The sequence below is a fragment of the Vitis vinifera genome, chromosome 4 (genome assembly GCF_030704535.1).
Source record: "Vitis vinifera cultivar Pinot Noir 40024 chromosome 4, ASM3070453v1".
NCBI classification, from domain to species: Eukaryota; Viridiplantae; Streptophyta; class Magnoliopsida; order Vitales; family Vitaceae; genus Vitis; species Vitis vinifera.
The window spans coordinates 3,253,706-3,362,806 of record NC_081808.1 but is presented as its reverse complement, the minus strand read 5'-3'; the positions used below and the strand labels follow the sequence as shown (position 1 = coordinate 3,362,806).

The 109,101-nt window shown below is 33.4% G+C and overlaps 7 protein-coding genes and 2 long non-coding RNA genes across 15 annotated transcripts; 2 read left to right on the top strand and 7 right to left on the bottom strand.

The window, feature by feature from the left end:
* Positions 1–10,292: 10,292 nt before the first annotated feature.
* Positions 10,293–10,912, bottom strand: LOC104879004 (BURP domain protein RD22). Its single transcript, XM_010650236.3, has one exon. It carries the CDS (start codon positions 10,885–10,887, stop codon positions 10,423–10,425), a length of 465 nt encoding a protein of 154 aa, XP_010648538.3. The 5' UTR covers positions 10,888–10,912; the 3' UTR covers positions 10,293–10,422.
* Positions 10,913–10,966: 54 nt separating this feature from the next.
* Positions 10,967–13,367, bottom strand: LOC104879005 (la protein 1). The gene is made up of 4 exons (XM_019219367.2): positions 13,127–13,367; positions 12,689–12,831; positions 11,846–11,994; positions 10,967–11,366 (listed from the first exon to the last, which is right to left on the bottom strand). Exons 1-4 carry the CDS (start codon positions 13,239–13,241, stop codon positions 11,303–11,305), a joined length of 471 nt encoding a protein of 156 aa, XP_019074912.1. The 5' UTR covers positions 13,242–13,367; the 3' UTR covers positions 10,967–11,302.
* An 8,346-nt stretch (positions 13,368–21,713) lies between these two features.
* On the bottom strand, positions 21,714–23,282 carry LOC100259409 (BURP domain protein RD22-like). Of its 2 annotated transcripts, XM_059736198.1 has the most exons (3): positions 23,162–23,282; positions 22,819–22,924; positions 21,714–22,634 (listed from the first exon to the last, which is right to left on the bottom strand). In XM_059736198.1, exons 1-3 carry the CDS (start codon positions 23,198–23,200, stop codon positions 22,462–22,464), a joined length of 318 nt encoding a protein of 105 aa, XP_059592181.1. In that variant the 5' UTR covers positions 23,201–23,282; the 3' UTR covers positions 21,714–22,461. The 2 variants fall into 2 exon arrangements, with proteins under 2 accessions (XP_059592181.1, XP_059592180.1); XM_059736197.1 differs by having other exon boundaries at positions 21,714–22,924.
* Positions 23,283–26,742: 3,460 nt separating this feature from the next.
* Positions 26,743–27,836, bottom strand: LOC104879003 (BURP domain protein RD22). The gene is given in 2 exon segments (XM_059736079.1): positions 26,743–27,110; positions 27,112–27,836. Coding segments are annotated over 2 exon segments (765 nt in total). The 5' UTR covers positions 27,528–27,836; the 3' UTR covers positions 26,743–26,761.
* Positions 27,837–34,851: 7,015 nt separating this feature from the next.
* On the top strand, positions 34,852–74,261 carry LOC100264582 (helicase and polymerase-containing protein TEBICHI). Of its 6 annotated transcripts, XM_019219363.2 has the most exons (32): positions 34,853–35,036; positions 35,293–35,726; positions 35,913–36,153; positions 36,234–37,106; positions 38,599–38,663; positions 39,807–39,912; positions 40,016–40,216; positions 40,454–40,654; positions 40,887–41,048; positions 41,132–41,371; positions 41,591–41,803; positions 42,030–42,380; positions 42,598–42,750; positions 47,503–47,724; positions 53,141–53,359; positions 53,530–53,647; positions 54,579–55,765; positions 55,993–56,190; positions 56,925–57,184; positions 58,608–58,797; positions 58,895–59,005; positions 59,139–59,491; positions 59,846–59,954; positions 60,029–60,169; positions 62,183–62,279; positions 62,365–62,511; positions 62,624–62,998; positions 63,516–63,621; positions 63,997–64,096; positions 68,080–68,140; positions 73,397–73,479; positions 73,640–74,261. In XM_019219363.2, exons 1-26 carry the CDS (start codon positions 35,001–35,003, stop codon positions 62,469–62,471), a joined length of 6,588 nt encoding a protein of 2,195 aa, XP_019074908.1. In that variant the 5' UTR covers positions 34,853–35,000; the 3' UTR covers positions 62,472–62,511; positions 62,624–62,998; positions 63,516–63,621; positions 63,997–64,096; positions 68,080–68,140; positions 73,397–73,479; positions 73,640–74,261. The 6 variants fall into 6 exon arrangements, with proteins under 6 accessions (XP_059592184.1, XP_019074908.1, XP_059592182.1 ...); XM_059736199.1 differs by lacking the exon at positions 68,080–68,140 and having other exon boundaries at positions 62,624–62,872; XM_010650232.3 differs by lacking the exon at positions 68,080–68,140.
* Positions 72,153–73,977, bottom strand: RD22-C (rd22-c protein). Its single transcript, NM_001281041.1, is given in 3 exon segments — positions 72,153–73,159; positions 73,691–73,793; positions 73,891–73,977. Coding segments are annotated over 3 exon segments (1,014 nt in total). The 5' UTR covers positions 73,930–73,977; the 3' UTR covers positions 72,153–72,287.
* Positions 74,262–79,550: 5,289 nt separating the features above from the next.
* LOC104879000 (uncharacterized) lies at positions 79,551–80,672 on the bottom strand. Its single transcript, XR_002029899.2, has 3 exons — positions 80,575–80,672; positions 80,334–80,439; positions 79,551–79,895 (listed from the first exon to the last, which is right to left on the bottom strand). It is a non-coding gene; the product is annotated as an uncharacterized LOC104879000 (long non-coding RNA).
* LOC104879001 (uncharacterized) lies at positions 80,372–80,920 on the top strand. The gene is made up of 2 exons (XR_785567.2): positions 80,372–80,485; positions 80,599–80,920. It is a non-coding gene; the product is annotated as an uncharacterized LOC104879001 (long non-coding RNA).
* Positions 80,921–85,063: 4,143 nt separating this feature from the next.
* On the bottom strand, positions 85,064–86,751 carry LOC100233124 (RD22-like protein). Its single transcript, NM_001281183.1, is given in 3 exon segments — positions 85,064–86,166; positions 86,424–86,529; positions 86,638–86,751. Coding segments are annotated over 3 exon segments (1,095 nt in total). The 5' UTR covers positions 86,677–86,751; the 3' UTR covers positions 85,064–85,216.
* Positions 86,752–109,101: the final 22,350 nt, after the last annotated feature.

Here is a 109,101-nt window from a genome sequence, read left to right as displayed (position 1 = left end):
AATAACTTTGTTATGGGTTTCTAAATGAAATAGTGGCTCGCCCATGGTCAAAAGGGGGTCCCGAAATCACTAGGCTCGGATGTACCAAATTTAATGAAGGATGTACCAAATGTTGTGAAGAATGTACCGAGGGTCCGAAAATGCATTTCGAAGTGAGGATCGACTCCCAATCACTTTGTTATGGGTTTCTAAAAGAAATTATGGACCATCCATGTTGAAATGGGGGTCTCGGAATCTGTTGGATCGGATGTACCAAATTTAATTAAGGATGTACCAAATTTTGTGAAGTGTGTACCAAATGTTGTTAAGGATGTACCAAGGGTTCCAAAGTGGGGATCGGTCCCAAATCACTTTATTATGGGGTTTTAAATGAAATAGTGGCTCATCCATGGTCAGAAGAGGGTCTCGGAATCACTAATCTCGGATGTACCAAATTTTATTAAGGATGTACGAAAGGTCTAAAAATGCGTTCCGAAGTGAGGATCGTCCCCAAATCACTTTGTTATGGGTTTCTAAATGCAATTATGGACCATCCATGTTGAAATGGGGGTCTCGGAATCTGTCGGATCGGATGTACCAAATTTAATGAAGGATGTACCAAATTTTGTGAAGCATATACCAAATTTTGTAAAGGATGTACCAAGGGTTCCAAAGTGTGAACCGAAGTGGGGATCAGACCCAAATCACTTTGTTATGGGTTTTTAAATGAAATAGTGGCTCATCCATGGTCAGAAGAAGGTCCCAGAATCATTAAGCTCCGATGCACCAAATTTAATGAAAGATGTACTAAAGGTCCAAAAATGAGTCACGAAGTGGGGATCGACACCCAATCATTTTGTTATGGGTTTCTAAAAGCAATTATGGTCCATCCATGTTGAAATGGGGGTCTCGGAATCTATCGGATCCGATGTACCATATTTAATGAAGGATGTACCAAATTTAATTAAAAATGTACCAAATTTTGTTAAGGATGTACCAAGAGTTCCAAAGTGCGAACCGAAGTGGGGATCAGCCCCAAATCACTTTGTTATGGGTTTCTAAATGAAATAGTGGCTCACCCATGGTCAAAAGGGGGTCCCGAAATCACTAGGCTCGGATGCACCAAATTTAATGAAGAATGTACCAACTTTTGTGAAGAATGTACCGAGAGTCTGAAAATGCATTTCTAAGTGAGGATCGACTCCCAATCACTTTGTTATGGGTTTCTAAAATAAATTATGGACCATCAATGTTGAAATGGGGGTCTCGGAATCTGTTGGATCGGATGTACCAAATTTAATGAAGGATGTACCAAATTTTGGGAAGGATGTAGGAAATTTTGTTAAGGATGTAACAAGGGTTCCAAAGTTTGAATCGAAGTGGGGATCGGGCCCAAATCACTTTATTATGGGTTTTTAAATGAAATAGTGGCTCATCCATGGTCAGAAGAGGGTCCCGGAATCACTAAGCTCGAATGTGCCAAATTTTATTAAGGATGTACGAAGGGTCTAAAAATGCGTTCCGAAGTGGGCATCGGCCCCAAATCACTTTGTTATGGGTTTCTAAAAGCAAATATGGACCATCCATGTTGAAATGGGGGTCTCGGAATATGTCGGATCGGATGTACCAAATTTAATGAAGGATGTACCAAATTTTGTGAAGGATGTACCAAATTTTGTAAAGGATGTACCAAGGGTTCCAAAGTGTGAACCGAAGTAAGGATCGGGCCCAAATCACTTTGTTATTGGTTTTTAAATGAAATAGTGGCTCATCCATGGTCAGAAGAGGGTCCCGGAATCACTAAGCTGGGATGTACCAAATTTTGTTAAAGATGTACGAAGGGTCTAAAAATGCGTTCCGAAGTGGGGATCGGCCCATAATCACTTTGTAATGGGTTTCTAAAAGCAATTATGGACCATCCATGTTGAAATGGGGGTCTCGCAATTTGTCGTATCGGATGTACCAAATTTAATGAAGGATGTACCAAATTTTGTGAAGGATGTACCAAATTTTGTAAAGGATGTACCAAGGGTTCCAAAGTGTGAACCGAAGTGGGGATCGGGCCCAAATCACTTTGTTATGGGTTTCTAAAAGCAATTATGGACCATCCATGTTGAAATGGGGGTCTCGGAATCTGTCGGATCGGATGTACCAAATTTAATGAAGAATGTACCAAATTTTCTGAAGGATGTACCAAATTTTGTAAAGGATGTGCCAAGGGTTCTAAAGTGTGAACCGAAGTGGGGATCGGGCCCAAATCACTTTGTTATAGGTTTTTAAATGATATAGTGGCTCATCCATGGTCAGAAGAAGGTCCCGGAATCACTAAGCTCGGATGTACGAAATTTAATTAAAGATGTACTAAGGGTCCAAAAATGAGTCACGAAGTGGGGATCGACACCCAATCACTTTGTTATGGGTTTCTAAAAGAAATTATGGACCATCCATGTTGAAATGGGGGTCTCGGAATCTATCGGATCAGATGTACCATATTTAATGAAGGATGTACCAAATTTAATTAAGAATGTACCAAATTTTGTTAAGGATCTACCAAGGGTTCCAAAGTGCGATCCAAAGTGGGGATCGGCCCCAAATCACTTTGTTATGGGTTTCTAAATGAAATAGTGGCTCACCCATGGTCAAAAGGGTGTCCCGAAATCACTAGGCTCGGATGTACCAAATTTAATGAAGGATGTACCAAATTTTGTGAAGAATGTACCGAGGATCCAAAAATGCATTTCGAAGTGAGGATCGACTCCCAATCACTTTGTTATGGGTTTCTAAAAGAAATTATGGACCATCCATGTTGAAATGGGGGTCTCGGAATCTGTTGGATCGGATGTACCAAATTTAATGAAGGATGTACCAAATTTTGTGAAGGATGTACCAAATTTTGTTAAGGATGTACCACGGGTTCCAAAGTGTTAATCGAAGTGGGGATCGGGCCCAAATCACTTTATTATGGGTTTTTAAATGAAATAGTGGCTCATCCATGGTCAGAAGAGGGTCCTGGAATCACTAAGCTCGGATGTACCAAATTTTGTTATGGATGTACGAAGGGTCTACAAATGGTTTCTTAAGTGGGGATCGGCCCCAAATTAGTTTGTTATGGGTTTCTAAAAGCAATTATGGACCATACATGTTGAAATGGGGCTCTCGGAATCTATCGGATTGGATATACCAAATTTAATGAAGGGTGTACCAAATTTTGTGAATGATGTACCAAATTTTGTAAATGATGTACCAAGGGTTCCAAAGTGTGATTCGAAGTGGGGATCGGGGACAAATCACTTTGTTATGGGTTTTAAAATGAAATAGTGGCTCATCCATGGTCAGAAGAGGGTCCCGGAATCACTAAGCTCGTATGTACCAAATTTTGTTAAGAATGTACGAAGGGTCTAAAAATGCGTTCCGAATTGGGGATCGGCCCCAAATCACTTGTTTATGGGTTTCTAAAAGTAATTATGGACCATCCATGTTGAAATGGGGGCCTCGGAATCTTTCGGATCGGATGTACCAAATTTAATGAAGGATGTACCAAATTTTGTGAAGGATGTACCAAATTTTCTGAAGGATGTACCAAATATTGTAAAGGATGTACCAAGGGTTCCAAAGTGTGAACCGAAGTGGGGATCAGACCCAAATCACTTTGTTATGGGTTTTTAAATGAAATAGTGGCTCATCCATGGTCAGAAGAGGGTTCCGAAATTACTAAGCTCGGATGTACCAAATTTAATGAAGGATGTACTAAGGGTCCGAAAATGAGTCACGAAGTGGGGATGGACCCCGAATTACTTTGTTATGGGTTTCCAAAAGCAAATATGGACCATCCATGTTGAAATGGGGGTCTCGGAATCTATCGGATCAGATGTACCAAATTTAATGAAGGATGTACCAAATTTAATTAAGAATGTACCAAATTTTGTTAAGGATGTACCAAGGGTTCCAAAGTGCGATCCGAAGTGGGGATCGGCTCCAAATCACTTTGTTATGGGTTTATAAATGAAATAGTGGCACATCCATTGTCAAAAGGGGGTCCCCTAAATCACTAGGCTCGGATGTACCAAATTTAATGAAGGATGTACCAAATTTTCTGAAGAATGTACCGAGGGTTCGAAAATGCATTTCGAAGTGAGGATCGACTCCCAATCACTTTGTTATGGGTTTCTAAAAGAAATTATGGACCATCCATGTTGAAATGGGGTCTCGGAATCTGTCGGATCGGATGTACCAAATTTAATGAAGGATGTACCAAATTTTGTGAAGGATGTACAAAATTTTCTTAACGATGTACCAAGGGTTCCAAAGTGTGAACCGAAGTGCGGATCGAGCCCAAATCACTTTGTTATGGGTTTTTAAATGAAATAGTGGCTCATCCATGGTCAGAAGAGGGCCACGGAATCACTAAGCTCAGATGTACCAAATTTTGTTAAGGATGTACGAAGGGTCTAAAAATGCGTTCCGAAGTGGGGATCGGCCCCAAATCACTTTGTTATGGGTTTCTAAAAGCAATTATGGACCATCCATGTTGAAATGGTGGTCTCGGAATCTTTTGGATCGGATCTACCAAATTTAATGAAGGATGTACCAAATTTTGTGAAGGATGTACCAAATTTTGTAGAGGATGTACCAAGGGTTCCAAAGTGTGAACAAAAGTAGGGATCGTGCCCAAATCACTTTGTTATGGGTTTTTAAATGAAATAGTGGCTCATCCATGGGCAGAAGAGGGTCCCGGAATCACTAAGCTCGGATGTACCAAATTTTGTTAAGGATGTACGAAGGGTCCAAAAATGCGTTGTGAAGTGGGGATCGGTCCCAAATCACTTTGTTATGGGTTTCTAAAAGAAATTATGGACCATCCATATTGAAATGGTGGTCTCGGAATCTGTCGGATCGGATGTACCAAATTTAATGAAGGATGTACCAAATTTTGTGAAGGATTTACCAAATTTTGTAAAGGATGTACCAAGGGTTCCAAAGTGTGAACCGAAGTGGGGATCAGACCCAAATCACTTTGTTATGGGTTTTTAAATGAAATAGTGGCTCATCCATGGTCAGAAGAAGGTCCCAGAATCATTAAGCTCCGATGCACCAAATTTAATGAAAGATGTACTAAAGGTCCAAAAATGAGTCACGAAGTGGGGATCGACACCCAATCATTTTGTTATGGGTTTCTAAAAGCAATTATGGTCCATCCATGTTGAAATGGGGGTCTCGGAATCTATCGGATCCGATGTACCATATTTAATGAAGGATGTACCAAATTTAATTAAAAATGTACCAAATTTTGTTAAGGATGTACCAAGAGTTCCAAAGTGCGAACCGAAGTGGGGATCAGCCCCAAATCACTTTGTTATGGGTTTCTAAATGAAATAGTGGCTCACCCATGGTCAAAAGGGGGTCCCGAAATCACTAGGCTCGGATGCACCAAATTTAATGAAGAATGTACCAACTTTTGTGAAGAATGTACCGAGAGTCTGAAAATGCATTTCTAAGTGAGGATCGACTCCCAATCACTTTGTTATGGGTTTCTAAAATAAATTATGGACCATCAATGTTGAAATGGGGGTCTCGGAATCTGTTGGATCGGATGTACCAAATTTAATGAAGGATGTACCAAATTTTGTGAAGGCTTTACCAAATTTTGTAAAGGATGTACCAAGGGTTCCAAAGTGTGAACCGAAGTGGGGATCGGGCCCAAATCACTTTGTTATGGGTTTTCAAATGAAATAGTGGCTCATCCATGGGCAGAAGAGGGTCCCGGAATCACTAAGCTCGGATATACCAAATTTTGTTAAGGATGTACGAAGGGTCTAAAAATGCGTTGCGAAGTGGGGATCGGCCCTAAATCACTTTGTTAAGGGTTTCTAAAAGCAATTATGGACCATCCATGTTGAAATGGGAGTCTTGGAATCTGTCGGATCGGATATACCAAATTTAATGAAGGATGTACCAAATTTTGTGAAGAATGTACCAAATTTTGTAAAGGATGTACCAAGGGTTCCAAAGTGTGAACCGAAGTGGGGATCGGGCCCAAATCACTTTGTTATGGGTTTTTAAATGAAATAGTGGCTCATCCATGGTCAGAAGAGGGTCCCGGAATCACTAAGCTGGGATGTACCAAATTTTGTTAAGGATGTACCAAGGGTCTAAAAATGCGTTCCGAATTGGGGATCGGCCCCAAATCACTTTGTTATGGGTTTCTAAAAGTAATTATGGACCATCCATGTTAAAATGGGGGCCTCAGAATCTGTCGGATCGGATGTACCAAATTTAATGAAGGATGTACCAAATTTTGTGAAGGATGTACCAAATTTTGTGAAGGATGTACCAAATTTTGTAATTCCAATGTGTGAACCGAAGTGGAGATCGGGCCCAAATCACTTTGTTATGGGTTTTTAAATGAAATAGTGGCTAATCCATGGTCAGAAGAGGGTCCCGGAATCACTAAGCTCGGATGTACCAAATTTTGTTAAGGATATACGAAGGGTCTAAAAATGCGTTCCGAAGTGGGGATCGGCCCCAAATCACTTTTTTATGGGCTTCTAAAAGCAATTATGGACCATCCATTTTGAAATGGGGGTCTCGGAATCTGTCGGATCAGATGTACCAAATTTAATGAAGGATGTACCAAATTTTGTGAAGGATGTACCAAATTTTGTAAAGGATGTACCAAGGGTTCCAAAGTGTGAACCGAAGTGGGGATCGGGCCCAAATCACTTTGTTATGGGTTTTTAAATGAAATAGTGGCTCATCCATGGTCAGAAGAGGGTCCTGGAATCACTAAGCTCGGATGTACCAAATTTTGTTAAGGATGTACCAAGGGTCTAAAAATGCGTTCCGAATTGGGGATCGGCCCCAAATCACTTTGTTATGGGTTTCTAAAAGTAATTATGGACCATCCATGTTAAAATGGGGGCCTCAGAATCTTTCGGATCGGATGTACCAAATTTAATGAAGGATGTACCAAATTTTGTGAAGGATGTACCAAATTTTGTGAAGGATGTACCAAATTTTGTAATTCCAATGTGTGAACCGAAGTGGAGATCGGGCCCAAATCACTTTGTTATGGGTTTTTAAATGAAATAGTGGCTCATCCATGGTCAGAAGAGGGTCCCGGAATCACTAAGCTCGGATGTACCAAATTTTGTTAAGGATATACGAAGGGTCTAAAAATGCGTTCCGAAGTGGGGATCGGCCCCAAATCACTTTTTTATGGGCTTCTAAAAGAAATTATGGACCATCCATTTTGAAATGGGGGTCTCGGAATCTGTCGGATCAGATGTACCAAATTTAATGAAGGATGTACCAAATTTTGTGAAGGATGTACCAAATTTTGTAAAGGATGTACCAAGGGTTCCAAAGTGTGAACCGAAGTGGGGATCGGGCCCAAATCACTTTGTTATGGGTTTTTAAATGAAATAGTGGCTCATCCATGGTCAGAAGAGGGTCCCGGAATCACTAAGCTCGGATGTACCAAATTTTGTTAAGGATGTACCAAGGGTCTAAAAATGCGTTCCGAATTGGGGATCGGCCCCAAATCACTTTGTTATGGGTTTCTAAAAGTAATTATGGACCATCCATGTTAAAATGGGGGCCTCAGAATCTGTCGGATCGGATGTACCAAATTTAATGAAGGATGTATCAAATTTTGTGAAGGATGTACCAAATTTTGTGAAGGATGTACCAAATTTTGTAAAGGATGTACCAAGGGTTCCAATGTGTGAACCGAAGTGGGGATCGGGCCCAAATCACTTTGTTATGGGTTTTTAAATGAAATAGTGGCTCATCCATGGTCAGAAGAGGGTCCCGGAATCACTAAGCTCGGATGTATCAAATTTTGTTAAGGATATACGAAGGGTCTAAAAATGCGTTCCGAAGTGGGGATCGGCCCCAAATCACTTTTTTATGGGTTTCTAAAAGCAATTATGGACCATCCATTTTGAAATGGGGGTCTCGGAATCTGTCGGATCAGATGTACCAAATTTTGTGAAGGATGTACCAAATTTTGTAAAGGATGTACCAAGGGTTCCAAAATGTGAACCGAAGTGGGGATCGGGCCCAAATCACTTTGTTATGGGTTTTTAAATGAAATAGTGGCTCATCCATGGTCAGAAGAGGGTCCCGGAATCACTAAGCTCAGATGTACTAAATTTTGTTAAGGATGTACCAAGGGTCTAAAAATGCGTTCCGAATTGGGGATCGGCCCCAAATCACTTTGTTATGGGTTTCTAAAAGTAATTATGGACCATCCATGTTAAAATGGGGGCCTCAGAATCTGTCGGATCGGATGTACCAAATTTAATGAAGGATGTACCAAATTTTGTGAAAAATGTACCAAATTTTGTGAAGGATGTACCAAATTTTGTAAAGGATGTACCAAGGGTTCCAATGTGTGAACCGAAGTGGGGATCGGGCCCAAATCACTTTGTTATGGGTTTTTAAATGAAATAATGGCTCATCCACGGTGAGAAAAGGGTCCCGAAATCACTAAGCTCGGATGTACCAAATTTTGTTAAGGATGTACGAAAGGTCTAAATATGCGTTCCGAAGTGGGGATCGGCCCCAAATCACTTTGTTATGGGTTTCTAAAAGCAATTATGGATCATCCATTTTGAAATGGGGGTCTCGGAATCTGTCGGATCAGATGTACCAAATTTAATGAAGGATGTACCAAATTTTTTGAAGGATGTACCAAATATATAAAGGATGTACCAAGGGTTCCAAAGTGTGAACCGAAATGGGGATCGGGCCCAAATCACTTTGTTATGGGTTTTTAAATGAAATAGTGGCTCATCCATGGTCAGAAGAGGGTCTCGGAATCACTAAGCTCGGATGTACCAAATTTTGTTAAGGATGTACGAAGGGTCTAAAAATGCGTTCCGAAGTGGGGATCGGCCCCAAATCACATTGTTATGGGTTTCTAAAAGCAATTATGGACCATCCATTTTGAAATGAGGGTCTCGGAATCTGTCAGATCAGATGTACCAAATTTAATGAAGGATGTACCAAATTTTTTGAAGGATGTACCAAATATATAAAGGATGTACCAAGGGTTCCAAAGTGTGAACCGAAATGGGGATCGGGCCCAAATCACTTTGTTATGGGTTTTTAAATGAAATAGTGGCTCATCCATGGTCAGAAGAGGGTCCCGGAATCACTAAGCTCGGATGTACCAAATTTTGTTAAGGATGTACGAAGGGTCTAAAAATGCGTTCCGAAGTGGGGATCGGCCCCAAATCACATTGTTATGGGTTTCTAAAAGCAATTATGGACCATCCATTTTGAAATGAGGGTCTCGGAATCTGTCAGATCAGATGTACCAAATTTAATGAAGGATGTACCAAATTTTTTTAAGGATGTACCAAATTTATAAAGGATGTACCAAGGGTTCCAAAGTGTGAACCGAAGTGGGGATCGGGCCCAAATCACTTTGTTATGGGTTTTTAAATGAAATAGTGGCTCATCCATGGTCAGAATAGGGCCTCGGAATCACTAAACTCAGATGTACCAAAGTTTGTTAAGGATGTACGAAGGGTCTAAAAATGCGTTGCGAAGTTGGGATCGGCCCCAAATCACTTTGTTATGGGTTTCTAAAAGTAATTATGGACTATCCATGTTGAAATGGGGGCCTCGGAATCTGTCAGATCGGATGTACCAAATTTAATGAAGGGTGTACTAAATTTTGTAAAGGATGTACCAAATTTTGTGAAGGATGTACCAAATTTTGTAAATGATGTACCAAGGGTTCCAATGTGTGAACCAAAGTGGGGATCGGTCCAAAATCACTTTGTTATGGGTTTCTAAAAGTAATTATGGACCATCCATGTTGAAATGGGGGCCTCGGAATCTGTCAGATCGGATGTACCAAATTTAATGAAGGATGTACTAAATTTTTTGAAGGATGTACCAAATTTTGTGAAGGATGTACCAAATTTTGTAACGGATGTACCAAGGGTTCCAATGTGTGAACCGAAGTGGGGATCGGGCCAAAATCACTTTGTTATGGGTTTTTAAATGAAATAGTGGCTCATTTATTGTCAGAAGAGGGTCCCGAAATCACTAAGCTCGTGTGATTAGGTGACATGCTCTACTGTTTTTCTTAGTCAACCCTTTGGGAATAAAATAGGTGACATGCCCAAAATCTCGTGTGAAATTTCCAAATGGAGGCACATCTTTGATTCTCAAAATGTTGTTCATCATATTTAATTTATAAAATTAGTGGCCTTATTAATAAAATATCATACCAATATATTTTAATATGATGAAACCGGGCGTCTATATTTTAATTAATAAATTAATATAATTAAAAATAAAATAACTAAAGTTTATTTATTTAATAAAGTTTTTTTTTATTTAATTTTTTATTCTAACCATTCATACTACAAACAGCTTTAAGATGGAACTGATAATGCAACTGGGCTTGAGGCTTGAGGCTGATTCTTACTTTGGAATCCAGACCATGGCATTGTTGTGAAGGAAATGGCAGACTGGGACCGTTCCTGGCTTAATTTTGAGCACTTGGAAGGCCACATGCTGTGGGTGCCAAGCTGATGTATCACTGTGACAAGCTGCCATGGCTTTAGATTTGCTTCCATCAACACCCACCAATGGAATCATGTAAGTCCGTGTCTTAGTGAAGGTATGGCAGTAGAAAACAGCATATGGGTAGTTCATCTTATGGCACACCACTGATTTGTCTGCAACCTTCTTCATCCCCACTCCAAACTCATACTCCTGGCTGTCAAGTTGCTGAATCCATGCCCTTTTCATCCAACAAGCTACCCAAAATCTTGAACCGATTTTCCCTGAAAGAAAAATCCGCAGAAGCTGAGATAATAAAGAAGGAGCTAGAGGTCTGTGAGGAGCCTGCCATGGAAGGAGAAGCCAGGTACTGTGCAACATCATTAGAGTCCCTAATCCATTTCAGCACTTCAAAGCTTGGAAGGAATGTGAATGAGGTCAGCACAATCACATTCCTTCCAAGCTTTGAAGTGCTGAAATGGATTAGGGACTCTAATGATGTTGCACAGTACCTGGCTTCTCCTTCCATGGCAGGCTCCTCACAGGCCTCTAGCTCCTTCTTTACTATCTCGGCTTCTGCGGATTTTTCTTTCAGGAAAACCGGTTCAAGATTTCGGGTAGCTTGTTGGATGAAAAGGGCATGGATTCAGCAACTTGATGAGGCAAGAAAACAGCTCCATTTGTAGTTGTGGCCAAGTTCAGCTTCATTTTTTTACCTGGATGCAGGTCTGTTTCCAAGAAGAAGTTACCTATTTTTGAGTCATCTACTTGAGCCTCTTCTCCGGCGGGTTGAGAGAATTTATCGAAATGGACGTGAACACCAATACAAGAGGGAGCCAAAGCATCGACAGAAATTAGACCTTCTGTTGAATTTGCAAGTTCAGCAATTACAAAGAAAAGTTAGAAATGTTAATCTAGACAAATATTTTTCAAGAAATAAAGCAAATTAATGGTTATGAAGAACAATCTTGATGATATATATGACAGTTTCCCTGCAGTTTAATTCTATGATAGGAGACCATAAGAATCAGTAAAAGATGTTGCAGAAAGATGTTGCATAAATTAAAAAATTATGAATATTTCCTAGCATGTAATATTAAAAACAGTAACTATTGATACACGTACGTAATTTTGAATTATAAAATAACCAGAAAAATCTCATTATTTTTGTTATAAGCCTTTCATTCACTCTATGTAGAACTTCATAGATATTAGAAAAAGAAAAAGGATAAATCAAATATACTAACTAATTGGCCATCCCCATTCAAAACTGTATGCTTTCTTCATCCATATTGCATTGGAATCACATTTATTTCAACCTGCAGCCTCAAGCACTACTTACTTTGGTTTTAGTTCCAATTCAACACCAGCATAAACCAAGCTTTGCTGCAAAACCTTCGCAGCATCTTCCTCAGTTGAGTATTGAATTAGGGCCGTACCACAAAATACCCTTTTCTCTGCAACATGACGGGGCAGCCTAACACTATTAACCTGAAATATGGATAAATTCACAGAGTACCATAAATAGAATTTCAGAGAAAATAAGTCAGTATAAAAGTTGGCAATAATGTTCACATGATCTTCACCTATTCTCTTTTATATGGGAGATAGATTAGGCTGGGTTTTACAATTACATTTATTCATCCCGATGGTTCAAATGCAAGTTTGAAAACAAAAAATTCCAACTGTCTTTTGGGGTGAGTCATTAAAATCCCAACTTTCTGAAACCATGAATACAAATGCTCCAAATAATAAGAATATTTCAACACTTCTGCTCAGGTTCACACACCGGTTAAATATCTGATTCACATTGAGAAACTCAGGGGAAAGACTGTTCAGTTTGTTGAATAGAAAATGTTTGTCTTTTCCCCTTCAAATATTCAAGTGCACATAAAGCAAAAAAGGGATCTAGCCCTGTTCATAGTCGTTCATTTAAGGATTGCATTAGTGGAGATTTTACAATAGACAATCATTCAAGGAAGGCTACAATTTTCATCTCAAATTAATTTATCCATCAAAAAAAGTAACTCCATACTGTCACCTAGCAATACAAAATCTCAAGGGAGATCCCAAGCCAATAAAATAAACTAATGGATGCCGAAATATAGATTCTAAAAGTAAGAAACAAATAATGCCCAGAAAAATTAGTTTATTATTAAAAAAGAACAATGCATGCAGCAAATACCTTGGCAATTTGACCAAAGTAAGCCTCCACATCTTCAAGCTTTGCATCATATTCTAGGGGTGATGCTGCAATTGTCCTTATGTTCACTTGCTCTACCACCTCTTCTGGCTTTAAAAGTTCAGTAGCCCTGCCAATCTTTTTCCCTGAAACACCAAAAACAAGTGTAAACATATTGAGCACCAACATAACAGAATAAGAAATAGGGGTACATTCTCTTTTACACCATTGTTTATGTTCCTTATAATACATAGATTTTATCGATGAGAACATAGAAAATTTTTTGGGGCAATGAAAAGAACAAGCATAAAAGCAACTAAGAGTGCTGATAAATCTTCAAAACTTCAAGGAAAAATATCCACTGGACAAGCAGAAAACTCGTCCATTAATTCTATTTTGGATTAAAAAAAGGAACCTATGAGTGGAAAACATAGAGCTCACCATCTTCAGAAACCTTAAGGGTAGTAGAATTTCTCAGAATTTCAGCCACGGCCTTCAAGGTGTCTTCTGAAACATCTTCGGGCTTAACGTCCCCCAAATTAAGATGACTTCTCATCCGAGAAAATGAACAAATCAAAGCCAAACTAACCACTGTATTCACAGTCAAGGACAAAAAGGACAAGAAAAATTAGGGGATGGCGAGTATGGTGGGGGACCAAGAAAAAGGGGGATAGAGATCCAATGGCTGGAGGTGAACGTGGTGGTCCAAAACCAGTACAATTAAGGGTCAGAAATGACGCCATATGTGGGCAGACACCATCAACGTCAGCCTTAATGACACGTGGACCACATACTTATTTTGGAAACTTCACTTTAGGGGTGGACCACATACTTATTTTGGAAACTTCACTTTAGGGAAGTCACCTCTACTTGCTTAAAGTTTTAGCCCAAAGTTCTGTTTCACAATCACCCAAAAAAATTAAAATTAAAAATTAACAAACAAACGTGAACACTGTTTTGTCTCTTTCTATTGACTTGGGCTCTGAGAATTATAAAAAAGGATCACCCAGGAGTGATAATACGTCGTTATGTTTACAAATTTTTATCATAAGATGTGAAAGGTTGACTATTTAAAAATTAAAATTAACAAAATCTATAGACGATAATTCCATGTTTATATTTTTATTTAAAAATTAACAAAATAAGTGTCCTAGAATATATTTCCTATTTTTGTTTTTTTTTTAAATTAATCAAATTTTGCATAAAAATTAAAACTTTTTATACAAAAAGTATACATTATATATTTTAAATATTTTAAATTGATTTTAAAATTTTTAAACTTAATATAGTAAAAAAAAAAATTGAAGTTGAATACTTCATTTTTTTTATACACTATTTCAAATACAGAGGAAAAGTAAATAAAAAAAAAGAAAAATAAATAAATATAGTTAAATAATTATTATAATATTTAATTTTTTAAGTAATTCATTACTAATATTTTTACAAATATTTTGATTAAAAAAATATTGGTTGAAGACACAAGAACTTGTAATCACAATAATGGGTAACATGAAGGGCACCATCACTTATTTTCAAGAATAATTAATTAATTAATTAATTAAAAAATAAATTGATTTAAAAAATGAGACAAAATACAAATAAAAAAATTAAATAGAAAAAAAAATAAAAAAAAAATTTTAAAAATAAAAAAAATAAATAAGATATTAAATACAATTAATGCAGCAAAAGAAGAATTTTTCAAGAGCACTCCAGATTTCAGAAGCGGAAGTGAGATCGATGATTTGCGACATTACATTCTCAATGAGAGATGAATAAATCCAACACATGACAAAACGACTGTCGTTGCCAGATCTGAAAATCTGGGTTTGTACTTTCAGAATTCTCAAGAAAAATTGGAGGAGAAGGTTGTGAGCCATCGATCATCTCCTTGAGTCAATTAACGATTACAATATTCAGCATCTGAGTACACAATAGAAGATAATTTGAGTGATCAAGCCTGATGATGAATGCTTGATTCAGAGACGACATTATCGGAGTTGTATTTGGGCTTGAACTGGTACCATTTTGGTGAGAACGAGCGAGTGTAGAGGAAGAGAAAATCTTCAGACGCCATGGAACCTTGATCATGTTATCATTTTTATTTGGGTGGTACTTTTCGATACTGAAATAGTGCCATAGCGGCAATACAAAGATGATCATCAGCTTTTTTGTTTTGTTTTTTAGTCTCTTTTGTTTTCTTGTCAAGACGAAACCCTTGATAATGACTCATCCTACGAACAACTCACGTTTTTCTATTTTTGTTGTAATAAAAGAAGATGCAATGGCTTTGATGGCAAGTTGGCAATTGGCAGAGTGACTATATGGGCCACCTTCCTTAAATTATCACCAAGTGCCGCCGCAACCTGCATGCCCATGCCCATGAATTATCACCACGTGAGACTGATGAATTGATCGGCACCAATAATTGGTTCAATGATTCATTTCTAGTCTATTTACTTTGAAAAAACAATTAAAATAAAAAAATCTAGGATAATTTATTTATTTTATTTAAAAATCAATTATAAGAAAATTATTTTTTCAAATACTCTAAACACAAAAAATAATTATAATTTTTAAATAATTATTACAATATTTATTTATTTTTAAGTAATTCATTACTAACATGTTTACAAATATTTTGATTAAAAAAATATTTGTTAAAGATGCAAGAAAAATTGTGATCACAATAATGGATGACATGAAAGGCACCGTCACTTATTTTTCAGAATAAATAAATAAATAAATAAACAATTAATTAATTAATAATTAAAAATAAATATCTTAAGGCTATGTGGCTGTATTTGACTCCAAAAAAGGTATACATATGAACGGTCAGACAAGCCTGGGTTTGATGCAGAAGTGGGGTACACCCAAAAGGATATAAAATCCATATATGAACACACACCAAAAGGGAATATGTCATTCTCAATTTATGGATAAGTAAAATTGGTTACAAATTCTTGATTTGTCCATCTTTCCGTCTCCATTATCCCCACCTTCTCTTCACTCTTAAATTCTTAATACAAATTTATGTATGTTTTCCTTTTCTCTCTCTCCATATATAATTCTTATACTCCTTGATAGATTTCATTAATTTTGATTATATTTGAAAAAGTTTACCCTTCTATTTTATTTTCCTTCAAAAGCATTTTTTCCCTCTCATTTCTTTTTATCCATTTTAATGGTTCTTGTTTTCAAGAACTGTTTTCTGTTCTTAAAAACAAAAAATACAAAAAACTTATTTGAGGAAGGGGGTGTGTTTTTGTTTTATTATGTTTTCCGTGTTCTTAAAAACTACTTTTTTTAGAACAATAAAAAGTTGTTTTCAATATTTTTTCAATATTCAAAGAATAAATTATTTTTCTTGTTTTTTTTTATTAGCTGTTTTTTGTGTTTTCACAAAGGTAAGCTCCACCCAACCACCACACCCCCACCTACAAACCCTTTCTTTTTCCTTAAATTATTGAAATTAAGGGTCTATTTGGTTGTTGTTTTTTAAAACTGTTATATAAAACAATTTTTAAGAATAGTTTTTTATGTTTTTTAAAAAAAAATTGTGTTTGGGAACTGAATTTTGGAAAACAGTTTTGTTCTCAAAAAAAAAAAAAACATGTTTTCTTGAGTTAATAAAAAAGTTTTTTAGAACAAGTAAAACAAAAAACATGTTTGGAAGATGTTGTTTTTTTCTTTTCCAATTAATAAAATGTTTTCTTCAAGTAACTTTATATTATAAATTTATAAATAATTTTTAGATACACAGTTCATTTAAATTTAAAAAAATATTTATTTTATTAATTTTAAAATAAAAATATTTTTTTATATTTTTTTTAAATAAATCAAACATGATAAAATCATTTTTATTAACATTTCTTTTCTTGATTTAATCTTTAATTTTATTAAAAATTATAGTATATTTTATTAAGATGAGATAAAAAAAAATTAAAAAGAATTAATTTAATTTTTACAACTAATTTTCACCTAACAAGCTTATAGATAAAATAAATAGGACATAAAAATAAATGCAAAGAAGGAGATGGTCACTTTCCATAGTTCGGGATGTCTTTTGAATAAAAAATATTAATGACGAATTTATCCTTAGTGTATCTCTATCTTCTTATAATTTAGGGTTTTGTTAAAGAGAATAAAAATTATGTATGTAATATCAATCGTAAAAACAATAAGAACTTTTTATTATAACTTTTTATCATTACTTTGATTACCATATTCTTGAAGGTTATGTTTGATTCCTGGAAAAAAAAAATATTAAGGAAAATGATTTTCTTATGTTTGGTTGTCCTATAAAATATTTCAAAGAAAATTAAATATAATGAAAATTAGTTAGAAACTTATGCATTTTAAAAGTATTTAATCTTTATATTGATGAGTTAAAATAAATAAAATAAGTTTGAAATAGCAATTAAAAATAATTTATCATCTTTAACTCTATTTTTTATTTTCATTCGTTTTTTTATTTTATTTTATTTTTCCTCTCTATTTTCTTTCCTTTGCAGTTTCCTTCAAATTTTCCGAGAACCAAACATAGCCAAAGATTTATATACTTTATAAATGTGGGGATTTATTCCTTTGTCGATTAGCACTGTTCCGCTTGTTTATACCTCTCAATCCTCCGTTATATTACATTCTTATATAACATCGTATTATTAATAACATCAGTCCAAACCATGTACGATTATTGACGCATGCTTTAACATCTTCTAAGATCGCATGTGAAATAAAAGCTCTATGAAAGTGATTTCTGTAAAATCAAATATCATTCTCAAGAAAAATTAATTGATATTTTGATATAAATCCAAAGGGAAAGAAAAAAGTTGTTTGAAAAGAATTGAAACTTGACGAGTAGAAGGATAAAATCTTGACCGGAAGAAGAAACATATATTAAGGCATCACATTGGACTTTCAACACACCACATTCGGCTATTGGAGTACATCATTTTCATACAATATTATAGTATTCAAAAATAATAATAATATTTGATATAAATGAAAAGTATTTTTGCAATGATTTCAATAACATTTTATTTAATAAAAAAATTTGAAAAAAAAAATCTATTTCAAATAATTCTTTAATGGCTATTTTCCCCCAATTTTGTTAAATTTATATCTTAGTCATCAAATATATGTAAAATTTAATAAGTAATTTTTAAAATGTTTTTATTATTATTCACAGTTTAATTTAATTAGGAAAAAAAATACAAAATGAGAATGGACAAAAACTAGCAAAAGTGATAAGCCAAACAAATTAAATTAAGTATCACCATTGTCTATATCCGACGGCGCCAAGAATTGATTTCATGGCCATGCTGGCACTCATCATTGATGAAGTGATTGGTCATCATTGATGAAGTGATTGGTCGGTTCAATGATTCATTTCTAGTCTATTTACTTTGAAAAAACAATTAAAAAAAATCTAGGATAATTTATTTATTTTATTTAAAAATCAAATATAAGAAAATATTTTTTAGATATTCTAAAAACAAAAAATAATTATAATTTTTAAATAATTATTACAATTTTTTTTTAAGTAATTCATTACTAAGGCACCATCACTTATTTTCCAGAATAATTAATTAATAATTAAAAATAAATATCTTAAGGCTATGTGGCTATATATGATTCCAAAAAAGATATACATATATACGAGCAAACAAGCCTGGGTTTGATGCAGAAGTGGGGTACACCCAAAAGGATATAAAATCCATATATGAACACACACCAAATGGGAATATATCATCTTTTTTGTTTTGTTTTCTTAGCAGGACGACACCCTTGATAATGACTCATCCTACAAACATGTGTTATAAAAGAAGATTCAATGGTTTTGATGCCCAGTTGGCAATTGGCAACTATTGTTGTAGAAGAAGATACAATGGTTCTGAAGGCTAGGAATGGCAACGGGACGGGTTCGGGACGGGTCGCCCTCATCCCAACCCCGTCCCGTTTATTCAAAACAAATCTCATCCCCGTCCCAAACCCGGGGCGGGGCGGGGTATGTAATCTCATCCCCGTTTTGAAATAATAATCAAAATTCCATCCCCGGCCGTTCCGACCCGGGTTGCCCAAAAACAGGTGAAAACAATGAGTTACAGACTGCTGAAATGAGGAAAACAAATTAGCAAAAAGACCACCTTGTTGCCACCAGATTACAAATCTGGACAATCCCAAATTTCACCAACAAATTTCTCATCTTTTGCCCAGAAATTGACAAAAAAAACACCCCAAACCAAACAAATCAACATTCAAATCTCTCATCTTTTGCCCAGAAACTGACAAAAAAACACCCAAAACCAAAAAATCAAAATTCCAAAAAAAAATATCTAAAACGATTCCCATGGAGAAAATGGCAGTTTCGGGTGGATTATCTGATGGATTTCTGCATTGAGTACTCCAACTGTCCAAAACACACCATCTTTTAGCATTTTGACGAACACTTGAGTTGCTGATTGCAGATTAGGGATGAGTTTTAGGGACGAGAACGAGGATGGGAGGGATTTGCGGAAGCCATTTCTTCACACTGGAAACTGGTACAGAAAGGGGTCGAGGCAATCTAGTATGATGAGGTCGTCTCAGGTGATTCGGGACAGCTCCGTCTCCATCATCACTTGTGTTCTCTCATCAACAACCCCAGGAACGAGAGAAAAAAAACCTAAAACGGGAGAGAAAACGAGAGAGGAAGATCAAAAAGGATAGGAAGCAAATATTTATAGGTGGGGGTAAACTTGTAAATTCATATTCGGGGTGGGGCGGGGCATATTGTTACTAAACCCAATCCCGCCCCGAACCCGATTCGGGTTTTTTTTTAAAACCTGAACCCGTCTCATCCCCGATTTTTATGCTCCCATACCCGTTCTAATCGGAGCGGGGCGGGGCGGGTGACCTGAAATACCCGTGAAATTGCCATTCCTACTGAAGGCAAGTCGGCTCGCCAAATTATTTCTCTGTATTTAATTTTGTCTACAAGATTTTTTCACTTACTCGTGTCAGTGTGACAATAATCATTTAAGCTATTTTTGGCTCCTAAAAAAAAATATTAACCAAAGAAAATATTTTAAAGAAGATGGTTTTCTCATCTTTGGTTTTATTGTAAAAAAAAAAATTGAAAATGCATCTATATAAAATAAAAATTAATTACAAATTTATGTAATTTTAAATTATTTAATATTTATATGATAAAGGAAAATAAGTAAAATAAATTTCAAAAAGCGTATAAAAATATTTTATTAATTTTAAATTTATTTTTTATTTGGTTTCATCTTTCTCTTCCACTTTTCTTTTCTATTTTCTTTTTTCTTTTCATTATATTTTTCCTCAAATTTTTCAAAAATCAAACATAACCAAGAAAGTATAAAAATGAGAAAAAGTACCAACTTAAATTCTCAACTATTTCCCTTGATGAGATAAAATTTGTGTTTTTATGAGAAGATATGAAATATGAAAGGTTTTTCATTTCATACATGCTGAATTACAAAGAGAATATCAGTTACGTTTCATTTACCAACAAGGGTCTAAAGGTAGGGAACTGCTAATCCAAAACATTCTTTTAAATTAATTTGGAGCACAAAAAAAAAAAAAAAAAAAAGACCAAGAAAACAGTACCAGTTTCTCGAGAAACAAATACCAATCATACAAGAATAGAAAATATCAGGTTTGCGTGATTCAGAGAGAGCCTTCATTAATTTATTATGTTAGTGGAAGCTAAGTAGGATCGCCCTTGTTAGTGTAATAACATAAAGATAAAAATGATATGTAAGGTTTTTAATATAGTTTAACCAATCATACTTATATATATACGTATCAATTTCTTTTGAAGAAAAACTTATGTAGTCAAATTAAAATTTTATTAATTTGAATAAGAATATAGATATAATATCTATTTTATCCGACCCTTTCCTTCTTTTTCTAATTATCTAGGATGTGAGCTTCATTGGAAAAGGAGGTGACAAAAACATAAGGAAAATGAGCAAAAAGTGAGAGAAATAATGTTTTAAAGGGTTTAAAAAATGATAAAAATATTTCAAATGGGTCATTTTTTCGATTTCAAACTTATTTTAACCCTTTTAACCAAAAATTCTTCTTCATTAAATTAATTCACAAAGGGCAAAAGATATGGTCAAGCTACCCATGAAGTATTGTTGGCTTTTAAGGCACAATTTTAGATACTTTTACATGTTTTAACCAATGATGTGTAAACCAGATCGGACCAGTCGATCCAACTAATTCAACTATTGACCGATTTACCCTATTAAACCGTTTAAGTATTGAACCGACAGTCGGACCAGTGAACCAGTGGAACCAAATAATTCTAAACAAACTAAACGGTACAAGTTGCCCCCTCATTTTGTAAGCATGAGGACCCCATTGTATAAAAACTTTTGGCAAAAAACCATGTTGGGCCATGTCTTATTATGACAAAGCCCATACCCACCCCAACCATTAAGTGGCCGAGTCTTGAGCCCACAAGATGGGATGATGTCTTGGCCTTCAATGAGGATAGCTTTTATAGGCATCCTTTGCACCCTTATTTCTCTAAGAATCCGATGTGGGATTGCTAAGACACCACTCGGCTACACGCAATTTGTTATCTAATATGCCAAACAAAACAATATATATTGGATTTAAAATTTTTTTTTATAATATTAAATAAAAATAATATAATATTTTTAAAAATTATAAAATTAGTTTAAATTTTCATTTTAATATATTCACATTTAAATATTAGACATATTTCATTTAATAAAATTTAAAATATTAATATGATTTAATTCGATAATATCAAGTATATAAAATAATATTATTGATTTTTAATTTATTCATATATATTTTAAATTTTTTATAATTATTTTAAAATTTAATAATATATAAATTACATATTTATGACGTTATCGGTTCAACCACTGGTTCAACCGCGGTTCGACCACCAGTCCAACCGGTGAACCATAAACTGATAATTTTTCACGTTCAATGACCAGTCCAGTTATGAAAACATGGATAAAAACCAAGAAGATGGTCATGGCATAACCCGAATTACATTGCAAATAGTACCCATAGACATACATACATTCCTCTAACCAACACTTATTCAAAGCACATCAGATATGGATATTAGAAAATACAAGATCGACTTATGCGATTGGGCTTGAGGCTTTTTTTTTTCTTTCAGATTTCTAGTTATTTAGGAACCTAGATGAGATCATCACGAGGAAGGAAGTGGCAAACAGGGACAGTTCCTGGTTTAACTTTCAGCACTTGAAAGGTCGCATGCTTCGGGTTCCAAGCCGACATATCTATATGGCAAGAAGCCACAACCTCAGCTTTGGTTCCATCCTCGGTTCCCACAAATGGAAGTGTGTAAACCCTCGTCTTATGGATTGCATGGCAGTAAAACACAGCGTATGGATACTTCTGCTTATGGCACACCACTGATTTGTCTGCAACCACCTTCACTCCCACTCCGAGTTCGTATTCTTGGCTTCCCATTTCAACTCCATTTGAGATTAGTTTGATGTTTTTTCCAAGCTTTGAAATGCTTAAATCAATTAAGGATTCCAAGGATGTGGCACAAAACCTGGAATCTCCTTCCAGGGCTGGTTGTTCGCAATCTTGTATCGTTTTCTTCATTATTTCAGCTTCCTTGGACTCTTGTTTAAGTGAAAACCGATTTAGAATTTCTGGGAACTTGTCAGATGAAAAGGGTATGGAGTCGGCCACTTGACGGGGTAACAAAGTGGCTTCATTTGTAGTTTTTCTAAAGTGCATCTTCATTTTTGTGGTGGAATGCAGGTCTTTTTCCAAGAAGTAACCTTTTCTGGAGGTTGGTCTTCAGTGGGGGTGTCAGCAGCCGATGGGTTTTGGTATTTGATAAAGACATCCGCTGGGATGGCATTTAGTATAACCTTGCTCACATTGATTGAACTTCCACCTTCCATTGAGTCTGCAAACTCATTGAAACGTATATGAATAATATCCCCTTACTAGCTATTACAATTATGCCAAGGTGGCTAATTAAGAATCAGTTGCCTAACTAATATTCAACAGTAAATTATTTTCTTCACCAAATTTCAAAAAAGAACAAAAAAAAAAATTTGCATATGAGTTAGGGATTCATTGAAACTAACTCAGCTGCAAGAGATCTCGCACGACTTTGGGCATCCGAGTATACGGCAAAGCCAACTTCCAGTAGACCTCAGAAGGTAGAGAAGCATTGTTTACAACCACCAGCAGCTGCCACAAGTTCATGCATAATATATAGTAAGGAGATTAGGAGAAATCAGAAAACCCACGTAACAAAGACAATTTAGAACAGTAAGACTTAAAATTTGGATTATAAATGTTCATTTTTAAAGAGAATTTTATGTAAGTACCATTTTCTGCAAAATAATATAACTAGCATTGCCCTTGTCATGTAATGGGTTATGTTAGAAAAATAAAAACAAAATAAAGGTAAAAGTGAAGTCTCACAGAGAGGCAGGTTAGAATGGGAAGAAGATGAAGCTCCATAGAAGCTGTGAACCGCAGGCTAAGCTGTACGTTGGTATGAAGAAGTGAAATCAATTGATGGATATATATAATGGCTAAGTCGGCATATATAAACAAGATAGTAAAAGCATCCATGCATGATCAAGTTGCATATGGCCCAACCTTCGCATTCAATTCCCACAATCAGAATGGTCCAATTTTTGCTGAGTAGATATGAGATAAGATCGATTTTTTGATGAGCAGATATGAAATATAGGGAAAGGTTATTCATTTCCTGTGTGCCGAAATATGATTCTATGGCTGAAATCAATTGGTGACCCATGAAATTAATTTCGCAGACGTCCTTAGTTTCTGCTTTCATGGCAGGTCTCACAGTCTTGTGTGTCTCCCTTTATTATATGTTGGCTTCCACAGACTCCTTTCAAGGAAAACAGACTAAAATTGCTAATATTAATTTCCATTTCATGAGCCGAAAGTAACCAGGTATCGATGAATTTGTCGTTATAAACATGCCAGTGTGAAAAGAGAGTGGAGATTGGATTGCTAAGTGTTGGGTGGGGTCCCATCCCACCACTTGGAGGCACTGGAACCCGGTCAATAAATAGAAAAGAGATAAGAGAATAAAACAAAAGGAAACACGTGTGGTGCCAGAGAAAGGGAAAGAAAGGAGAAGGTTGTTGCGGGGTTTTCTTGCATGAAGAACGTACGAATGGCAATGGAGCGATTCTTTGGGTCAAGTCTGCCAACACCGCCCTACTCCTAGGGCGGGTTAAACGGATGTGGAATGGGTTAGGGAAAATGTTTTTAACCCATTGTGGGATCCTCCCCAAAAATTGCCACGTGGCTCCTTCTTCTTTGGCCGCGCAGACGTCCCCCCTTGCAACGCGTGGCATCGCTCATTCCACCCGAACGGAAATTCTCACTCATTCCACCCGGATGTCTCACATCCGAAATTCTGCACGGCCAACGTTCTACCTTATCCGGATGTCTCACAGCCGCAATTTTGCCCGACCGACATCCCACTTTTTTCAAATATCTCACAGTCGTAATTCTATCCGGCCAACGTTCCACCTTCTTCGGATATTTCACATCCGGCGCTTGCCGCCGGATGGGAGAGGAGGACGATTCAACTTCCCCAGGCAGACATGTCCGGATCCTTCGGTAACGCTTATCCGGAGAACATCCGTGGCCAGCGATTCAGATTCCTCGGATAACTTAGCTCGTCAGATACTCGCGATTCGTCGGATCCATTTCCGCTCACAATCAAAAAACACTGACAATACTGACGACCAAGTTTCCTGAGTTGTCACTCATCTTTAATGCAAGATGTGCTCGATAAGACATTCCCAAGTCTTCTCAGGTCTCCTGACACATCCCCGATATTTAAAGTCATAAATTGAGGCGACATCCACCGCCTAAATATCCTCCTGACAGCCACCATCTCGCACCAGAAACGTCATGATTGCTTCGCCACCTTATGAGTCGCAATCATGACGATGGGACTCGCTAGCACAGCGAGGCCTTACTTTCTGACTTGTATATAAACTCTAAGGAGGCTCTCAGAGAGGTAAGCCATAAGCCATAAGAGATAAGAACAAAAGGGATAAACATCCTTGACGAAAATCACAGAGCAACACTCCCAAAGGAAAACCCTATTTTCCAACAGCTTCCAAAATACTAACTTAATCATCGGAGGGTATGTCCAGACAACCCATCTGGAAATCTTTTTTGTAGGAGGAAGGAGGAATTACTACAATGTGTTGATCGTCGAATATGATTTTATCCTATGTATGTATAATGCATTGTTTTAATTTATTGTTTTTTTCTTTTTTAACATATATACAAATATTTTTTTTCATAAAAATAAATTATAAATATTTATAATATTCCTTTGTTTTATAAATAATATTTATTTTAATATAATTTAAATTTTTAAAAGTAAAATAATTAAAAATTGAGCTAATTAAATGGAAGATTCAGGTAACAATGGTAAGTACAATAAGTGACATCTCTTAATAAATCTTTCTCCCTCAATTCCTTTGAATGGCGATATGCTTGAAAGACTTAGGATAAGGAAAGATGTTTCTTATGATTATTTTATTTTATTTTATTTTTGTTGCAAGGTATTTGTGCATGTCGGATGAGAAATCTAAATTTGACTGTAAGTCAAAGCAATGTATTTTTTGTCGAGTAAAACCATGAAGAATTTGGGTATAGATTCTAAGATCTAGTCAACAAAAAAATCAACAAAAGCTAAAATTTTGTATTTCTTGAGGATCAAATTATTGCAAATTTTGAAAAGTTAGAAAAACCAAAATCTATTATTGATGAAGTAGTTGATCCAAGTATGGTTCATCAATCAATACTGTGTATTGATGATAAGAGAGATGCATAGGATGATCATAATGCATGCATGGTGCCCCTCTGGTTGATGGTGAGCTCATAGATGAAGATGAGCAAGTTAATGAGAACCTCACTTAAGAAGACCCAACAGCTAGATAGATTCTAAAAGATATTCTCTTATTGAGTATGTGATGATCACCTAGAAGAGACAACCAAATCTTACCAAAAGTATTGTCATATGAAAAGAAGAAAGAGTGGTCAAATGTCATGCAAGAAAAGATGAAATCTTTACATGAGAACCACACTTATCACTTGGTGAGACTGCCAAGATGCAATAAAGCTTGAAAAAACAAATGGTATCAAACTCATGTCATGTAGGTTCAAGTCATAGGAAACTTATAAGTTAGGGTATGCAACAATGTTGCTCTCCTAGGAAAATGATGGATGAACAATGACCGTGTGATGGGCATGTGATGGTTGAAGATGATTAGGCCTACTATAAGCCTTAGGATAAATCAAGGCTCAATATAGGTTTGTTGTGTGCAATTGGTTAAGCCTCATTGTGTACTTCCAAATGATTAAATTTTAGGATAAGCGTGATGTCAAACCACATGAATATGATTAGTTTGACATCAATTGTAGCTAATTGATTTTCAAATAAGACGACGAAGTCATTCATCCTAACACTAATTATAGGGCATTAATTTTTGTCTTCATTTTCATTACTTTTGGTTATATTTGATTACCAGAAAGTGTTGAGAAAATAAGAAGAATGTTAAGAAAAAAAAAATTCCTTCACTTTTTGTGTTTTCTAATTTTCTCTCTATTTTATTTCCCTCAAATTCACAGCAAACCAAACCTAACCTTGATGTTATGGACAAGAAAATAGATGAAACAAGGGATCTAGATACTCAAACTCAAAACATCAAGTATTAGTTACCAATTTAATCTAAAAAATTAATTCTCAATAAGTAATGAAACAACAATGTGTCTAGCAAGTAATAGTAACTAAAATGGGATTTCATAGAAATAATTGAGATAATTTTACATGCTTAACCAAGCATGCAGACTGAATTATATTGCAAATAGTGAGTAGTACACATAAACATACAAGCATTCCTCAAACATGCACTTGCTCAAACCACACCACATATGCACACTAGACAGTACAACATGGAACCATATATATATATATATATATGCTTGCAACTGGGCTTAATGCTTTCTTCAAATTTCTAGTTATTTAGGAATCCAGATGATATCATCATGGGGAAGGAAATCGCAAACAGGGACAGTTCCTGGTTTAACTTTCAGAACTTTAAAGGCTGCATGCTTCGGGTTCCAAGCTGACGTATCAATATGGCAAGAAACCACAACTTCAGATTTGGTTCCATCCTCGGTTCCCACAAATGGAAGTGTGTAAACCCTTGTGTTGTGGATTGCATGGCAGTAAAACACAGCGTATGGGTACTTCTGCTTATGGCACACCACTGATTTGTCTGCAACCACCTTCACTCCCACTCCAAGTCTGTATTCCTGGCTCCCCATTTCAACCTCATTTGAGATTGCTTTGATGTTCTTCCCAAGCTATAATGCTGAAATCAACTAGGGATTCCAAGGATGTGGCACAGAACCTAGAATCTCCTTCCAGGGCTGGTTGTTCACACTCTTGTATTGTTTCCTTCATGATTTCAGCTTCCTCAGAATCTTGCTAAAGTGAAAACCTATTTAGAATTTCTGGGAACTTGTCAGATCAAAAGGGTATGGAGTCGGCTATTTGATGGGGTAAGAACAGAGCTCAATTTGTAGTTTTTTTGAAGTGCATCTTCATTTTTGTGCTGGAATGCAGGTCCTTTTCCAAGAAGTAACCTTTTCCTGAAGTATCTTGAGGTCGATCTTCAGTGGGGGTTTCAGCAGCTGATGGGTTTTGGTATTGGACATAATCATTTCCTGGGAAGTCGTTTAGCACAATCTCGCTGGCATTGATAGAACTTCCATCCTCCATCGAGTCTGCAAATTATTTAGCAGTGAAATTAAGAATAAGCTGCTTGACTAATATTCGACAGTAAATTAATTTCTTGACCAAACTAAAAGGAAAAAAATTGTTGCATATGAGTTTAGAGATTCAATTATAATTAACTGGGTAGCAAGAGATCTTGCACAGCCCTCGGCATTGGAGTATTTGGCAAGGCCAACTTCCAGTAATCCTCAGAAGGTAGAGAAGCATGGCTCACTGCTACCACCACCTGCCACCAAGTTCATGCATATAAATTACACACTGAAGCTTTAGGAGAAGTTGGAATACCCACAAACTTAAATTCTCAAACAAGAAAGGGCTCATTTTATAAGAGAAAAATGCAGGATGAATACCATTTTTTCAAAATAACATAAATATTAATTATTCTGCATCTCGTGGAAAAAATTACGTGGAAGATGAAAGTAAAGCTAGCATAGGCCTCTTCTATATAACCGGTATGTTACCAAAATTAAAAGCTAGCAAGGTAAATGTAAAGTCTCACATAGAGGAAACTCAGAATGGGAAGAAGACGAAACTCCGTTGAAGCCATGAAGTGTAGCAGAAAGGAACAGTAGTTTTAGAGAGACCAAGAGAAATAAGGCTAAGCTGGGTGGGAAGAAGTGAAATGAATTGATAGCTAATTTGGCATCTATATGTAAGAGGATTTTGATAAATATAAAGAGATAATATTTAAATGCAAATTAATAAGACACAAAGCAATAGAACCTTGATCATGTTGTCATTTTTATCTGGGTGGTACTTTTTCGGTAATGGAAAAGTAGTGCCATAGCAGCAATACAAAGCCCATTAGCTTTTTTATTTTGTCTTTTAGAATATTAGAGTGATTCTAAAAAGTGTTTCTAATATTTTTGACACTTGAATGATAAAATATTTTAACTATAAAAATTATTAAAAACGCTTTGTAGAATTACTATCAAACAGGTTCTTAGTCTCTTTTGTTTTCTCATAAGGACAACACCCTTGATAGTGACTCATCCTACAAACATGTGTTATAATTATAAAACAAGATTCAATGGTTTTGATGGCAAGTTGTCAATTGGCACCCTATTGTTGTAGAAGAAGATACAATGGTTCTGAAGGCAAGTCAGCAATTGGACACCTTATCGCGGAATTATTTCTCTGTATTTAATTTTGTCTGCAATATTTTTTTCAAGTGTTTGGTTAATCTCGATTTTTATGATAACAAAATAAAGTTTGAAACTAATGATTATATTTCAAGTGTGACTAGGCAAGAAGATTCCCAAAGTAGTAATCACAAAAATAAAATAAAGTCAAAACCAAACGAAAATCAATAAGAAGAAGAATGCCTAAAAAATAAGTGTTTTTCAAGGCCTAAGTTTCATAGGATCTCTTTGTAAGGTTGTTGGTGCATTAGGTTTGTAACACCCCAAAATTTAATCTAGGGGCAAAATAGTAATTTACAAAATAATTAACTAATTAATTAAATTCATTAAGGGTGAAAGAGTCTTTTTACAATTAATCATCAGCATAAATTAGATTTTCCTCGTCTTCTTCATTCAGAAAACCTTATTAACCAGAATTAGAGAATTGGAGATCGTAGAGTCCAAGGGTTAGAGGTTCAGAGTTTGAAGTTCATATTTTTTTTTCCAAGTAAGATTCTAACCATAAATTAATATATTATATTCGTTAGTTAGTTCTGAATACGTTAGTTATTCTTTGAAAAAAAAATTAATTTAGATTAGGATTAGTTTATTTTTAAAAAATCGTTTAAATATCAAAATATTGAAAATTTAAGATTTTGATTTATTGTTGGAAATTGGGAAATCTTAAGTTTTTAGATGAAAAAAAAAATCTTTGGAAGATTTCGATTTAGGCTAAGATTAATTTATTTAAAACTTTTAGGTCAAAATATTGAAATTATGAATATAGGTTATTCTATTGATGAAAATAGGGAAATTCAAAATTTCTTGGATGAATAGATCTAAGCAATAAAATCTCAAAAATTAAATGAGTAAATAAATATATGATTATATGTGGGAGTGGAAAAAAAAAAAGATTTCAATGTATTGGGTGATTTCTAATAGTGTGTAATAATAATAAATAGGTTTTGAAATTGTGTCACAATGGCAAAATATATATATATATATATATGTTGCATGCATGTGGAAACTGAAAAATAGAAGAATGATGAAAAAAACAGTTGCATGAGTGTGGGAACCGAAAGATAGAAGAATGATGAAAGTGATAATAATAATGAGGCATGCACAGTAAATGGAGTGTGTGAGTGTTATGATAGTTGTGTTTGGAAAAATATGAAAGTGGTAGAAATAACTATGTATAATAAACGAGGTGAAGTACAAATTAGTTAAATTTATAGTATTATAATTAGATTAATGATAATATTAAGTTAATAAATAGCATAAAATTTAATTAGTGAAATAAATTGTAGTTTAATTAAATTATGTTGTGTCCTAAAAAAAATTGAAAATAATATTAATTTTATATGAATTAGAAATTTATTAATTTTTCTAAAATAGGAATAGATTAAATTATCTTTCATAATTAAAAACATTAATTTGAATACCTAAAATTTTAGGATTATCAAACCTATAATTTTAGATAAATAGTAATGATTATTTTTCTTATACTTTGTTAGGTGAAGAGTAGATTTTCTATAATTATTTTTCTCTCAAGTTTTTGAGGACTTCTTTTGAGGTAAGGAAAATTAATACAGATTTTGCAAAAAAATAATAATTATATATATATATATATATATATATATATATTGAAATGTGTAATTGTTAATTTTGCTTTTAAGCATGGATCAAATATATTTTGTATGGAAAATGTGTTATAACATTTATTTTGTTTATATCAAAATACTTGGGGATTTTCTGCTTTTGTAAGTTGAAATAAATAAAATAAAGAATTTGGCTCTAGTTTATTTGGCACTTGTCAATAGGATATAATAATTGACTTTTGGGCCCTTGTCAACAAGATATAATAGTTGACCTTTACATTTTCATGGTGAGAAATGTAATTGATTTGAACCCCTGCCTCTAGGAGTTTGGTTAGATGTTACTAGTACTAGTAATGTTTAGTTCCATCCACCTTAAAAGAAACATTTGAGGTCAGTCACCTATTTGTAAAGTCCCACTTAAATGAACACTATTTGTTATTTGATAACCAGAAAAAAAAAATTGAAATGTATTTGATTTGAAATGGATATGAAATGATTATTATATATATAAAAATGTTTGTTGAACTGTTTAAATGTATTAGCATGCTTAATTAAAAAGTTTCATAAATAAAGTATATGTTATATCTCCTATTTGTAAGTATAATTGAAAATATTTGATTCATGAAACTGTATTAATATTCCTTATTGGGCTTTGAGTTCATTCCCCTTTATTGATAATTTTCAGGTACCCTTAGTTCGGGTGAGGAGTGATGGTTAGGAGAAGAAATTGGCTTATTAGGACTTTTGTCAAAACTCTCTTTATTTTGAGCATTGTTAGATGTTAAAATTTATTTTCCATTGGAATTATTTAAGTTTGGATCAGTTATTTGGACAATAACACTTGGTTTGATGTGTTAGTTTCAAAAATTGTTATTTGGAGATTTTAGAATTTTTGTTCTACTACTCTAAATAGGAATTTGGTAATTGGTAAATTCTCGATTACAATATGATTGTTTGTGTTGTTTCCACTCTGAGCCTTTGGGCTTGAAGTGTGAAATGACCGTCATGACCTTGGAGTGGATTTTGGGGCATGATAAGGTTTTTCATGCATTACATTCTTTATTTATGCACAAAAATCATCCAAGAGTTATTTTATTTTAAATATTTTAAAATTGGATGATTTCATATTTTCAACTAAAACTTTGTTTCAAATGCTTTCTGAATCTGTCTAAAAGGTTTTATGTTGAAAAATATGGTTGTCGAGCCAAAAATGACTCAATCGATTGAATCGGATGAGGAACCAGTCGACCTGTTCCGCTCAATCGGTCAAGGGGTTCAAAAACATTCTCTCTCTTCTAGAACACTTGTTCAACTGGTCAAAATTGAACCTCAACTGGTCGAGGGACAATCAAGGGGCGATCGAGGTCCAACGATCACCTATCATGCATTAAATGCTAATGACTAGTGAACCGATTGAACCGGAGCCCGATCGAACGAACTCCCAGCGGCTAGTTTGGTTTGTTTCCTCTATAAAAGACTCTAATCTTCATTGTTTCAAGAGCTTAACATTCCTAAACATTTCTTGAATATATTTGAGCCTTGAAAGAGTGTTTTTTTTAGTGCACCATTGTTCTAAAACTTTCATATCATTAGTGCACCTTTCAATCCTAGTTTTTCCTATACATTTGAGTCTAAAGTTTTGAATTAGGATTTTGTGAAATTATTTGTAAATCTTTGCGAGGAAAAATCTAAGTTTGAGATATCACTTAGGGATTTTCAAGTGTGGGGTATCACTTAAGGATTTATTCAAAAGTGAGATATCTCTTGAGGATTGTAAAGGGTGTTTGGAGCCAAAAGTCCAAGAAGGTGGATTGGAACCATAATCCAATTGTATTACTTGAAGGCTTGGTTTGGAAGCCTTGAATTAGTGGAACTCCAAACTTGGGATTGAAGATAGATGAGAGTGAATATAGGCCGAGTTACGCCAAACCACTATAAAAATCTTGTGTTTGCATTCTCTCTTCTGTATTCTTTTATTTTATATGCAATTGTTTTTATATTATTTTATTATATATTTGCATATAATTGTCTCTTGTATTCACATAAATTAAATTTGTAAAAAGAGACCATCACTCTATTCACTCTCCTTTAAGGTGATTACCTTAGGTTAAATTAGCCCAATTTTTCTAACATATACAAACACATGAGTATGACCAAAATGGTCATTCTAGTATAGCTATCCAACAGGTTAAGCAAAATTCAACCCATGACATTTTATGAAAAGATGTATTATGCTCATTTCATTGTCACAAAAAGAATTTATAGGTAAGAACGATGGGTTTGTGCTCTTATGGGTAAATATGGACCCCCTAATCTAGGTTTGACTTGAAATAACTATTTATTTCTATATTGATCCCTATGTGTGACGGACAAAAGAAAGTAATCTCGAATGATCTTGTTCAGGGTCAGGGGGAAGAAGAGCCCACAAGGAATATCTTGCATACAAAGACATGAGTATAACCAAAATGGTCATTCTTTTATAGTTATCTAACACCATTGAAACAAAATTATATGACTAAAAAAGTTGTCAATAGATGAAATGTATGGATACAAGCCCATCCTTAGGGATGTCAATGGGTCAAGGAATGCTCTCTCATCCTCGTCCTTAATTGTTGATCATGTAGGGAACTCTGGATTACTTCGTTTCTAGGCTCTAAATCTTGTTAGGTGTATGAAACTATTCTTATGGTTACCAGATCCTATGCACATTAGAAACAAAACATTCAAAAACTTTACTAGGATGTAGATGATGGGTTTGGAGTGCTTATTTAAGATTTGGATATTCCTAGATCAAATCCTTACGGTGAATATTGTCATTTAATAGCACAACAGTTGAAAGCAATCTTGTAAACCTTTGATCTTCCTTCTGAAGACTTGTCCTTGAAGTTAGATACTCAGATAGTAGAGATCTAGAAGGTGAAGGTTAGAGTTCTCTTTCTAGAATGTAAGGGAGAATGGTGAAAGAATGAAACCATAATCTCATGAGGGGTATTTATAGAGTTTTTATTAAGCTTAAGTGACTTCAGTCTACCTTGGACATAGGTCACTTAATCTAGCCCATAAAAGGTCCTAATTGAATAATAACTCAATAGGGTTCTAATTAATCAATTGACCCAATTTATAAATGTCTTTCACTTATTCTTATGTAACCTTACATAGTTACCAAAATACCCTTAAGTATATAAGTGAACCAAGAATCAATCCAATCATTATAAACATAGTCATTAAGGTATATGAGCTTAAATAAGGATCGATGGGACTCATAGGACAGTACTGACTCCCTCATAATCAAATTTTAAAGATGACTCAACATCCCGCTATAAAGAGTCAATTGTACTTCAATGTCTTATGTTTATTACAACAAGACACTAAGTCAGATCTGTAACCTGCTCCACTCTATATAGTTTTCTCATGAATTAGTATTCATAATCTAGTAAGGTAAAAACTATTAGCCTCTCAAAATCACCTCTACCATCCTTGAGTTACAAAATTTCCTATTGTGTAATCGATTGACATGTCCTAGCTCACTAAGAGTTTATATCAAAATCTACTTAAAAAACTACTATGACTATAGTTTACCTAAATACACTTTCTTAAGACTACCTAAGGGGACACACTGTCTCAAAGTCCATGAGATATCATGGTACCTCCATTGATAATACTTGTTGATGTTGGCTTTCATCAACAATGACCCAATTCATAAGGAATATATGATCACTTTAGGATCTTAATCGTTGGTCAAAGCCATTACGAATGCAAAAACTTAATATTGTCTTAAGGTTGAGAGATAATATATTATAACAATTTGGTGAAGTCATGATTATCTCATACTACTATGAATTTACATCATGATTCATTGTGGATTTCGTCTAATGTGTAACTGCACACATTAGTGCACTTATAATGAGAATCTTATCTCGATGCACTACTCTTTGTGAGTAGGACTTCATATAAAAAAGGCTATATGGTTTGTGTGATCGCAACCAATTGGACAAGGAGTTGCTAAGCTTGTCCATAATCAACTTGACCCTAGAGTTCCTAAACCAACAAAAAAGTTTGATGAAAAAGATATTATGTGTTGTTAACAATGAAAGGTTGTCAACAATGGAACATGATCATTATCAGATATTTAGAAAACACACTACGCATCAAGAACTATATCACCATAAATCTCAAAATTATCATGCTATTAGTTATTAACCATGAATTGTCTATTGTGAACCGTAAACTATGAATCATAAACTCTAAACCCTAAATATATGTAGTCTTAAGATTGATAACTTTGATATACCTAGTTGGCTTGCCCATAATATTTTGATTCATAACAAGGTAAGATTGCGGATTAGATTAGACCAACTCCAATTAGGTTAATTAAACTCACATGAAATTCAGCTTGCTAATCTAAGAATTGGGTCGGCAATAGATTCTTTTGGGCCAATACTCTGTGCCTGCAAAGGTGATTTTTATGTAGGTTTTCCTTTATATTGTTACGTCTTGAATTAGTCGTATTTTTCAATCGTAAAGGAAAATACAGCCGTCTAAATATTTGGGCCAGCCCGAGCCCCAGGGATTAATGGGCCGGGTTTGGGTCCATTGTCATCTGCCTTTCCTGTGCACATGGCACTTGTTGGCGGTCATTCCGGAAAATTCAAACCTCTTGAGTGACTTCCTTTTGCGAGCTTGTATGTGCGGGGCCAAAAACTAGGGTTCCGTAGATCGCCTGAAACTTCGCTTCTATCATGGCCTCTGATTCCATTCGGAATCGCATCGATCAGGTAATTTTTTTCTCACCAATACTCTCTCCCAAAACCATAGATGTCTTTCGGCATTCATTTTTCTCTTCAAAATTTGATCTTTGTTGCATTGTTCTTGGTAAAACATGCAACGAATCTTCTATTTTTGATGAGGCAATTTTATGAAATTTTTCATGTGGTAGGTTACAGACTTTCAGTACAGAGATTTTCGCCTTTCTTGTTCAAATTTGAAGTAATTTGCATTCGTTCTTGGTCTGTAATTGGTTTCTGTATGCAGTTTTTTTCTTCAAAGAAAAGGAAACCGCTATCTCCTGGTTTGAAGACTGGAAGAATCGAAAAAGATTCAAAAAGAGCAGTCGATGGTTCTCCCAGTAGCAAGGGCACCTTAGACAACTATTTGGTAACTTATCCGGATGATAATTCCACTGCTCGTGGTTCATCAGCAGGAAAAGGCCCAGTCAAAAGAAATTTGACATTGGAGATTAATTTGCCTTCTAAAGATGAAAATGAAAATGCCCTTTTATCAGGCCAATTGGGTCATGGAACTACCGAAGCATTTGGAGAAACTCATACGGAAAATTCCCGGGGTTTATCTCAGATGGGTGGTGTTGGAGTTGGAGAGCAATTGAAGGATTGCTCAGTCTCTGCACATGGTCCCGTGAACTCGGAACTTAAGCAAATTGCAGCTGACTTTTTATCTCTTTATTGCAGGTAAAGCTAGGTTTTAGGTTCATTGCTCTGTATGATTTCATTTCATTCTCGTGTTTTTAGCAATAATGGTAATTACTGTTTTCGACAATTTCTTAATTTTGTGTATATTAACTGCACAAAACTATTTCAGTTATTTGGTTACTCAAGAACCAATAGTATCATCCTTTTTTGTTTTGCCTTCTGCAGTGAATTTCCATCAAGTGCAAGTTTGCCATCTGGATTGAAAGTGAATGTGAATAAAAGATGTGGCAGTCCATCTCTGCAAGATGTGAAGAATGAGATTTCCAAGAAGAGGCATTGCATTGCCAATGCGGACCAGTCCCGGTTAGAAGGTGAAGATTCTTGTTTAAACGAGAATAATTATGAAGATGGGCAGCTTGGTCTTATTGTTAAACCTGTGGAAAGAATTTTTGATTCTTCTAGAGAGGTAAAAATGTTAAAAACAACTATGCCCTGAAATTTGTGATATGATTTTTCTCCTTCTTGTTAAATATAATTTTTTTGTAGGTAACAGTTGGAAATGATGCCACTGAAGTTCAAGGAAGCTTGAGAAAAAGCAATGAAAGACTAAAATCAACTGTTAATATGACCGAGTGCTATACACCTGGTCCATTGACTGTTAATGCATTTGCTCATGAAACCCCCAATTCAATGCGTGGAAGCTCCATGTTTTCACCTGGAGAATCATTCTGGAATGAAGCAATTCAAGTTGCTGATGGTTTGTTTGCTCCAAAAACTGATGAGCAAATTAATGCTGCCAAGAGCGAATATGAGATGAAGAACTCATGCAATTTGAGAAATGCTGGCTGTGGGTTTAAGTTGAAGGAAATGTTGGTTGACGGTGACTGCACAGTTGAGGGTATGGAAATAGGTGTTTCTTCTGGATCATTAGGATATCGTGTGAAAGATTCAGATCAAGTATCCCCACTGCCTGTTAAACGATTTGACTTCTTGTTTGAGGAAAAGAACTTGGATGAAACAAATCCACCTCATTGTTCTGCTGATAAGCTGGATGTTATGGATGGTGAACAATCTGCTTGTGGTTCCGTGAATCATAAGGTTCTAAAAACCACTGGTATTGTAATTGATTACTGCAAAGCTCAGACAAATGGAGGAATGAGTGAAGTAAAAGATATGAATTCAATTGATGCAGAAGCCAAAAGGGAAGTGGATTTATTGAGCCAAGAAAAGGATAACATCAAAGCTGATTCACCAGATTTGGGAATCACTAAATCCATTATTGCCTGTGAATGTGATGAAGCAAGTACTCCATCAAGTTTTGAGCCCCTGAAGGATAGTTTAGATCTTAGCAAATGGCTTCCTTCTGAGATATGCAACATATATAGAAAGAAAGGAATTTCAAAACTGTACTCTTGGCAGGTATCTTTCAACTTTTTGATGAAAACAATTTTGAGTGTCTTTGCCCAGAAAGGGAATAGGATGAAATGAAGTAGATTAATTAGGCACTCACCCCTGTTCCTCAATGGATGGGTTTGAAGTTGATCTAACTTGGTTTAAGATTTTCAACCTTGTGTTCATTTTGGGATAGTTTGAGATTTGGATATCTTCCATTTGTTAGGACTATCTTTGAAAGACTTTCTGGAAGAGATGTCTTCATACATAAACATAACCTATATGCACTTCTAATTTGTTTGCGCAAGCTGGTCCACTTCACACCTACTGGTATGGGTTCGAGACTTGAGATGCATATAGTCAGTTCTAGGCCAACTTTTAGGATGTCCTTCAACCAAAGTTGTATTTGGGGTGAGTTTGGTTGGATGGGGTAAATTGCCTTTTATTCTTGCACTTTTGAATGTTGCCAGTAACTAGAACTTTATAACTCAACAATTAGATTCTCCTACACTGTTGGAAAGTGTCTCAAATTCCTATCCAGTGTATGTTCCTTTCAGTAAAGGATATTGTATAAAATATTTATAAATTGGTATTTCCTTGTGAAAGTATATATCCTTATTGAATAAAGAAAGCTGTTAGGAATACTTGTGTAAACCTTTTAGGTCATGAGGGAAAAATAGGTTATGGGATGGAGATGAGACATGTGAAGTCTATACCGAGGAGGTAAAGATATGAGGAAGAGTGCTAGAGATCTGGTGGAGGGCTTGTAGTTCATGGTATAAGTACTAGCACTAAGGAAACATAAGATGTTTTGGGGTTTAGGGTTGTAGCTATATAGATTTTCTTTCCTTTGCAATTTCTTTATGATATATTGGATTTGTTCTCTCTCCTTTGTCGATGTGACCACATTGCTGAACTATGTTAAAACCTAGTTTATCTTATTGTGGAAATAGCTTTATCTTTATGTTATTGCATCAATAATCAAGGCTTCCACTAGCACAATAAAGACACAATTTTAAAAAATATTTCTGAACTAGAGTTTAAAGGGCATTAATGACTTAAACATATTGTAAATCATGGTCACCAATAATTAATTATCCATTTAGTTATGAAGAGTTAAATTATCATAGAAGAGTGAAGTTCTATGCAAAAGTTAGAAATGGTTCAATAAAAGAGGGTCAGGTCTCAAATAGAGAAGGTTTTTCCTTTTAGAGAGACACATAAGGGCTTGCTAGTAAATAAGGTGGGAGAATAGTGTTATCCTATTCATTCATATAAGAAATGAATAGATGAAAAGTAAACAACATTCTTATCATATTTTGTGTCACCAAAGTGGACTGTCTGACTATCTGAATGGTGATGTTTGCTAAAATTATTGAACTATGAGGGAGGGCAAAGTTATTTTATGAATCACAGGAGAGGTTCCTGAATTACCAGAAACCTCAAGAGAGCAAGTGTAATTGTGCTTTGCTTGTTCTTTTTGTTGAAAGCACATTGTACAACATTTTTCATTTTCCAGGTTGACTGCCTTAAGGTGGATGGCGTCTTGCAGAAAAGGAACCTTGTGTATTGTGCATCTACAAGGTACTTATATTAATGTAATTGATGCTCATCATCCTCTTGGTTCTTCTTTAACTTTCTTGGCTATGGGTTTCTCCTCTCACTCAATTAGTGTATTGAAGTAATAGATGAAATGAATTCTTCTGAATTTAATTTTAAATGCAATGTGGATGTATATTTGTTTGTTGTGATATATGCATGTTTTAATAGCTATGCAAGGACTGTCTTTATCAAAGGAAATGGTTTTCTTTGCTGCATTAGGACTAGTCAGGTTTTTTAATATGATGTTAGACACAGCTGTTTGGTTTTTGACTAGAGTTAGGGTCAAGTTTTTGTTATAGTTTAATGCCTCATGCTGGGGTTACCTCCCTATAACAGTACCTATTCTTAATGTAGGATGTCGCAGCAACTAGGCAACCATCACCACTATCCTCCACCATCAGTGTAAAAGGGTGCACCACTCCCACCAAGTGGCACCAACACATGTTACCATCATCTCTATCATCATCCACATATTTGGTGGTCATCATCACTGACATAATGAACACCTCCACCATTTCATTGGAATTCTATATGCTTATGCAAACATTTTTTATAACTTCAAACAACTATAAACTTGTTACCATTTCCAGAATAGGTAAAGCAGAAAAAGATTTCTTGTTTTCTGTTTTTAGAGAGGAAACTGGAAGCTCTATCAACTGTGCCTGAAGTAGTAGCAGCAGTAGCAATAGCAGTTGTTATTGTTCTTCTTTATATCTGTTTTCCCTGAATGAGTGCTGTAGACATCATGCAAATTCAAATCTAGCAGAGTCTTACATGGAAGAAGAATTTCAAAGATTTTCCATGTCAACTAGTTTGTTTAATGCAGCAAACAATTGATTATGGTTATTAATGTGCAGTTAACTATGTTATTGCGCCTAATAACATACAATCAATAGCATTTAGTTCCTTAGTTTAACAGAGTTTTTTCTTTTGTATTTTCCACTGGTTCACATAGACTTTCTACCTTTTGGATATCTATGGGTCTTTTGCAATCTCTGTTGTCTTAGCAATATAGTTGCGTTTACTTAGAACCCATAATGATAATTGAGAAAGTATTCACTTTTAGGTGTTTTATTTGTTTGTGAAGTGTCTATTTGTTGCTTAAGCTTGCTTCCTCTGCTACAGTGCTGGCAAAAGTTTTGTTGCTGAAATTTTAATGTTGCGACGACTAATATCAACGGGAAAAATGGCACTTCTTGTACTTCCATATGTTTCAATTTGTGCAGAAAAGGTGCTTATTGTTTTCCCTCCTGATCCTAGCAGTTTTTTGACACTTAACTTTTGTTATGCCTTTTGTATTATATTCTTTTGAATCTATGTCCTGACTGATGCAGGCAGAGCATCTGGAAGTCCTCCTGGAACCACTTGGTAAGCATGTCCGTAGTTACTATGGAAATCAAGGTGGTGGAACACTTCCTAAAGACACTTCTGTAGCTGTATGCACAATTGAGAAGGCAAACTCTTTAATCAACAGATTGCTGGAAGAGGGTCGCCTGTCAGAAATTGGAATTATTGTAATAGATGAATTGCACATGGTACTTCTTTTGGTCTACCATACTTTTTTGTAGTTATGTTTTTATAAAAATCCTTTTGCAGTTATATTTTTTTGTCTTCGTTGTGCTTTCCTCCCAATTGCTTTCTTTTCACCATATATATATATATATATATATATATATATATATAGATATGTATATATATATTAGACCTAAAGAAGAAATTTATTATAAATCTATCATGGAGGTGCCATTGACTTTGCTTGTATCCATTGACAGGTTGGCGATCAGAATAGGGGTTATCTTTTGGAACTTCTGTTGACAAAGCTTCGTTATGCTGCTGGTGAAGGACATGTTGAATCAGTTAGTGGTGAGAGTTCAAATATGAGCAGTGGCAAATCTGATCCTGCTCATGGTCTGCAAATTGTTGGGATGAGTGCAACCATGCCTAATGTAGCAGCGGTTGCTGATTGGCTTCAAGTAAGTGAGTTATTTTTCTTCCTCAGGATCATTGCACCTCTATATACATGTCTCATTCTTGAAGGGAAGAAATAACCATAGTGTCTTCTTATCAAAGATAACATTTGAATTAATATTGGTTTTGTTGGAGCTTCTAATATTGCTTATTTTATACCTCATACGAACTGGATGGCTCCTACCTTCTTGTGTATTTACTAAATTCGTTGCTTTGTTTTTCAAAATGTTGGTGCAGGCAGCATTGTACCAAACAGATTTCCGACCAGTTCCATTGGAGGAATACATTAAAGTTGGTAACACCATTTATGACAAGAAAATGGATATTATTAGGACAATATCGAAAACAGCTGATCTTGGTGGTAAAGATCCTGATCATATTGTGGAATTGTGCAATGAGGTAGGGACTCTTTCTTTTCTGTTTCTAATGAAGCTTTATATGGGCACTAGAGTTGAATGATGTAGTGGTCAAAACAAATTCAGGTTGTTCAGGAGGGTCATTCAGTGCTACTATTTTGCTCTAGTAGAAAAGGATGTGAATTTACTGCAAGGCATGTTTCAAAATTCCTCAAAAAATTCTCTACCAATGCCCATAACAATACTGGTGAGTTTGTTGATATTAGTTCAGCTATTGATGCCTTACGGAGATCTCCTGCGGGACTGGATCCTATACTGGAAGAAACTCTCCCTTCTGGTGTTGCCTATCACCATGCTGGCCTCACGGTATGGTCCTTTTGGTTACGTCTAACTTCATGTATTCCTGTTGTGGTAATTAAAATTTCTTGCAGTGAATGTACAAAGGATGCTTCTTAATTTTCAACTTTTGATTCATCTATCTATTTCTTTTTGAGGTTGTTGCATTTTTCAAGTGTTCTTCTTGATTTTAAATTATATGAGCCTCCCAATTTCTGAGTGTCTAGCAGTTCTGCTCTTTTAATACAGGTTGAGGAAAGAGATATTGTCGAGACATGCTATCGCAAAGGGCTCCTACGTGTCTTAACTGCTACATCTACCTTAGCTGCTGGTGTTAACCTCCCTGCTAGGAGGGTCATTTTCCGACAACCAAGGATTGGTCGTGATTTTATTGATGGAACTAGGTACAAACAGATGGCTGGACGGGCTGGACGAACTGGAATAGATACAAAAGGGGAAAGTGTATGTTCTATTGTTTTTGTATGTTTATATTTTATTCTATGAACGTGTTACTGGGTTATTTCATTGCTTAATGTGTTGATCTAATGTTTATCTGGGAGCTGTTTTATACCAATTTGAGTAACTTCTGCTTTATTATGTGTTTCAGACTTTCAGTTAACACACTTTCAGGTTTTTTTAATCTTTAGATTTACTCATTAAGTTCTTCATTTTTTCCTACCCAAACCAGGTACTGATTTGCAAACCTGAGGAGGTCAAAAGAATTTGTGGACTTCTCAATGAGAGTTGTCCACCATTGTATTCTTGTCTCTCTGAAGATAAGAATGGAATGACTCATGCAATCTTGGAAGTTGTGGCTAGTGGAATTGTTCAAACTGCTAATGATATTAATCGATATGTTAGGTGCACTCTTCTTAATTCCACCAAGCCATTTCAAGATGTGGTTAAATCAGCACAGGATTCTCTTAGGTGGTTATGCCACAGAAAATTTCTTGAATGGAATGAAGATACTAAGTTATACAGCACCACTCCTCTTGGACGGGCAGCTTTTGGCAGTTCTCTCTGTCCTGAAGAATCACTTGTAATATCTTTGCAGCTCTCATTTTTTCCCTTTGCCTGTGCTTTCTCTTTTACAACCTTTCTAACTAGTTTTCTGTTATTGGTGCCTTTTTGAGTAATTTCAATTCTCAATTAGTTTGCCTATTTTTATTTCTCTATATTTATGTAACTTAAGCCATGCAGGTGGTGTAAACTATGTTGAGTAAATTTAAATTATGCTTTTGCCATTGTTTTCCTAGGTTGTGCTGGATGATCTTTCAAGGGCACGAGAAGGATTTGTTCTTGCATCTGATTTGCATCTAGTTTACTTAGTGACACCCATTAATGTTGATGTTGAGCCAGATTGGGAATTGTTCTATGAAAGGTTCATGCAATTGTCTGCTCTTGACCAGGTAAATTGTTTTCTGTGCCTTTGAGGCAGCATTAGGCTCCTTTAATTCCAGGTCAATAGATCATAATCTTACAAAATTGAAGTTCTATGTTGCTTCAAACTCATTTCTTCTCTATGCATTCAAGTGTTTACTGATTTCTAGAGCTAGTCTTATTATCTTGTGGTATTGATCTCATTTTCCAAAGGTATTCTTATATGTTGCTCAATTACGATGGAAATACACAATGCTCTTATAAGCTAATGCCTTTTCCTCTCTTTTATTAAGAAGAAAAAGACTCGTAAGAGAAAGAATGATTAGCTTCAAGGGCCTTGACTCTCTAACAGGGAGTCAAAGATAAAATCAACATATTTAAGAATGTTCAAAGAGGATAAGATTCTCATCTTGGACCAGCTTAGGTGAAGGGTAGGATAATAACCAATTAGTGTTTTTTGTGTAAGCATGATAAGCAATTGATTGGTCACTTGATTATACATTACCAGATGGCTCATAGTTTATGGTCTTCATTGTTTTACTCATTTGGTATTTCTGGAGCATTTCTTAAGTCTATAGGATTCCTTGGATAGTTATCAAGAAGGGTTTGTTTGCAAAAGGAAGAGGAAAGTATGGAATGTGACCCTGTTGTGCTTATGGAAGGTACAAAATAGAAGAATTGTCTATTTTAATTGTCTATTTTGGTGCTTATGGGACCTTTCAAGCTGAATATTTTTTTTGCTTGGGAGGTGGTATGGGGGAAATTCTTCTAGTTGATCAATAGATGAGATAAAGTTAGACCTTATTTTATTGGTGTTTTCTTTATATGGAAATAATAGTTCAATCGGTCATATTTTAATCTATTGCTAGTGTGCCTTTAGCTTGTGGTTCTTGGTGTTCTCCTTGTTTGGTGTTTTTTAAGTTGTTTTTTGTGCAATCAATTATGTGCTTTTGGTTGGTATGACAAATTTTGGGGGATAAAAGATACTAACTTGTTTAGAGAATAATTCATTTCTATTTGTTTCGGACCATAGGGAAAAGAGGAATAATCTTCAAAAAGTTGGAGCATTTGGATGTGGTTGTGAAATACCTTTCTTAAATATGTACTTTTGTGGTCAGTGTGTTTGATGGGAGATGCCAAGGGCTTGTTTAGGATTGTTTTTGAAAACGGTTCTCAAAACAATTTTTAAGAAAAACAGTTCTCAATTATTTTTAGGAACAAAATTTTGTTTGGAAACTCAAATATGAAAAATAGTTTTCTTGGCTTGTTCTCTATGCATTTACTATGCAGTTATGTACAATGCAAAAGTTTTTAAAGTATTCTCCATATTTTTAGTTATTGCTTAGAAAACTTTATAAAAAGAAATTGAGAACACCTAAAATTTGCTCTATTTTGAAAAGTTATTTTGTTAGAAGTGTATCAAACATGTTTTATGAGTTAGAAAACTTTTTTCTATTCTAAAGAACAAAAAACCATTTTTACGAACAACTTCCAAACAAAGTCCAATATTTCTTTATTGGATTTTGCTGATAATCTGAGTACATGATGGGTTAGTATGTCACAAATTCTATTTTCTTTCTTCTTTAGCCTTGGTGTGCCTTGTACACTTGCTATATAATCAAGTTGCATTTTTTTTCTGTTATGTACCTTATTTTAATGCACATGTGTGTGAATGTGTAAATTAATTTGCTAATAAGAAAAAAACAAGAATCTTTTATGGTTAGGAAAGGTTAGAGAGGTTCAACTAAAAAAAAATATTTCTATGAATCATTTGTCTATGGAGGTCTATTGGGAATATAGACTATTATTTGCAAATTTCATTAATGTGTTAGGTTGACCTTATGGTGCAAGGAGTTTTTATTCTTATATTTATATTTGATTGTTTTAGATAATCTATTGTAAAAATGTACAACGAGAATTAGTTGTGATAAATCTAGTTGGTAGGCCTATAAATCAGGGATAAGTATCTCTTATCTTAAATTAGTTTTCTATTCAGATTAGGATTCTAAGACTCTCTATGTAATCATGTTGAGAGTTACTAGAGAAGAAGCTTCTAGAAACAATTATGAAGAGCCTCATCGGTTGATTCGACAACTTGTTAATAAAACCCCATCACTTTAGATCACAACTCACATTTTGAATGGGTAGAATTATTTACAATGGTCCCAATTTGTGAAGATATATATATATATATATATATTCATTGGAAAGGAAAGTTTGGATACCTCACTAGTTCCACAAAGCCACCCAAACAAGATGATGAGATGGTGTTTCACATATGGAAAGCAAAAAACTCAATAATTATGACATGGCTAGTCAACTCAATGAAACCCAAGATTAGCCAAACCTACATTTTCTTATCAATGGCAAAAAAGATGTGAGATGCTATTGTTGAGACTTATTCATCTACGGAAAATTCGACTTAGATATTTGAGATTAGAATTTGAATTTGTGAGTTGAAATAGGAGAGCTAAATTGTGGCTAAATATTATAGTACGTTAAGGGTCTATACTAGAAACTAGATCAATATTATGATGCTAAATGGGAGTGAACGATAGAACTCAGTGCAATAGGATCTTTGAAAAAGAGGGTTTTTGAGTTCCTCATAGGCCTTAACTCAAAAATAAGATGAATCCAAAGGGAGAGTTATTGACAAGGAACCTTTGCCTTCTATCTGTTATGGGTGATAATGGGTTATGTTGTGTTGAGGTATGAAATAGTGAAAATTTGTTCAACTCAAATATGATCCATTTAATAATTGTGTTAGAATGACTTGACACAAATACAACCTTTATTACATGGATAACACGACACAAATTGTTTAACATATATGTTAAGTTAGATTGTGTATGAATTGTCATAGATAACCTATTAACATGAGTTTAACCTATTAAACATGTTAACATGATTCTAACTCATTAAACCTGTTAACATAATTATAATCCATTTAACCTATTTTGAATTTATAAATATATTATTTTGAAATTTTTTAGTTGCTTCAACTCTCAAGTTTAATTTTTTTAATTTTAATTTTAATTTATTTAATTATTTAATTTTAATTATAATATATTTATAATATAAGAAGTAAATTAAAATTGTAATTTTATATGTTTATTCTTTTATTTAATGTTTTAATTATAAAATATTTTAAAATTTTATAATGAAATATATAATATTTTACTTATTTAATTTTTTTTTTTTAACTACAAGATATCATAATAAAAAATGATTTCATTTTTTTTAAACATTTTTAAATATATAAATTAATAAATTTGCATAGATTACATGGGTCATAAAATGGGTTGGCTTATAAACGAGTCATTTTGATATGATTAAGTGCACATGTTAAATGGGTTAGACAGGTAGAGCAATTAAACATGAACATGACCCATTTCTATTTTCTTTTAATTCAATCATTTGAATGGTTTGAGAGTTTTAGGAAAAATTTATGAGTTCTAGCGAGTTACTATATAACTTAGGTTTTCTAGAGCCTACAGATAAGGCTAAAAGCGAATTGTTGTAAAATAACAATAAATGATGAATAATAATTTTCATATAAGAGAATATAAAAGCATCTGTCTAATATCTTTACACATTCACTTCAAAACATAAATTCTATTAATACACCCACCAAATATTACCAATATACCTAAAATTACCCTTCCCATTCTTCTCTTCCACACCACATCTTCTTCTTCCTTATTCTCGACAAACCCTAAAGCAAAATCTTCTCTCCCAAGATTGTTCATCAACAAAAAAGTATTTGAGTTGGGTTTAAAGCTAATTCCGATCTCTTTTATGCACTTTTTTAATCTATACACTAAAATTGTGTTTATTTCACATGAATATAATTGACCGTTTATTATTTATGTAATTTTTGACAAATATTTATTGTAAAAATAATTTTAAAACATTTAAAAATAATTTAATAGTGAAAATATTCGAAAAAAGTGGACAAATATTGAAGAAAATTTTTATAAGTGTTTGAACTTGAAAGGTTGGACACCAAGTGGGCGATTGAAGATACAATATTGGATGTTGGTAATGGTGTCAGGAGGTATAGTGTTGAATGCTTAAAAAACCTTGTAACTCCAGGAACTATTCTTGATCCCTTCTTCTCTAAACCCTATAACAATGAAAAAAATGCAAAAAAAGTGGTAAAAATGCACTTCTACCATCATTAGAGATGATTATTTGTTTATCCATTATTCCAAAAACACAACTTTCTTAAAAAAAATTGTCAAGTTTTGGAGAGATCAGAAGAGAAGAAATGGTGGAAGATGGATGTGTACTAAACTTTAAGGGTATTTTGGTCTTTTCATTAAGAGGTACTTTTATCCAAAAAAATCATAATCCAAGTGGATGTGAAGAGTGATTAGGTGGACGCATATATGATTACTCTTTTCATACCTTTGCATCTTTTATTGTTGAGATCATATTGTTCACTTCTAGGTTAGACTCTTAAAAGGCCTTAGTGAGTTGCCTTATTTCTTTCCTCTATCTTCTCTTTCTTTTTCTCATTTTTATTGTTTCTTGCTGCCATCAACTTCAGTCCCATTAAATCTTAAAAATGTAGAGCCCTTACCCACCCTTATTTGATTGTAGACAATCCCCTTAGGGTTATTCTATATCAATTACTATGAAAAAGAAAAAGGTTGTTCCTTTCTTCCTTAGTGAATTGGCCTCTTGTGGACTTCTATTTAGGTGATTTTTGCTTGTTTCTTTGTATTTTATATTATTATTAATCACTTACATATTCCATCATATTTCTCACAATCCAGTCAGTTGGCAATCGAGTTGGAGTGGTGGAACCATTTTTGATGCGCATGGCCCATGGTGCACCTATGTGTGCTTCAAACAAATCAAGAAATAATGGAAAAGGGTTGCATGACAAATTTGACAACCGACTTGGGATCACAAAATGTAGTTTGCTCTCAGATGAGCAAACACTTCGTGTTTGCAAGCGATTTTATGTTGCTCTCATCTTGTCAAAACTAGTGCAGGTGATTTTCTTTTTTTCTTTTTTCCTCATTACATTTCTTTACCTGATGGAGAAGGAAGTTGAAAATTTTGAAAGGGAAAGATATTTCATTTTTTTTTTTTTAAATTTTGAAACTAATTACATCAAATAAATAGACTCAACAAGAGTTGAGATCTACCACAAATTTCTCAATTACATTAGCTAACAAAGCAAAACAACTGACTTCTAAAAATAGGGAAACAAACAAATTTCCCTATCTTAAACAATTCGAATTTAAAATTCGAATTTTATTAAATAGAAAAAATAAACTAGAAACTCCTAACTTTCAACTCCAACTAACTCCTAACATTTTGACACTCCCCCTCAAGTTGGTGTATAGATGTTTGTCATGCCCAATTTGCTTGTTAGAAATTCAAAGTTCGGCTTGATGAGTCCTTTTGTAAGGATATCAACTATTTGTTGAGTTGTTGGAACAAATGGTATGCATATAACACCAGTTTCCAATTTCTCCTTGATAAAGTGTCTATCAATCTTCACGTGTTTAGTCCTGTCATGTTGAACTGGGTTATGTGCAATGCTGATTGCAGCTTTATTATCGCAGTATAGCTTCATTGCTCCTTCAATTGGCTGCCTTAACTCTTCTAGGACATGCTTTAGCCACAACATATCACAAATTCCATGTGACATAGCTCTGAATTCTACCTCAACACTACTTCTAACCACTACGCTTTGTTTCTTACTCCTCCATGAATGACCTCAAACGAATGTGTAGTAACCTAAGGTGGACCTCCTATCAGTAATTGAACCAGCCCAATCAACATCAGTATAGGCTTCAACACCACGTACGTTCTTCCTGAAAAATAGTCCATTTCTTGGTGTGCTCTTAAGGTATCTCAAGATTTGGTAGACAACTTCAAGGTACTCTTCATATGGAGAGTGCATGAATTGACTTGGTACACTCACTGCAAAAGCTATATCTGGCTGAGTATGAGACAAGTAGATTAGCTTACCATCTAACCTATGGTATCTTGTTGTATCAATTGGAACCTTTTTGTCACTATCTCCAAGCCTTAGGTTTGGTTCCATAGGTGTCTCTGATGGTTTGCAACCACTCATACGAGCTTTTTTTAAGAAATCAAGGATATACTTCCTTTGTGAAACCACAATTCCTTTTTTTGATCTTGTAACCTCCATGCCTAAGAAGTACTTTAAGGAACCCAAATCCTTAATTTCGAACTCAGTGGCTAAGCTCCTTTTCAACCATCTTTGTTAAATCATTTCCAATGAGAATGATATCATCCACATAAACAATTAAAACAACAATTTTACCTCCTGATAAAAACTTTACAAATAAGGTGTGATCTGTTTGTTTTTTTGTGTAGCCTTGCTTCTTGACTGATTGAGAAATTTATCAAACTAAGCCTTTGGTGATTGTTTAAAGTTGTATAAAGACTTTCTTAGTTTGCACACCTTTGAACTGTAGTTTCCATCAAATCCTGAAGGAGAGTCCATGTACGCCTCTTCTTGCAAATCTCCGATTAGGAATGCATTCTTAACAACCAATTGTTGGAGTGTCCAATCTAAATTTACTATAATTGATAGGAGTACTCGTACCGTATTCAACTTGGCAACCGGTGCAAAAGTCTCAGAGTAGTCCACACCATAGGTTTGGGCAAACCCTTTTTCCATTAGTCGAGCTTTATATCTTTCCAAGGTGCCATCTGCATTGTACTTGATTGTCAAAACCCATTTGCATCTAACTGTTTTCTTCCCTTTGGGCAGATCAACTACTTCCCAAGTCTTTTTTTTCAAGAGCTCTCATTTCTTCAAGAATAGCTTCCTCCCATTCCGGAACCCTTAGAGCATCCTGTACATTTTTTGGAATTTCTACACAAGAGAGTTGAGTGGTAAAGGCATAAAAGGAGGGTGAAATTTTTTCATAACATATAAAGTTAGACATAGGATGCTTTATGCAAGTTTTGACACCTTTACGACAAACAATAGGAACATCTAAATTTTTTATTGACTCAAACTTGGACTTAGAAGGGCATGACACCAAAGGAAGTTTACTTGACAACTCATCTGAGGAACTAGTAAAGTTCTGATTTGTACCTGGGTTGGACTCATGGAGTTGTTGTAAAGTTGAATCTTCTTTTCTTTGAAGATGTCTCTTCCTTGGTTCAAGTGCTGATCCGTGGCTGCAGTGCCTTGGTTCAAGTGCTGATCTATGGTTGCAGTGTCTTGATTGAGGTGTTGATCTGTGGTTGTAATGTCTTGATTTTCTAGAGCTGAAGGAATAGGGTGATCAGGGGTAAAGTCCAGTAAAACTTCAGGGGTAAATTCAACTAAAACTGGTGGTTCTGGCTTTATTTGGAAAACATCCCCAACACAAGAATCTTTTCTCTCACTCTCCCCCTGAAGATGATTATTATCAAAATATGGGGTTGTCTCAAAGAAAGTCACGTCCATAGACAAACAATTTTCTTGAAATGGGGTCCAAACATTTATATCCTTTTTGTGTTGGTGAGTAGCCAACAAAGACGGATTTCCTAGCTCTAGGATCAAGTTTCCCACGATTGTGGCTATGAATATGGACAAATGCAGTGCATCCAAATTTTTTTAGTGAAATATCATTGACAAGACATGATGTGGGAAAACAATTTTTGAAAACATCCATAGGTTTTTGAAAATGCAAAACTCTTGTTGGCATTTGATTAATAAAAAATGCAGCTATAAGAACAACTTCACCCCATAAATATTTAAGTGTCTTAGTTGAAAAAGCAAGGCTCTAGCAATTTCAAGATGCCTATTTTTTCTTTTAGCTACTCCATTTTGTTGTGGAGTGTCATTGCAAGAACTTTGATGAACAATTCATTTTTCCTCAAAAAATTTCCCTAATATTTTATTAAAGTATTCCTTTCCATTGTCACTTCTAAACACTTGAATTTTTTCTTGGAATTGTGTTTGTACCATATTGAATTTTTTTTTGAAAACTTGTTCAACATCAGATTTTTCACTTAACAAATGCACCCATGTTATCCTTGTGTGATCATCAATGAATGTAATGAACCATTTTTTTCTTGAAAAAGTAGTAATTGTAGAAGGGCCCCAAACATCGCTAAGAATGATAGAAAAAGGTTTGGATTGTTTATATGATTGTAGAGGAAAAGGAGAACGGTGGTGTTTTTCCAATTCACAAATTTCACATTGAAATGAAGATGGATTTTTATTTAGGAATAGATTTCGGAAACAAGTACTTTAGATACAAAGTTTGGATGTCTTAACCTAAAATGCCATAATCTTCTTCGTACCAGCAACAAAAAGAGATTTGAAACAAGTACTATGAGCTTGTCCCTCCAATTCAGATCCATCTTCAAAGAAATAAAGTCCTCCACTTTGGTTAGCATTGCCAATCGTCTTCCTCGAGTCCAAATCCTGAAATGCACAAGAAGAATGGAAAAAATGAGCTTGACATTTTAGATCATGAGTTATTTTACTAATGGACAAAAGATTACATAACAAGTTAGGAACATAAAAGACATTATGCAGAGTAATAGAAGGAGAAATAACAATTAAGCCTTTCCCAGCTATGGCTGAGAAAGATCCATCTGTTATTTTAATTTTTTGGTTCCTTGCACAAGGATTATACGAGGAAAATAATTTAGAAGATCCGGTCATATGGTCAGTTGCTCCTGAGTCTATAATCCATGGACAATTAGAATTAGGTTTAACACTATAGAGGAAAGTGGTAAGGTAGTTACATTTCTGTTTAAAGAACATGAAGAAGAGGAATTTATAGTGGGACTCAAGGACTGGAGCAATTTACACAGACTATCTATTTGCTCCTTTGTGAATGGAAGCTTATCTGAAAAAACTTGGTTCCCTTGATCTTCATTTGAGACTTGGAATGCACGACTATCTCCCCCATTCTTCTTTTTCCAATTTTGAGGCTTCCCATGTAGCTTGCATGTCTCATGCATATGCCATGGCTTCTTACAATGATCACACCATGGTTTTTCTCATTGCTTGAAGTTTCTCTTGTCTACATCTGCATTTGGTCCTCTTGTTATGAGAGCTGAACTCTCAGTTTCAGGGTTGGTCTTTGGTTCCTGCTTTTGTAGCATGACACTCCGGCGAGACTCTTCTTTCCTTTCTTGATCTCTGAGAATACTTCTCGAAGACTTGGGAGAGGTTTTTGTCCCAAAATTCAACCCCGCACTTCATCTAATTCTCTGTTAAGATCTGCTAGGAACAGATACACCTTGTCATCTTCCTCATCTTCATATATTGCATACTATCAGTGGGAGAATTCCATTCCTCTTCATAACATTGATCCAACTCCTGCCATAAAGTTACCATCTCATTATAGTACACAGTAACTTCTCTATCTCCTTGTCTGGACTACCACAACTTAGTCTTCAATTCAAATATTTGAGATGAATTCTCCAAATCCAAATAAGTGTTGCGAACAACATCCCACACTTCTTTTGTTGTTGGAATGAACAGAAATGGATTTCCAATACTTGACTCCATCGAGTTGATGAACCATGCTATTACAATGGAGTTTTTAGATCTCCAACTCTTCAAGTGTGGATCATTGTTTGCTGGTTTTTTCACCTCACCAGTCAAGTGACCAAGCTTCCCATTTCCGTCAGTTACGAGCTTCACCGTTTGAGCCCATTCCAAGTAGTTTTTTCCATTCAACTTGTTCACAATTAGTTGAAGGGAATTCAATGAAACAACAGATAAGTGTTCTGCTTTATTAGATAATGCAGCAGAGTCGTTTTGAATGCTCTCTACTGCATCCCTTGTAGTCATCGAACCTCTGCTAGCTCCGACCATAGCAATTTTGACCATCAAAAACTTTGATTACACTAAAGCTCTGATACCATGAAAATTTTGAAAGAGAAAGATTTTCTCCTTTTTTTTGAAAATTAAAATTTAAAACTAATTACATCAAATAAATAGACTCAGCAAGAGTTGAGATTTGCCACAAATTTCTCAACTACATTAGCTAACAAAACAAAACAACTAACTCTTAAAAATACGGAAACAAACAAATTTCCCTATCTTAAACAATTCAAATTTAAAATTTGAATTTTATTAAATAGAAAAAAGAAATTAGAAACTCCTAACTTTCAGCTCAGCTAACTCCTAACATTTCGACAGAAGCAATATTTATATTTTAGTGGATTCTTTGTTTATATATGTATGACTTCCTGATCACATGCTTTTTCTGTGCTTGTCTCACGGCAAAAGTATATTTTTAACATAGAATGGCATAAGTTTTTATGTGCTGCATTTCTAAGTCTCTATCTATAGGTTCCGTCAGCTGTGTTTGATTCTTATTGTGTATGCTAGTTTGATGGCATATAGATATGGTTTTGTTCTCCTTCTCTGTCCTCATAAGTACATATTCTTTAAACTCTGGGATGAAGGAAGTACCGGTGACTGAGGTTTGCGAAGCTTTTAAAGTGGCTAGAGGCATGGTTCAAGGCTTGCAAGAGAATGCTGGAAGGTTTGCGTCTATGGTTTCTTTGTTTTGTGAAAGGCTTGGCTGGAATGATTTGGAAGGCTTGGTTGCTAAGTTCCAAAATCGTGTTTCATTTGGAGTGAGAGCAGAGATCGTAGAGCTTACTACCATTCCATATGTTAAGGTAAGCATACACTTCTAGCCCTTCTGTAAAGTTCCTTTGACATGTAGTCCTTACTAAAGGGTTCCTTACTAAGTCTAGTGGACAATTTCATTGGCCACTTCTGTAAATAGTTCAGGATTATCAATTATTAATTACTTATAAGTTAGAAGTATGTTATCTTTGTATTGAAGGGTTCTCGAGCAAGAGCACTTTATAAAGCTGGCTTGCGTACACCTCTAGCAATTGCAGAAGCATCAATACCTGAGATAGTGAAAGCTCTGTTTGAATTTTCATCATGGGCTGCAGAAGGTAAAGCTTTCTAGGATGGGTTCTTGAGATTTCAATACATGGTTTCTTTTTTTCATGGTTATGGACCTACTTTGGTGCATGGAATCTTAATGCCTTTCTTCTCTCTTCAAATTTAGCCAAGCTCCATGACAGTTATGAGCTATTGACTTATATAATAAGCTGGAATAACTTCTGAACCAGGGAAATCACATGGTCTGCAATCTAGGGTTCTTATATTACTGTTTTGGATTTTGGTTTCTAGATATTCCTTTTTCTTTTTGGGCTATCCTCATTCATCTTTATAGAAACAACTTCACCCAATATGAAACTCATAGCCAGTCAACCTTGTCTAAGTAAAGGGGATTGTAACCATGACCCTCTTTTGTGATTAAACTTGCTCTTTTGCCACATTTATACACCCTTTGGGTTCTCAAAGAACTTGATAAAAGATAAACTTTGCTACAGGAAAGATATGTACTGACTTATGTGTAAATACATGGCAGAAACACTTAAAATGTGTTTTATGTATCCAGTGGCTGCTGCCTTTTTTGTTAACACTTTTCAGAAGTTAGTTATATGGAATGTTTTTACTTTTTTTTCTTTGAACTTGAATTTCTAATCTTTACACTGATTAGGAACACAATTTTCTTCTAATTCCTTTTCTTGGATATGGATCTTCATATCTTCCTATGAGCAATTGCAAATTGATTGTTATTGTTATGCGGTTTGATTTCATGTCTCGTCTGGCATGTAATTATGCCTGAAAATGTGTACATGGTAGTCATCAAGATATTCTTTGTTTTCTTGCTTCCAAAACTAGTTTATGTTCATATCTTTTGGTTCTTCTTACAATATTTTTTTCTGTTTCTTTCCCTATTATAGCTGCGGTATTTTTCTATGTTTTTATTTTTTATTTTTTTCTCTTATCCTGATTTTTGACTATGCAATATAGGAAATTCAGTGCAACGAAATGTACAATTGGGAGTAGCCAAGAAGATTAAGAATGCTGCACGCAAAATTGTGCTTGATAAAGCTGAAGAAGCAAGGATTGCTGCTTTCTCAGCTTTCAAATCACTTGGGCTTAATGTTCCACAGTTTTCACGTCCTTTGTTGTTAATTGCTAATGACAATCCTAGCCAAGAAGCTGCAAGTACCTCTTCTGGGGAGGGTGCTACTAGTAGCTTTGTTGGTACAGAATGCATGAAATCAGGTAAGCCAGCTGTAGAAGGAAGTGAGAATTCTAATAAAGTTGCTTCAGAAATTGGAGTGGAGAAGTTAAAAAATATGTCAGATGTTATCTTGGGAACTGCAGGGGAGGTAAAATCAACTGGCCCCATACAGTGTAAATTTGGTGCTGAAAATCCTGCAGTACTGTCAATTCTCAATGATGAACTTAACAGCATTGTGGATCGTAATGAAAATGCAGTGATGCCACTTTCTATTAAGTCAATGAATACTGGTAATGGAAATGGGACATCGGATGCATATGTGGATCATGGTCAGCATGAGCAGCAAAGAGGAGAAAATGAATGTCTTGACAATAATGGCAAAGCCTATGAGAAGGGTCCTATTCATGCAACTAATACTCCTGGTGGGTTTGATTCTTTCTTAGATCTCTGGGATAGTGTGAGAGAATTCTATTTTGATATTCACTTCAACAAACAGTCTGAAGTAAATTCTCTTGCACCCTACGAAATACATGGCATAGCAATCTGTTGGGAAAATTCTCCTGTGTATTATATCAATCTTCCTAAGGATCTACTTTGCTCTGATGAAAGGAAAAATATTTACTTAACCATGAATGTATCTGATGACAAGCCAAACATTTTAGATGCAAATCATAGGTTGGAAGCAGCTAAATGGCGATGGAGCAAGGTTGGTAAGATAATGGGGAAAAAGGATGTCAGGAAATTTACTTGGAATTTGAAAGTTCAGATTCAGGTGCTAAAAAATCCTGCAGTTTCCATTCAAAAATTTGGTAGTCTGAATCTTGCAATGAGAACTATGGGACTTGAACTTATAGACAACTCCTACCTTATGTTGTCCCCAGTTTATATTGTGGATGGACTAGACATGTGTATTGTAACATGGATCCTTTGGCCTGATGAAGAGAGAAGCTCCAATCCAAATCTGGAGAAGGTAATAATTGTAATTCTAATTATATCAACATATTTGAGAATGAAATTTAGCACATGTGAATTGTTATTGGAAGTGATAATGTCTTTGTTGTTGGGTAATTTTCAATTTTTCATACATGAAATCTTTAAGACTAAAATAAGAGTCGAAACTGGGGAATCCTTGTCATTTAAGCATTGCTTTGATCTTCAGCAATTTGCATTGGTTTCTAATGTTGTAAGATAATGCAGGAAGTTAGGAAAAGATTATCCAGTGAGGCAGCAGCAGCTGCTAATCGGAGCGGAAGGTGGAAAAATCAGACTCGAAGAGCTGCCCATAATGGTTGCTGCCGTCGCGTTGCACAAACACGTGCCCTATGTTCCGTTCTATGGAAATTGCTTGTTTCTGAAGAACTTGTTGAAGTGCTTTTGAGAATTGAAATCCCATTGGTAAAAGTTCTATGCTTCCTGCCATAAAACATTAAAGCGAGGGATACTTGATCAGGTGTTTATTCCTTGAAGCTTTTGAATAAAAAACAAGTGAATAGCTGAAGGGTCAAACCTTAGGTTTATACACTGTAAATAGATAGGATGGTTAGATTATTTTGGGCCATTAAATACTGCCATTTTCTTTCACAATATATTTGGGTTTTGTGTTTTTAATCACACCCTTTGATGAAAATGGCATTGATGAACCTCTAAACCTATCTTACAGTGGGTCCAGCATCATGTGTGATGCAACATTTCAAGTTGGATACTTGAGAATGCATGCTGAGGGGTTGGAAGTAAATGCCTGTCATTGGGTGTTTAAGACCATCAAACTGTCTGGCCTTATCTCAACTATATGAACCTGGCTTTGGGAATAAAGTGTGATCCATAGCTTTCAGATCATTTACCACCAGCCCTCAATTTAAAACCATCTCTCTATTAATTGATGTCAAATTCTTCAAGTGCAATTAGTGGCGTCCTGTCAGGAGATGGGTCTACCATTAGCTTGCCACTACTTGTTGGTCAATGAGGATAATTAGCTTATTGGCTATGCTCTTTTACTCATGACACCAAGGAGTATTCCCGCTCAATTTCCCTTCTGCATCAGTCTATGAAACCATATTACTGATTACTCCTCTCTTTACATGCTTAGACACATTTTTAACTTTAGTTTGATGCTTGTACTTTTGCCTAAGGTTACAATTCTTGCGGACATGGAAGTCTGGGGAATAGGTGTTGATATGGAGGGATGCATTCAGGCACGAAATGTGCTGGGAAAGAAGCTAAGGCATCTTGAAAAGGAAGCTTATGAGTTGGCTGGCATGACATTTTCATTGTATACAGCAGCAGATATTGCTAATGTTCTCTATGGACACTTGAAGCTGCCCATACCAGAGGGGCACAATAAAGGGAAGCAACATCCAAGTACTGATAAGCATTGCTTAGATTTGTTAAGGTATAAAGAGACTTGTTTTTCTTCCTGTTATATCACTTAGGCTTAGCTGATGTTAAAGTATAAGTAGTTAATTGCATATGGGTGATATGGATATGGACAGTGCTCCATATTTTCTTTTGTCATATCTTGTGAGTGTATTCTTATTTGATGCATACAGTATTTCTATCATACATAACATCAATATACTTCAAATCTTCAACTGATTGTTCTGACAGCTTCATACTCTACATTTTATATCATTTTTTCTGTGCATTCTTTGGTAACTTAGAGTGTCTCTGGAAGCAAGAATTACTTCAAATGGCTGCAGGAGTTAAATAAGGAATCTTCTTGTTCATCATGAGACTCATTTATGTTAAAATATGCTCGGACATTGCTCTTGAAGTGGTTCATTGAATTTGTTAAAAAGCATGTATCTGCTTCTTTTCTTGGATCTTGAAAGTCAAAATTGTTTAAGATTGTTTGCCTATTAAAAGAATTGTCTAACTAAGATGTTGCAACTCTGGAAGTAGCAGTACATGTTTACCTTGGTTGTGCTTCTGTGCTTTGCCCCCTGAAAGTAGGGTTCTTAATACATGCATTTACTTTTGTCTGCATTTCTTTTAATTACAAATGAGGATGCTCTTTGATCCCTCCGAACTGTCCTTATACGTGATTAACAAGCTGACGTTCCTAAATGGAAAGCCATGCTATGGTTTTGTATGGATTCCCCCTGAAAATGAAGGTCAAATTGGCACTTTTGCTTTCCTGAAGTTAGTCAAAAGAGCAGCCTTGATAAATGGAATCTAATTTCATGGATTTTAATAGTCTAGGATGTAGTGAAATAGAACTTCTCTATATTTTTCCTTCTCTCCATAATTTTAAATACACACCTTTCATACATAGTTTGTGTTTGCTAGCAGAAAAATGAAAATTTATTGGTGGCTGTGAACTCTGCAAGGTTTTAGGTATTAAGGTGTTATGGCTGTTTCCCTTTTCTTCTTCTTCTTCTTCTTCTTCTCATGCCTTCACTGTGTTGTTACTACATGTATCTACTTTGATAAGCTAGTGCTTTGCTCCATGGACATGAATATTTAATGATTTATGAATATCAGCTTGCTCAATGTGCTGCAGTGTCTGGTGTTTTTTTTTCTCTCCCACTTCTACACTCTTCTACTTGTAAGGCTGTTCAGATAAAGCAATTTGGTCTTCTTCTTCTTCGTCTTCTTCTCATTTGTTAGGGCTTAGAACCATGCCTTCACTGTGTTGTTACTACATGCATCTACTTTGATAAGCTAGTGCTTTGCTCCATGGACATGAATATTTAATGATTTATGAATATCAGCTTGCTCAATGTGCTGCAGTGTCTGGTGTTTTTTTTTTCTGCCACTTCTACGCTCTTCTACTTGTAAGGCTGGTCAGATAAAGCAATTTGGTCTTGTTTCAGGCATGAACATCCTATTATTCCAGTCATTAAAGAACACCGGACACTGGCAAAACTCTTAAACTGTACATTGGGTTCAATTTGTTCTCTGGCTAGGCTTTCTTTGCAGACGCAAAGATACACCCTGCATGGCCATTGGCTCCAAACATCAACAGCGACTGGACGCCTTTCAATGGAAGAACCTAACCTTCAGGTTGGGATTTTTTTCTACATTCTTAGTCTTTCTAGTCCTTCCTTTACATTACCCTCAGTTGGCTTACAATTTTTTCTTTTTTTTGTGAGCCATGTAGTGTGTTGAGCATGTGGTTGAGTTCAAAATGATCAAAGGTAACAAAGATGTATGCAATTCTGAAGCTGACCATTACAAAATTAATGCTCGTGACTTCTTCGTTCCTTCTCAGGTAATTGATTATATATGCCTTATGACTGGAAGGTGCCCTTGTATATGCATGCCATTTATTTATTTTTATCAATGGAAAAGAAGTTGCTCTATTAAATATCTTAGTTAAGTTTGTCACTTGTATTTCATTACAGGAGAACTGGTTACTGTTAACAGCGGATTATTCCCAGATTGAACTGCGGCTAATGGCTCATTTTTCTAGGGACTCTTCATTAACTGAACTCCTTAGCAAGCCCCATGGTGATGTCTTTACCATGATTGCAGCAAAATGGACTGGGAAGCCAGAATCTGTTGTTGGCTACCAGGAGCGAGAACAGACCAAAAGGTTGGTCTATGGCATTCTTTATGGAATGGGTGCTAATACCCTTGCCAAACAGCTAGAATGTAGCTTAGGTGAAGCAGAAGAAAAAATTCGAAGTTTTAGAAGTTCTTTTCCTGGTGTTGCTTCCTGGCTTCATGAAGCAGTTGCATGTTGCTGTAAGAAAGGGTGGGGCTCAGTTATTATTTCCTTTTCTTTGAGTTGCTATTCTCCAATCATCATTCCTGTATCTATAAATATAAAGATAATGCTAAAATTTTAAAAGAAGTGATTCTCATCTGAGAGTAAACTTCCAAACTTTTATCAATTAATTTACCAAATACTCTTCTTGGTCAATTTTCCAATCTTGTTTTCCATGATGCTGTCCCTCTTAAGTTTTCTCTATGTCAATTTTCTTCCTTTTTTTTTTTTTGTATTCTCATCATATTTGTATCTTAGTTTCATTTTATGTTTTAAGATAGTTATTTACATCTTATCATGAGAGTATAAACTACTTATTTTCTATGTATCATTGCGATATAGATATGTGAAGACACTTAAGGGAAGAAAGCGCTTCTTGTCAAAAATAAAATTTGGGACTAGTAAAGAAAAATTGAAAGCTCGGAGGCAAGCTGTGAATTCCATTTGTCAGGTATTTTTATTTATTTTTATTTTTTCTGGTAGTAGAAAATAGTAATTACATTATACTGATAGCTGTTCTTTTAGGGATCCGCTGCCGACATAATCAAGATTGCAATGATAAATATTCATTCTGTGATTGCTGAAGGAGTAGATGAGCCTAATTCTAGCACAGAACTTCCAGCAAAATTTCACATGCTGAAGGGGCGTTGCCGGATAATTCTACAGGTTACTTTTTTACATGCTGTCAGTTTTTTCAAAGTCGACAATATGGAGACTCCATTCAGGAAAAGAGTAAAATGGAAGGCTAATAATTACTTATTGTTAATTCTTGTAGCGTTTTTTTTGCAGAAAGTCTTACTTTATATATTGTTGAAACAGAAAAATTTCCACTTTATTCACTAAAGATACTTGCACCTTAATGGCATAAATAGAGAAAATATGGAATCCTAGGTATTAGGAGAGGAAGTAGGAATCCTCGTAGTACAGAAATACCTAAGCTACTAAACTATTTTTGGTACTTGCCTTCAAGCTGGGAGATATATATTTATAAGACCCAGCTTGGTACACAAAATACAAAAGATATTCTATCAAGAGCTTTAGTAAACACATCATCAACTTGGTACTCAGTCCTAACATATGGAGTGATCACCTTTTTGCTCATTGCAACTTCTCTAATAAAGTAACAGCTGATGAATTCACACTCAAGAATGTTTTCATACTATTCATAGCCTTGTCATTGCTGAAAAATCATCTTGCTGCCATGCACTAGATTCCTTCAATTCTTGTGGCAGAGGATCTTCTAACAAATGATCAAATTTCCTTCTGCTCTAACAAACACCTGTTCAACACTAGCCACAAGATAATTAGGGCCACTCAGAAGTAATCTGAATACCAATGTTGTCTACTAAATTTCCAGTTTGTTTTCATTTATCATTCCCATAATCATCAACTATATAATTAAGAACACCAAATGCTGAACTTTTAACACTGAAGCAAAAAAGCAGCCATTTTAACACTTAGTTGACACTGATTTAAGCACATGGAACAATCCAAACACATTGGAAGGAACCAGAACACTGAGGCAACAACTCACACAGAGCTGCACACATTGAAATCAAGACTACACACTGCCAAAAAAAAAACAAAAAAAGAAAGAATTTTTAATCCAGATGGATCATACCCGAAACAAAACAATCATAACCTCAATTTTTTTTTTGATAAGTAAAGGGATTGTATTAAAAAACCACCAAAGCAGTGGCTTAAAGATTACAAGAAAGAAAACACCCCTCACATCCTAGCTGAAAGCCAAGGCCAGAGGAGCAGCCCTACCCACACCCTTAACGGGTTCCCACCCAACCAACAAAATCAACTAATCGAGGGACCATCTTTTATAGACAATTTCGTCTCCGACCAAAGAAAATATACAAAAATAAAACTTAAGCTTTTGAATTGACAGCTCTTCTTCCTCAAAAGCAACTTTGTTCCTTGCCTTCCAAACCGTCCAAAAGAGACACAAAGGACTTGCTCTCCAAACACCCTTCCTCTTTTTTCCCACAAAAGACCCGTTCCACCCCAAAAGCGTCTCCTTAACAGTGGCTGGCAGCACCCACTGCACTGTGAACATAGAGTAAAGCAACGCCCAAAGAGTCCTTGCCTCTTCACAGTGGAGGAGAATGTGATCTATTGATTCTTCGTACCTTTTACAAAAGTCCATCCTCTCTTTTGAAGTTGATCCAAGGTAAGGGCCTTCCCCCATGTTGCTTCCCACCCAAAAAAACTCACTCTAGGCTGCACATAGACTTTCCAAATGGCCGACGAAGGGAAAGAGGCTAGAGGGCCTGATACTAATGATTTGTATAGAGACTTAACTGAAAACTTCCCACAGTTAGTCTCTCTCCAAATCACACTAGCATCCACTGCTTGCTGAACACTCTTCCCATTTATAGCCTCAAAAAATTGTAGTCACAACCAAACTGCAGTCACCTCCAGAAAAGAGTCTGATTACTCCATTTTACTTCTGCTCTGATACCATGTTGGAACAGAAAAAGTTTCACATCATGCACCTAAGAATCCTTGCTTGGCATTAGTTTACATAGAGAAAATATGGATTCATAGAACTATTACAGATATTAGAGAGAAAGTAGGAATCCTCCTAGTACAAAAATGCCTAAACCACTAAACTAGTTTTGACATATATCAGAGGGAATGTGATTGATATTCTTGGGAATTTCTGTCCAGGTTCATGATGAACTAGTACTTGAAGTTGATCCTTCTGTTATGAAGGAAGCTGGATTGTTATTAAAAATGACCATGGAAAATTCTACCTCACTGCTGGGTATGTCTTTCGCATTCACATCATATATTTATTTATTTCTGAGAACAAATATTCACTAGATTTTAATTTATTTTATGTTTTTCAGTCCCTTTGCTTGTGAAGCTAAAGGTTGGAAGAACATGGGGTTCTTTGGAGCCTTTCCATGCTGAACCACTTGGAGATGAAATGCTTGTTCTGCAAAAAGATGTTTGATCACAATGGAGAACAAATTTTAGTGGCAGTTTAGACCAATGTAATATAATATAGATTGCGGTTATTGAAGTAAAAGTTTTAGAACATCTCCACAAGTGAATCCAGTGGGTTTTGCTTTTTGACTATCTAAGTTGAGATATCTTCATATGCAGGTAATCAGCCACATGTGAAAAGGAGTGTCAATAAGGAACCACAATTTGGAATTTTGGGTTTCACCTAATATCATCTAAAAGCAAGATTTGGAAAGAAGAAACCATAGAGATTTGAAACACCTTCTAGCTCATTGTAGTCTAGCTGATTTGCTTAAGTGGAATGACTATCATCCATTAGTCACCTCTTGCCACAAGTCTGAAGAGAAACTGAGGAGATCTTATAAAAGCCTTGAGTTTCCGTGATGGATGGTAAGGATTGGTTTTCCTAATGTGGTTAATGATCCTGCAATTTCTGGGTTGCCCTAAAGCTAATTGCATGTCGAAATTGTCACTTTTTAACAATTTGCCTGGCCTGGCAAGGAGTAGACAAACAAGGTATGCAAATGCTATATGTATTATCTTCTAAATGTAAGATTGGTGCATCTCTTGTTTCTGTTAGACACATCAGATTATTTGTATATAATTATATTTGTATTTAGCTTGTTTTGTCTTGATTACATGTGCACTGCATATACACTGGGGCTTTTGCCCTCATTTGTTGATATGTTTTAATTTCCTACCCTTGTAAGTGTATATAATACCTATAACAGATCATTTCATTGCTATTGATCCTATTCCGCTGCTGTTGAGGTGGCTTCAGCATTCAGATGGTCTCAAGATGCTCTTTTTATCTTTTTGCCTTTTTATTTGTAGTCGTTCTTTACTAATATTTTGGCATTATTCTGATATATGTCTATACATACATATCTTGGCGTTATGGAACTCTCATATCATAAAATTGCTCTTGATTTGATTTTTTTTTTTTGCTTAAACTTCTTGATTTGGCAACAATACTAATGAAAAACTTATTCATCTCAATGGACTGCATTGTTAAATTTTGAAATGTGTGTAGGTCTATCAGCTCGACGCTAAGTTCATAGGCAACAAATAAAATTGGTTAGTCATTCATCTTCAAACTGCCCTTGCACTCGCTGCTTATGCCACATACAACTCTACTGGTGAGCACCACTTTAGCCAGTTTTGAACACTTTCTGTTCTTAGTAATCTGATTGCTTGACTTCTCTTGACGATAATCCATCATCAGATGTTTCAACCTGCTTTTGCTTCAGCTGTGCCAACTTTATTGATAATCTTAGATTGCCATGATTGAATCTTTACTACTGTGCTTGTCATATCATGACTTTTAATGCTTTTGTTTTTACCTGTTGCTAACATATTCTTTGTTGGTGATAATCCACTACTTTAAATATCTAGTATACTCTTACCACTTAAAATCTACTGGGTTCCATCCTCTTTCATTTTTTCCTTTTTAGTTGATCAGCTTATTACTTATGATTGTATTGTCTCAGCCAAAACTTCTTGTTCGTGTGCAGGATCATCAAACATGGGAACTGGTTGGAATTGATGGTAGACTGGGTGGTTTTGTTATAGAAGCTGGTTGCCTCCATCTAAGTCCACTGGGTTGTCGTATTGGTATGTCATTTTTGCTCTGATTTATAATATTGGTGGCTTTGAAAAATTAAGATCTGAACTCTGGATTTTACCTATGTGGCAAGATCATTATATCATTGTGGAATGTCAATGTTGATACTGTAAGTGAAACTACAAACCTGTGATTCTAGGATTTGGGAGGAAGAAAAAGAGAAGAAAGAAAAGATGGAAGAGAGGTTTTTGTCCTGTTAACTTTCCTAGATATTTCCACCGATTTATATTATAAAGCCTAAAAAAGGGACGATTATAATAATATCCTGAACATAATATAGCAATAATAAACCACAACTAAAATGATAAATCTCCAATATCTACTCAAGAAAGGAATGAAAGGAAATAAAGAATTCCTAAGTTGCACTTTCTAAGGTATTTAGGTAATTTTGCAATTTTTAGGTTCTCTAGGTATCATAATTAGTTAGTATTTATTTAGAATTCTCCTTAAAAGAAGTTTTTGAACTTCCTGTTTTCTGAATTAATATTTTTTTTTTAAAGTTCATGTTTTGAGTCCTTAGAATGTATCAGTCTTCTTTCTTAGAAACTTTATTGCAAGAAATTCCTCTAAAGTAAGTTTCTAATTCTTAAAAAAAATAGTTTTTTATTTTCTTTAATTTCTTCTAGAAAATTTAATAGTTTTTGGAAAAGAATATAAGTCCTAATTAGTTATTACATAGGTTAAGTTTATTTCTTCATAGTTTTATCTAGTTTTTATGGTTTTCTAAAGCATATAAATAAGCCTGATCAGTGTAAAATGGATTTAGGATTGATGATATATTAAATTTTTCTTTGCATACTTTGCTATTCTTAATAGGGAGAACTCCATTGATTATTTTTTTTCTAAGTGAAACTCCTAGTAGGCTTTAGTGAGACTTTAAAATTCTTTCTTTTTTTTTCATTATTTTTTTCTTATATTTTATTTTAGTTTCCCTTTCTATCACATTTTTTATTCCTCAACTCTTTAAACCTAAAAGATTGAAACCGTAGCCCATCTATTTGATTATACGCAACCATCCTAGAGTTGTTCTATATCAATTTTGGTATCAAAGAAAAAGTTCTTTTCTTGAAGGTGCATGCCACATGAGGAGTGGAACAACTTATGCAACCATGCCGGAAGGCTACAATTTTTCTATTTAACCATTAGTGAACATGCCAAGGGCAAATGAAAATGAGGAATGACGGTGTACTAGCATTTTCAAAACTCGTGTTGCTTCTCAAGGGAGACTATGCACTGATTATTAATGGGAGTAGTAGTTCCGACATAGCTTCACAAGAGCTTGTTGAGAAGCTTAATCTAGTGACAAAGAAGCATCCAAATCATTATCATATAGAATGGGTAGATGACAAATTTATTTTTGTTTGTTTAGTTAATGTTTAATTTTAGTAATAATTTTGAGCTATCAACATGGTGCCATGTTTTGCCGAGAAAAGTTATCCATATTGTGCTAAGAAGATTGTGACTTTTTCATAAAAGAGTTTAACATGATGGCTATCAAAGCACTTATACACTTGTATGAAATGGGCACAAGAAGATTCTTCATCTAATGAAAGAAATCCCACCATCTAAGCAATTAGTGGAAAAATCAACATCCTTGGAACTAGGACCATCAAGTATACTTGTTAAGAAACATTTTGAAGTTGCAAGCAAGGAGGAAAGAGTCATCAATGAAAGATCTAAAATGTGAGATTTGATGGAACTAATCTTAGTACCTGTAGGAAAGCTCAAAGAAGTGCAATAGATGCTGGTTGATTCTAATAACCTGATTACCATGGAACTAAAGAGAGTTAACCTACACGAAAGCTATGACATGCATTTGATATACTTCCAGATTCTTCTTTTCTAGCTTTACCTATCCACCTTATGCATTCTTATGCGTCACGATGAGCATGTGGACTTTAGAAAACAACTCAATAAGTTGTTGAAAAGCCAATTATCTAGTAGGGTAACACCCTGAGAGAGGTGAATGAGTGAATTTTAAAGATTTTAATACAAGAGTTGAATATTTCAATTTTAATCAATCCTTTGAGAGAATAATAAACATAATCAATCAACCACAATGAACACAAAGGATTTTATGTGGAAAACCCCCACACAATGTGTGGAAATAAAAAACTACGAGGTCTAAGACCTCAAATCTAAAATTCACTATACGAGATCATAATATATAGTTTTACTTGGAAGTTGCTACCTAAGGCTTACTCTCTAACACCTATATCACGATCTACATTTGCGATGCAACACATCAAGTGCTCTAGTGAATTCACTTTAGCCTCTGAGGGAATGCAAGTCTCTCCAACAGCCCAAAATTTGATTAAATGAATTGAAAAGAGCTTTTGGAGGCAAGTTAGGGTTTTTCTCAATGGGAGCATCCAACCGTAAAATGAGTTTAGGTAAGGTATATATATGTTTGAAGGATGAGAAACAAAATTTTATTAAAAAATAAAATCTTGATTTTCCAAAAATTAACTGCCAGAATTTGGCAAATCTTGGAATAGGCGCTCAAGTGGAGTTAACCATCGCTTGAGCACCTTGAGCACTTTGGCCAAAGTTTGAGTACTCTTGTAATTTTTCAAAAATTAATTTAAATAATTTTGCTCAATTTTAAAACTTTCAATCTAATCCTACCTTTTCAAAAAGCTAATTTGTCGTTACCCAAACCTTAAACTTACCTATAATGCTTCGGTTGAATAATCAACAACTTCGAATGTTCAATGAAGAGTAAGTCACTGTTTAAAAGGATCTTGTGTTAAAATAAGAAAGAACAATATTGCCAACAAATAATATGAAAAGCTAATGCCCTAACAATCTATTCCTTTGGCAATTTTGTGACAAAACACGGTTACATAAATCCTTCGAAACTCTCAAACGGAGTTTACATAACACTCATCTAAACCTAATCATCTTATCACATGTAGAGAATAGTATGATGCATCCAAATACAGTAAGATATCCCAATACCTATAACTTGCACACACCAAAGCACAAATACCCAAGGTAAAACAATTTGTTGTAGGAGAATATATAAATAATGTAATCAAATCAAGATACTGTAATGCTTGGACCAAGAGCTCGCATCAATGAGAGCTTGTGGTCCAGGTGTAGCATGAGATGCATCCAAGTCAAAAACCAACATCGATGAGGATGCGGGCAATGATCAAAGCGAATGAAAGGTTACTAGTGTGCAGTGGGGTCTTTTTAAAGTGTCATAATATCAAGAATCGCCTAGGCTATGTCAAATCGTTGCCCGGAGAGGATGGCATGAATAAAGCAACCTACAAGACGCCTAATGTCAGTCCAATTAAATGTAAGATGGAAAGAGTAAGACAGATAAGATGAGAGAATCCAGGCGACTGAGACATAGATAGGCAAAGGATGAGGCTCACTACAGAGAGAAATAGGAACAGAGGTGAGCTCAGATTGAGTAAAAGCCTAGACCTCTAGAAAGAAGTGAGTTGTTCAAAGACAGGGGGCATACCAAGGGCACGATGAATGGATTGAGTGGAGACCATGAGGATTTGACCATATATAGAAACGCAAAACATAAGTCCACTCACAACAGAATGGATGTTAACGTAGAACATTCGTACGTGGTGGGGGTAATCCTTCCATGAAGAGAAGCAAGAGGCTCCTAGACCCATGCTCGGAAAATAGTAGATAGGTCTATATTGCAAAAAACCCGAAGATTAAGTAAGCTTCTCTTTACATACTTTACAATTATCAATGGTGAGACTCCATTGGTTTTCTTATATGTCAAACTTCTAGGATATGATATCTTAGAATATGCATATCCTATCCTATACTATCCCACCAATCAAACATAACCTAAAAAGATTAAAGTCTTATTCCATTTATTTGATTATAGTCTTAGGGTTGTCCAACATGAATAATGCTATCAATTTTAGCTTGTCTAAGTTAATGGCTTGTTGCAAGGATTGAAAGTCTAATAAGTTGAGCTGAATTGTTTTTATAGGTAAACTATTAAAACCTTTGGTTCCAAGATAGGATGAAGTCTCTTTCCCAAGAAGTAGGAAGTAAGTTCTACTATTTGCTCATTTCCTTTTATTCAACCATAATTTAGTATTCTCTTAGCCATTCTTTTAGCTTAATTTTAAAATAATGCAATGCAACTTTATGCATCTTTAAGTAATAAGAAAACATGTGATGGTGGGTCATTTATAAACTAATTTTTATCTTAAGAAAAAAAGATTTAGTCATGAGAAGGTACAGTGCTAGTGAGTACAAGGACACATAATCTAGTAGCAAGGACTAAGGAGTCACTTGATCTAGTCATGTGCACCTTATGTCTTCACTTAGAGGCATACATCTCATGCAAGTGGTTTATTGTCATTTTTAACAGTCCCTAGTGACCATCCAATTGATTATTAGTTATATTTAATATGTTCTTTATTTTTAGGATGATGATGATTAACCATTTCATTTTCAATTCTAAAACCTCTAAAAGGAACTTTCTAATTTTTTAATGTTTGTTATTTACTCTCCTTTTTCTAGTGGAATTTCAATTTTTGTTGTTATCTCTTAGATAAAAAAATTTAGAAACTAGCTCTTCTTATATCTGCTTTAGAATATATGTATTTATCACCCACTTTATATGTGTGTGTGTGTGTGTGTGAGGGTTTAGTCTTTGATCTTTCTGGTATTGTTCTTGGTAGTTCTCACTTTTATGCTCTTTCTACTTCCATCAACTTAATTGCTTTTATTCTTGCAAACTTCATTTGGAAATCTAAAGACCCATCAAGAATAAAAACATTGCATGACATGTAAGAAATAAAATGGTCACTACCAATGATTTTCCCTACCGTTGTAAAATAAGAGCACCTGGCTTTGCCCATTCACAAGGACTCGATTCTATGTCTGTGACACAGCTACCTACGCCGACATGTGCAAGGGGAGTGTAAGCTTAGTTGATCACTTTTTATTTTATTTTATTTTATTTTTATTTTATTTTTATTTTTTTTATTACAATGTTGTCCTTTAGCCTTAACCTTATAAAGTATGCTATTTAGATTTTTGGGGATTTATTGGGTTCCACCATGGAGTGTGACAGAGATGTTGATCATTTCCTTTAAAAGTATTGGGGGACTTTCAAGAGGTAGGACTTTGTGGCATGTTTTTAGCTTCACTTTGATTTGAACAATTTGGCAAAAAGGAATTGCAGATTTTTTTTAGAATAGGTAGACTTTGGAGGTAGTTTGGGACTTGCTTTACTTATTTTCTTTAGGCCTAGTGAAGCCTTTGCAGGCACGTGCTTGAGCCTCACACTACAAGATAGGAATGTAGTGTGCAAGACCACCAGATTGGCTAAGGACACTTTTCATATATGATCACCAGCTCCAATGAGTTTTGTTAAGATGAACTTTGATGTGGGTAACCTAAGGCAGCTATGGACTGGAGGATTGCTCAGAAGTGCTTCTGTATGGTGTACACCTTATGAATTTTGTTAAGTTAAATTTCAAAGGGTGTTTTTGGGTGGCTACGGATTCAATGATTTCTCAAGGACCGTTTTTATACAGTGGCTACTGGTTAGAGCCTCTTATCAACATGTAGGAGATGGTTTCACCAATCAGAAAGAGATTCTAGCCTTTTGCGAAGATCTGTTGTAGGCTAAACTTTTTGGTAGTTTCAATCTCTTAGTGAAAGAAGATTTTGCTATGGTCATATCTTGGGTAACTCAGAAAGAGACCCATGGAAGTTTGACGAGTGATTGTGCCAATGTTGACATTAATTCGCTCCGGATTTATCATTTAAGATATATATCTAGGTTGTTCGGCAAAAATTATCAATGTAAGTATTGAACCATTTGAAACCATTACAAGTGTTGTGGATAGTAGAAAAGGGAATTTCAGAGCTTTTATTGCCCAATGGGAAAGACACACGATGACCTTTAGCTAACTCACAGACTTGACACTGAATCTTCGAGACATCAACATTGACAAAGAAATCCGAATACAAAGTTTTAAGAGATAAGAAACTTGGGTGACCCAATCTATAGTGTAGCAACCAAATCTGCTCCTCATATTCTTTTGACACCTTAGAGACATATCCTGGACCGTTCTCCTTGGTCTTGAAATCGAGATAATATAGTCCCTCTTTCTCTTTAGCACTGCCAATCCTCTTCCCCATAGTTAGGTCCTGAAAAATGCAATTAGGATAAAAAATCACATGATTTAGAGACTTTGTAAGTTTGCTAATATAGAGAAGATTGCAAGATAATTCTGGAACATGAAGTACAAAATTAAGAGTAAGTCTTGGTGCCACTGAAATTGAACCTTTTCCAATAATAAGTGTGAAAAACCCATCAGCAACAATATCTTTTCCAGGGTTAGAATTGAATTTATACAAATGGAAAAAGGTTTGCTCACTTGTCATGTGATTTAAAGCCCTTGAATCGATGATCCAAGGTTTAGGGTCACAAGAAACATTAAGAGCTGCAAAGCTGCAATAGTGTTACCTGTTTGAGAAAAGGATGAATAATTGGAAGTGTTGGACAAGTTTAGAGTTTTCCCAAACTTTTTGTAAAGAAGTTCCATTTGATCTTTGGTGAAAAGATTCTTGTTAGGTTCAACTGTTGGTTTGGGTTCAGTTGTCTCCGAGGCCATGCCTTGATATGCCTTATTGTGTGGGGCCTTAGTGCTCTTACCTCCGAGAAGGGTTTTCCATTCAATTTCCAACATGTCTTCCTTGTGTGTCTCACCCTATTGCAATAATCACACCATTGAGTATCCTTCTCACCCGTTTTCTTCCACTGCCACACCTTCTTTTGATCACCTTCATATTCGATCTTAAGGGCCAAAATATCTTGAGAACCATTTCCCATCATAACACTTCTATGCCCTTCTTCTGTTGTCACATGAGTAAAAACATCATTGAGACAAGGAAATGGGTTCTTTTCCCAAGATTCTACCCTATACCTCATCAAATTCTGGTCGTAGGCCAGCTAAGAAGTCAAATACTTGGTCCCATTCTAGCGTCTTTGCTATAGTTGCAGCATCTTTGGCTGCTACCATCTCAAAATGTTGGAGGAGATCTAATTCCTGCTGCAACATCATCAGATTGTTGTAGTAGACAATTACAGATTGATCTCGCTACTTGGTATTGTGAATGGTTGTTTTTAATTTGAAGATCCGAGCAGCATTCCCTTTCTTGGAGTAGGTTTTTGTCACAGCATCCCACACCTTTTTAGCTGTTGAAAGGTACAGAAAGGGTCGACCAATCTCAGGTTTCATGGAGTTCAACAACCAGGAAATCACCATCTAATTTTCAGCGTCCTAGATTTCAAATTCTGGATCTGTTTCCTTTGGTTCTTTGACAATCCCCAAGACATCATCTTTTCTTGACTTTTCAGGAATAGTTTGGCTGATTGAAACCATGAGAAGAAATTTTCTCCATTCAACTTTTCAGTGGTAATTTGAAGGGTTGGATTGGACTTCTCAAAAACTTCAGATATGTTTGATAGAGTAAATGACAATTAAGGCTAAGAAAAAAATAACAATAAACCTAAAGAAAATCCGGGAAGAATGAATTCCCAAGAAAAAAAACAACAATTAAGGCTGTGAAAGAAAGATAAACACCAGAAAAGATTCCGGTTCTGATACCATGAAAGTTGAAAATCAAAATTTCTTTTTATTTGAGAAGAGGAGTACAATTTATAGACTACCTTTTAGACTAAAAAAGGGAAACTAGAGAATACAATCAGGAAAAAAAAAAAAGGGAAATTAACTCCTATAATTTTGCACTTAGTTACGAAAATTATCAAATACAATATTCTACATCCGTACAGTTTCTATATACAATATGGAAGGGAATAAATTCCCTGGTTGCTATTCCTAAAAGTCCACATTTTCTAACACCTTTATATTAGTATTTCCTGTTGATGATGGCTCTTATTGTCTTTCTATATTTTTTATTATATAACTCTTCTTAAATGAGGGAACTCCCTTAAAATCTCCATTCACACAATAAAGTTTAGTTAAAAATGCTATAAAACCAAGAAGAGGATAATTATTACATATGCATCGTCCACATTTTCAGCATGCTTCAACATTTGTACATAACCAAATGTGCTGAAGGTTGAAATACACATAAATATCAAACTATTACTATTCAAACACACCATGTGATGGATGGGGCTAACATGCCACAAGTCTATACTGCAGATTTCTATTTGGGAACCCAGATGATATGATCCTCAGGAAGGAAATGGCAGATTGGAATGGTTCCTGGCTTAACTTTGAGCACTTGAAAAGCCAAATGCTTGGGGTTCCATTCCGATGTGTCTGTATGGCACACAGCTACTGCTTTAGCTCTGGTCCCATCAGCACCCACCAAGGGAACCATATAAGCCCTTGTTGTCTGGGTCTTGTGACAGTAAAACACAGCATAAGGATAGTTCTGCTTGTGACACACCACTGATTCATCACCTGCCATCTTCTTTACTCCAGCTGCAATTGTGTATTTCTGCTTCTGAGTTTCCTTCACCACCTCTGTTGAAATTGCCTGAACCCGTTTTCCCAGCTTTGAAATGCTGAAATCAATCATAGATTCTAATGAAGTTGCACAATACTTTTCCTCACCTTTAGTTCCAGGCGCCTCACACTCTTTAATTGTATTCTTAATTATCTGAGCTTCTACAGATTCTGGTTTCACTGAAAAATGCTTCAAAATTTCTGGCAATTTTTCGGATGAGAAAATTATCGGGTGTTCAGATTGGGGTAAGAAAGTGGCTTCTTTTGTATTCTTAATGAAGTGCAAATTCATCTTTGTGCCAGGACGCATGTCCTTTTCCATGAAGAATAGAGCCACACTTGGGTCAGCATGAAGTTGATCCTCAGTAGCAGCATACTTATAAGTAAAAGGGGATGGCCCTGGTGTTACTCCAACATACACAGGCTTTCCTTTGTGGCCTGTGTTCACAGATACTCCTCCTTTGCCAACACCAACATTGGTGCCACCTCCAGGTTTTCCTTGTCCTGCATCAACATTTACACCACCCTTCCCCACATCTACAGAAGAGCTTTTGTCTTCCACCAGGTCTGCAAATCCAGTGTCACAAAGAATTAGAAGAGCTAAGAAGGTGAGCCATTGATCTCCCCACACCACGCACCTCCCCCACCCCACCAAAAAAAATAAATAAATAAAAAGAGATATTTTAATACTTGCTAAGTTATTTGAACATCAGCAGGGCTGATTTGTCTCTCAGTTTGGCCTAAAATGTGTTTTCAATTCAACTTCAGAGAATTTTGCTAATGTGTTATGGCTTATGAATGCAGTTGAGCAAGGAAAGATAAAAAGCAAATGGTGAATGGTTCCCCAGCACCTTTCAAAGTGCAAGGAGAAGATGCTGCACAAAGAAGTCCGGAGCTGACCCTCTAAACTTTTGATTTTGTGTCATTTTCATGCGGTTTTATCTTCCTATTTTTGATACCTGAAAAAACATTTGGTAAAGAAAAACTTTGTCTCCTTAAGGTTGGATTGTGGAGTATATACTAACATTCCAACCATTTACTTTTCAGGTATAACTATTATCTTAACACTCCACTGAACTCTCACAGGGCACAACCCACCTGGCCGTAAAACATCTCTGATAGATTTTGGCATTGGAGTGTTTGGCAGCATAGAATTCCAGTACACTTCAGAAGGTAAAACAGCATGGCTTGTCAGTGCTAGCTGCATGGAAAGTTAGGATAAGTTCTCATCAGCTTCTCATATCAATGTAGATAATAAAAAAAGAACTAAAGCATAATCTTTTCTCTAAGGGTCATACGCAGAGAAAAGCTAGGATGGGTAGGAGGTGAAACTCCATTGAAACTCTGGAACTGCAAGAGAAGCAATAATGGTGGGAGTGAACAAGAACTGGAACCTTTGCTTGCTTGTGTAAAGAACAGTGTGGATTGTTCTTTTATAGCCTAATTTTAGTGCAGGAAACTTGGAATGCAACATGCCACCTATATCTGCGATTTGTTTAATTCTTCAGCTACCCTTTGCCTATACATATTAAATGGAGCTGGCCCAAATGGCACAGGTGAAGATGGAGTGAAAGAAAGATTTGGTATTAGAGTGTATTGTTATTTGTGTGATGTTCACTTCATGGGTTACTTTTTGGCATGGGAAAGCAATGTTGGGTGTTATATTGAATGTCCTTATGCAATCTCACTTGGATACATAGGATTTAAAGGTTCAAATGATATAGTTGAAGTACGGAAGAAGTGAAATATATATGATATAGTGACTAAGATATAAAGTTTGAGTCATACCTCTTTGGCTCATTAAAATTTCTTCACAATTTGGAGGGTTTGTTTGGGAATGTTTTTTTTAACAGTTTCAAAAAAACAATTGAAAAAAAAAACAAATTTTAAGAATTGTTTTTAGTTTTTAAAAATAAAATTTGGTTTGAAAACTCTATGAAAAAATGTTTTATTTTTATTTTTTTAAGGTGCTATAAATGTTATTTATAGTGTAAATTTTCAATTATTGTTCAAAATCTTGTAAAAATCAATGAGAAATCATTAGGATTTGTATTAAAAATAAATGTTTTTTAAAGTTTATTAAAAGTATGTCGATTATATCTACTGAGCTAAAAAAACAATTTTCTGTTTTAAACAGCATAAAAGTGTTGTAAAAGGCACTTGCCAAACATGCCTTTGTTGCATGGAATTTTGGAGCCAACAGTTGCATGTGTAATATTATTGTTAAGACAGTTGTTGGGAGTGCCCTGATGGTTGGGAAATCAAACTTTAATGCTGCCTAAATGCTTTAAACTCTAGTCCTCCCAATTAGGTCACCATATTAAAGGAAATCAAATGTCAAACAAAACTAGCAAAAAAGTAGTTAGAAATAAGATGGTAGGGCCAGAAAGACCCAGGCTATGATCCCTTTGTGGTGAAAAGAAAGGCCACATGAGCTATCTTCTACCCTCAATTAATCTACCGGCAGAACCTAGTTACAAAGACTACTAATAAAATAATTGATGCCTCACCATTGCTATTGTTTGTGGTTGATGATTGCTTTATTGAATAAAGGCTTAGAACTACACAAAAAAAATTCAATGTACCAACATAGGAGGTTGCATGACTGTGGATAGATTTCAAGTGCTTTATGTCTTGCCAAATTCTTTGAATAAGAGATTATCAATCTCTTTGATTTGTATCATCTTCTATATTGATTTTTTTAAAAATGGGAAAAAAAAAAAAATCAGAATCAAATCTATCTTTTTTTTATATGACTCAAATCAATGCTCCTGAAAATTACTTGCTTTTAGAATGAAAAGTAAAGACATTTAATAATAATTTAAAAAAAAATTAAATATGAGATTTCATAATTTTGAAGTTTGCTCTAGGATAAATTATGTTTTTGAAATACTCATTTGATTAAAAAAAGAAAGTATAAAATAAAAATTCACATTTTGATAAAATTTTATTTACATGTTTGAAAATACTTAGAATTTCATTTGCATTATTTTCTAAGTGTTGTCAATACATTAGCTATTTCTCCTTGTCATAAAAGAAAATAAAGTAGGAGATGAAAATGTACAAAGAGAGATATGACTGATGTACACTCTTAAATATCCTTTTAAGTGCTATTCAAAATGGTCGTCACATGAATTTCTCTTAAATGAGAAAAATATGAGCAAGTTAAGAATTTTATCAATTTATAAAAATGAGAATACAATTATTATGTTATTATTTAATTCCTCCTTTTTAGGGTTATTGATCGAGAGTTAGAAAAAAAATCGATTTGGGTCCTAATATAGTTTGAGTTTTAACTTGAGTTTTCGATCTCAACTTGATTTGGGTTGGGTTTTGGCTTAAAACTTGGTATGAGTTGAATCTTGGCAAGCTTAGGCCTTAACTTGATTTTGGCATTGTGGCTTGGGACTTGCCGGGATTTGGGATTGTACACTTTTTAAAAAACTAAATAAAAGAGTCTACTTACAAAAAGAAGAAAATATACCCATAACTTTTTTATGTTTATAAAATGGGCCAATTTAACCCCACACTTTGTACATTTTGAACACCATAGTGGTGTAGTTCAACATCACACTCATTCACGTTCATAATAGACTTTGACCTATCTCACACAAGGTAGTCATCTTGAAGCCTTATACACCTAGTCTAGGTCATTTTTTAACTGTCATATATTCATGAAATACCATTGTTGCATATCTAACAATTTCTCCCTTAAATTCGAGTCTATGCAACTTCTTGTGCTATATATGAACTTAATTTCTATTAACGATTTAGTCATTTCATGTGAAAATCAATTGATTGTCACTAATGTCAAACTATCCTTTTGACGTGGTTCGATGTTACATTCATTCACATTCACCCAGGCTTTATCTTTCGGAGGTACACAGTTGGGATTGACCTCTACCACCAATGCACCTATCTCGAGGCCTTAACTCATCCCAACACTTATAACAGGGTTTAACCATCTCTGACCTTACACAACCATCCCTTGTTTTTCAACCGTCATTTTCTTAAGTAACAGCATTGCTGCACATATATAACAAAATCATACCGCATAGATTGGTTCATCACTGGTCATTCCAATCCAATTTATCATTTATTTTTGTTCCTACTTTTCTATGCCTCCTTAGCAAACATAATGTTAAAACATATAGAGGAATTTTTGGATTCTAGGAGAACCTGGACAAGGATATCTCTGAATCCTTGGGCATTGGCAGCAGTACTGAATTCCAGTACACTTTAGAAGGTAGAGCAGTATGGCTTTCTGGCACTGCTAGCTGCATCCAAATTTTAAGAATTATATATACCCAGAGAAAGCTACACTACTAAGAGGTGACAGGAACTGAAAGCTTAGCTCTGATGGAAAGAAGAGTGCATGGCACTAACCCTACACAACCGCCTATACTGATGAATAGTTTAATTATTTCTTCAACTGCCCTTGCTTGCATGAATTAATGCAGTTAGATATATGGCACAGATGGAGTAGAGAGTGAGAGATTGCCAGAGATTGTCAGAGATTGTGAACTAATTTACAGTGCCATGTTAAACCAAAACCATCCCTTCAGGATGATTTTTCTTATTAGTTTGGTAATGTCTTCTTGAATGATTGAAAGTTGTTAAAATATGAAAACTGGGTAGCTCTCAGTTGCTTGCACTTGCAACTACTTGACTTATTAGGGTTAGTGGGTGGTTGAGAGTTTTTGTCTTCAATTTTAATGAGGCATTACTATTCTGGTTTCCTTCTTCAAATCATAGTAGCTGATATTGATCAGAGATGACATAGCATAGGGTAGATGATATTGATTTTCTGCTCATAAGACCACCATAAACCGAAAAGGAACCATTATGGCCTGTGGATTATCATAATAGTATTTTTTTTTTTTTTTTAATTTCAGTAATGCTTCAGTCGATCTTTTGTTGTCGATGAGTTAATGTACTGTACTTTGCTTTAATATTTTGACTATAGTTAAGTTATCTTTTGATCTATGGTTGTAATCCTGACAGCAAGAGGGCTTGGATGGAAAGAAAGGAAGTTTGTTGAGCAAGCTTCTTATATTTGCATCTGAAAAATCTGAAAATATGGAAGCTTCAGTTCACATTTCCCTAGTGTGCCCTGTTTTTGCCCTGTTTTTCTTATTTCTTTCCCTACAAATTTGCAAGTCCTCATTTATGTGAAGAAAACCAATAGCTTGTTCAAGGGTGCAACCACAACAAACCATCCAACATTTGTCATTGGGTACTGCAGGAAGTGTTTAAATTTTGGGAAAGAATTACTAAGTAATATATTTCTCTTTTTGATGTAGAAAAGACATATCTTAGTAGATTTTCATTGAGTTATGGCAGAAGTTTATTCTGTGGTTAAAACATTGTTAAGAGTTGTGGATAATAGCTAGGACATATTAATTGGGATATCCAAGCTTGTACTAGAGGCTCTAAAGAATTTAATTCACTATTGCCAATTTCATATTCATGCTGAAAGGTGAGAAGAAGTTACATAATGAGGGTAGTCCTTTGCCTACTGCCTATAACTTCGTCTTCCTCTGCTGCACTAATGAAGGAGGAACTCGGCATCCGTTCCTTTTAATGGCTTATCTCATTTCAAGACTTTTTCTCCTCATGACATAAAATATCTATAAAGATATTTCTACTAACCTTTCTTATTTTATAATAACAACACAAGGAATTAGGAAATATTGGACATGAATATAGGAAATCTTAAATAATTTATTTTTTTTCAAGAGAAAGATATATATGCCAACTATGAATGAATGTGAGACAGCTAGGAACATATTTTGCATGAGCCCTCAAGTAACCTAAACCTACAGAAGACAAAGAAGTATGGTAGGGTTTTTTTCTTCTTCTTTTTTCCCCTTGTGAAAGCAGGATTTTCCAGTACTGAACTTTGAAAAGGATTAAAAAGTCATGAAATGAGATAACATGAGATAAGTTCATGAAGATGGATAAAAATATGAAGAATAATGGGAGACACCAATGGAGTAAGAAGGCTCATCAGGACTAATAGTTATAATTGTTTTTTGTCTTTGATAATATTCTCTATCATTTCTATCTCATCCATGGTGGTACCTCTTATTGATTAAACCACGTTAAAATCTTGTGTATCTTGAATGAATTGTTTAATCTTCGTGTTCTTGCGTTAATATGGTTATATATGTTGAAGCTTCTGCTGGAATGACAAAATATGGTAGGAATTACATGCCCATGCATGACAATGTTTGTTCAGACTGAGCACAACCAGTGAGTAAACCTACAGCCTTTTGGTGCTAGAATGCTCTAGGAGGATGGATGAATGCTTGAGAGATCAATCCAGATATAAAACGTGAAATTTAATGATAGGATTGAAATCATTCTACTGTTTGAATGAGTAATTTTGTACAAGTTAGTGGATGGTGGTTATATCAAGGGAGGTCTGTCTTGTTCTTAGAAACCTGCAGCTGAGAGAAGGTCAATGATATTCAGGAACATGATTTGATGTAAAAGAAACTTTGGTGTTTGTATTGGTATATCCTGTTAATGATAGCTATTATTTTTCTAGAATTGCTTATATAGTCCTTGTAAGATTCTTACTAAGAAAAGGGAACTCCTAAAGAATTTACACACAGCCATAAGGGGTAAGTTAAACATACATAGCACCAAGAACAAGAAGAGAAAGCCTACTCAAAAGTATACAATGCACATCTTGTTTATATGTAATCATATGGTGGTCATATAAATATCAAACATATAGGTTATGTCAGAAAATTCCAGAGAAAATATAAGGAAAATAAATTGGAAAAGTAAAATAAAATAAAAAATAAAATTAATAAATTATTTTTATATACTACTTCAAACTCATTTTACTTATTTTTAGTTTTCGATATAAAGATTCAATAATTTAAAAATATTCAAGTTTTTATTCCCTTACTTAACTCCCATATGATGGATAATGAAGCCTAATCAATTTTATTACAGGAGTAAATTTTTTCTTTTTATTGAATGATGAGGTTGAAGGTTTAGTCTAAGAGAGAGAATTGTGTGAACTACAACCATTATAATTTTTTGTCTTTGTTTGACCAGTGGATTTTTAAGCATTGGTGCATTCAACGGACTTAAGGATCATCCCCAAAATACGTTAAAATCTCATCCTTTTTTATTTCTGTTCATGTGTGGTTGAGTTAACACAATGGAGCTTTCCCTTGTGCGCTTTACTCACAGATACACCCCCAGGTTTTCCTTTCGCTGCATCAACATTTACCCAACTCATCCCGGCCTCCACTTGCAGAAGTGCTTTTGTCTTCCATGAAGTCTGCAAATCAGTGAATTGGATAATACAAGGTGAGTGACCTGCTCAAACAAAGGAGAAATATATTTGTCTTGCAAATTAGCTCAAACTTTGGTAGGGCCTTTTCATTCCTGAGCTTGGAATAAAATCTGTTCTCTTTTCAACTCGACAAAACCACTGAACATGACAAATTATGATTGCCATTCTTTGGAAATTAAAGTCCATCAACACTACACTGCTATGTATAAATCTGATGGTGGTGGTGTAACTAGTGTTCCCATGCACCCAAATGCTCTGTATTGGTGCTGATAAAACATTCATTCCAAACTTTGATTCTTGTTAAATTTCCTTTTCCTTCTCTTTAACTCCTTTCTGTCATAAGAATATTTCATGTTTATCTTTTCTAGCTCTTCATTTTCCTATCTATTCTAGGCTAACAAACATAACATATTCTGTGAGAACCTGGCTGGTGAATATCCCGGAAAGCTTTTGGCACTGGAGTGTTTGGCAGCACTGAGTTCCAGTAGACTTCAGAAGGTAGAGCTGCATGGCTTGCTTGCACTGCTATCTGCATCAAAATATAAGACAAATTCTTGTCAGATTCTCATATGGAGGTAGAGGATAAAAGACCAACCATAAAATTATAACCAGCTATCTTCTTATCTTAAGAACTATATCCAGAGAAAAACTAAATCCCACATACATTTACTGCTCTTTGCAACTACAGAAGAAAGCAATGCTACCGAGAGGGCCCAAGAATCTGAACGCTTAATTTTCATGAAGAGGCGTACAAGGGTTGTAATGCAACACATCACCTGTATCGATGACTAGTTTAATTTCTTCAACTACCCTTGCTTACATGAATTAAATGCTGTTAGATAAATGGCACTGATGGGATGGAGACTGAGAGGGGGGGTGAGAGATTGAGTACTTAGAGTGCCGTGTTGAAGCAAAATAATTTAGTGATGATTTCATGACATGTGAGGGATGTATTACATTGTTTCCATCCGAGATGGTGTAATTCAGGATTATTTCCTACTGCTCCAAGATATGATATCATCCAGGTGTCAATTTGCGGTTGAAAATGTGAATCTCAATAATGAACTACACCTAGAGGGGGGTGAATAGGTGTTGTAGAACAATTTTAAAATTCTCCCAACAAAGATTACCTAACCTTAATAAAACATCCACAAGCAACAATGTATGCATCAACACTCTCCCAACAATTTATAAATGCAAAACACATGCAAATGCTTCAACACTCCTCAAAAATAAAACAAAATATAGAGTGAGAGAAAGAGACAATGAACACCAGATTTTTAACGTGGAAAACCTCCGAAGAGATCAAAAACCACGGGCCTATCACCGATTGAAAACTCCACTATGAAGAATAAAAAACTGAGTACAAGGTTTTACCTAGCTCAAGCCAACCAATCCTTCCCGGAATACTTGACTAGTACCTTCATTTTCAGCTTCTCCTTTTGGAGCACACTTGGAGTCCGCACCAAGCTCAATCTCGGCCTCTTCTTGAATCCACACAAGAAGAAAATGGGTTTTTGCACAACCCAAATAGAATGAGAGATTTAGATGTGAATGAAAGAATGAATCAACCCATTTATTGCTCAAGAAAATCCATTGAAAACAAGTTTTGAACACATTAAGAGAAGTTGATTTTCTTTGCAATCAAAAAACCCAACTTAGGAAAGCAAAAATGAGAAATGAAGAACACTTGGGAGTGTGGCTGCTCTCCCCACGTTTTCAGCAGTCTCTCCACCCAGAAAATGAGAGAAGATTGGGTTTTAAAGTGTAAAAAGAAACCCTTAATCTAATGGCTGAGATTTGATCAAAAAAACATTAGTTGGATAGATCCACCCCTACACCTGGATCGATCCAGAAACAGAGGAATAAAAGCCTTGCACCAAAAACCATTTTTCCCAACTTTCTAACACATTTTAAAGATTAAAAACCGGGTTGATTCACACCCAATCACTCCACACTCGACTACATACCTTGGCCTCTTAGCAAAGTCTTAGTCTTCAAAGTCAAGTAGTCCGAATAGGAATAGGAAAGCCGAGTTAGGGGACACTTAGGAATTTTGTTCGGAATTGCCAACCTAGCTAAACACTCACAGCGGTCATCCAGGTCACTTATCCAATAATGTAACTGTAACCAATCAAGCACAAATTTGATCCCTAATAACAAAGTATACGGTCTCTTGTACTTCTAAATGTTGAAGCATATGCTTCATCGTCTTCTAAGAGTACTAAGATCTAATTAAAATTTATTAACTTAATAACAAATGTCAAGATGCGTAAACATCGATCATAGCTAGGATGTACATTAAGCTGCCAATGGCACCAGGATAGGAAATTTAGAAGACCATCTTTTTCCTTTTTATTGGCAATCTTAGGACACATATTCAGGCTTAAGACCCTCCCCTCTCTCAATAAGTGTGTCTATAGGTTTGCAAATTTCCATCTAAAATTGTTCAAAAATTTTCTTTATATAAGTTTGGTTGAGACGAACTAAGAAGCCTTTTTGAACAATTCCTTAAGACCTTAACTCTATGACATAGTTTTCTTCACCCATCTACTTCTTCTCAAAAGTGAACGATAATCGGTGAAACTCATCGTTTTGTTATTTTCATCCAATAAAATATCATCATTATAGAAAGATAAGATGGGGAAACTTATCCTATATCGATTAACATACATGCAATAGTCTTCTCCAACCATCATAAACCCGTAAGTGATAATGGCTCCATAAAATCAAGTGAGAATGATGGTTCATTTCTTAAATATGTTGTGGGGATATTGTTATGAGGTTAAATTGACCATAGATGAGTGTTTTAATCCAATAGAAAATTTCAAATTTGAGGTTTGAATCAAAATACAACATGCAAACAATCATGCCTTCAAAATCGGTGTAATCAACAATTATATAGATGTTCAATTTTCAAAATCTTTGAAACACATATTTGGTTGAGTAAACATGAATACTTTTTAAACTTCAATGAAACTTAATTCTCTTCTACTGGTTAATATATATATATATCCTCATTTAATGGTTTAGTGAAGATATCTATTAATTCATCATTTGTCCAACCAATTCAAGTATATATAATGTCACCTTTTTATGCATAATCTCTAAGGAAGTGACACCTAATTTCAATATGCTTTGTTTTAGAGTAATGAGAAATTTTAGAGATGCTTATAGCACAATGTTATCATATTTAATAGGTAAATGAGCATTCATGCAAGGTTTGTTTTATCCATAAAATTTGAGCATAATAGAAACTAACACCGGTAAATTCAGCTTCCTAAATAAGTGACAACAAGTGAATGACTTAAGAAGTAAAAAAACTATCACTAATGGTTTTTCTATCAATTTTACAATCAGTAAAATTTGCATCCAAATAGCTAATTAGAAAAAAAAAATCACTTAGTAAGAATTCTTCTAACAGTAATAAAAGATAATTCCTTGTGACATGATTGAAATCTAAGCACCCTAACAAGCATTAAACATAACATCTAATTTACTAGCGACAAGGTAGAATAATGAACCAATCATTTCTCTATGACATGTAGGGCCAATGACTTTACCTTATTCATCCTTGTCAAGCTTGATGGATGAATTCAATGGAGTAACCATGATCTTTTCATATCTTAAGGAGGTCTTTTATATATATATTTTGCTTAGTTTGTGAAGATCATCTCCTTTGATTATTTGATTTGAAGTTCGAGAAGGAAGTTGAGCTCCATCATGTTGATCATTTCAAACTCACAATGTATACATTTAGAATTTTTTTTACTAAGAATAGTGTTAGTATTCCAAATATAATATCATTTATATAAAATTGAACTAAGAGTATATCATCTTCTTTGGTTTTAAGGAAGATTGTAGTACTATCTATATTGTCATTTTAAAACCATTTTCTTGTAAAAACTTGTTTAATCTTTAATATTATGTTATAAGAGCTTGTTTTGAACCATGAAGTGTATTTTTAAATTTAAAAATATGGGTTAAAAATTCAATATTTTTAAAACTATGAGGTTGTTATACATAAACTTCTTCCATAGTATAATCATTTAAGAAATCACTTTTTACATCCGTTGGATATAAAATAAAATTTTTATAGCATGCAAAATCCAATAACATCCTAATAACTTTTAATCTAGCAATTGGAGGAAATGTTTCCTCATAATCAATTTCTTCTTTTTGGTTAAATCTTATGCCAGTAATCTAGCTTTGCTTATAATAATGATGTTATTTTTATACACATTTGATTTATAAAGACTCATTTTGTTCAAATTTGAGACAAAACAAAAATATTATTACAAATTTTTTTAAGGAAATGTCTGGTTCTTACCCTATTAAATAGATTACTTACTATTCAGTCTTAATAGATGATGAGCAACAAACTTCAACTCCCATAAGATCTTAGCTTGGGCATATTTCTCCTTGTGATAATGATAGTGCAAGAGGTCATTGTTCTTCCTTTACTTCTATCTTATCTACTTATTGTAATTGAGATTCATCAATTTTTAATCTTTTCATGATCTCTTAATCAAAGTCTAGGTGATCATCAACTTTTGCACCATCCAAAAGAGATGGGTTAGACTCATCAACGAAAGCATGAATGGACTCCTCCACTACAAAGGTTCTTTTAATTTGCTGAAAATTATATAAGCCTTGTTGAAGATAAATAATAATAACAATAATAATAAATCTCAACATATTTTGAATCGAATTTTCTCAAATTGTGTTTAAGATCGATAATAAAACAAATGCGCACATCCAAAACCTTTAAAATAATTAATATTGAGTTTCTCGTTTTTCCAAGTTCATAGGGTATATATTCTCTTTAAAATAGATTGTATTAAAATTCTATATATATTTAACATAACACGTTGTATTAATTGCTCAACTTGAAAATATTTAAGTAAATTGTTTTTATTTAGTATTGTTTCGGTCATTGCTTACAAAGTTTTAGTTTTCTTTTTGAAGTATTTTATAAGTGTTCAGTCTCATACTCATTACAAAAAGTTTTAAAATCATAATTTTTACTCAACTAGGCAATTTTCGTTACGTGTTAGATAGCAATCAACGGAATGTAGTCAACTAGGTAATTTTCACTCCCATTAAAGCTAGTTAAAAATAGCACTAACAAACAAGCAGAGAATGTCTACTAGGGAATAATATGACTCATATATTTATATATAATCATATGGCAATGGGGTTTGAAGTATTACAGACGTAAATACCAAACATACAGAATTTCAAACTAGTACGATACACCGAATGATGTGCGGAACTAACAAATCTCAAGTCCTTTCTGCAGATTTCTATTTTGGAACCCAGACAACGTGATCCTCAGGAAGGAAATGGCAGATTGGAACAGTTCCTGGCTTAACTTTGAGCACTTGAAAAGCCAAATGCTTGGGGTTCCATGCCGATGTGTCTGTATGGCACACAGCTACTGCTTTAACTTTGGACCCATCAGCACCCACCAAGGGAACCATATAAGCCCTTGTGGTCTGAGTCTTGTGGCAGTAAAACACTGCATAGGGATAGCTCTGCTTGTGACACACCACAGCTTTGTCACCTGCCAGCTTCTTCACCCCAGTTGTAATTGTGTACTGCTGCTCCGGGGTTTCCTTCTCCACCTCTGTTGAAATCACCTGAACACCTTTTCCAAGCTTTGAGGTGCTGAAATCAACCATGGATTCTAGTGAAGTTGCACAATACTTTTCCTCTCCTTTAATCCCAGGCTCCTCACACTCTCTGATTGTGTTCTTGATTGTCTCAGCTTCTTCTGATTCTGGTTTTATCGAGAACTCGTTCAGAATTTCTGGGAATTTTTTGGATGAAAAAGGTATGGAGTTGGCAACTTGACGAGGCAAGAAGGTGGCTAGATTTGCATCCCTAATGAAGTGCAACTCCATCTTTGTCCCAGGTTGCATGTTCTTCTCAAAGAAGAAAAGAGCTACATTTGGATCATCATGGAGCTGATCCTCAGTAGCAGCATACTTGTAATCGAAGGGTGATTTACTTTTCCCTTTACCAACACCAACATATACATGCTTTCCCTTGTGGCCTGCGTTAACAGATACTCCTCCTTTGCCGACGCCAACAGTGGTGCCACCTCCAGGTTTTCCTTTTCCTGCGTGAACATTTACCCCAGTGCCTTTGCCCACCCCGACAGTGGTGCCGCCTCCGGATTTGCCTTTTCCTGCATGGACATTTACCCCGCCCTTCCCTACACTTACGGAAGTGCCTTTTTCTTCCATAAGATCTGCAAATCCATTGAATTCAAGAATACATGGTGAGTGCTTAATTTTGTCTTACAGGTTACTAACTCTACAAAGCGTTTCCACTGAGCATTTCTAGCTTTTCTGGCACTTGAAAACAACTCTTTTGATCAAAATTTTAAGTACTAAAAAGATTAGAAGTGCTTCCATGCATATATATATATATATATATATATATATATATTCTTGACTGACAAACAGTGTCAAAACTGATAGAGGAATTGCCGGATTCTGTGAGAACCTGGCCGAAGAATATCCCTGATAGCTTTTGGCATGGGAGTGTTTGGCAGAACTGAATTCCAGTAGACTTCAGTAGGTAGAGCAGCATGGCCTGCTGCCACTACTAGCTGTATAAAAAAAGGTTAGAGAAATTAATTCATTACCTGCTTAAACATATGTAGATTAAAAGAAACATGAACTAAAAAAAAAAAAGCTGCTTATTTTGAAAAGCTTACAGAGATAAGAGCAAGGATGGGTAGGAGATGAAACTCCATTAAAGCTCTGAAACTAGGACAGAAAACTATAATACTAGGAGGGATACAAGGACTGATAGCTAGCTAGGCTAGAATGGGAATCATATGCCAAGTGGATTGCAACATTTATAAGAGAATTGTTGAGTGTAGAAGGAAAATAGAAAGTAACACACCACCTACATTCAAGACTAGTTTAATTGCTACCAACTACCACACATTTAAACTCATTGAATGCTCTGGAAGCAATTGGGCCAAATGGCAGAAATGGTGTGAAAGATAGAAGGTGAGAGATTTCATCAAATAATAGCAATACTAAGTTATTTCGGTAATGGAAGTACCATGAAGAAACAAAAGGGTATGTGAATCAGTGATTACACCTTTTGCTTTGTCTTTGGGTTTGTTCACTGAATGAAGGAAAAAGAGATCAGAAAGGGCGGTTCATAAAATCATAATTGCTTGGACTTTTGGACCAGTCTAAACTAACAACCACCCAAATTTATTGGAGTTTTTAGTGGGCAGTTGAGAAGATAGGAGGCATGTCTCTTTATTGATTAAGCCATCCCACGTTTAGGATCGTTAGGCCTTGGCTTTTTGGGTTTTTTTAATCGCACATGTATATATCTTGAAAAGAGATGCATGGGATTGGGCAAACACCTTCCAGAACAATATTCATTGTGATAGTACTGGAGAAATCCCAGTCCTTTGAAATTGATGAGGGGTGAGGTTAGGCGGTTTCTCGCTGAAGGGTCTCTCTCTAAGGAACATTAATTGGCAAATTGATGGAGTTGAAGTTGAAGTGGGCACTACAGTGAATATTAACCAGCTATAAGCCATCTGTCTTGAAATACCACTACGAGTAAACGTATACTAACCATGTTGTTTGGAACACTACTAATAAGCCATGTTCTAAAGAACACCAACTCCTAATCGTGTTCTTAAGAATACAATCATTAAATAGTATTCATAAGAATACGGATATATGGTCATACTCTTATGAATATAGTTTTAGAGAATATTCTTCTGAACTTTAACCAATGAATAGATGACACATAAACATATAGTGAAATATAAAAATTAAAAAATGTTCTAGAAGTACCTAAGTGAAAATTCAATGTGACAATGGTAGTTAATTAACCCAAATTTAATAGAAATTAAAAAACATTCGATCCAAGTCTAATCTAATTCAACTTCTAGCCTAAAGTATACAACTCAACTTCATTTCTCTAAGGTTAGATCGATCAGATTAGACTAAAGTCAATTAGGTTGATTCAATCGTAAAATTTAAAATTCATCTATGATGTTTAAAAATATATATATATATATATATATATATATATATATTTATAAAAATGTAAATAATAAATGAGATAAAATTTTAAAATAATAACAAAAAAGTAAAAAAAATTTATAAATCTTTTTAAAATAATGAAAAAAAAATGATATAATATAATTTTATATTTAAAAATAAATAAATATTATTATATAAAATAATATGTATTATAAATATCATAAAAAAACATTGAATTGAATATGGGTTAAACTCAAATTACTTAAACATTAGCCAAACCCAACCCAACCCAAATTGAGCTAAATCCGTTCAATCGTGATATTGGGTGGGATCAATATGCCTAAGTTACACTCATATCTTGCTTTGAAGGATCAAATAAAGAGCTTTTTTAAAAAGGTTTTCAATTTTTCAAATGAAGTTAAGGAAAGATGGTTGTGTACGTAAGAACTTTCAAGAAGATATATGGGAATTAAATAATAACAATGACTCTTAACACATTGTATTAAAGAGGCCCTTTATGGGTACACGTCAAATCTAATTCTATGTGGCTTGTTAGAGCCAGAAAAAATCCCCCCTTTTTAATTTTTGTTATTAATATTTAATAAAAATCACCTTTTTTTATTTTTTTATTTTTACCTTTTTCCTCTATTTTGGGTGGGAGGAAGGAAGCTCTACTGCTACTGCCCTTAAATGTCTCTGGCCACTCCTACATTTAATGATCTGTTTGACTTTTGGTTTTTGCCAATTAAGTTGTCGGTCTGATCCCTTCAAGTGAACAATTTTCATTTTTCCTGGGGGTTCAATCCGGTGTCTATTTGATCTCATAGAGAATAAATTTAAAAGCAAAGATGGGAATGGGAAGCCTTCCTCGATTCCATCCTAACCCGTTTACATCCTTAAACCTAAAAAAGTGCATGAAATTTGAATTATTTGCACATGGTTACTAAATTTTTTAAAAATATATACCTGTAACACATTTCTTCCTCTTAACATTTGTTCTCCCATGAACCTCAATGATTCATATTTCCCTTTTGGGCTGGACTTCTGCTATGCTTTCAGTCCAATATCTTTGCCCCAAAAACACCTTTTGTATAAAGCCCAACTTTAGAACACCATTCTAGGAATTTGCCTCTCCAGTTTGGTTAAGATTGGGCTCAGCCATTTGTCAGAAGGCCTATCCCATCCCATTATTAACAGGTCCGTACACACAGGATCAAACCTGGATTGAGATAGGCCTCAACGCCATTACACCCAACAAGCCCCGTCTTTTTTATCTTCTTTAAAATAAAATAAAAATGAAATAGTTGTTTATGGGCCTGGGCCCGGGCTTTTTTTCTTCTAAACTCTTAGATATTGAACGAGCTAAGTCACAAATTGATTACAGGCCTCAGCCCATGACTATTTTTCTTTTTTTTTTCTTACTAGGTCTTTAGATTCGTCATTCATTAAGGAACATATGCCAAGATCATTAGAAAAAATATGATGACCTATAATTAACAAAGAAAATGACTTTAAACAAAGCCTTTTGGAGAGAATGTTTTTGACTTGCTAATCCCCTCTTTGTAAAAGGCTCGGTGTAGGAGTCATTAATTTTCTTTGTTAATTCTAATAACTAAGTATATTATTATTCGAGGTCAGTTTTTCTGATCAATCGTATTATTTGAATCATTTTAACTTAATGAAAACTTTGTTTTACTACTTTCTTTATTTAACTCCGATATTTTTTAAAGTTCATTGAACGAAGAATAAAGATGGAATCGAAAGTTTGTTCAACCTTCTTAACAATAATGTTGATAAGATCTCAAGTTTGATATACCTAAAAATAGGGTATCATTTAGCAATAGCCTTTTTATAATTATAAAATTAATATTTAAGAAAATTAGAAGAATAGAAGAAACTATCAACAATTAACCCTAAATGAAGCCTAAATGGATATAGCATCCAAATTTTGCCAATTCTTGTTCTTTTTTGAAGCCTCAAATGAGATAGGGTGATGAACCATGGTTTGGCGAGCCACCCTATTTAAATTTAGGAGGGAAAGTTTGGTCATCTTTATAGCTTTATGAACCGACCTAGCCCCAATCCTATCCTTTGGTGGGCTAGGTACTCCACTATCTTTAGTTTTTTAAGTTTGGCCCTTCACATGTGAGCCATTTCTAAGTGTATCTAAAAATCTCCTTTTGTGCACTAATGCCTCTTTTTCAAGTCTTTTATTAAGACCCCCCTATTGATATTGATGTTGTGTTCCAAATATTTGGTGGGGATTGTATCATCCACTCACTAAAAAAAATTTGGTTTTCTTTCTATAGATTGATTCGATCAATCAGTATAGTGTTCTTAATTTTAGTGACTAGTAATAGTAAATTCCAATATAATTTGGATTTCAATAAATATTACTTGAAAATAGTTCCAAGGGAGTACTAGAAAAACAATTTTTCCTAATTGTGGAAATAAGAATTGGATGGGATCTTAGGTATGAAAATTAATGGAAAGTAGATAGAAGAGACTATGGAAATGATGGGTGATATGTACATTTTCATGGGCACCCTCTTGTTATTGTTTGTGGATGCATTATGGGGATTTTGTTTAGGCTTTTTTGTGGCAAACCCATATCAATTCATGACAGGTTTTCCACATACTTCAAGGTACTGTCAAATTAAACTTCCAATCATTTCCTATACAAGGGTTCAATCACTTTGGACAAAGGCTAATGCTTTGCCTCTTTTTGCTAGTAGGATTGTCTTTTCATATTTGGAAAGAACACCCATGTGAAAAAAACTAAAACAGTTCGGTTGTTTTGCATGCTGAGAAATGAACACTGGCCCCTAAATCAATCAACAACTTGGGCTTTGTCTTTCAGATGTTTTTTTTGAAGTTAAATTTTATTTTAAATGTCTTTTCTCAATACAAAAGGTTAATATCCAAAATCTAAAGTCTAAATAGCAATTTTATATTAATTTTGATCCAAATTTTAGACAGAAAAACGATGTTTTAAAACCGTTTATTTAATATCAATATTTTTTCGAGCTAAAGTTCAAATATGATCTATCTTTTAATCTTCATATTCAAGAGGTGATCAAGTACTCTAGTTCAATCTTAGATAGTCGGCAAAAAATATAATAATAGGAATAGTGAGGAAGAATTACAACTTATAACATTTTAATAATAACGATGATTAAACTAATTAATATTATATATTTTCATTTGTTGTAGTCGAATCACTAAAAGGATTTTGGACGAATGCGACTTTAAATCACGAAAAAGTTTCGTCCCCACGAAGGTCTAATCAAACTTTGAACTTAAGTTAACTAAACAAAAAAAACAAATTAACTCGATATTATATAGAGCTCAATGAGGAAAAAAATAAAGTTTAGAAGAGTGGAAGACATGATGCCCTCACTGATTTTGTGTCTCATAAATATTTAATCCATCTATGGCTTGATGGAGGGAGTGGAAGAAATGATTCTCATAAACTTAGAATTTTCTTTACTATACATAATTTAACCATGACTTTATGGAATGCTGTATCAAAGCTCATAAAAGAGGCTGCTTGTATTGAGATACAACTTTCTTTCTTTTTTCTTTTTCTTTTTTAAATTTTTTGCATTATTCCCACATCAAAATGTCTTTATCAAATAGATTCATCATTTTTGCACAATGGTTCTTGATGGAATACAAAGTGTTTTTGTATTAAAAGCTATAAAAAGCTCTCGTTTGAACTTATTTAATACAAGACTTGCAATCATCAGGGTGAGAATGAAGAACCCACAAAACTTTCCATGTAGATAAAGCTTCCCACATGAACAAAAGGCATATGAATATATAATGGCACACTGTAGTAGATTCTTTTTGAGCTACGACACCTTGTTGTGAACTTCCTTAATCATTTTTTTTAGTAGGAAAATTAACAATCGTGCTTCATTAAAAATTGAATCATTTAGAGTTATAGGTGAAATGAATCCGTGTCGGTTGTATTTGACGTTAAATTATTAATTTGATCTAAAAGTGTAAACTTTTAAACGAGGTGCAACTACATGCCCATACATGAAGAGTATAGACCTTTAATTTTTCACAATCCTAATATCATATCACGCTCAATATATATGAAAATTAAGAAACCCTAGTTAGTTTCTAGAGTTTCTTCTATTTATTTTCTTTTTTTCTTTTTTCCCATTCAATAGTAATAAGTTTAGGGTGGTTTTGATATAGTTGGCATAACGTAATAAGCAATCAAAATATAATTTGATTAGTTATTGCATGGAAATGTAAGTTTATATATATAAAAAAAAAAACTATGAAATTAAGGAACATCTAAATCGAAAATGATTCTCTCCATTCTATGGAATAAAACAAAGTACAAAGTGAGACCTTATTTATTTTGCTAATACTTTCCGATGCCTCCAATAAGATGATAAATTAAGTTGAACCTCTAGTTTGCCCAAAAGAAAACCCTAACTAGTTAGCATAAAAGATTAATTTTTATATTGATGGAAATAAGAAGCTTTTCTTTTCATATTTAAATTTAAATTTGAGTGTGTGGCTTTGAGGAGGTAGTTTTTTATTAAGCCCCTTTAGTAAAATCAACCATCATGCAAGGAATAAAATAGGTTCTTAGGGAAAGCCGACAGGAAGTTGTATATATATTAACCATTTCTTTACAATCTACAAGTCAACAAGTGATAAAATTATGCTTTCCTAGATTGCCTCTTTTAACTTACTCGATATAAATATTAAATATTCCTTGTGAAAGCACTTTGAGAAAGCAAAAGTAAAAAAATAGTTTGTTTAAAAAACTTTCTAATAATGCAATCCCCTTACCTAAAATTTTTTTTGTAGTTATTCACTCTAGCGTTGTTAGTGGTTGGAAACTTCACAATGAAGTTATACTTTCATTTTTTGACTTTTCATTGAGTTACTTATCTCCTTCTTTCTCCATTATGATAAACTAATGCATTTTGAGTGCATAAGCTTTTTTAAATACTTCCAAAGAGTATTGCTTTACCTTCCCTTTTTTTTTTCGTTTTATTCGACCCACTTAATTCCATCATGATTAGAATAATTTGATTACTATATCTTAGAGTACATTTAAAAACTATATGGCATATAAGAGAATCTTATATGTGAGTTTCATAATGCTTTCGATTTAATATGTATATAACATGACACTTTGTCAACTCAAGCAGCAAGAGTACTTTCACTTGGTTAAAGTATTCTCATGTGCACGCGAGTTATGATTTTCTATGAACAATTTTAAGCATATCGTTTTCTCTTATAAGCCAATCTTTAGAATTGATTGATGAATTTATTTCAATTTTTTTAGACTAAAATCATGATTGTAACAAACTTTCTAATTTTAAACTATTAGAACTCGAATGATGGGTAATCCAATTACTTAAATTTGATCACTTAACATAATTTTATGTGGGGTCCAAATATTTATCGATAAATATCATGGATTTGATGACTTAAGTGAAGTTAGGAAAGATTGAGGGACATGGAAGACAATAAATAAGGCCTAGAATAGTGTTAGTGGCAGAGTTGGATGACCCATTGTGAAAGTTAATTTTGTGGGGTTAGGGATAATCTTCTTTGGTTGTTTCAATAAAGATTATGAATCAAAGAAACATTATTACTATTATTCACATAATGAGACCCTCATCTTTAATTTAAGGCCCTACTACTCTCATTAGCATCATCTATATAAAAAAAATATCTTGTAGATTGTAGTTTTAAATAAATAAAAAAATTGATTAAGTGAAAAAGTATATTAGAAAGGCTAGTGGTAAGGCCCTGTTTGGGTACTAGGGACAAATTAGTGAAACTTTTTAAGATGATTATGATACATGGGTAGCATGGCCATTATTAGGTCTCATGTGAGGTTTATGTGGGGTTTATGATTACATAAATATTAAAAGAGAAAAAAAATTAAAAAAATATTTTGATAACATGAAGAGATATTAAAAACCATATGCATGAATGTTTCTTATGATTGTAACCCTAGAATAAATTTTGATTTTTGATTTTTCAAAATCATAACATCTGAAAAAGTAATTTTTTTCAATAATATTAATATAATGTTGTTGTATAAAGTAAGCTCAAGGAGTAATGAAGGTGTGTCATAGCATATGTCATTTAACATTATTTTTTCTGGGGTGTGTAGAACACGCGCTTGAAGTTTGTGTGGGCATGGCATGTCATGAATTTGATTGTAGCCCCCACAAATGGGCCTAAGATTTACATGATCCTCATGGTTGTGGACGGCGAAGCCATTGGTTGGTTTGGGCTTTGAGGCTCCTTTTTATGGGGCCCATCTCAACTTAATACCGTGGCCCACATTCTTAGGAATTAGGGCAGTGGGTAACGGGTAGAGTTCCCATCGACGAGGGATAATGATTAATGAACACAAAATTTGAGATACTAAATATAGTAATATGATGAAAATAAGGTACCTTCTTATAATTTGGGAGGATTGGCCCCATCTATTGCTCTTTTAGTTTTCTTTTTCTTTTTCTTTTTCTTTCTCTTGGGTTTTCTGAATTTTTCATTAATTTTTTTACTTGTTTTTACATATTTTATTTTATGTATCCTAAAAAAAATATTTATGTATTTATGAGTTTATTATAAATTCTTATTAAAATAAAATAATTGAAAGGTCCTATTATAATATCAAACAGTACTTTTTCGATAGTTATTAAAAGATACTTTTTTAGTATGGATAAAAAATGTATCACCAATCAACCGATATCATATGTATACCATCCGATTTGATTCATTTATACCTTTATATAACGTAATGAATATTTTATAATAAAAAATTAAGTTTCTAGGAGTTTATTGTAAATTTTTATTAAAATAGAATAACTTAAAGGTTATATTATAATATCGAAATATACTTTTTCGGTAGGTTTCGAAAGGTACTTTTTGATAAATACTAAAAAGACATCACCAATTAAACAATACCATATGTAAACTTTCGGATCTCATTTGTTTACACCCTTATGTTTTTAACTTACTTATTTGTACCATCGTTTAATGATTTAGATCTAGATTTCATTATACATATCCATGGTCTAAATGTGGAGTTTGGTAGGCACCAATTTGATACTTTAATATTTTCAATAGCTTAATTACTATATCGGGTTATATCTTGGTATAGCCGTGTGATATTGATTTTGACCCATCTGGATTTGACATATACGTCTTTGAAGGAATGTACTTTTTCAAGGATACAAGGAAAGATGGAAATGTGTGTTAAAAAATTTTACATGTCAAGTGCTTGAAATGCATTTATTTACTCTTTGAAAATACTCCATATTATTAATTTTCATAAATTAAAAAGAGCATATTGGAAGAAGCTTTTGAATAAATTAAACAATTTTTTTTTTTTATTTACATTTCCACTTCATAGAAGAGAAGGAAGTAATTAATCTAACTTTAGGTACTAAATTAAGGAGAGTTCAATGAATAAAGATATCAACTTTGGAAATTAAAGGCGTGATGCAAATTGCAGAGAGCTCAAGTTCATATCTTGAAGCCTCTCAAAAGATATATATATGGCTGTCTCTCACCAAACAATTAGGCAGTTTTAAAAACTAGGTGGATATTGCAATGATCTCCAAGTGCAAGACCTCCATACATGTGTCCTTTGTATTTGCTACGTGGTCTAGAAAATTTTACAAACATCTTTCAAGATTGGGACATGTTCTCAGGGTGTAGCTCCTTCACCAAAACATCATCTAATTATTGATTGGAGTAGAAGCGACTACTTGATCATAAATGGAAGCAAAGTCCTCATCAATTATCGTTATGTTCATACATTTATATATAAATTTTTCATTTGGCTAAGTTTGACAGAAGGAGATATCTTCTCTTTCGTATGAATAAGATTTGTGTGTATCACATCTTTTGACTACTAAAAATCACGTTTGCATTACGTATTATGTCGAATAAATGAGATTTATCTGTATTGTATTTTTTTATCGAAGAAAATGATTACTTGCATTATGTGTTATCCCAAGTAAAATAACTTTTTAATCATTTAATTAAGATGGTGTTTGTTTTTTTATTGAACAGCTAAAAGAAATTTATTGATATCAAACAAGATAATTAAATTGAACTTATTGATAACGAGTTTATTTTAGTTATATTAGTTAATATCAATTTGTTATTTTTAGTTGAATAGAAAAAACCAAAATATTTTTTTTTTATTCAGTTAAAAAATAAACATCACCTAAAATCTGGTTTTCACTTACTAAAAATTGTTAAAATTACTAAAAATTGTTAAAAATATTGTGTATGCTTATGCAAATCCACCATTGCATAATGTTTTGTTTAAATTTTTGGAATATTTTAATTGATATTTGGGATCTCTTCCTACACTTTATTGATGTATGGTCTCTATATTTTTAATGAAATTTTAAACTAATAAATAAATTTGATAAACCCTAATTAGATTTTGAAAATAGTAAAGGAATGTTAAGAAAGGGAAAGAAAGAAAGAAAGAAAGAAAGAAATATGAAAAGAGAAAAAAAAAAATGTAGTAGTAAGCTTAAAAAATAAAAGATCTCTTCCTTTCTTTTTTATTCTTTGATTTTTCCCTTACAATTTCTATACAAAAAATAAAAAAGCAAAACAAAATAAAGGCTAAATGAATTTTTTTTTGGCCCATTTGATAACTGTTTTTTTAAACAATTTTTAAAAATTATTCTTTGAATTTTGTAGTACAAAAAACTATTTAGAAACCTAAAATATTTTTAATATGTTTTTAATATTTTTAAATATATATTTAAAATAATTTTTATATTAAATATTTTATTTTTAATCATTCTACTATAATTATTTGTTAAAATAGTCCTTACAAAATAAAAGAAAACAACTAAAAAATATTCTTTGAAAACACTTTAGTTTTTAAACAAAAAACAATTTTTGATTATCAAACATGTTTTTTTATTTTGGAGAACAAAAAAACTATTCTTAAAAAAAACCCTTTATGACTATGATTCAAATAAATCATTGTTAAAATGAAAGCATTACTCTAATTAACCTCCAAAATTTAGATAACTTGGGATTGAAGAGAGCATTTAAACGCTTATTCTTTTTGGTAAAAAAATGCTATATTAATAGTAAATCAACTTAGATTGATTCCAAGTAAGTAAATTTTCCTAACCTAACATAGAAAGAATTTTCTTTTCTAGTTCCTAACCTAACCTTCCACATTCATATAGTAATAAAGACATTGTACCCAAAAGGATGACTTTTAAATTTTTTGATGAATTGGATTCATATTTCTTGGCGGTAGACACCAAAGTCCTTATCCTAATTCCATGAACAATATGTAATTTTTTTCATCTCCTCATATGGGCAAAGGAGAAATATTATTCACATCACTCAAGACTATAATTAATTTCATTCTCCAAAAAAAGTGTCCATTTCTCCCTTCCAAAGTTTACATTTGGTTCTGGAAAGTATTAAGAAAATAAAACAAAAAGAAATGTGAAGGAAAATCATTTTTTCATATTTGATTGTGTTATGAAAAATATCAAAGAAAATCAAATATAATTAAAATTAGTTAAAAACTTACCTATTTTTAAATTATTTAATCTTTACATCAAAAAGTTATATAAGTTAAATGAATTTGAATAAGCATTAAGAAAAAATTATTGGATTTAAATTATTTTTCATTTTTACTTTCTTTTTACTTTTCTTGATATTTTCTTTTCCTAATATTTTTTTTCAAAATTTTTTAAAACCAAACATAACATAAAGGTAATTTTATAGAAAACCTTTCGGGAAAAGTTTATAATAATATTAAGTTATTTATTAGAGCGCTATTTAGAATAGTGTTTTACAAAATTTTCAATATTATGAAATATCTTTGGATGATTATTTCACCAGTTAAAAAGTTCTCCAACAATGAATTTTTAATTATTAAAAAGTTTTATAAAGCATTTAATGACACATTAGAGTATTTCAAAATAAAAAATAAAAAATAAACATCTTTTTTCAATAAAATTTAAATTTAAATGCTTTTCCACGAACTTCAAAAAAAAAATCAAAATTTAAATTTTTAGATATTTAATAAGTTCTTCCTTACACAATAACTTTCCATTACAAGTTGCAACTCAGCCAAACACCTGCAAAATTGCCAGAACACCACAGGAACATCATGAGCACTGATTTAAATGTTGACAGTCATCAATATTTTGAATATGTTTCTATTCTCAATTTCAAACTTGAATGACTCAGTTACCATCCTAGGTATAAATTTGAAGGCAGCCAAACAAGCCCTAAATTCCAACAACTGTGTGCATGATTAATACTTGAAGGCAGCCAAACAAACCCTAAACCCTATATAGATGCTCCAATTCCATCTCTCACCTACTAATATTTATTGAAATTTATTAATTCTAGTACAATCACTGCACTCTTTTGTATCTCATTGTACTCTATGTATTAATTTAATTATCTCCCCATGATCACTGGATGGCCCCACAAGTCTTCAGATCAGACGGTTGTGATCGACTTCAATGGGTTAATTCCTTGATTTCGATGGTGGGGTCCAACCAAGTATAGATGCTTGCAGTGTATTAGATAATTTATGATAATGGGGAATGTATAATTGGATTAACCACTCCATGTGATCGAATCATATGCCACCCATTTTTGGAATGGCAACCTACTATATCAATTGTTTATGCAACAAGTTCTTACCGGGGAATATTTATAATTTTTTATAAAATTAATTATATTAGTTTATTATTTCTTGAGAAAAAAAAATTATTTTCATAAAATTTATTTTTAAAAATGATCCAAAACAATCACTTTATTTTATATGCGATCACTCTATTATTATAACCGATATCAACATAGTCCATGATGGTTGTCCATGCTATCAAATGTGAAACCTTAAAATGAGTATAATTGACAATCTTAAAGTCGGTTAATGTAAACATTCAATGTTAGACACATATTATGAACGTGGTTGTTTTGCACTCTCGACCTTTTGGATTGTCCAAACATATGCATGTGGTATCAATGCAACAAAAAATTGCTAACAAGTTGATCCTTCCAATAATCATATGTTTATTTCAAAAACTAAGGCATACATGTTTACCCAAGTGTTTGACTCATTTAAATTGAAAAATTGTGATTACTTCATAAAATATAAAAACTTAAGTAGCTTGTCGCTGTTATAAAATGAATGACAAATAATTTATAATTTAATAAGTTGTAAAAGAAATACTATTTGAGTTGATTTTATTCATAAGTGGAAAATGCTTTAAAAATGATAATGAAAGGGGAGTTTACATTAATTCATAATGAAAATAGTAAAGTCGTATTAAGTAATTGCATAATTAATGTGAAATGAGCTAGTTAACACATGGTATCAATCCTCAGTTGGTTGATATAATATTTATAACATTCTGCCTTTGATTTCACTATATTGGAAAATATACTTCATTTAAACATTGTCCAAAAACACTTTGTGAAAAAAAAATCTAACAAAGAAAAAAGAATATAATATTCTCCTAAATATTGGAATGATATCGAATTACTAGGAATGTTTGACTAAAAACCTTGTCAATAAAACTTATTAGGATAATACCTAGATGAAAGGAAAATAATACAATGCACTAACATCTTTTATGAATATGCTCCCCTTCATTATGATGTGAGTATGATTTTTTTACTAATTCATCATAAAAGATCTTTGAACTAACGTATTCTAATCTTATATATTAATTTATTGAATGTTGTGGTTAACAACGTGTTAGTGAATAAACTTACTAAATTATAACTCGAATGCACTTTCTAAACATCAATTTTATTACTTTTTGTGAACTCATATGTACAAAAGAAATTTGATAAGATGTGCGAGACATATAATATTAACTTCACATAATGCAGTTGCATCATCCTTAATCAAACATGCTCCACATGATTCTTATATATGTTGATCATTAATCTCATTCATATATCGTCATGACTTATTTCATGGATTGCAAGCAACTCCAAATTATTTTTAAAAATGGCAACTATTGTTTATTTTACAAACCACAATACAACAACATCACTACACATAAATACATATTTAGTTTAAAATTGAGTCAGATTAGGGTCTAAACAACAACTTGCATCAACGTATTTAAATAATTGTGATTTTGAATTTCTTGAATAAAACAATTTTGTATCAATTATTTAGTAAATAACACAATATATGTTTAACATCATTCTAATGTCTTCTAGTCAAACCAAAACTATACTTTACCAATAAATTGATAGAGAATGCAATGTCTAGTCATATACAATTTCCAAAATATATGATACTTCTTATGGGAACCCTAGATCATACTATCTCATACCTTAGATCATATTAGTACATGCAACCCTAAGCTTCTTTAGAAACTAATTTAAGCAAAAATATGATTTTTAAAAACCATTTAGATTAATAAACCTAAAGAAGAAACATTCATACCTGGATCTAAATGTTCCTAGATTAGTTTCCTATGGTAAAAAAAAAAACTTGAAGAACACTATAGAGGTCTCGTATACTTAAAATCTTCCGTCCAATGACTCTAACTATGATCTTAATACTCTAAAGTGTAAGCTTTAGAGGAAAGGATTCCTAAGCTCTTTCTCTCACTTTCTGAAGGTGGAAGACAACTATTAAAAAGCATTAACCCTTAAGGGGTATTTACAGGGTTCCCCTACAAGGCTTAATTAACATAAGCCCACAAACTTTGTGCCACTTAATCTAATCCAAATAGATCTTAATTGATTAATTAACCACACATGGTCATTTAATTAATCAATCAATCCAATCTAAATACCATGTTCACTATCCTCATTCAACCATGTGTAATTACCAAAATACCCTTATACACAAAAGTGAATATAGAGTCGATTCAACCCTCATAAACTGTGTTATCATGGTATATGAGTTTAGAGTAGAGACCACTAGGACTCATAAGACTACTAGCTTTCTCAAAATCCGATTTTAAAGTTGAGTTGGCATTCCACTAAACAGAATCAACTACACTCCAATACCCTATATAAATAAAAACGAAACGAAGCTCGGGTCCATGACTTACTATCCACTACATGCAAATTTTCATGAATTGATGTTTGTAATTTGACAAGATAGTGGTATCACCTATCAAAATTTACAGATTTCACATATTATGTGATCAATTGACATACTTTAGTTCCAATGAGCAAATGTCAAATTTCCATTAAAGGAAATGTTTTGGTCATAATCTTCTAGATCACATATCCTTTACATCACCAAATGGAACACATAGTCTCAATCCATGAGATATTATGATGTCTCTATTGAAAATATATATTACCACCAACATCCATTAATAGTGACCTAATATATATGGATATATGACTACCTTAAGGTCTCACCCATAGGTTAAAGTCTCTTGTTGACTTTAGCGCAGACTCAATATCTTCTCAAAGTTGAGATTTCATGCAAAATGGTAGTTTGGTGAATCATAATAATTGATAATTTTATATCATGATTCATTATAGGTCCTATCTATGTGCATCATATATACTAGTGCACTCACAATGGAAAAATCATCTTGACAGTCAAGACAAGTCATTCCTCTAATTAAGAGGGAGTGCACTATAGTCTCAAATGGATTGCCCAAATCCATGAACCGACTATGGACCACTCATGTCTTAGATCTTTTGTGTAACTCTTAATACACTCAAGTCATGTACAATGTAAGTAATGCGAATGTATATACTCAAATAACCAATTAATGCAAATGGGATAAAGAGAAACCAAGAAACAAAAATAAATAAAATTTATATATATATCAATTTGTTGCATCATGTCATGTTTTCTAAGGCTCAATCCCAACAACTTCAGAACTAAGTAAATCTTCACCATCTTCATGAGGATGAAATGAATTTTTCTTCATCGCTCTTGAGTGAATTGACAACCATTGGTAAGTTTAATGCATGTATTTTTTCCATCTCAAACCGGTTTTAGAACTTTCTTTATATATGTTGATTGATAGACAAATATTCTATTTAAAACGTCCTCAAGTTTTAGGCCAAGATAAAATTTTGTCCTTCCAAAATATTTTATTTCAAATTTCTTTTTTAAATAAGTTATTGTTTTTATGAGTTTTTAAGAGTACCAATAAAATTAACGTGTATACTTTTTTATTTCTTAATGAACATGTAGGGACAAATCAAATTATTTTCATATCTTTCTTTTAATACAAGATTTTTAGATAAATGTTTCAAATATTTTAAACCCCTAATTAAGGATTTTCATATTCCATGACATGCATATTTAGCCCTTCTAAGACTCTAAACTTATTAGACACCAAAATGTAATTGTATCTACCACGGTAAAATATTTTTTCTCATTGTTAATACCAATTCTCTATGAGAAACTTTGCACCACAAGTTACCTTTTATATCTTGTAACCTCATTTTTCTCATTTCGTTTTCCCACAAATACCCATGTATATTTGATAAGTATCTACATATGTTTGGACTAAAGGTCTTAATACTTTTTGTTTCACTATTAAGTTTAGCTCTATCTAGATAACTTCCTTTCATTTTATCTAATCATTTATCTGTCACATTTTATGGTCTTGAATCTTTATTATTGGTAATAATGTCAACGATCCCTTGAAATGAGAAAACATTATCGATAATAGTGTTAGTCATAATATATATCTAGTATTTTTGTAGTGCTTTTTTAAGGATAAACCTTTTAATTTGTGTATTTTTAGTGTTACTTGTTTTTTTTTTCTTAAAAAAAATCCATTTTAGTAATGGTCATTCCAACTTAAGACCGATTAATCATTAACATTGATCCTTTTGTAATTCTAACCTATTCAAAAATTTCAATTTTTCATATGTTCATCCATGTGTTTTCTTTGTCTAAAGAAGTGTACCTTTTGAGTCTATAGGTTTACTGTGTTTCAAGTGTCTTAAATTCATTTATTAATTTTTTTTTGCAATTAAACATTAAAACATCAATTGTTAAATTAATTTTATCAAAAATATAGGGATCAAAACTTATAGAAATGTTTGGAAAAAATCAAAGAAATAATAAAATAAATAATAATGCAAATATTAAAATTGTTTTATTGAAGAAAACAATATATCTATGATAAAATTTGTAATATTCTATAATAATATAATTTGAGATGATAAGAAATATGAATTTTGAAATTAAACACTTAACATAAATGTAGGATAAATATTTGATTTCATTAAATGTATAAAATATTAGTATAAATTTGCATACTATTAAAAATTATATATATATATATATGATAAAATTAATGAAATTGACCAATAATAGAATCTGTGTTGATAACAAATAAAATGAATATTAACTATTAACGTGGAAATAAAAATATTATTTCATTGAATTTTAATAATTTCAAACACAAAATTACATTTAATATCAAAAAGATTATCTATGATGTTCAAATATATTTTAAAATGTTAAAAATGATAATTAAATATGTTGTTATTTTTTGTCTTAGTAGTTTCTAAAAAATATTTGAAATTATGTACGTCTATAAATTTATACTTTATTGGAATTTAAAACATAAATGAGATCTTTTTTTCAAATATTATTGTGGTGATTTTTATATTTACGATATCTAATTAGATAAAATTTGAATATGAATCACAATAATTAAAATTTATTTGTTTGTTTATTAGCTTTGGGAAAGAATAACACAATAAAAGTTAATATATTATTAAGAACTTGGCCAAGGGGGCATGCATTGTTTTTTTTTTTTTTTTTGAGACTCAAGTTCGATCTTATCACATCCCATTTACCAGTCTTTTGCAAATTTTCTCATGAAAGGTGTTGAAATATTGGCTAAAATTAACAGTATCACCCAATTAAAACAGATGGTCATTACAAATTTTACTTTCTAATTCCGAAATATTGGTCAATCTTTTGATGCAATATTTTGAACTTTACATCCATACATGTAGAGATATTAATTCATGCCAGAGTATTTGTAATTGGGATATGTAACTTTATTGTTTTCTTTGAATCAGTGATTGTATTTAGTAATTAATTTATAAGACTTCGTAAATGAATGGTTCTCTAAACCTTCTAGTTCACATTGATTTGTATGATAATCAAAATGAGACAAGGTTAATGTACCCTAAGTAATATCACATTATGTTTTGAATTTAAGATGTTTGTGTATTTTTTTTTAAAGAATGAAAATACTTGACATTATTTTTTAATAATACAACTTATATCATAAAAATATGTAAAAAGAAAGGTCTTGATGGTTATAGATATACTACGGTGGATGGTCACCATATCTTACCCAGCTCCTTTCATAATAACCAAGAAGATTGTTCATACTACCTTATTACTTTCACTATAAATTAAAGTCTAAACTTCATTTTTATAAGTATATATATATATATATAAGCATTATCCATGTATTTAGAGAATACTCTTTTCTATATTTCTCTACTTATTTGTCATATTTTCTTTGTAACTTATTAAATTATAAATTATTTATCATTCCTTTTACAATACATAAGTAAGAGAACCTCATGACCAATAAATGAAAATTTTCCTTTTTTTTGAATAATTATTTGTCTTTTAGAAAATATATTATAAAATTCAATTATTATTATTACATTATGTTTCAATAATCTTATATTTAAATTATTTTTTAATTATAAACTTTATAAGCCAGAAGTCTTATAATTAAATTCATATTTTTTTTATAATGCGAATCTATGTAAAACTATTTTATATGTTCCCAATTTGCGAAATTAAGTAGAAATTAATATTATCATATTCACTTGTAATTTTTGTCCCTGTAGTAAGTTTGTTTGAACATATATGTTTTCTAATTAAATTATTTATTTAACATTGGTCTCAAACTATGTCAAATCTTACAAAACTTGTGTTTATTGTTTTGGGTATTTTTGGAAACAATTATCTATCATAAATACTTGATGTCGAAATCCATTTTGATGTAATGAATCTTAAGACAACACATAAAGAAGACAATAGAAAATTCTTGCCAAATCACGCAAACTTTATTGTTAAAGACCCTTTCACACTCTACACTAATTTAAAAGAATAATATGAACACCAAAAGACAGTGATCTTTCCAAAGACTTTTTGTGTTTGGATATATGTGAGATTGGAAGATTTCAAAATTGTTAGTGAACATAATTCCACATTATTCAAAATTAGTTTTTAATTGAAATTATGCAAAGAAAAAGTTTCTAAAGAAGACTTGTTAAAAAAAAAAAAACAATGCTTTTTAGAACCTAAATGTGCTCTTGTATTACTAAAAACATAGATTTGCATAATACTTTGGATTTATCTCGTATCTTAATTATTGTTTATAATCAAAACAAAGAGCTTTTGTTAAAAAAAATAATTACTTTAATCCAATTGGTTTTGTGTCATTCCCTAAAGTGAATGTCACCTTATTTTATGATCTCCAATGTTGAAGTAGATGTGGGCGTTATGGCAAATGTAGTTCATAGCATCATGGTAGTCATAATCATTCTTTCTCAAAGTTTCAAAATAAAAAAGTTCACTACCAAAAGTCGAATTATAGAAAGGCAACACAAGAAAAAAATAGCTCCAAGGCTTATAATAATAAATATTATAGATGTAGCAATGAAAGGATATTAAGCACATACTCGTTGTATGTCAGGCCCATTGTATATCAGACATTAAGTTGAACTTTACAAAGATTCAATAAAAATAAAAAGAAATTAACATAAAGATGAATTTTAGTGATGCAAATAAACTCAAGACATAGAATCCGTCTAGTTGTTGAGGATTTCTTTGAAGACCTAGAAAAATTGACATTTGATTGGTGCAGGAAATGTTTATCTAGATTAAAAGTTATGATATTGCTTTTAGTATGTTCTCCATTTTTTCTATTATCTTTGAAAAATTAATATTTCTAATATGTATTATATACTTGATTTCTTTTAAATAACTTCCTTTTCTTGTTGACATAAAATATATGAATCTTTTTAACCTATTGGTAGTTTGCAAGATGAAACTAGTTAATGAATATCTCATAAATTGTTCAACAACATATACAATTCTTCAACATCAAAGATATTTTTTGAACTTAACCTTAGCTAAAACAAACATTAATTTAATATCATACTCTACAAAACCAATTAAGAGATATTGAAAAACAATTATCGTGTTACTAATGGAATGGAAATTTTATATTCATGATACTTTATATTCTAGTATATCTAAAAGAAATCTACTTAGCATTAAAAATATCTAAAAATGGATATCATTAAAAATATACAAGAAAACTATGTCGAGTATCTTTGTATTACTTTTTTAACTTTTAGTTTAATACAATCTTACAAATACTTCTTTCTACATCTTCTTTGTTATATCATACAATTATTGTACGTATTGAAACCTATATATTCATAACCTAGAAGTTCTCTAACCCAAAAATGTTTATGTTTGGACATAATTGACTTGGTCATTTAGACTCCTCCACAATGCATTGTATTAGAGTCAATTCTCCTAGGCATCTCTTAAAGAACCAAAAGATACTTTAACCCAATTATTTCTATTATATTGTCTATTTACTTGATATTTTGAATATTAAATCATCTTTTATCAAAGTAGACTCTAAGTCACCAACCCTTTTAGAGCAAACTCAAGGGGACATATATGAGTCTATCCATACACCTTATATGTCATTTCAATATTTCATGGTTTTAATAGATGTCTCAATTAGGTAATCACATATTTGTCTACATTACACTCACAATGTTGCATTTAGTAGCCTCACTAGTCCAATAATCTTATTACGAGCTTAATTACCAAACATCTTGATACTACTAGTAAATTCACATTCAAAACATTTATTTACTATATTATATTAATTAGGATTGGTAGTAAGCTTTTTATTGCTCACACTCATACTTATAATGGTTAGGTTAAATCTCTCATCAAATGTCACTAATTGATTGTTTGACTCTTACTAATAAAATCTAAATTACCTACTTTTACCTCAAAAATATGTTGTTACGCATGTTGTGACTTTAATTGCATTCGAATTCCAACTTACCATAAATACTTTTTTTTACAACTTGTATTTAGAAAATAAGATCTCCCACTTACGAATCTTTGGTTGCACGTTATATGTTATCCAAATCACTAAAAATATATGAATAATAAGTGTGTATAATAAATACACAAATAAAATAAAGTAAATAGAAAATTAGAACTCACAAATAAGGTTGATCAAAACTAAAATTTGGCTTTATATCCTAAAGACGAATTTGCCCTGCTTAGGTGCTTATTGTTTATTGACAATCGTCTCTCATGATACAACAATCACTTTCTTGTGATAGTAACATTTCAAATCACAAAAAAACGATAAATCACTTAGTGATTTGTACTCTTTTGTATACCAAATATTTGATAAAAAAAGAGAAATGACTAGACTTGAAGTTAAAAAATGACTTCAATGACAACAAAAAAGAAATAGTAGAAAGAATGAATAAATGAATAAAAATGTCGGGCTCCTATTTATAGATTTGATGGTGACTTATTAGAAGAAATGTGTCTTTAAAATACTAAACATATCCTTTAAAAGATTGTCTTAAGACACTGTCTTTTAAATACAAGACACATCATTTAAAACAAGTTGTCTATTAAGAAACATCATGTATTCCAAGAAAAAAAAAATCCTAATTTTCATTCACCTAGGTAAATTCCAATAGTATACATATACCAATTGTACTAACACAGTTCATTAAAATGAGTCTCAAATAAAGACTTAATTCTCATCAGATATCTTGAACCACTAAAAGTAGATTTTTTTTATGACTTATTACATGGATTATCATTTTGACAAGATAGATTTTTCACCAATAAAAAAAGAATCTAATTCCTAAAGAAAATAAAATCATATTCAAGAAAACTCTTTCTCTACACTAGTTTGTTGGGGGAAATAGAGAGCAAAAAGTAAAATAAAATAAATCTTTCCGTGAATTCATAGCAACCATCCATTTAAAGAAGGCATCAATAGCAACCATAAAGAGGGTTCTCTCATAATAGCCCTAATTTTTTGCAAAAACAAGAAAAAAAAGGGGGCAAAAATGTAAAAATAAATAAAATTGATTATAAGAAGCCATAAATATATGGTGGGGTAGGTTGTCATGTCGCTAATGAGTGAAGAAATAATTTTGTGTGCAGAGGTAGTTAATAACCACCTACACTCACATCGATCTGTCGTGGTGGCCCCTTTTCCATCTAACCCCCCAAACACATTTGCATAACCATGGGCATACCATGATATATATAAATAAATTAATAAAATTGAAGGGGTTTTTTAATACTCTTTCCATTATATCTTTGTTTGAAACTTTTATATCCATGCATATTCTTTATCACAATGAAAAAGAAAATTCTATATATACATATTTTCTACCATATCAAGAAAACGAAACTAAAATCTTATTAAGAAAGAAAAATAATCCATTGAAGAAAAAAAGAAAATCTAACCCAAAATAAAGAGTTCTAATAAAAAATTGTGTAAGAATTAAAAAAAAAAAAGCAATTTAGAAATTAAAAATTTTAAAATTTTGACGAAATAAATAAAAGGTGAGGAAATTAAAACCTTAATAAATAAAATAATTTAATAAAAGTTTTTATATTTGTTTGATTAATTTTATTTGAAAAATTTATCCAATTAATATGAAAGTCAAGAAAAATATTATTACTTATAAAAAATCTATTAAGCTTATGAAAAAAAGGTTTCTTTTTTTTGTTTAATAAATTTTTATAGTATTAGAATTATTTTTTAAAAATGACTGACTTCAACTTTTAGTAAAATCCAAAATATTAAATTATTTTAAGGTTTTACAGGCATATTTAGAATTTTTTTTTAAAAAAAAAAACAGTTTTCTATTTCTCGGAACAAAAAACTTAAAAAGTTGATTTAGTAATTAATAACCATTTTTTCTTTTCTATTTTTAAAAATAGGAAATAATATGTTTTTAGAAAATATCTTTTAATTTTTTTTTATGTTATTTTTACTTGTTTTTTTAAAGATTGTTCTAAAAAATAATTATACTAACATATAGAATAATTAAAAATAAAGATACAAAAATTATTTTTA

What these genes read in the sequence shown, in the direction of transcription:
- LOC104879004 (XM_010650236.3), bottom strand. Translation starts at nt 10,887, where the DNA reads ATGATGTTGCACAGTACCTGGCTTCTCCTTCCATGGCAGGCTCCTCAC.
- LOC104879005 (XM_019219367.2), bottom strand. Translation starts at nt 13,241, where the DNA reads ATGAGAAGTCATCTTAATTTGGGGGACGTTAAGCCCGAAGATGTTTCA. An exon ending in CCTTAAGGTTTCTGAAGATG is followed by an intron (nt 12,832 to 13,126) that starts GTGAGCTCTATG and finishes TTGGTGTTTCAG; the next exon opens with GGAAAAAGATTGGCAGGGCT. An exon ending in GAATTGGAACTAAAACCAAA is followed by an intron (nt 11,367 to 11,845) that starts GTAAGTAGTGCT and finishes CAAATTCAACAG; the next exon opens with AAGGTCTAATTTCTGTCGAT.
- LOC100264582 (XM_059736199.1), top strand. Translation starts at nt 35,001, where the DNA reads ATGGCCTCTGATTCCATTCGGAATCGCATCGATCAG. An exon ending in CGGTTGCTGATTGGCTTCAA is followed by an intron (nt 40,655 to 40,886) that starts GTAAGTGAGTTA and finishes ATGTTGGTGCAG; the next exon opens with GCAGCATTGTACCAAACAGA. An exon ending in TGAGAATTGAAATCCCATTG is followed by an intron (nt 56,191 to 56,924) that starts GTAAAAGTTCTA and finishes CTTTTGCCTAAG; the next exon opens with GTTACAATTCTTGCGGACAT.
- LOC100259409 (XM_059736197.1), bottom strand. Translation starts at nt 22,465, where the DNA reads ATGAAGATGCACTTTAGAAAAACTACAAATGAAGCCACTTTGTTACCC.